The 144179-nt window shown below is 37.5% G+C and overlaps 5 protein-coding genes and 2 long non-coding RNA genes across 7 annotated transcripts in view; 5 read left to right on the plus strand and 2 right to left on the minus strand.

The window, feature by feature from the left end:
- The first annotated feature begins 8859 nt into the window (after positions 1 to 8859).
- Positions 8860 to 90945, plus strand: LOC126369274 (uncharacterized). The gene is made up of 2 exons (XM_050013632.1): positions 8860 to 9029; positions 90264 to 90945. Exons 1-2 carry the CDS (start codon positions 9013 to 9015, stop codon positions 90859 to 90861), a joined length of 615 nt encoding a protein of 204 aa, XP_049869589.1. The 5' UTR covers positions 8860 to 9012; the 3' UTR covers positions 90862 to 90945.
- Positions 33134 to 34070, plus strand: LOC126369297 (uncharacterized). Its single transcript, XR_007566677.1, has 3 exons — positions 33134 to 33350; positions 33433 to 33624; positions 34058 to 34070. It is a non-coding gene; the product is annotated as an uncharacterized LOC126369297 (long non-coding RNA).
- On the minus strand, positions 39602 to 41721 carry LOC126369295 (uncharacterized). The gene is made up of 5 exons (XR_007566675.1): positions 41365 to 41721; positions 41047 to 41247; positions 40548 to 40687; positions 40357 to 40444; positions 39602 to 40056 (listed from the first exon to the last, which is right to left on the minus strand). It is a non-coding gene; the product is annotated as an uncharacterized LOC126369295 (long non-coding RNA).
- Positions 90946 to 93478: 2533 nt separating the features above from the next.
- LOC126369220 (alkyldihydroxyacetonephosphate synthase) lies at positions 93479 to 116945 on the plus strand. Its single transcript, XM_050013538.1, has 11 exons — positions 93479 to 93726; positions 100532 to 100618; positions 105459 to 105750; positions 106312 to 106497; positions 107300 to 107473; positions 108691 to 108807; positions 109364 to 109510; positions 113249 to 113515; positions 114512 to 114672; positions 115400 to 115521; positions 115837 to 116945. Exons 1-11 carry the CDS (start codon positions 93539 to 93541, stop codon positions 116028 to 116030), a joined length of 1935 nt encoding a protein of 644 aa, XP_049869495.1. The 5' UTR covers positions 93479 to 93538; the 3' UTR covers positions 116031 to 116945.
- Positions 116946 to 117368: 423 nt separating this feature from the next.
- Positions 117369 to 121296, plus strand: LOC126369249 (innexin inx2-like). Its single transcript, XM_050013594.1, has 4 exons — positions 117369 to 117807; positions 118347 to 118535; positions 119813 to 119952; positions 120138 to 121296. Exons 1-4 carry the CDS (start codon positions 117555 to 117557, stop codon positions 120666 to 120668), a joined length of 1113 nt encoding a protein of 370 aa, XP_049869551.1. The 5' UTR covers positions 117369 to 117554; the 3' UTR covers positions 120669 to 121296.
- Positions 121297 to 121371: 75 nt separating this feature from the next.
- Positions 121372 to 122197, minus strand: LOC126369279 (protein BUD31 homolog). Its single transcript, XM_050013636.1, has 2 exons — positions 122000 to 122197; positions 121372 to 121925 (listed from the first exon to the last, which is right to left on the minus strand). Exons 1-2 carry the CDS (start codon positions 122091 to 122093, stop codon positions 121585 to 121587), a joined length of 435 nt encoding a protein of 144 aa, XP_049869593.1. The 5' UTR covers positions 122094 to 122197; the 3' UTR covers positions 121372 to 121584.
- A 2027-nt stretch (positions 122198 to 124224) lies between these two features.
- LOC126369289 (unconventional myosin-XV) overlaps positions 124225 to 144179 on the plus strand; it is a 140265-nt gene continuing 120310 nt past the window's right edge. The window contains exon 1 of the mRNA XM_050013646.1: positions 124225 to 124439. The gene's annotated coding sequence lies outside the window, so the exon portion shown is untranslated. The remainder of the gene's footprint in view (positions 124440 to 144179) is intronic.

Here is a 144179-nt window from a genome sequence, read left to right on the forward strand (position 1 = left end):
ACCTTATGTTATGTTTATATGCGGTAGGTATCTATTAGGACCTTCGTGCAGAAGTAATGTGAAAAACCCATAAGCAGTGGGTGTAGATAGATACCGTTCTTTTTGATTTACACCTTAAAATAAACACTATGCTGGTTGATTAGGACTACTAATGTGTAAAACAGTAAGGATACTTTGAACTTCACACTTCGATTGTTAAAAAAAAATAGCATAACAACATTTCTACATTATCTAGCACTGGGGGTCTAAAAAGGCGCGATATTTGCGCGTATAAAAGTAAGTGCGCAATGCCAACAAAATGTCAAATAGCAATATTGCTTTTTTAGGTGAATGCTTCGATGTCCCTTTTAAACACCTGTGCTGTAAGGTTTTATCTAATTTTAAAAGGTCTTTTATAGTCGCCGCATTGTTTAGAACTGTGTTGCACGCGACATGACAGGGTCGCCATGTAAGGATCCACTATCGGGAGATCGAAAGAAGCAAGTGTTCAGGACTACATCTAATTTATTACTGCCCATAATTGATACACAATATTACAATATATCTACTTTATACTACACTAATAAACTATAAGTACTTAATAATTAAGAACTTATAGAAAGTGAATTTTACTCTCAAGAAATTAAGTAGCTAGCTACTTAGTCATGAGCAATATCATGTACCCACTTTAGAACCCTGTCGCACTATCATATTTGACATTTAATGAGACTTGCGGTTTAATTTGTCAAAAAAATTAATGTGACATGGTTTCAAAGTGTATACATATTAGTACTCGTGACCGTACATAAAATACGAGAAACATGATTTAATATACATTAAACTATCTGCTCCACATCTACTGATTCCTTAGATAGTTATTCATCTTATCGCCAATTAACAGTAACAAGATCGTAACGACTGCAGTCAATAATATCAACTTTATTATTGTAGGAAATTAAACCACCTCCTTTTTCGATGTCGGTTAGAAAGTATTTACTATTTAGTAGAAACTAACTAGCGAGAGTGTGACTTATCTCGTTGAGTTAGGTTATCTATAATTTGTCCGAGACCAGCGATTCCTAAAGTGGGTTCCATGGAACTTAGGGGTTCCACGGAACCTAAGGGTTTTAGAAAACCTAGGGGTTCCACGGAATCTAAGGGTCTCACGGAACCTAAGGGTTTCACGGAACCTAGGGTTTCCATGGAACCTAGGGGTTCCACGGAACCTAACGGTTTCACTGAACCTAGAGGTTCCATGGGACCTAGGGATTCAATTCAACGTAAGTTAGGGGCCCCACTAGAACTTGGGGATTCTGTAGTAAAGCCACCAGGGTTTCGCAACATTATTTATTTTTCACTGTTCAATAATACCACAGCGAAACAATTTCATTTTTCACATCAAAAAATACATTTCTACTTAATCTCAGCACTTAGGTAGAAAAAGAGTTTGTCCTTTTTTAAATTACTTACAGTGGCTTTGATTTCTAATGATTTGATATATGGGGTTCCATAAAATTACCTAAAATTTTGTAATCAATATATTATAATATGGATCGTGCCATTTAGAGGATAGGACTGCATGGGAGTAACCATGGAATAGAAGAAAGAGGTTGGAAGGGCCAAGTGACCGCAAAAATCGGGCCATACAAGAAGATTCTTGGTAGTGGTTGCCTGGAAGAAATTTCTTCAGAGCAATAAGGCCTTATTGCCCATTTGTACTGTTGCTAAATGTTTTTTATGTTTTGTTTGTGTGCAATAAAGTATATTTATTTGATTTGATAACTTTTTGAGTACTTACTATGTTTGAGTACTTCAGATACATAAGATAAACTCACGCCTATTTCCTATGGGGGTAAGCAGAAACTATGGAATTCCATTTGCTTCGACTCTGATACACTTCCCTTGCTTCCTTCACATTCATCAATATTATTCAATACTATAGGTATTTGCTAGGTATTCCGTTATCTTAAAAGTTTGGGAACCTCTGTAGAAAATACCTAGGTAGTAGGTTGCCTAGGTGTCCTAAGGGTCTTCTAATAGATTGTTGGGCAATTATTCAATTTATCAACGGCCATGACTAATGGTTGGATGAAGATTTATCTCATTTTGATAGTAAAAGTATAAAGTACCGGTGTAATTTGTAGCGTTTTGATTGCGATTGGAAGCAAGGGAAGTACATTTTAAGATGGAGTTAATTTAATTTTATCTATCAACGAAACATTAATACTTTGACCAGCCGGGTCTGCATGACAACCAATAAACGATACGAATGCTATCTACGTAGATGGACGTCAAACGGCTATTGGTCGAAGCGCTCAATATAATTCGCGCCGCGCGCGGCGCGGTTGTCATGCAGACCCGGCAGTGGTTTATATTAGTTTTAAAACACGCCCAGCAGGCCTAGCACGAGTTGTCAAGTTTGACAGACGAGTTAGGGTTTCTCGTTCACGCATCGACTTGCTCGCGACTTGAATATAAAAAGTGTGTCACAGTCCGCCACAGAAATGATGTTAAAGACTAACTTATGAAAATAGTTGTCTGTTTTTTTTTCTTTTTCTTAGTTCTTCAATATGCAATAGACAATAATATAAGACATTTCCGTTGGAGTGAGACATCTTGAAAAATCGCGGATGTCCCGGTAGTTGCGTGTACCAAGGACCTTATTTTATCTCGCGTCGTGTCGCGTTGCGCTTACATAGCGTGCTAGGCCTGCAGATTAAGTAACATGGAACAGTTTCTCTCTGGGACCGGGGGCCTGTTTAATAAAACTTACAATTGTAAATTACAATGACAATTTGATGTACATTGCGGAGTGTGTGATCACAAATATTTTGCAGTTTCAAATTAGCTACGTAATGAACATCAAATTGTCGTTGTAATTTACAATTGTATGTTTTATTAAACAGGCCCCAGGACACCGTGGTTGCGCCGTGGAAATTATTCGGAATTCGGTTGCGGGAAGCAAGTTGGTTGCGCGACCAGGAAGGCTAATATGCGCAATGTGATAAAATTATCGATCGATAAAATATTTTTTTGCCTACATTTTTGTTTGTTTTTTCCCTATCATGCGTGGCACATGATTTTGTTCGTATTTTGACAGAACGACTTGACTTATTTGGGTAATAGATAATTAGACATAATTATATCGTCAGAATCGATAAAAGGCCGTGACAAAATATTATTTATTTATTTATTTACATTGCGCATGTTAGCTCTATTGGTAGGGTAAGTACCCTTTATAAAACTGCGTGCATTTTGTTGATGGCGCGACTTTGGTAGGGCCGTGGTGTTCTAGTAAGATAGGGCCCTTAACTTAACCGTAATGCACACAAAGCTGGGTAAACGGGACAAACGGGTTGGGGCGCGGGATTTCGTTTGCGGTTTCGCAATGCAGAAAACGTTCTATCTTGTCTTTTCGACCCTGCTGCTATGTAGGGATAAGTCCCAGAAAAAACCGGTTCCAAAATCTCGGGATGTATTCAGTAAATCCCGGCAATGCCGGACAAAGTCACTAAAGAACCGAGTACTCGGGTTTTTGGGTACCTCAACTTACTCGTACTAAAGTATTTCCATATTTAAAATATGTTACATACACAACACAGACGCGCTCTTTTAACATCATAGAAGTATTTAGTAGAATATAAATATTCATAACATACCTACTGCTATATTACCTGTCTATTACTTGTTTCTTAATTATGAAAAAGATACCTGCTAAATTATAACACATTTTTATAAAGCTCAATTCTTTTATGTCCGCATTTTCATATCTGTCTACATAATTATCTTCTAATTTCTCTGTTTTAAATACAACCACGCATTAACACCTAAAAGCCGGACTCACGCTAATTAGTTATATTTTGTAGTAAAAAGTTAAAAAAATTAAGAAATTAGTGCATACGATGCGATGATCACTTTCCCTCTTGTGCTATGTTAAAACTGAGATGAAATAAACAACATAGGTATGTCCACCTCGTGTTTGTAATATTAGAGAAAAAATATAAGTACTCAAAACAACATTGATTTATCTTTTCTTTCCATATTTACAAAAATATATAAGTAATTCAACATACACATACATAAACTCACGCCCGTAATCCCTAATGGGGTGGGCAGAGCCACAAGTAATCAAAGACAACTTGCAGCCACTGTTGATACGATGTCGTAAGCTGGATATGATGAACCTTATGGTGATAAGGGATAAGTAATTCAAATTAAAACATAATACCGGGTTCTTACCGCGTTATTATGAGGGATAATTATGAACCCGGTATTTTGTGTTTTAATTATAATAATAACCGCTTAAACCTCATTCAATGTATATATAATTCTTCTCTCGGTTTTGCCGTAGTCTAATAAAAATTATCGATTGACGCCAGCCAGTATAAGAAATATATAGAAATCATCAGATTGTGTCGTTAAAATACTGAACCATCTTCTTTTTCTATCGTGTCGGTTGTGAGGTGAATTACCAACCTCATCAACCCTGCTGTCAGGGTTATTATTGAGCCGCCAAAGGCCCCTGACGTGGCTCATATAACGACTACTTACACCAGTAAGTAGACAGTAGGTAGTAGTGGAAATTGCTACTTAGCAATAAGGCCGCCTATTGTACTCATTCTATTTATCTTTTGTTTTCTATTTTGTTTTTTCCTGTTTGTGCAATAAAGTATTTGTTATGTTATGTGTAGTAACCGGGACCAACGGCTTAACGTGCCTTCCGAAGCACGGATCATCTTACTTTTTGGACCATCAGGTGATCAGCCTGTAATGTCCACTGAACCATTATAATGTAATAACCATCCTTGGACTTCGTATCAAAAGTGGCTGCAAGTCTCTAGGAAGAAACTTAGGAATAAAATAATATGATGCGTTCGGAATCAGCTGTATTTCCAGACTAGGGAATGACGGTACATTGCAATACATAATTACTTAACTATCCTATACTACAGTCTTCTGGAAACTTGTGGCTGTGGCTATCAAAAAATTCGAACCTGTGGTTTTTATGTTGTACTTACTTAAGTATTTTAATAAAAAAAAATCTACAGAGTGGGTTCCTGCAAATGCTATCAGACATCGGGGAAGGCCACGGAAAAGATGGCGCGAGCAAGCTGGGGACAGGGAAGAGTGGAAGAAGGGAAGAGAGGCCTTTGCCCTGCAGTGGGACATTGAGGGCTATTAATAATAAAATAATAATAAGTATTTTAATAATATGAACTAATGCGGCGTATATGTTGTCTTTTATTACTACACAGGAATCCAACAGAAACCAAAACATGGAAGTCTGAAACAATTGTAATGTCCTAACAATAAAAAGCATTCAATTAAAAATAATATAACCTAACACGTTATGTCGGTATTTTATTGTACCAATATTTTCAGCTTCTACTTATTATTATACCTTTTGGGTCTTTTGGATTTTCTATATATAAAATATATATATATATTCGCTGAATATAATTTCTCGCTGGTGAGTCTGAAGTGATGCCATTAAAATGGAGTTAATGCAAAAATAATAGCGTATAAAGTGTTCGTGTAAGCGTATTATTCATGAGTTTATCTCTCGTGTAGTAATTTGCCTCAAATAATGATAGACGGTGGGCGATATACTCATTTCTGGCTCGGCTTTCCTATGGTAATCTGTTGATAATAGAAAGATTTGTTAGGGAAGTGAGAATTAGAGTCGAAAAACTGTTGTGCAGAAATTGAATGTTTTAGACACTTTGTTAATTACATTAAGTGGTGATTCTGGCGCACGAAAAATTATTTTATTTTAATTTGGCAACTTTAAAAATATTGACAGCCTTTACCCTACTAGCCTACCCTAGGGCCCTGTCTCACTAGGACTCCACTTAGGGCGCTATCTTACCCTGATTGCGTAACCATCAAGACACCAGCAGGCTCTGCACGGTAATCGCGCCGCGCGCGACTCGGTTGTCGTGTCGGGAGGGCTGGTGTCAACTACATATATCTAAGGTTCATACCACGAAGAAAGTTTCGCAACTTTTTAATTGTAACTTGTTATTCGTTATATTCCAATAAAACATTGATATATCTAATAAGATTTATGAAGTTTGATGTAAACATTAATGAAATAAATATTACGCTATCATCGTAGTACTTATAAGATATTTATATACTTACTCTTTAATAGCAGGTTGTAACTAGTATTAGGGATACTAGCCAGAATTTACGAGCTTGTTTATTGTGCTTTAAATGCTTTCCCTTCATAACTTATTCCCGTTACTCTGTCGAAGAGAAGGGTATTTAAAGGTCTTATAATCTTTAATCACCATCTCTCTTTAATTTACCATGTAAAGGTATAATTCATAACATCACGCGGCACTTATCGGGCGGGCAGGGCCACCAGTAGATACATCAATGAGCACATGACTTCCCGACGTACTGTCCTCCACTTTGGCGAATGTATCAAAAATTGTAAAAAAGACATCTTGCAGCCAGTTTTGATTTTTACGACATACTTACTTATGTATAATTAAAGAAAAAATAAAAGAATTGAAGGGAAGAGAGGAAGGGGTAGACCTATGAGAACAGTTATGAAACAAATAAAAGAGAAGGTGCCGGTCGTGTCGTATCAGGAGGTGAAGGTTTTGGCGGGAAGAAGGGAGGAATGGCGATTATTCCACCGACAAAAGCGCAGCTCTTAAATAAAGAGAGAGATGTATAATTAAAATAAATTCACCAAAAACTCACCCAAAAACAATCTCAGTTAGACTGCCACGAGAATTCTAGTCGCTTTCAGGTTTTATTATTTATACAGCACTATCACAGTTAGATTTTACTTGCTAATTAGCATTTTATAGGCCTATAATATTCCTCTTTGATTAAGGTCAAGGGCAAATGTCAACTCTATTCTATCCACCGCAGGAGCCACGATGTCATAAATGAGTCAACAGACTTATTAAAGTTAGTGTAGACGCGATTGCCATGCTACCGTTGCAGCTTTACCCACTCCTGCAGCGCGTTTAACACCGTGGGTTTCGATCAATAAACACAGCAAATTCTGTCTACGTAGACTAGATAAACTTCCTAGGTCCATTGGTCGTCACTCCCCTGTTATCCGTAAATGTATAGAACTACGGTTACATTATAGGAATAGCCTCTGTGATCTAGTGGTTAGAACGTTGGGCTCACACTCTGGAGGTCCGGGTTCGATTCTTGATAGGGGCATTGTCGAAATCCCTAAGTAGTGTGTGAGACTGTTCTTTGTCCGAAAAAGTAAGATAATTCCGTGATTCAGAAAGCACGTTAAGCCGTTGATCCTGGCTCCACCAACTCGTAGTGGAGCAGCGTGGTAGAATATGCTCCATACTCCTTCCGGATGATTGAGGGGAGACTTATGTCCAGCAGTGCGATGTATAGGTAATATAGGCTGTTTATGTTTATGTAAGGTTATATTAGAAATAGCAGTCCCAGTCTGGGTTTCCTGTCGAACAAGTTTGTCGGCTTCGCACAAAGTCCCAAATAGATAAAGTGCTTCTAATGACATTATCACCTCGGAGTCGCAGTCACCACTTACTATCTACAAGCTGATTATTAGAACTGCAAGCTGTATCCGGGTGCATGTCGCTTTAAGTCTTTTTCTCTCTTTATTTAAGAGCTGCGCTCTTGTCGGTGGAGTAATCGCCATTCCTCTCATCTTCCCGCCAAAACCTTACCTCCTGATATGACACGACATGCACCTTCTCTTTTATTTGTTTCATAAATGTTCTCATAGGTCTACCCCTTCCTCTCTTCCCTTAAATTTTTCTTCTCATGATGTTTGTTATAAATGAATCGTGTCGTATCAGGTGACCAAACATATTTCCTCTCCGGTTCTCTATAGTCTTTATTATGGTTCTCTTTTCTTCAACTATGAAAATAAGTACTTAGTTTAAAAAAGTTTCTTCTACTATAAAAAATACTTCTTTCACCCTAGGTTGCCTGGCAGACATTTCACCTGGCTGAAAACATTTGAGGTTATGTTATAATGTGCAATAATGAATTATCGATTGATTGAAAATTTCTTGGAGTTGGTTGCCTGAAAGACGGCTAAGTATTTGCCGTCATCAAAACAATAAAGAAATCCAATGAAATCAAATCAATTTATCAATTAACTAGCATCCACACTTCCCAGTGCATTACAATAAAATAAAATGTATTAATTATTAAATATAATAATACTTATTGTAAAATATAATAATGTATTATTCATTAATAATATATTTAATTAAATAAGTAAATATAATCATTGTAAAATATTTCGTTGTTAAATAATTGCTGGAAACTAAACCCAAAGCTAATAGTTGGCAAATAACAGCGCCGAGCGAATTTACAGGTCTTCCTTCTCGAATGAACTCAGTCTGCGGTTTCCAACAGACTACTCGTAATTAACCATACTCTCTAATTACTCTTATAGAAGCTAAATAGCTCGAATGAAGCTTCCTCAGTAAGTTATGTCAACTTCGAAACGGTATGCGACGTTGAATTGAAAAGTAATTTGAAGAATTTTGGGTCAACAAGTGGGTTTGATGTCGTATGATGCAGGATGTTGTCTCCGCCCTAGTTATCAAAATCACTAAGTTGATTTTTATGAGAAACTAGAGTTATATTTTCAAACATTTTATTTCCTGCATTTATGACTTTGCGACATATTAAAACAGATTACATGCTTCCAAAGGATAGTAAAGTCAAGGCGATTTCCCAAAAAAGGACTTTCTAACTGATACGCGTCGCAAGTAACTGTTAAAAGTCCACTAACCCAGTCCCCAATAGGCCGCAGATGACTAATGCACACCCTGTACAGTGTAGAGGTTTGTTTCTCACAAATATGCATCGAATGCAACCTGCCATCACTCAAGTTCAAGACACACGCTCGCTGCGGTCAGAATCGCCGCAGCCTTCGTCCGAAGCGCACGCGAATTCGCGACGTATCCGAACTCCCGAGAACGATTCGAGTGTATCCGAACTTTAATACTTTAAAAAAAATACAAAGTGTTATTTTTTTGAGTTTTTGTATCCAACCAGCCAGCCATGCAGACGTTTATAAGGTAAGTTTCGCGCGTTTTGTGTTTTTTAATTAGTGTTATATCGTTAGGGTTATGGCATTTTAATTTTGCCGCAATCGTATAGTTTAGTGTCTCATTACTTGCGGATAAGTTCATTGAATCCCATCGCTGTATGTTTCTTACATTTTAAATGACTTATAGAACCTGTATCTATTATAAAATATTATACCGGATGACAATAAAATGTAGCAACTGCGAACATTTTTCCAGTTGGAAAAATCCTTAAGCTTTAGGTACCTATTCAAAAAGCTCAAGCTTAATGGTTGAAAACTTAAAATAATTTCTTAAAACTTATTTGTATACTTAAGTATAATTAAATAAACATGGAATATTTTTCATTTTTAACTTTAACTAACTGAAACTATAGATATCTACTTATTGATTGTTTTACGACATTCATTATGAAACAAGTATACCTAAGTAAGTATTTATTACTTATATTAAAAATGGCTCCACCAACCCGCATTGGAGCAGCGTGGTGGAGTATGCTCCATACCCCCTCCGGTTGATTGAGGGGAGGCCTGTGCCCAGCAGTGGGACGTATATAGGCTGTTTATGTATTAAAAATGTGCTATTTTTCTTATTGTTTTTCGTTTGTTATTTTTCGAATTCCAAAAGCAAAACGAGTTTAATGAAGAGTATGTTATTTTGTTTATTACCGTGATCCCCAGAAAGAACAATGGCGTGATCTCCCATACTGATATAATCGTGAGAGTGCTCTCTGGTAGCTTACGGGGTCCTTTGACGCCTCTCTTATGTGCTAATGACTTGTTTGTGCCATGATTGATAGCAAAGTTCCCGCTAGTACAGTCATGAGTAATATCTTTAGAACCCTATCGCACTATCATATTTTTGACATTTAATGAGACTTACGGTTTAATTTGTCAAAATAGTTAATGTGACATGGTATCAAAGTGTATACATATTAGTACTCGTGACCGTACAGGATACATCCACCGTTTTAATAAACAGATAGTAATATGTAATAAGTATAATACACATGGTTTCTAATGACGAAAAAATTATATTTAATTATGAATGTTGATGACTTAAATACTCGATCTCTGATTCATGTCAGTTGATTAGAGCTAGCTAAGTAACCCAACAAACCATTTATTAAACGAAATTATAATTTCTAAGTACCTCCCTAAGGCTGGACTTTTATTTTTGTAGGTACTTCAATATTTTTTATCCGGCCGAATAAATGAATGCCGTCTGAGGCAAACCTACAATAAATCACGTAAAAAATAGATCTCCCTCTCTCTTTATTTACCTAAGAGCTGCGCAATTGTCGGTGAAGTAATCGCCTTCAAAAAAAAATTGAAAAATAAGAACAAATAGATAAGGAAGAAATAAGTAAATGTAAGATTTCTTCTTCAGCATCTCAAATTGTCTCCATTACAAGAAACACGAAGAAAAAAATAAAACTTGATATTGTGTTTTCAAATGGCTATAAATAGTGATAGTAGCAGGTAGTAGTGTCGGTAAGTAGTAGTAATATATGTATGTAATAATGTTTCTTTTATGTGCAATAAAGTGTTATTGTATTGTAGGTATAGGTATGATAGGTGATCTATTTAATAATTTCATTTCTATTATGATAATATCTATTCTGTTTGACACCTACTTTCATGTTCAACGTTTATGTATAGTGACACATTGAACTATCGAACATCTTTATAATACTTAACTCCTGTTTCAATTCCTTCACTAACATAATTGGCTCGATCATAATTGACAGCGATACGGCTCACCGCCTAGGTATCTCGTTGGTCTAACAGAAAGCTCGGTGAGGTGTGGATACTTAGTTCATCTTGCCATGGATGTACCTCTAACTACTCCAGAGCTTAAATTTGCACTGTAGAGAATGATTTGTGGTCTTCTTCTTCTTATCGTTTGGATTGAGAGGTGGATGACCAGCCTCATCAACCCTGATGTCAGGATTTTATTGAGCGGCCAAAGGCCCCTGACGTGACTCAAGTAACGACTACGTACTTGATGATTTGTGGTGTTCGTTACCCATATAATCATCGGTCCCGGGTCACCCAATGATGCTCGTCATGGAATCAGATCGGAAAAAGCAGATATTAGTATTTACATCTGCATGAGCACGCACGCGATCACTAGATTCCAACTAAGTATAACTGGAAAAGACATTTTTACGAATGTTCCTTGTAGTTCGCACTGAAATATTTTCTCTAGTTTCGTTGTCATTTTTAAGTTTCTGCCGAGCTTTGCGCCCTACTAGTCACCCTCAGGCCTGTTGTCTTAAATTTTTAATTAATAGCCTATTTTGTAGAGAATGTAGAGAGTTTCGTAGAGAGCGTAGAGTTTGTGAACTTAGGGTTTGTATAGTTAGGGCGTGTATATTTAGAAGCTTGGCTCTACATGAGATCTGATAACTTTTTGACATTGCAATCGCTATGATCCCGTCTTGGCTATATTTTACATGAAATGTTTTTGGGTGGGATTCATTATACATATTATACGTATTTTAATCACCTTAGTAAGTAAGTAAGTAGTATTTAAACCAAACTCTTCTTCATAAAACTTGAGTTAGTAGTAGAGCTGTATAATTCATCAGAATTTCATAATTTTTCATGAATCTAGTACACGACCCAATTGTCACAACTAAAGAAAATCGTTCGCAACTTGGTTAAGGCCCCTGCTCAGGGTAAAAAGCAGAGCTTCAAAGTAATTTGGTTAAACAAAGACGTTGCATGAGTAATAAATCACAGCCATAGTAGGCCTTATAAGAGGTTCTAGCCACAGAAACGACACAACTCAAACCCTGATTCATTCCAATAATAAAAACCATTCCCATCCAGGTGCGTACAATTTGCTATGATTACCGCGTCATCTGCATCCCATGCCTGACTGACTCACTCATGTGAACGCATTTGTGAATAAATATTACCACTCTACGCACTAACTATTATACTCCACTTAGTAATTATGGCTGGTATAGGCAGGTGTTTTCCTAATTAAATCGTTATGTCAACTTCCTGTTTCTATTTTCAGGTGTAGTTGTAGGGATAACGAGTGTATTAGACAAGTTTGTTGTTAAAACATCTAATAAGTTTACATATTTTCACGAAAATAATCACACTTCCCATTTGTCCGGCCAAGTGGTAAATGCCATCTGAAGTAAATCTACAATAATATACGTCAAAAAGGCTGTTTTATAACATGAAATGTACGTATGTAATGTGTATGTGTATGTATGTCTGTTGTATTGTATTGTATTGTAATGTACTGGGTGCACGCAAAAATAAAGTTAAGCTATGTTGCCGGGGATGAAAAGAAAATAACTCAGTACTTATACACAATATTATTTATTATTTATTTAATATTATTTGTCATACTTATTGCTTCCTTTACCTATACTTATACCTTGACATATTAGTACTTAATCATTTTTGTAGACAATTATGTTCCCAAACCCCCTAGCATTAACAACTTGTGTTGATTTTTTGTCTTCTAGTGTATCTATTTAAGATCCCCTAAGTGATTTTAGCACAGCTTCACAACCACTAAACAATTCGCAACAAAAGTAAGTAGTCCTATAGCAGTCTAAACAACTACTGGATACCTAAATATATCTAACTTCTAACAGTTTTTGTCTAGACGCATGCGATAAAAGGGAAAGTTTGTGGAGTGTTCTATTGAGATAAAACATTTACCCTATCATTAATGAATCAGGGATGTATAGTTAGGAGGGATAAGAAAATGTAAGTAGGTAGGTATGTAAGTATCTACTTACATACTATCAAACAGAACGTCAGTACGTCATTAGTGGTTATATTTCAATTTAAATAATGTTTTTTGGCCACAAAAAAAAAAGTTTTCGTCTCGAGCTCCTCCGTGCTTCGGAAGGCACGTTAGCCGTTGGTCCCGGTTGCATAGCAGTCGTTAATAACCACCAATCCGCACTGGGCCCGCATGGTGGTTTAAGGCCCGATCTCCCTATCCATCCATAGGGAAGGCCCGTGCCCCTGCAGTGGGGACGTTAATGGGCTGGTGATGATGATGATGAATGTTTTTCAATAGCTCCAATGCGCGGTACGAGCTAGACATGTGTCCAGGAGCAAGTTTTGACCCGTCTATTAGGATAGTGATGTATCAGTCGAGATTTTCCACGTCACAACACTAGTGAGATTATGCCGATCGATTCTTTTCTATCTAACAATCACTGTTCTTATTTTAAATAGGTTTGTCAATAAGTATCATCATAGAAAGTCTAATGTTTTAATTTAAAAAAATACAGCAATAAGTATGTACTTACTTATATAATTATCTTTTCTTATTTGTCATGTTACAAAAAGTGTGTTCACGCACCCGTAACTTTTGTTGTCAGGATGTGGACAAATAACTTATCCAAAAATAAAAGGGTTCAATTACGGTAAATAACTCACTTAATTAATTTTTAATTACTCATTTACTGTTATACTTAACCGTAAACATTTTAAATCACTTAATTCAAAACAGAGCTGTGTGTGAAAATATTAAGTGCATAAGCATAATAAAAAGTCATAAAAGAAAAAAACCTTACAAGCTATAAAAAAACGTATATCGCCAGTAGACGAGTAGAAAAAAATAAATAAATGCGATAAAAGAATCGAAACGGTGCGTAATTATATCGTTCGGTAATTTAACTACTTATCCCAAAACGATTCGCAAACACATAATTAGCCAGGCCCGCATTGAGAGATTTCAAGGCTTTTTTGACTGGAGGTTTGTGACCGCACCTTCAAGGTGATGGGACATATCTGTCAACATAGAGTTTATCGAAATAAGTATGGGGGGGGGGGGGGGGGGTAAAAAAGGCAAAAATGAAGCGATTCATTTAAGAAAGCAATATTGCTATTTCACTTTTTTGAAATGTCAAATTGCAATATTGCTTTTTAAATGAATTGTTTCAATTCCGTTGTAGCCCAGTTGCTAGAATGCTTGCCTCTCACATTGAGGTCGCAGGTTCGAATCCGGCACAGGCCTAAACCAATGATTGTCGAATTCATGTTTGGATCATAAAATGATTATCACGCAAGGAAACCCACGTTCCCGACAAATGCATTTTCGGTGGTATGTGCCTTGCCTGTATTGGGCTGGTTTTGCCTTCGCGGGTTGGAAGTTCAGACAGGCAATCGCTTCTTGAGAAGAACCAGACATCTCAAATTCGGTCACGGATGGAAAAATTGCGGACCCTGTGAAAACGGGATAACGCTAGGGAGATGATTTTTCAATGCACCTTTTTTGGAACCCCCGTCTACTCTAAGACTGAAATACAAAGAGTGAATGAAAGTTAAGTGAGTCGTATCTATTAATCATTCAATGACCCTTACATCCAATATAGGTCAATTATAAATAGACAAAAAACACAATAGGCTGCCTTATCGCAGGTGTATGTTCACATAACTTTATAACTTTTGATTGTTTCGTTTGATTGATTCGCAATGCCTACAGTGATAAACATAGTTTTTTTTAGGTATTTACTCGTATTCGATAAGTACCAACGCCATTATCTGGCTTTGTACATGTACTCAGCATTATAAGTGGCCTGTAGTTGACCGGTTCTGACAATATTGATATTTTATTGACTCGTATAACTGTCTCCTCAGGGTAAACTACATACATACATACATAAACAGCCTATATACGTCCCACTGCTGGGCACAGGCCTCCCCTCAATCAACCGGAGGGGGTATGGAGCATACTCCACCACGCTGCTCCACTGCGGGTAAACTACACGAAACGTATAATTAGGCGTATTAAACCACGTAGGTACTGTCGACTGTATACTGTTTAATTTAAGTACTTATACTTATAAATAAGTAAATAGGTATTTATACAGAGTAAAGAGGCAGTTATAATACGAGTAAAGGCCGATGCAAATTGTTCGTTAATTCCTTCGATAACCAGAGCTGGAGACTAAATCCATGGCTGGTAAGGTGGTCAGTGCAACACAAATCTATACATAATCACAGCATGAAATAAGAAAGCCACCAACCTGACTGCTGCTGCGCCGGGCTCCAAACCACGGGACCGAGATACCTATACCGCCGACAGTTCCTTGTTGTATTCACCAACTTAACACTCAGCTGAGTTGAATTAGGTATTGTCCAACATTAATAACACAATTTCCGATAGATTAAACAGTTTCTTCACAATAAATTCACAGCAAACAAATTATCCGTGGTGAACCCCGTGGTCGGCGCGAACAGAGTGACGCCATATTGGTTTCGACCAATAGCGTGGAATGCCGCGGCTCGCATAAGTCGAGGCGGCAGATTCAAATTTCAGCCATGAGTATAGTTTGCGTGCACATAATCCTCCCCCCCGAACCAAGGCCTGCCTTGGTTATCAACCAACCAAACCTATGGTAACCTACAAAGCTTCGACACGGGCCGAAGCAGAATTCCGTTCCCTGTCCTAACTTCTGCTACGCGCGTAACCGAATCCGAACCAGGTAAAAGACGCAAAATACGAGCGCGTTTCCACTTTAGAGGAGGATAGTTGTCCTCCTTAATCAAAACTAAATCACCGACCTTAGGAGCTTCCGAATGCGAAGTCCATTTAGTACGTTGTTGCAACGTATGTAAGTATTCATCACGCCACCTAGACCAAAAATGCTGAGTAAGTTTTTGAACTTGGTGAAACCGTGACAACCGACAAATATTTACTTCCTCGAACGGACGTTCAGGCAATGCTACCAGAGGTTGACCGATAATAAAATGTCCGGGTGTTAATACTTCCAAATCCGAAGGATCCGCACTCAAAGGGCAAAGCGGGCGAGAATTCAAAACCGCTTCCACCTTGGTAAAAAATGTGGTTAACTCTTCAAAAGTGAGCCGTCTCTCACCTAGAACTCTATTCATGTGAGTCTTTGCAGACTTAACTGCCGCTTCAAATAGTCCACCCATATTTGGACTACTTGGTGGGTTAAAAAGCCAAGTAATATTACTTTTTACTAACTCGCGTTCTAAATCGGCATGATGACTCTTTAAATATACATAAAGATCTTTTAGATATTTATTTGTCCCGACGTAGTTTGTTCCACAATCGGATCGCATCAAAGACGGTATTCCTCTCCGCGATGTAAACCGAGTAAAAGCCGCAACAAATGCCTCAACCGACAACTCCGAGACCACCTCTAAATGCACTGCCTTAGTGCTCAGGCAAACAAAAATACAGAGATAGCATTTTAATAACCGAGCATTTCGTAAAGAACTGCTTTTTATCATAAACGGTCCGGCAAAATCAGTACCGACACCTTCAAATGCACGAGAACACCTAACACGATCAGGAGGCAAGTCCGCCATAAAAGGCTGGTCTAAACGAGGCTTAGCCTTAAAGCATTGCACGCACCGAAACGTGACAGTCCGTGTCAACCGACGAACAGAAAGTATCCAGTAAGTCCGAGATAAAATGGCCGATAACGCATTGGAACCGACGTGACAATAAGTTTTGTGGTAATATTCCACCAAAAGTAACGTAAATCTATGTTTACTTGAAAGTAAAATAGGATGACGAGCTGAATAGGGTAAACCCGAATGTCGAATACGCCCTCCAACACGAATCACTCCGTCACTATCCAAAAACAAGTTTAATTTCCTTAAAGAATCTCGAATAGGTTTTCCTAACCTTAATGCCGAAATATGTTCATTAAAATCTGAATCCTGAACCGACCGAATTAAATAATTTAACGCACTACGACGTTCCGAAACCGAGGTATTTTTACCGAAATTACGACGACACCTTTGTCGACAATTTTTAATAAACCGAAAAACATATGCCGTGACATTAACTAACTTGTCGAACGAGCTATACCGACCGAATAACAAATCTAAAGTTTCATTACCGACAACGATATTAGTAACGTGTTTCGCACGTAGTCCAGGTAAATCCATAGGAACTTCAGTCCTATCACTAGGCCAAAGCTCACGTGGTTGACAAAGCCACTCCGAACCCCACCATAGAGGGTGCTCCACAAGTTGAGCCGCGGAGGCTCCCCTAGATCCAATATCTGCACAGTTCAACCCACTTGAAACATGTCTCCACTGAATTGGTAAGTTGGCATTGTTAATCTGAGAAACTCTGTTGCCTTGAAAAACTTCTAATTTGTGTGGGGGTGTCTTTAACCACGCCAACACGATGGTACTATCACACCAACCAATAACTTCCGAAAATTCAATAGAAAGCTCGCTCAACGCAGAGAAAACGTGATGTAGGAGAGAAACAAGAAGTACTGCGCCACTGAGTTCTAACTGTGGTATAGTCATTTTGCTTTTTAGGGGGGCAACCCGAGACTTAGCTATCACTAACCGAACCGAAACTTCTCCGTGAATATTCTCCGACCGTAAGTAAACTGCAGCCGCGTATCCCAACGACGACCCATCGCAAAAACCGTGTAAAGAATAACTGACGTCATTAGCAGACTTCAAGCACCGTGGAATTGAAATTCTCTGTAAATTCGGTAGATCCGAAACAAGATCATTCCACTTCTTAACCAAGTGTTCAGGGGCTGGAGCGTCCCACTCCACATTCTTAGCTCCGTCACTGAGCAGCTCTTGTAATAACAGTTTGGCTCGAAAAACCACCGGACATATCCATCCCAACGGATCAAAAAGTCTAGCCAAGGAAGAAAGTATACTGCGCCGAGTAACTGGCGACTGTTCCGAAGGTAAATTATTTACCCTGTACGTAAACGCATCCGATGAAGGGTTCCACTGAATTCCTAAGACCTTAATAAAACCGAAAGTGTCTTTATCCTCAAAACAACGAGGTGTCTCGCAGAAATCCTCAGGAAAATCAGCGAGGAGCCGAGGTTCATTCGACGACCACTTTCGCAGCTCATAACCTGCCGTCTTCATCAGCTGTATCAACTCGTCTCTAATTTCCTGTGCTTCCTCAACCGTGTCTGCGCCTCCATTAAGATCATCAACATAAGAATTATTTATTAGTAACTTCGCAGCCCTAGGAAAACGTTCCTGCTCATCAGCAGCCAACTGGTGCAAGCAACGTATCGCTACAAAAGGACTCGACTTAAGACCGTAAGTATTTGTAGTAAGTTCAAAAATCTGAATGGGATCAGCTGGACTTTCCCGCCATAAAATCAATTGATACCTACGATCCTGGGGATGGATCCAGGTCATCCGAAACATCATCTTTACATCAGTGGTAAACACCACCCGAGGTAAACGGAAATTTAAAATAATTTTAGTTATATCATTTTGTAACCTTTCTCCCGAATACAAACAATCGTTAAGACTAACCCCAGTAGTTGTCTTAACACTACCGTCGAAAACAACCCGAATCTTATCCGTATCACCAGACGTTTTAAAAACACCATGGTGCGCTAAAAAGTAATGTTCCTGTTCCGAATTAATATCAAACTCCGAAAGTTGCATATGTTTTAAGTGAATATATTCCCGAATAAATTGAACATATTTTTCTTTGAACTTAGGCTGAACCCGCATTCGCCTTTCCAAAGCCATAAACCGCCGAATAGCAACCTGCGCGGAATCACCCAACTCCGCGTGATTAGGTATCAATGGCAACCGAACCATATATTTACCATCCGAACACCGAATAACCGAACCCGAAAATAACCGCTCACAATCAACATCGCAAGGATCCCTAATTTTAACCCTGGGCGGCTCCTCCGACTTCCAGAACCGCTCAACCGCGTCCACCAATGAGACACCCGAAAAAACATCAATATTCCGATTCCGACAAACAACATTATTATTATTATAATTGCCCCGTAATGGCCCGAAAATAGCAAAATCAAATATTGTATCAATGGCATAAGGTCCACCCGGCCGTAAAGTGACCTTATTCCCTTCTACAATTTCACCGAGAATATCACAACCGAAAATAATATCGACCTTCGATAAATGTCCGAAACCATCATCCGAAATACGTAAATTATCCGAAATACCGAGCCGACTAGCCACATAAGTGGTAGGAGTTTTCAAAACAACCGCATTAACCGATAAAAAAATATTATTTCTTTCCGACCGAAAATTAATAGTAACAATATAATTACTATTCGAAGCGTGAGTGCCACCTACACCCAACAAAGGAGTCACAGAGTAATGTTTTTTCAAACCGAGTGAATTAACAAAATCGCTACGAACAACCGAAACCTGTGAACCGAAATCTAATAATGCCCTTGCCTTAACAAGCTCCCCATTACCCGATAAAACATTAACAATAACTGTAGGTAAAATAACATTATCTTGTAAAGTAGGCATAGAAGAAACATTACTCTGCGCTAATTGCTATTCCGATTGAACAGAATAACCCGACGGCAGCGCGTGACCGACAACTGCCGCGCTATCCGCGCCCGAACCACAAGCGAAACCGCCCGGCCTCACGTCGTGCGCCTGACCGGGGTGGCCAGACATCACAGTATGCACCATACGCTCGTTACGGGTGCTCTGATTAAAGTTTTTATTATATGAATTATTATTTTGAACGTGTGCACCTTTTGCCGTCCGAGCACTAGGCTGCATATCTAACGTACATATTAATGTATGGTGACCGAGGTTACCACACCGCCCGCAAGGAACATGACGGTTACAAGAAGACGCCGAGTGTTGGCCGAAGCATTTGAAGCAAAGCCCATTATTGCGTATCCACATTCTACGCTCACCAGAAGACCCGTTTTTAAATTTATAACAAATGTCAATATCATGACCCGCGATTGAGCAAAACGCGCACCTATGTTTAGCGTCCGTGCTGTACGGAGCTACCGAAACCGAATTAATATTTTTTGTTTTGGGAACCTCAGAATTAATGCAACCTGTAGTCGTTGTTTCAAGCAAACTACACTCATTTTGTAAAAATGTCGTTAAATTTTCAAATGTTGGTAAATCACACCTTAATCCGCCGTACTTTTGTTCGAACCGAGTCCTAATGTCAATAGGTAATTTAGACAAACTGATATGCACAAGCATATAACACCAGCTGTCCACAGGTAGACCTAATCCTTTCAAAGCCCGAGTTGACTCCAGTAACGGGTTCAAAATACTCGTACGCAACGTATTAACCTTTTTCAATACCGGAATATTCAAAATACGCGATATATGCGTGTCCGCGAGCAAGCGTTTGTTGTCATACCGTGCTTTCAGAAGCTCCAAAGCCGTATCAAGAGATGAATCCACCATAGGCAAGTGTTGTAACATTGACCTTGGTTCCTTTTGCAAATGAGAGAACAGGTAATGAAACTTCTCGGTTTTTGAAATGTCTGTACGAGACGACACTAGCGAATTATACAAACTTATAAAACTGCACCATGTAAATAAGTCACCATCAAACGTTTGCAAATTAATTTGCGGTAGGCGAGCAAACGGCGCACTAGTGGTAGGTATGTAAGTACCCTGTGAGTGTGGATGCTCCGTAGCCTTGGCTTCCAACTTGTCATATTGTAAAGTTGCGCATTTATATTGTTCGTCATACTTTGCAACTACTTCCGAATCGGTTACAACCTCCAGTAAACATTCATAGGCCTCCGTTAAGTTATCAAAATGAGAAGTTAACTTACGTAACCGCGCTAATTTTACACTTGAGCTAAACTCCGATGAATCAATCATATCAATTGTATTTAAAAACCAATCGCATTCTATTTTGAATTTTACTTCAAACTTTTTCGCCATGTTGAATTACCTATTTTATTCAACAACGAAATAGGTACCTACACAAAAATAGAAAGTGGCGCGACACAACCGAAAAAAACCTAAATACGCCGAAAATACAAATCTGTACCTATAAGTACAACCGAAATAAGATAAAATAAATCCGAAATATTGTTATTTCAACCGAAATAACACCGAGAAAATTGTTTAGAACCGAAACCGAGCAGAGGTCAGTGACCGAAACCGAAAAAACCGAAATACACCGAAAATACAAATCTGCACCTATAAGTACAACCGAAATAAGATAAAATAAACCCGAAATATTGTTATTTTAACCGAAATAACACCGAGAAAACTGTTTAGAACCGAACCGAGTAGAGGTCAGTGACCGAAACCGAAATACGCCGAAAATACGTATATGTACCTATAAGTACAACCAAAATAAGCTAAAATAAACCCGAAATATTAGTATTTTAACCGAAAAAACACTAAGAAAACTGTTTTTAATAGGTAAATACCGATAAATAAAACCGACCGACCGAATGTCACGTGACCTACCATCCGAGCGACAAAGGACCAAAATATGTTCGTTAATTCCTTCGATAACCAGAGCTGGAGACTAAATCCATGGCTGGTAAGGTGGTCAGTGCAACACAAATCTATACATAATCACAGCATGAAATAAGAAAGCCACCAACCTGACTGCTGCTGCGCCGGGCTCCAAACCACGGGACCGAGATACCTATACCGCCGACAGTTCCTTGTTGTATTCACCAACTTAACACTCAGCTGAGTTGAATTAGGTATTGTCCAACATTAATAACACAATTTCCGATAGATTAAACAGTTTCTTCACAATAAATTCACAGCAAACAAATTATCCGTGGTGAACCCCGTGGTCGGCGCGAACAGAGTGACGCCATATTGGTTTCGACCAATAGCGTGGAATGCCGCGGCTCGCATAAGTCGAGGCGGCAGATTCAAATTTCAGCCATGAGTATAGTTTGCGTGCACACAAATATTGCGAGGCATGTGTTCCTCGTTCGCCGTACGTCGCACGCCTTGCTATGTGTTACGTTCGTAGCATATGCCACGCCACGAACGAGGCGTGTGACGCATGGCTTACGCGGCATATGCCTCGCAATTGCAATGTTTGTATCCGGCTTAAGTTACTTGATTGTATTTGATTCCTGTGAGCACTATGGAGAGAAGAAATAGCCAAAATTTAAATCCACTTCCGATAGAAGAAGGCTTTTCATCTATTTGATAAACTATCTGAGAGCCTATATCTAAATCTATGGAAGTTAAATTCGTTGTGTTCTTTAACTAGACTACGGACTGATTCTGTACCTTTAAAATACACCATTTCAAAACTAGCTTTGCTATAAACGCGTAGAACACAAAACACATAATAGCCAAGTCCCTTCTGTCTGGTTTATAGAAAAAAAAGTCCGATTAAGTATTTAGTTGGTGCCGAAATGTTCCCATCGAGTCGTAGGTAGTGCGTTCACCTCATGGCCGCACTCAGACTGGACATGAACTGAGGGTGCTTTATTGCACTTTATCGTTTCCAGACATTTTACTTATTCGGCATACATAGTTAAGAGTACTCACTTGTTTCATAGAATACTCATAAGTAATCGTTTTATTGAAACTTGTTCTAGTTTCAATATAACGTTCAACGTACCGGGTGAGAGCCTTCAGCGCTCCCCATTTGTCCGACCAAGTAGGTAATGCCATCTGCGGCAAATCTACAATAAATCACGTAAAAAAAACTTGTTCTGGCATTTACAAATAATGAAGTATTATTGTAACAGAAAACTGCACGCTCCTCTGAAGACGGTTTTGAAGTTTCGAAAATTTGTGTCCTAAGACTCCTCTTTTTTGTTTAAGTAATTGTTTTTGACAATAAATCTGCTGCAGCGCCTGCACCTGAAAATCAGCGCCAGGACAGCTAAGCTATGACATTTGCTGAGCTGCAGCCGTTTCGGCATTATTTATAATTCTATTGTTTATTACTAGCTACCATAAAACAATATGTAAGTAATTATATATTTTTTGCCGAATATTATATATTTTACACGGTAGTAAATAAACAAAACCCAGCAAAGCAGATCATCAATAAAAGTTCACAATCCAAGCAGCAAGTTCATTCTAAAAATACCTCTGGTTAGTTAACCCTTCATACTGCAATTACTATACCACTGAACTGCCTGATACGCCACTACCTTAGAGTGGATCGGTTGTCACTGATACCGTACCTATTATCTACTTACTCGTATTATTTATTTTTTTGACAATACTTATTGTAGATTTTCCGCAGATGGCATTAACTACTTGGCCGGACAAATGGGGAGCACTGAGGGCTCTCACCCGGTACGAAATTTAAAATAACAGGCCTGAGGCTGCCCAGTTCGGCGCGAACCTCGGCGCAGGGCATCATCTGAGAGCAAGAATACTTGAAAGAATTAATCGACCCTAGAGAGTCGATAGCGATAAGCGCTGAACGCAGGGAATAGTCCACCACGCCGGCAGGGTCGGTATCGGAGTTCTGAAATGTTTGTTATCGCGAGCTGATTGGCCGCCTAGTAATATCTTTATTCAGTTGGTAACATAGTTACTAATTATTTACTTTGAAACGTCATTTTTTACATAACGAATGCCTCATTCGCCTAAAACTACTGCAGCTTCTCACAACGTAAATAGCAGAGGAAAAGAAGCTGCAAGAAAAACGTCGGCACAGAGCCCTAGACGTTTAATAAGTACTTACTTACTTAATCGACAGGGAGAGAGTTGTTAAGCTTATTACAAATTTTATATATAATATTTATTATACCAGAGAGGTACCTACTTGCTCTTTCCGCAACACATAATTCAAGTCTGTAATCCCTAACGGGGTAGACCGTACTACTAAACAATAACGCCAAAATGTGTCCAAAAATATTTCTGTTTACATCCGAAATGGCGTATTTTTTGTTTCTGTCATACTGATTTGCCTAGAACAGCCAAACCAGCTTTGTTCACCTACGTACTTGACTCGAATACATTTGTTACTTAGAACACGTAACTAGTACGAGTATTTAGCAGTTTTCCCTCACTGTTCCTAAGTACTTACTTGGGTAATTTAGCAAGGAATAATAAAATATTCACCTTCGCGCCCCCCGACCTCGTCTGCTAGATGTTATCGCCCTCAACCCTTCCACGTCGACAAATTAGCGACAATTATTGCAATTATAACACTTTCAGGTTATTAAAATATAATCCCCTTGTCATTTATTCAACGTGGATTATCTTTTGTGTAAAAGAAATCCTGTGTTTATTTTTTATAGACAAGAGTTTTTCAATCGAATTATTCAGATTTAATTTATTTATTACGTACTCCTACATCATGTATAAATCATTAACAACTACGACAATTACAAAATTAAGACATACTATGACAATTACAGTTTACATAGCATTTACAAAATAGTAATTTAGTTAACAAAGCAGAATTTAACATGAACATAAATAGCCTATATATGTCCCCTGCTGGGCACAGGCCTCCCCTCAATCAATCGGAGGGGGTAAAGCAGAATTTATTTACCTTTAACTGACAAATAGAATTAAAAAAAATGTATAATGAATGTACTTATTTACTACATAATTGTTTAGGGTTAGGACTTAAGATTTTAAATTGGATATTGAAAACTGAAAACAAGGCTTACGCCTATTTTGATCGTGAATTTAGAATATTAAATAACTAAAGTCAAGGCTGTATGGTCCTCAGATCTTTGCCTGCCTTATATAAGGCGAATTTAAACAACATTTTGAGCTATCAGACTTATGCTAGCTACACAAGGTAGCTACATCTTCAGATTTTTTAGAATAAACAAAACAACAATCAACCTTATTGGGGCTGTCATACTTGATTAAATTTCCACACAAAACTGAAAATTCTGCGCATACGATTCGGAATAATTTTACCATTCGCCGGTTATAAGGCCAGAAAACGTACAACCGTGCATTGTGGGATATAAGTCAACTGTTTAAAAGTCTCAACGTGTTTTTGTCAAACTTTTTTCCAGCGCACGCTTCTGCATTCCATCAATTGCATAAAAAAGCAAACATCTTTATAAATGAAAGGTTCATGAACTTTGGAATTACTTTGTGTAAAAGAAATGGCGATGACTTATTTCGATTTTCAATCGATCAATAATTCATATCATCATACATCATATCTTTGTCTTCGATCTGATATTATTCGCATTTGTTCTTTTTGCGTCAGTATCTTTTATTCAAAAGAATTTACATTATTGTCAATCGCCGTACAAACTTTTATGTCAAATGAAATCTTTGATCGGACCGCGTTGTCACGACATATTGAATTGAATTCATTTGTATGAGAAGGACGATGGATATCAGAAACCAGAATCAAATTCAGGTTTTAAAATGGCCCTAAATTGGTAGCCAAATTGCTTATTTTGCTATTTACACATACATTCATAAACTCACGCCTATTTCCCACTGGGGTACTAGATACTAGAGACTATGAAATTCCATTTGCTTCGATCCTGACACACTTCTAGCTTCCTCAACATTCATCAATCGTTTCATACATGTTCGCCGGTTCAGAGGACCGGGTGAGAGCCTTTAGCGCTCCCCATTTGTCCGGCCAAGTAGTTAATACCATCTGCGGCAAATCTACAATAAGTCACGTCAAAAAAAAAGCCAATATACGTCCTTCTAGGTCATCCTCTGTCAGCCCTACCATCAACGTTCGCTTTATATACCGCTTTCGTAATCCTTCATCCCCTTATCATCCTTATTATCCTTTATTCTTGCTATTTACACTTTAGGAAAATATACCAGAGTCACTAATATACTTACCTATAATTAAAATAACGTTATATCCTCAAGCACTGAGATAAGAAATACTAGCTCAATGTCCTCAAGGCACCCTTTTTTTCGTACTTATCAATATATATTTTTTTTATGTAAGTATTGATAAATTGTCCTATCACCACTTTCTTTACCATCGCGATACTAATATGGCCCGTGTATCGTGGCTCTATACCATTAGACCATTTTAGGCCCAGAAACGTCCAGTACAGTCACACAGCGGGCCAGGATTCCTCGAAGGCGGGATGTTGCGTGCGCGCCGACCGCGAGACATGTGGCGACAGATACGCATCATCAATCGCACGCAAGCGTATGCGCCGCGCCGGGACACTCGTGATTCGTTACATTTCAAATTAAGAACGAATTCTTGGTGGCCAGTGTGCAGCTTACTTTAATCTAGACGATTAATTAAAGATTACTCACGATTCGTACTTAACTGCAAAACCAAAAAAAAATAAGATTCTTGATTATTGTAATTTTGTATATTTGGTTTTAACTTTTAAGCAATAAATACACAAAAATCACTTTGTGATCCCTAGTTTGGTTAGGACATTACAGGTTGATCACCTAATTGTTCGAATGTAAGATGATCCGTGCTTCGGAAGACACGTTAAGCCTTTGGTCCCGGTTATTACTTACTGATGTAAGTGAGTAATAAGTGCTATTAGGGGTCTTTGGCGGCTCAATAATAACCATGACACCAGGGTTGATGATGTTGGTAATCCACCTCACAACCCACACGATAGAAGAAGAAGAAGAAGAAGCAACAAATATTTTTTCATTATTTAATATAGTTGTCCATTTGTAATGCTATATATCCTTATTTTTACATACCTACCCGGTACCTATCTAATTTTTATAATTCCATGGAAGTTATATACATAATTAACCTAACGTCCCACTGCTGGGCACATGTCTCCTTTCAATCAACCGAAGCGGGTATAGAGCATATATAAATAGGCTAGTTTCCAACTTGTCAAGTCAGTTACTTTTTACTAAACGTCAAAACACGAAATTACTATGGAATTTGTATGAAAAAGCACACTGTGACGTCATAGAATAACGTGATAAAACGTTGGACTTATTATTGCGTTTTCTTGATTATAATTCGTAAATGAGTAAAATAAAAAAGAAAAAGTTTTTCATTACTTTTAGATCGGTCTTTATTTAGTACTTAATCTCTCTCTCTCTCTATTTAGGTAAGAGCTGCGCTCTTGTCGGTGGAGTAATCGCCATTCCTCTCTTCTTCCCGCCAAAACCTTCACCTCCCGATACGACACGACCTGCACCTTCTCTTTTACTTGTTTCATAAATGTTATCCTAGGTCTACCCCTTCCTCTCTTCCCTTCAATTTTTCCTTCTATAATGTTTGTTATAAATGAATCGTGTCGTATCAGGTGGCCAATCATATTTTCTCTCCGGTTCTCTATAGTCTTCAATATATTAATAGTCTTTAATATATACTTCAGTACTTAATCAGAATTTCAAAATGTATCTTGAACCTATTACACGACCCAATTATTGACAAAGATGTTAAAAGGCTCTGCAACCAAATATCAGTGCATTAGCATAATTAAAAATGCACAATAATTGAATTACATAGTAAGTAAATAATAAGTGTGTGGAATCAGTTAATGGTAGTAAACCGCCTAGGGTTTATAACTGCAAATGACCAGGGTAGGTAATAAAAACGAATGGTGGGAGATAAAAATAATAGTTCCTTACTTAATTTACTTCTTTTATCGTTTGGGTTGCGAGGTGGACAACCAACCTCATCAACCCTGGTAATCCTGGTAATACTTGTGAGATCAATGACAGGCCTTATAAACCTTGGGGTCAGGGTTACTATTGAGCCGCTATGACTCATGTAACAGCTCACTTAAAGGCCCAGTCTCCGGTTGTCAAATTCAGTATTTGAATATTTTCACCCCTCTCGTTACTACTTTACTATTCCAAACATTTAGTAAAGAAGCAAAAGTAAACTTAATGCTCGCGAAGTGTCTGGAATTGTATGTAGGTAAGTACAAAAGTAGGTATTCAAAAATGTTACATTGACCTTCAACAAGTTTATCCATGATAATTACGTTAAATAAATGATTCTGATTTCTGACAATTAAGGAAAATAATTGTCACACCAAAAACTCGCAACGACTGAATTTTGCGGAGATTGCAGCCGTAACCGACTTCCTAGTTGCTTCGCGTTCCTACTTGGAGCGGAATTTAGAATAGTAGGTTAGGTACCTTACCTCACAGGCACACGACCATCCTAGGTTAGTAACGACCAAAGGTTCACAATGACGCATAAAGTAGGAAACATGTCACAATCAACGCATACAAGCCCGTCTCATTTGCCCGACTGACAAACTATTTAACTATGCGGCTTGCCCGACAGTTCAATGGTGCGTAAAATAACTCGCAGGGTACATGTTGCCTTACTTAATGGCTGACAGGCTGAGTATGGTACATGAACATAGTATTTTAGATACTTAGATCTGTTGGAAACATTAAAATATTTATTGACAATAGACCTAAGTAGTAAAATAAGTTTTTTTGTATGGCAATACTGCCCACCGGAGCGTCACGAGCCACGCATATTTTTGTAACAAATCTATAAAAGTATAATAATCCCAATAAATAGTGACTATTAATACACAAAGGAGTTGAAGTTTTCACCACCGCCAGCACCACGCCACGACAGGAGACACCTCCACTTATAGTGCGGCAAAATCTTTCATGCCACTAGCAATGAAACTGACCCCGCAAATATTAAATACAGTTTTTGAATATCTTACCAGTTTTTAGTTTCGGTCTCCAAATCTAGTTTTTTCACTTAGAAAAACAAAGGAAGCTAGCTAGCGCCATTAATTTTTTTGCTGCGCAGTTACGCACTAAGATTTTGCTAAATTGATACCATAAACTACCGATTTTTTTTATTATCATGCCTTCCCCGTGTTTTTCTTCATTACTACCAACAAAAATCTATAACATTAAGATGTAGATTGATAGATTTTAGTTATCTGCAAAAAGTTTATACATCAATGAGTTTTATTCTAGAATGAGCCTGGCAACACTAGCCACTAGTAGGTACCCTAGCTAGCTACAGAAGAAAATATAAGGAAGAAAAAGAGATCTTAGAAATTTGAGGTAAAGCTGTCTTATTCTATGCTATTGTAGATGTGAGGCGGTAACTGTTGTTTGAAAAGTCTTTATTTTCTTATTTCCCACGAACACTTATCTATCCTCTTATGCCTGTCTCGAGGTAGTGAGGTCTAATGTCAGTCAAGCTTACTTTCTTAAGATATTCTGATAGTGTTACTGTTGTTGTGTTTATAGAATAGTTATATAGAAAGTCAAAATCTAAGCGCCTCTTTTTAAAAAAACATTTATTACGTATTTTCGGATACCGCAGACACAGACAGATATGTACATTACATTTAACACAGGACAGAAACCACACGAAAAAAAAACAAACCGAAATCTTAAGTAAATACTAATAATAACGGTATTTATAAATGCAACGCACTGACGGCCCGATCTTCAACAAAACCTCGATACCTTTCAATTAATTTCAATCCGCCGAAACATTGAGACCATAATAATTTACCTAGATTGAAACTATCGTGATTATTGTGATTTTGTGAGGTCTTGTTAACAAAAATCACTTTCGAATGTGATTTTTCAAAACGGCGCTTACGCGGTTTTTAACCGAATTCAAAAAAAGGAGGTTCTCTATGATTTTTGTTTTCTGTATTTATAAGGCGTCGTTATGTTTGTCGGGAGGCCTAGTTAACGACGTGGCTCTTTCGGTTGCTCGATGTTTGTCTTTAAAATTCTTCTTAATTTTATAAACTACGTCATACGCCAAATAGGCTAGTTTCCAACTAGTCAAATAACACGAAATTACTATGGAATTTGAATGAAACAGCAACCTGCGACATCATAGAAAAACGTAACAAAATGTCGCACTTATTATTACATTTTTTTATTCAAATTCATAAATAATTTAAATAGAAAAAGGAAAACGTTTTCTGTCACCTTTAGATCTGTCTTTATTTATTAATGAGAATTTCATAACTTAGCTTTGTTCTAGGAAACTACCCAATTGTAACTCAGAGGATCCTTTCGACCTTTTAGCATATAGAAATAGAAGACTGTTCCAACTGTAAATCTTGCAAGACTCACATAAAACTTTCGCCTTCAATCCTCTCCTGTCTTATCCCTCGATACGGCCATAATAACTTGACCATTATATAAAAAGCTTCAAGATTACTGTTTATTAATAAAATTAGTCACAAGCGCAAGGCTTGTTGGCTAATTTTAACGGTAACCCGATCGGCGTGCGCGGGTCCATTCTCGGTTATCAGCGCATCGTAATAATGCACTCCGCTTATCTCGACCCATCTCATCTAAATTGCACATCACTGTTATCTTAGTAACTGATACGGGAAATAACTGCTACTCGCGTTTGAATTGTTATTTTTGTTCCACGGTTGATTGATGCTCTTCTGTTTTTGCCGAGAACTTTGCTTTTTTGTCGCGATCTTCTTTTGTGTTCTGTTTTTTTTAATGAGCGTTCGATTGCTCGATATTTGAATTTGAATATTACTCTTCATATTTTGACAGATTTGTCGTAATTTTGTTTGGAAGCTTTGTCTTTTTTACAAAATTCATAAAATTATTGTATGTAATATGCCGATGATATTTTTTCACCTGTTATTTATCTTACCTATTATGTCTCATCTCATCACTATTTGTACTAAGATGCACAGCTCAGTGGATAGCGGCTCAATTAGTGTAGTAAGTACTAATTAATTTATGTGGAGTTTGATTCCCGCTCGTGATAACTTTGACAATGACTGGCTTGATTAGTTTCCTTGTTCACTGTGGCGTTTTGAATATGTTAATTGAATTGTAATATTACACTTCACACACACACACATTCTTTCACAATAAAAGTCATACTCAGCCAGCAATTTTTCCTACCGATTTACAATATTTTTATCTTATTTATTTAGTAGATACACTAGTAGTAGTAGGTACCTGCCGACGTATGTCAAGTCGAATTTCCCGTAGGGAAAAGTCATGGAAATTTTTAATTATTTTCAGTTCCGTACTTTTGCGACGGAAAATTCTTGTGGAGTTAATATACTCAGAATCATGGTCTAAATCATACCTCAAAGTTTTCGTTACTATGTCACTAACACCTTGTATGTATATTATACTAATTACATATCCAAGGAGGAGAGTAATGTTTTTTACTTACGACTCAAGAAATTCCCCCGTGGGTAGTCACAGCTGTTATAGTGACGCATGATATGGTCGTAATTCTCCGAAATACTGAAACCGTGTTAAAACTTTTTGGATAAACCACTACTTTCACACAATATCGACATTCCCCTGATTCATAAGATATCGATGTGGTCTGGATATCGGTTCTTTCCACCTACACCATGAGAAAGACATATATATATATATATAGGTAATATACATACAAAGTGTTAGTGACATCGTAACGAATACTAAAGGGGATGATTCAGACCATGATTCTGAGTTGATATCAAGTAGAATTTTCCGTTGCAAAAGTATAGAAAAGAAAATTTTCACGAATGTTCCGACATGAAATTCCACTTGATATCAACTCAGAATCATGGTCTGAATTATCCTCCTCAGTATTCGTTACGATGTCACTAACACTTTGTAGTTATATAGGTATTTTATGAAAAGCCACACTCACTAATTGGCGGCATCGGCAGTGTCAGCCATATAGTAGTACGAGAACATTATTTAAGCGTGTCGTCTGTTTCCGTTTTCTAATCATTAAATGAATACTCTTTATTTTAAATTAATGTATTTTATTTTAACCCCGAGTGGAGCAGCATGCATGAAATTCTGATTAAGTACTTACTAAAAAAACACAGATCTAAATGAAAAACTTTTTATTTTTTTTTATTTTACTCATTTACGAATTATAATCAAGAAAACGCAATAATAAGTCCAACGTTTTATCACGTTTTTCTTTGACGTCACAGTGTGCTTTTTCATACAAATTCCATAGTAATTTCATGTTTTGACGTTTAGTAAAAAGCACTGACTTGAGTAGTTGGAAACTAGCCTACTTATGTATGCTCTATACCCCCTTCGGTCAATTGAGGTGAGGCATGTGCCCAGTAGTGGGACGTACCTTTTAAGGCAGTTTATATTACGCATTGTTATGTATTTGATAGGGAAATATTCTATCGATACCAAATTTCCATTTAGCATCAAGGGCAGATCCAGGGTGGGCCACAGGTTAAGTCATGGGTGCCCACTGCAGCTTTATCTAATTCTCTACGGAGATAAGCTGTCTGCGTCCTGAAGCCCCACCTTCCACCCTAAAAAAGAGCTACCCCCCTCGCGCAATAAATGCTGGGTCCGCCCTTGGTTAGCATAATATAAATAACCTATATACGTCCCACTGCTAGGCAGAGGCCTCCCTCAATCAACCGGAGTTCGCAGCGTGGTGGATTATGCTCCATACCGCCGCCATAGACCTGTTACTGTGAACTAAATCCGTGTACTAAACGAGCTACTTCATGTATGCAGCACATGCATAAAGTCAAAGCATGCAAATCAAAGCGAGCCCCTACAAGGTCTCGGCGAAACCAAACATGCACTAACTCGCCTGTGTAAACACCCTCCACTGCTAATTGCTAAACTTTCTCCAACTAATTTACTTCACTACCTCCTTTTTGTATACGTACGTACCTACAGGACGCCAGTCTCCATAACATTCTAACGAAACTCACGACACAAGGGTTGATGAGGTCGGTTATTCACCTCACAACCCACACGAAAGAAGAAGAACCGATAATCCAAAATATTCACACGCAAGTAGGTATTATTTATTCTGTTTTTTTTTTTTACTTAGTTTTGCAATCCAGTGCATATCGTCATTACACCGACGTTATATGCTCGATGTTATAACTATGTTTACATATGTTTGGTCTAAAAGTTCTGACATTCTCGGATTTTTCGGCGGAACATAGACGTTTTAAGCCATTAAAGTATCGGTGGTTTTCATTCGGACCGTAATTAAAGCCCTACAGTGTCTGGTCACAAGATAAGCTTTTTTTTGACGTGACTTATTGTAGATTTGCCGCAGATGGCATTAACTACTTGGTCGGACAAATGGGGAGCGCTGAAGGCTCTCACCCGGTACAACGTTTAAGACAACAGGCCTGAGGGTGCCCAGTTGGGCGCGAACCTCGGCTCAGTATGTCGATTCTGTAGATCTCGAACAATAACTCGCTTATCACTTCGACGCTCACTTACACTTCGCATTCGATCTCACCTGACCTTGATTTGGTATTCTGTAAACATCACTAGCTCACTTGCGAAGTGAAGTGAGCTTCGATATATCTTTCGAGTTACTAGTGATTGGCGCTTAATGAGAAGGTACCAATCGGTAATTACCGATTTATTGTTTTTAGCTAAAATAATGAAATTCTGCCAAAGAACTATAATTTGGATGATTTTATTTACGTTTCTGTACCCGAATTTAAATTACTCAAGCCTTAATAAGTTAAATTATAATGTTTTTAATCATAAACTTAATTCTTTTGGATGAATGAGCATTGAGTCTATGCTTACATTTTTATAACTCAAAGCTAAAAAAAAGTTTTGTACGAATGTTTGAAAACAAAGTTGAGGAATTTCAAGTGCATTTATATGTTTTTAAGTGGTTTGGTGCATAGATTGTGGTGTTTTGGCTGCGTGTGGACATATTTTGAAACGGGATAATGAAGTAAGTTTATTCCTTTACTTAAAATTAATCTCTTACTGACTGGAATTATTTTGTTTTGTAACAAAAACAAAAATCTTTTCAGTGTAAGCGAGCGCTCATCCCATCTGTCCTTTGCCCTAATAGAAGCAATGATTGACTTCCTGGAGAGAAACCCAGATCTGGCAAAGGGTTTTTCAAAAACTCAATATGCCAGAGAGTGGAGCACTAGGAAGTTTTGTCATAGCGGCTCAATAATATGGGTGGGACGATTAAAACATACAAGCAGTGGACCAAAGTGAGTATGTTAATATTAATATTTCTTGTCCGAAATACTGTTCTTGAAGCATTTCAAATGTAAAAAAAAAATTGAATTTCAACCTAGCTTGTTTATTGAGTTTGTCAATCTCTCTGCAATTTATTCATTAACAATGTACCTACTAACGCATTCTAAACACTTAAACTTATATATTATCTGTCTGAGTAAAAACGTGCCGTTAAAAAAGTAGCAGCACAGGCTGCAGCTAGACGTAGGACTGGTGGTGGGGTGGAGGATGTAGCTGAACTTGCATTGGAGGAACGGATAGTGGCTTTGTATAGGGGTTCAGGGTTTGGTACTGGAGATGCCCACTGGGAATCCAGCTATTTTTAGTCAGAGTTTTATTAAATTAGGTGTGTTCGTCGTTATTATACTAAAATAATAATAATAAAGTACATGATTTTATTTTCAGCAATCAGACCCAGTACAATTGGTTCCCCAGCCTCCCTCTTTAATACAAAGCAGTGGACATTCAGAAGTACGTATTTCAGTTTATTTGATCTAATGTTATTTTGACTACATTTATGTGCTGAAATAAACTACTATTACTCTTACAGATTTCAGTGAGTTGAAGAGCAGCAGTTAGAAATTCAGCGGCCCAATGCACCGGTCAAGGCGAACATGACGAAGCGCAGCATTGAGAGAGGCGGAATTGCCGCTAACGCTGTGGCGGCAGTGGAGGAAGGATTAAATGCGCTAGCAGAAGCTATTAGGTTGAACTGGGGTCAAATAAATAAGTATTTAAATTGTAATTTTATATTTTCAAGTTTTAAAGTAGATTATTATACGTTATATTATTATTATTCGTTGTTTCTTTTCTGGTTTTGCTTATATTACAATCTTTTTTTTTTTCAATGTTTTATTTTATTTATTTATTTATTTAAAAAAGTACAACCACATCACACATATTGAGCTTATTCCATAACTTAACTAGGTATTCTGACTGATATGTGTAACAATAACGGTGTACATAGCACTCACAATGTATAAACTAATTTACATAAACTAATATAATTATAAACTAATTAGCAGAAAGGTTATTAAACTTAATGAAACTAAACTAAATCAAAACATACAACTTTGGTGGTAGACTTAAAATCTTAACTCAAAAAGTGTCGAATAATTTTAGACCTGAAACTGTGTAACTTGTCATGAAATATGTCCACATCAATTCCAGCATTAATATGATTATACTCCTTAAGCATCCTGACAGTTGGTGACTGTTGGCCCAAATTTGTTCTACAAAAGGGCGTGTAAAATAACCTACTAATTTTATTCCGGGGATATCTTGAGGGAACAGAAAGGGAGGAACACTCCGGAAGACCACCGCACTGTATATGACCATTAAGAATTTTATGCAAGAAACATAGATCAAGTAGACGTCTACGATCGTATAAGGAAATCATACCAAACTTCTTAAGACGGTTTGGATAGGGTTGTCTGTGAGAAAAATTAGTGGTGCAAAATGCTAAGTGTCTGGTAAAGGCTCTTTGCACACTCTCAACGCGTTGGGAAGGTGCCATATATATAGGGTTCCAACTAACACTAGCATACTCGAGATGGCTGCGGACTAATGAATTATAAAGAAGTATTTTGGTTTTTGGATTTTTAAAGTCCTTGGTATTTCTTTTCAAGAAACCCAGCATCCGAGCGCCTTTCTTAGCTGAGGTCTCAATATGCGGATTGAAGCTGAGCTTCTTGTCAAGAATGACGCCTAAGTCTTTGATCTCTTGGACTTCCTGAAGCATCACACCACCAATCTCGTATGCAGTATTAAGAGGTCTTCTTTTCCTAGTAAATTTAATGTGGAAACACTTCAGTGCGTTAAGAGACATGCCGTTCTGATCGCACCAAAAACGAATACTATTCAGATCCTGCTGTATAAGCGCTGAGTCAGCAGGAGACTCCACTGTGCCATATATTTTCAAGTCATCTGCGAAAAGAGACTTTTTGCAGTACCTTATCTGACAGGTAATATCGTTAATAAAGATCAAAAAAAGCATGGGGCCCATTATGGACCCTTGTGGGACACCTGACAAGGCGTAATATGTCGTTGACTGGTACCCTTCCGCGACAACATTCTGGGGTCTATTGTATAGATACGACTCAAACCACTTCAACAGTGGCCCTGCCACTCCCTGTAGATGCAATTTATGAATCAACAAAGAGTGGTCTACCCTGTCAAAGGCACTGCTAAAATCAGTATAGATCGCATCAACTTGATGCCCTTTGTCTACTTCTTTACAAAGGTCGGATATATATGGCACAAGATTAGTCAGAGTTGAGCGCCCTACCCTAAATCCGTGTTGATCTTCAGATATTGAAATATTAATAATTGATGTAAGTTTGGAGTATAGGAGACTTTCAAATAACTTGGAAAAACACGACAGTATAGAAATTGGCCTGTAGTTTTTAACATCTGATTGGTCACCTTTTTTAAAAATTGGGACTATTCGTGCCTTTTTCCAGTCATCCGGGAAGATCCCTGTTTTTAGCGAGTGGTTGAAAATAAATGATAGAGGAAGTGCCAGTACATCACTGCAGTGCTTGACAAATATCGGAGGGATACTGTCTGGGCCCGACCCTTTTAAAACGTTTAATTTTTTCATCGACCGGTGGACCTCTCTTTCAGTAAAAACTATTTTTGATATTAAATCGGTGTTAAAACTGTCGGAATCATCAGTGGTGAAATTGACGCAAGTTGGAGGAATAGTGGAATAAACTGATCTAAAGTGTCTCGCAAACATATTTGCAATATCCAGGCCAGATTTAGCGGAATCTTTACCTAGATGCATTTGAGCCGGCAGCGTAGAGTGACCTCCACGTTTATGCTTTATAAAAGACCAAAATAATTTGGGATTTTTAGGAATGTTAGATTCTATGCAAGACTTGTAATTAGTGTAGCACTTATCATAGAGTCTGTGGCAGCGATCACGAAGCAAATGATATTCCAGTTCGTCACGTGGATTACCATATTTACGAAAACGAAGTCTTATTTTGTCTTTCTCTTTTAAACAATTGATAAGCGATAGTTTGAACCAGGGGGGATGATGAGACTTTTTAATCAATACTTTGGGCACATGTAACTCAATCGCACCTATTAGATGATTGTACAAAATTTTTATCATGTTATTAACGTTTTTACAACCAGATAATTCACCAAACCAGTCAACATTTTTAAGTTTACTTTTAATTGATGTGTAGTCAGCTTTGTAAAAGTTATACTTCATAGTGCGATTGGGGCGAATATATTGTAGTCCGGTATAGGGGATTGACAGAAGTAAGACAGGGTGATTAGGATAACATTTACTGAGAATGTTGGGAGGACAAGTCACATATGCTCGAGGAGTGTTACAGATGATGAGGTCTAGATACACATTGTCACAGTTACTAATGCAATTCATCTGGTATAGATCGTAAACGGTTATGAAGTCAACTAAAACTCGTCCAGACCTCTTCCCATTAAAATTTGACGGTATCATATAGTTTCTCTCATTATTACTACTCCAATTGATAAACCTTTGGTTAAAGTCACCTAAGATAACGAGGTCGTCTGTTTCATGTATGACACCGTCAATGCTTTCAAGAAATCCGGACATAGTAACAGTCGATACTGGTGGTGGAAGATACACAGCACAGATATACAAATGTTTTAACACATTGTTGATATTAATTTGTAAAGTAACCCAGATATTTTCAACATCTGTCTCCCAGTTCTCCACTCGAGCTGAGGGTATATCACGAGATACAGCTATTAGCAATCCCCCACCATCTGCTTTAGAAGAAGTTGTACTGTCCCTATCCCTGCGGTATACAATGTATCGGCTGTCAAATAGTTCATTATTACATATATTACTATTGAGCCATGTTTCAGTCAAAACTATTACCTTATAATTACTAGTTGATATGTTTTTAAACAGATTATTTGTTTTAGTCCTAAGACCTTGTACATTTTGGTAGTATATATCAATCATTTTTATTTATTGTTTTACCTGTTATATTTACCAAATACAGTAGCAGTATAACAACATAACAAAACTCAAGACATGCGCTTTAGGCTATCTAGATTTTTTATTAGAAGAGCTTGCTGATTTTCGTCCTTGCGAACATAAACACGTCCATTCCGTACCCAGACAAACTTGTACTGCAGTTCTTTACCCTTCTTTCGAGCTTCTGCGTGCAACAACTTATTGTCAGGGGTAAGATGTTCAGAAATATATATAGACCTTCGGGCTCCACCAATACCCAGATGATTCGACCCAAGCTTATCCTGAGGATTCCTCTTGTTGAATTTGCTCACTGCAGCCAAGATGGTATCACGTAAGCGAGGAGTTCTCAGTTTAGCAACTACCGCCCTGGGCCTGTCTCCTTCTGGATTTAGTTTGGCTACACGTGTAACGTGCAGTATATCTTCAGTAGATACAGGGTTCTCTACTATATTTGTTAGCTGCACAATTGTGTTAATCAGGTTTTCAGATCTATGCTCAGGAATGCCATTTATTTCGATGTTGCTCTCCCGCATATGTAACTCCACTGTATTAAGTCGACCTGTCAAAGCACTTACAGTTGTTTTAAGAGCGTCATTATCCTTTTTCAATTCAGCAATAACAGCAGACTTCTCGTCCAAGCTGGTTTTCATTTCCTCATATATTTTATTAAAAAAGGTGATAGACTCTTGGAAACCGTTTATTTTTTCAGTGATACTTATCAGTTCAGATGCCACCAAATTTTTAATACTTGCGTTAATGGTCGAGGTAAGTTCTTGATGTAAGATTTCGCGAAGTCGTGACTCAGTGACATAGCTCTCGCCAACGTCGGGATTCTGGTGACTCAGCTTATTCTTACGCATAGTAACATTAGAGATACTAGGGGTTTCCAAGAGAGCAATGCTAGGCGATACAGGGGTGCTGGAGTTGTCAAACTTTGATTTTTTGCAGCAGCCGGGGCAAATCCAATTCTTTTTCTGCTTAGGTTCCATGCATTTGAATTGACTGGGATTAAGGTTCGCACATAAAAGATCATAATTTGAGTTACAGTCGCGACAAACCATTTGTTCCGCCTTCCCTGACAGCGGAGCACGACACCCACTGCACACGATCACATTACTCTTCTTCGTACTTTTCTCTGGGGATTTATTGGAAGCCATCGTACCACAATAATATTTATAATAAATATGTTACTAATTAGATCGAGTTGTTGAATCAATAATAAGGTAAATAGCGTGCGTCCTCTCAGAGACAACGATCCTTAGGCAGAAACGTAAGCGACCGCAGTGCGACTGATCTTTGACGGTGACGCAGCCGGACCGGTCAGCTGACTCACTGCAAGCTCCTCACGCCAAATTGACCCGTATCACACGTATGTCGCGCACTTAACCGCGTCTAATCGTGTGCAAGTGTTCAATGCTGCCACTGTACACGTATAAATGTCACTTTTTGATATGTTGCTGGTTTGCAAGTTATTGACACTTTAATAACGGAGGCGCTCTTCGATTTAAATATAAATTAGTACACTATTTAGATATTGCACTATAGTTACAAAATTACTAAGATTTGATACGGAAACACACTTTTGACATATGAAAAAGAATAATTTTGCAGAACAGACTTTAAAGTGATGTTTACTATACGGCGTCAAAGATTAGATTGATCTTATGATCTAATGTTCTTATGTACTAAATATAAATAATAATAAAAACCGTTATTTATTCATAAAATACAATTTTGAAGTTAATAGCAGACCCTAAAGTAATAATAGCTTATTATATACAATTTTATTGTATAACATTACACAAAGTAGGTAATTCTTTATGATAACAACACACTCACTAATACCTATACCTCTAAATTACCTGTTATTCCTTAGTATGTACTATAACTAGATCTACATAGATAATTAAAATATTTAGTCCTAAGGTTCTGTTACTCTTTTTTTTATTTTTTTTTTTTATTTATTTAAACTTATACAAACTTATAAACTAAAAACAATGAGGTGGAGTTAACGTCGACGCGATCACCACAATCTATTCACAAGATCTTTGACTTTTTTTTCTTTGTCCTTTGAGGCCTTTGCGACCGTCCAACATTTAAATCATCATGATTTGGCACGTTGCCTTCTCTGTGTCTCGGCTGCCACCTGAGCTTCCTCTAGGTTTTCATCTTCAGTCAAATTAACTACCTCCATTCCAGCCCGGTTGAACACGTTATGCAGAATACAACATGCATTGCAACTTTATCAGGATGATAGTCTAGGACCCTGTGTACTAACAAACACCTGAAGCGTCTTTTCAACAAACCATTTGGCGTTCTACGGAGTTGCGCAAGCATGTTATAATTTATGTTTCAGGAGTATTGTCTGGGGCATTATTTATAGGTGTCATAAGGTTAGCCCGCTCAGCATATCCAGAACCACCTGAAATATATGAAGAATACAACTTTATTACTAAATATTTAAACCAATTGTTAGTAAGGAATTCCTTACTAATAAAACTGAAACGTAAGTTTGTTGCTGCTTTTACAGAATTATACAATAGACCACAAGAAATGTTGCATTTAGATAGCTGATGAATGGTCTAGAAAAGAATTTCAGTTAGATACTCTGTATCCTATTAAATAAATCTAAAAACTTTTTAATAGATTTTTTATGGGCCAACTTATAATTATTTTTATCACTTTTATAAATATATTATATCTTTACTAAAGAAAAACTTACCGAACAAAACAATTTCTTCACCAGCATTTGTCAAAGCCTCTAAGTGATCTCTTACATCTTCATTAAAAATAAAACTTTCATCTGTAATCTAAAAAATAGGTACTTAATATGATTAGGGAGATGATCATGAAATAATAATTTGAGTACCTCTAAGATGTTTCAAGCGGGACAAGAGATTTTAATTCACTTACCAATTGCACATGATATTTATTCAATTGCACATCCTAGCATGATAATTCTTACGACAGAAGAAGCGCTCTTCATGCTCAGCCGGTCTTTTTAAGTTACGAGAGTGCCATCAATGCTGCCAATGATGATTTTTTCATGAAACCTGTAATTCAATACAAGAAAGTGGGTACTCGTATTAGGGTTTCATCGCATGTTTTATCACAAAAATCTTCAAATATAAATCTCCTTTTTAATATTTGTCTTTCTTGTATATTTTGGGGAAACCTTATATACTTTTTCAACATGTTCGGATTGTTGAGTACCTTAACCACTTTGTTTATGCAGCAGGATGCAGATGTTTGGGACAAATAGGTCCGAACATTTTCTTTTATAATGTTTTAGTAGCTGTCACTAGCCAAAAATGACAAGGTACAGAATATGTGTGGAATAGTATGCTATCAATCTATTTTAACAAAATAACGATAAGGTAGTAGGTATTAGATAGATAGGTAATTTTCTCACCTTAATACGAGTTGTAAGTCCTTTTCTTCGACGTTTGGTACTTTTTTATTATAGGGAGCAACTCAAGCTCGAGTTGGTCGATTAATTGCTTCGAAAGACTATATATACGCTGACATAGTTATCATCTCGGGTCAACAGAGACAAACTACGAATTTCATAGGCTTGTCGACGCAACTCAAAATTGTCCAAAGTATGAGCTTCCTCTAATAAACACTTTAATAAAAACATTTGAGCGATTTTCAACAGAAGAAACATGTACACTTAGCACCAGATAAAATACTACACTAAAGTTTTTTAAACATTAATCTGTTAAATTACCTTAATTGAAACTTATTGAGTCTTATTAGACACGATATCACTAGCAAATAACTAATAAACGTATAGATTTCACTCGACGAACATCAACTTTTTATTTGACAGATCAAATCGAGTTCGTAAGTGAAGTGAATAGCGAAGTGAACGGGGAATCACCCTTACAGAATGCGGATACATCTGTCATCTCATACTAAAAACGTCAAAATCTCGCATCAACTTTAGTTCGACTCGCTGCCGTACTCGCAACTGTGTCGCTAGTGTGCATTCAACTTAAGTACATGTCTTACAGAATGCCAAAACAAAAACTCACCGCGGATTCAGATGCGAGTTTCAAAAATTACCTTACAGAATTGCACTGCAGGGCGTCGTCTGAGAGGAAAAATATTTGAAAGAATTACTCGACCCTAGTGGGTCGATAGCGATAAGCGCTGATTGAGGGAAAACGTCGACCACACCGGCGGGGTCGGTATCGGGGTGTTTGGTGTCGCGAGCTGATTGGCTGCCTCTATGGCTAGAGTAATAGGGTCGTCGGGATTGTATATTACGTCCTTCAGTTAAGTAAGTATATGCTGCAATAAATACCCATTTACGCTGCTCTAAACGGTACACTGAGGACTAATTACTTGGCATGATAAATTCTATTCGTTCAACTCGAATACTAGTTACCTATTCCAAGCTAGTTTCATTTACATATCACACAACCCAACATTCAGAGAATATAACTATTTGTAGATCACAGATCACACCCCGGACACTTCATTTAAAACAAATCTTTTTACAGACACTACACGTTGACGTTATCGTACACGAGTAAATGTGTGTGTGACATCTGACGCTCATACGATTGAAGACTAAAGTAAGACCTAGGTAACTATGCTCAGCCACTGGTGGGGGGAGAGATTCCTTATTCTATGGATAGGTACACGTACCTACCCGTACCTAAATACAAATATGCTTATTGCACCAAAATAAAGAGGAAATATTTACAAAAGACTCTTAACTAGGTACATGGGTAATGGCGACCTTAACGCTTAAAGCGATTTCTTCCAGACAACCATAAGGCGATGAAATATGTAAAAAATAAAAGATTGCGGGTACAAACTATAAGTACAACTTACCAATAAATACATGCAGAATAATAAATAATACATAACATACATTAGTACACTTTAAGAATCATTAAAAAGATATAGGCCCCAATTCCTGCAGACACCTCCGAATTTCATTTTAAGTTATACTTACCCGTCATTTTCTCGTCCGCCGAAAAGGACAGAGACGGGTGATTGACTACTGTTAATTTTAAAATGAATGAATAACCCGGGCAAATAAAATATGCATCTCGCTAATATGCAACCCGATTGACATGTGGTGTCAACTTAATTCTGTCGGGTTATTGTCCAATATAAAATTTTGGGAGGGTTTTTTAAGTTTCTGCCTAAAATTGACGTGTGTTCCATAAATTGTATGCCTGACTATTACCCGTTGTTGACAATTGCAACATAAAAATACCTTTTAAAAAAAAAGGTTATAAAAAATATTAATTCTTTACTATTTTTAGGCTTTTTGGCGGGAAACGGGAACGGGACAGTTGCTTTCTTCATTGAATAATCTAAATAATTAATACGAAGTGGTGTTTTGTGGTTAATGATCGCATTAAGTTAGTCGGAAGACATTCGCGAGTGTTATTATATAGGAGTATTCAATAAACAAAGTGTATCTGCCTATTTTCGCTTCGTGCCAGGAAGCCGCTTCATAACTCGAAAGTTTATGCGGACTTTTGAGTTAATTCGAAATAAAATCACAAGAACCGAAGTATCCGCATGCCTTGTCCATTTCGCTGGCTGGTCGCATATGTCAACACGCATTAAATCTACTTGACAAAATGTTTACCTACTTACGTCTACTTATAAGGTCTGAACCACACATGGAGTCGCCGTATAATCCTATGTCTAGGCCTGTGTGAATGCACCTATCTAGAAACAAACTGCAAAGAGGCGGTCGTTAAATTGTCGATACTTTGTAAGGCAAGTTTTTTATTAGCATTTATTTGCTGATTTTACGATGACCTCTATATTGCTTTAACGCCGACGATTGTAACTTTTCCCGTAGGTAAGTGCATATAAGTATTACCAAACGTGTTAAGGTAGATCATGAAATTATCTACGTAGAGGAAAAGTGCTACATTTCTTTAAGTCATCATTATGATAACCACGATTCCTGCAGACATCTCCTAATTTTATTTTAAGTTATACCTGTCATTTTCTTATCCGCCGAAAACGAGAGACGAATGATTGACAACTGTTAATTTTAAATTAAAGAATTAAGTCATTCATTCATTCACAGGCCTTTACATCTTTATCAGATGATTCAGTCAGCGTCAGCGTTCAAGAATTAAGTAAGTACTCCAATAAAAATAGGCGAATAAAATACGCCCGTTTGACGTGTGCTGTCAACTTAATTCTGTCGGGTTATTGACTAATATAAAATGTTGGAAGGATTTTTAAACTTCTGCCTAAAATTGACATTTGTTCCAAAAAATTATACCTGTCGATTACCCGTCCCTTTCCTTTTCGGTGGACAAGAAACTAAAATTAGATTCTCTTTTTCTTGCCCGAGAGATATAATACTTAGCCAATATTTTTGGGTATTGTCGAATTATCACATCGCTACTGGCAATAAATTTATTTTATTCTTATTCTTAAAGAGTTAAACTCACGTAAATGTTATTTAAGTCGAAATATATTGGTTCTGGTTGTACACACCATCTAATTTTATTTTAAGCCATCCTATACCCACGTATATAAGTATGTAAGTAATTTGGTTGGAAAAAGTAGTGGTCAGTCTCCGTGGTCAGTATCATGTTGTTTTTTATAAGCATTATTATCACAAGATTGGCGGCCTAGTTCGACCACGCACGACAGTAAACAAACAAGGCATAGACAGGCTAACGGTCACCTATAGTCGGTTTATGGGAAAAGTGATTCATCTTAGCATTATTTACTAAAGTATATTCACAATGCACGCACACAGACCTGAGCGCGAGCGTTTGTCGCGCTTCTGCGAACGATTTTTTCCTCATCTTCAAGTATTTATGTTGTAAGTAATGCGTTTCGGAGGTATGTGACCTAACCTGTATTGGGCTGATGCTCCCTTCGTGAGTTAAAAGGTCAGTCAGGAAATTGCTTCTGTAAAAAACCGAACTCCCCGAACGGCGAGTCTCTTTACGGCGAGTGGTTTGCGTAGTTTTGACATTTAGTAAAAAGTAATTGATTTGACTAGTTGGAATCTAGCGTATTATGCTCTGCCGGAGCGGCCGATAGCGATATGCACTGAGGGAGAACTTCGATGACACCTGCGGAGTCACAGACCTGAAATGTTTGTTGATGGCTAGAGGAATCGGGTCGTCAGGATCGCATGTTAGCTCCAGTGTAACGCCGCCATTTCCTACTAACTCCCGCTGATCGTTTGCGCTTATACTCTTTATGTATTGGGTTTTACTGTGGGAAATGTACGATGCGATAGCTGAAGAATGCTTGCGGGTTTTAGATGGGGTAATAGCAATAGAGCCAAGCGTTTTATTTCTATTATAGTTCTAATGGAATGGTGGGAATCCTTCGATTACGACGCATATTGTTTTACGTTTGATATTGAGAAGTCTTGGATACAGAAACTGACCTTATTAAAATTAAATGTAAAAAACTACTTAAAAAATCTAATATTATTGTTATTTTAGAAATGAAATGAAATATATTTATTCGTTCTAGAGTCATAAATACAGATCTAATTACAATAATATATTGCATTGCACAATAAAAGTCCTTCACTCAACCATGTGATGATATGATGATCTTTCCGACCGATTTCGGCCATGGCGACCACTTCGACTCCTAATTGGCACGACGCTGATGCGCCCGAAGATGGCTTATGTAGTCTTTACAGTGAACTCCCGCGCACAGTGAGGGCACGTGAGCACACCGTTTTGGTAATTATAATGAATATAAAATAATTGAATAACTTATAAATATAATAATAAAATCTAACTCAAAATCAACATAATTCCTATAAATACACAATAACCAACAAGTATAAAAAATCAATTGAATCGTGAGCACCAATTCAAATATTCATCGACACAATAAAAGGAATGGTGAATTAGAAATGTTTTAATTTACTTTTGAACATTGGTAGCGGTATTGGTGCGTTAGATACTCGAGTAGGTGTACTTACTGCACTAAAATTGCACTGACGACCTCACACGCGTTTCTTCTATACTTACGTGTTAAGTTACCTAACTAAAGTAAGTATATGCAGATTATGCAACCAATGGCCCCGATTCCTGCAGACACCTCCTAATTTTACTTTAAGTTATACCTGTCATTTTCTTATCCACCGAAAAGGAAAGGGACGGGGATTGACAGCTCTTAATTTTAGGAAGAATGAGTGAATGAATGACCCGGGCGAAACAAAAAGGTATCTCGCTGGTATGCAAACCTTTTGACGTGTGCTGTCAACACAATTCTGGCGGGTTATTGGCCAATGTATAATTTTTAGACGGTTGTTTTATATTTGTGCTTAAAATTTACATGTGTAGGTACTATAAATTTTATGCTTGTCCCTTTCGTTTTTGGCGGATAAGAAAATGACAGATATAACTTAAAATAAAATTAGATGGTGCTTATAGGAATTAGCACCGGTCTATATAATACCTATTAACTCCCTGCTCTTTAATTACTTAAACCTTAGCACTAGCAGAAATACGCCACATAAATTCTAGCTTATAAAAATGTCTACTAATTTCACAATAAAATTCTACTCCCTTCAGTTTCTCAGAGATGTTTCTTAGAAAGCAACATTTTCTTAATGTTTTGCATGCTGCATAATAACTAAACTATGCATGCTTACTCATTGGAGGTTAAAAATCCCATCGTAAGCTTCATTTATGCAGCATAACCCGTTCATAAAGTGAAGCACTCGTTAGCGAGAGGGTTAATACATTATGATTTATTCCACATACAAATAGAATATTAACTTTTATGCATGTCTAAAACGTTTAAGGCACTTTCATTGGCATATCGCTCTGAGGGATCACGCAAATGTGTCCGACAAACTAGGGGACGGCGCGGAACACACGTGAGTGACTTAAAATGTGCAAATATTACTTATCTAAGCTAGACATCGCAATAAATAAACCTGAATTTTCAATATTCATGATATAGAGCGTCTAAAATTAGGTATTCAGCTATAACTGGCCGGGCGCGAACATGGTCGCGTCACTAACAAAACGCCTCAACATAATATCGCTAGGGGGTTTAGCATTAGCAAAGTTACACACGATTATGACAATTAACAGTGACTCTGACATATCACAAAAAATTCCCTAGTTTGATTAGGACATTACTGGCTGATCACCGGATTGCCCGAAAGTAAGATGATCCGTGCTTCGGAAGGCACGTTAAGCCGTTAATTCCGGTTACTACTTAACGATGTAAGTAGCCGTTACATGAGCCATGTCAGAGGCGTTTGGCGGCTCAATAGTAACCCTGACACCAGGGTTGATGAGGTTGGTAATCCACGTCACAACCCACACGATAGAAGAAGGATAAATTATTTTATCTATCTGTATCTAAGCTAAGAAATCAAAACATCCGATCACAATATGGAAATTATAGCGGGACAGAATAAACTAGACAGTAATACCGCTATTCTCATATAAATTCGCCATTTATACTGATGAACTTGTAAAATACCCACAGAAAAGGTCAGAGTCGTATTAGCACACAAAATTAGGACGTTATTATTAGACCTCTACTGGTCCGTAACAGCTTACAGTAATCCATAAACGATACTGACCTTTCGCTGAGTCACTTAAAATCGATTTTTGTATATTTGGTATTGGTAAAGGTCAGCTAAAAACAAACATATACATAAAGTCAGCTGGACACTTTGTGTACGGTCACGAGTACTAATATGTATACACTTTGATACCATGTCACGTTAACTTTTTTGACAAATTAAACCCTAAGTCTCATTAAATGTCAAATATGATAGTGCGACAGGGTTCTAAAGTGGGTACGTGATATTACTCATGACTGTACTTACTAGACAGTCGACACTGAGTGTCGGATAAGATTTGTACTTACCTGACTAATAACTATTGACTAATGACTATTTATAATACCTAATAGGCTAGTTTCCAACTAGTCAAATCAGTTACTTTTTTTACTAAACGTCAAAACACGAAATGACAATGGAATTTATTACATTTTTCTTTATTAAAATTTATAAATAAGTTAAATAGAAGGAAAACGTTTTTGTCACCTTTAGATTTGTCTTTACTTAGTAATCAGAATTTCATAATTTATCTTTGACCTACGAAACTACCCAATTATGTCTAACTGAGAAAAGTTCAATCGTAATGATATGCATGAATGCCACATTCGTTTTATCCTGCGTTTAATGAATATCCAGAATGTTATACAGGGTGTTAGTGACATTGCAACGAAAATTTTGTGGGTAAATTCAGACCCTTTGAGTTGATATGAAGTGGAATTTTCCGTCGCAAAAGAATGGAACTGAAAATATCCAAAAACATATGAATTTTTTGACAAGAAATTCGACTTGATATCACTAACACCCTGTATAGATACCTATCTACACATATACAAACAACTTCTATGGTTTATGATGTAGTTTGTCCGGCCAAGTAGTTAATGCCATCTGCGGCAAACCTACAATAAGTCACGTCAAAAAAAATGATGTAGAATACTAATTAAAAAACAAATAAAAAGATTTAACCAAAGCAAACAGATTTCGCCTCAATCTGTCCGGTTAATAACTTCCTAGTACGGGTGAAATATTCCGAAAATCCAGTACAAGTGCTAAGCCGCGTGTTTGTCTGTTTTTACCGATGTTTGGCCAGTTAATGCCTGATTGCGCGTTTGAGATCTGCATGGCCTCTTCACCCACGCTCTTCGTACTCAATGTCCAGTTTGTGAACGTTTCCCACACCCACTTCTACCGCCATTTTGTACTAAATTATTATTTAACATGGCGGAAAATGATGTTACTTACTTACTAAAAATAGAACTAATCACTATCTATAATCTATATTATAACGGCTTCCGTGGTCCAGTGGTTTAGCGTTGGCCTCACGATACGGAGGTCCCGGGTTCGAATCCCGGTGGGGACATATCACAAAAATCACTTTGTGATGCCTAGTTTGGTTAGGACATTGCAGGCTGATCACCTGATTGACCGAAAGTAAGATGATCTATGCTTCGGAAGGCACGTTAAGTCGTAGGTCCCGGTTACTGTTTACTGATGTAAGTAAATAGTCGTTACATGAGCCATGTCAGGAGCCTTTGGCTGCTCAATAATAACCCTGACACCAGGGTTGATGAGGTTGGTAATTCACTTCACAACCCACACGATAAAAGAATCTATATTATTGGTTCTTTGCGACCGTGAAACAAGTTATCAAACAAACGGATATAAAAATACCTAAATACGGTTATTTAACCAGACTTTCATGAAAACAAGTTTATTAAATATACCTATTGCATGTTTACGAAAATTTACATGCATGTTTTCGGCCTGGTTTTAGAGTTGAAAGGCCAGAGGCGTGCTCCAAATATCAAGCAACAATTATTTTATATGCTTCTGCCATTATATTGTATTTTGGAATAATTATGTACCGAGTAATGAAAAGATATTCAAAAAAATAAAAATTCAAAAATATCTTTATTCATTAGGTAACATAGTTACACTTTAAATCGTCAATTTTACAAAACGAACGTCTCATCCGCCTAAAACTACTGCAGCTTTTCACAACCTGTATAGCCGGGGAAAGGAAGCTGCAAGAAAAACCTCAGCACAGGGCCATAGACGTTCTTTAAAAAAATAATAATTATCACTTTAAAATTGTACAACGCCATCTATATTGTTTTTGGTGAACGTAGCCTGGAAAGTTGCCATTGCCGACAGTTTTGATGGAAGTTGATAAATGGGACATATTATTCAAGCACACATTTAACTTTCATGCTAGAAACTAATTAGGTACCTAATTTATTGATGTGTCTTCGGAAATATTCGTTAGTAAATACGAAGCCAATTTTTCAGTTGGCAATATTTCTAATGTCTAATGTTTGTAATTTGGTACTTTCACTACCTGTCACTCAGATTACAATTCGAGCATTGAAACAGAAGATTGAAATGAAATTATCCGAAGCATTTGAAACAGATAATTCATATCTGTAAATTCTTTCATTTCTATCTATCTATCTATCTATATCAGCCTAAATTTATATCCAATTTTGGACGTAGGCCTCTTCCATGTTTTTCCATTTCCGACGATCCTGGGCTATCGACATCCAGCCATATCCTGCGTGTTCTTTCATTTACTTATACGATTTAGGAGTGTGAAATCTTATGTTTTTATTTTTGCTCTGTACTTTGTATGTAGTTACATGACGACGCGTAGATTGGTGAACCATTTGACTGTTAATAAACTTCGAACCTACTATAAATGCGAAAATTTGTGAGTACGTGCAGTATGTTTCTTACCATTTCGTGCAAATATAGTTTATATATCAGAAATAGAGATACAAACGCAGCCGCAAGTTTTTTTTAAGTATTTAATGAGGCTTATTCCTGCAGACGCCATCTAATTCTATTTTAAGTTACACCTGTCATTTTCTTGTCGACTGAAAAAGAAAGAACATTAAATTTATGGAACACACGTCAATTTTAAGCAGAAATCTAAAACAAGCTATTTACACGCTCTGAACTTTAACAAGTTCATCGTTGATAGAATTACACCCTTCGTCCTCCTTGGTAACTAGATTTAAATACCTAACAAGTTACGAGAGAAGATTTTTCTTTTGCTGTTTGGTAACTAGTTGTGGCAGCAGAATTATTTTTGGTGTGATTCCTCGGCATTCGTATGTAGATGTACCCCAAGCAAACATGCTGTCGAAAACTAGTTCCTTATTATATTAGTATCGGAACAGATAACGGTGATTAACAAAGCAAATTGAATACATCAATCAATCTTAAACCTCGGGTTACATTGACATCTCATAAATATAAAAAAAGTGATTTAAACGCGTTCTCGATCCACTATTTGACCTTGGAGTGCCGGGAAGTTTACCGTAAACAAATCGGACGCTGCAACTAGTGATGTCCCCGGGAATATTCCCAAAGTGGGAATTTTCCTGTTGCAAAAACTGTTTAATGGGGACAATGGCTGCTTTTGTTTTCAAATTGTTCTTATACTCTAATCCTATCTGCCTAAAGGCTAGTTGACAAGGCTCTTTTTACGTAACCTTTGCGCCTTTTATTGATCCCACTTTGGGAACTTTCACTGGAACGGCACTTCACTGGCTGCAACCGGTCTGCTCCCGTCCGGTAACGGTACGGGACTTGTATTTTGAAAAAACCCGCCTCTCCTTTTGCGCGGGAGTCATAAGTTGGATTTATGGTGCTCCCGCGCTTTCCTTTTCATGTTTAATGTATCGAAGCTCACTGGCGTGTGCTGACCCACTTGTCATCTCATCACGACAAATAGGTAATCTAGTTCTGTGTTTGGAATGTTGTCGACAGCAATTCATTATCCATCATTCAATCATCGACTCATCGATTACTATACCGGCCGACTATATATACTGATGTTTTTTCTGCGGTTAACTTTGTATGTCACCTTTCCTGTTTAGTGGAGATGGGGGATCATTATACTTTAATATAATCATCATTAACAGCCTAATACATTCCACTGCTGGGCACAAGCCTCACCTCAATCAACAGGAGAGGGTATGGAGCATACTCTACCACGCTGCGCCACTGCGGGTTGGTGGAGGTGTTTTTACAACAGCAGACTAACTTGCACGGAATCACCAATAACACCAAAACCATTTAAAATTAAACTAGAAATAACAATAAAGCAGAAAGGATGTTCGTCTTAATGATCATAAGCAGTTACTTTGCATCACAGTACCTATTTATCTGTCTAGCATCTCGCTTAATAAACTACTTATCTCCCATACTCCAGTAGCCCTAAACGACGCTTCTTAAAACGCCATTTACTAAGCCTAATAAAAAACAAAAAAAGCGTGTCACGCCATCTTTGTTTTTGCGTAATGTTTTGTTTCAAGATGACATTAAATTTAGTTGATTGTCCTGTTGTTTCGAAATACTCGAACGATTTCTGTGGAAAAAAGCGAAGCGCGATAATTTTGTGACTGGGCGAGAAATCAGTCTTTGTCTAGTTTTTGTAGTCTAGTATCATAGAGCACGGGCCTCCGCGGACAGAAGGAGATTAGCCATAGCATAGAATAAAGAATAATACGCCATAGCATTGCATTAGTTGTCAATACAACATTTTCTGTCACTTCTCGCGGGGCGGGGAGGCTGGTGTGACACGTCACATTGTGGGTGTACCAGCTGTCGATAAAAGGACTATCGATAAATTCAAAAATTGGGAAATCAGATTTAAAATATGATAAAAAAAATAGTTATAAAATCGGCAAAACTGGAATGGAGGATTTCTTTTTTTATATATTTTTTTACTTTTGTTGGGTTTGCTCTTGGCCCCAGACTTGCCCGAAGGCATTGACGAGGCCTAAGATGGAGCGAGCTCGCCCAGAACTTGCCTGTTCACTCTGACCTTGAAAGCACCCGGGTTATATACATACGGAAATAGAAGACGGCAGAGAATTCCACTCCTCCAATATAATAGGCTCGCGTTTGACCACAATCTCACCAGATGGTAAGTGCCGACGAGGTCTAGGGTGGATCACGCTTACCTAGCAAATGCCTATTCACTCTAGCCTTGAAGACTCCCATATTATAACGAGTCGGAAAAACAGACGACGGTTCCAGACCATTGCAGTTCACACCAAAAAGGAAGAGGCAAAACGCTTAGTGCGGATTGGTGGTATATCTGTCGTGGCCAGATCTTAGAATTGATCATTTCAAGAAATGGTAATAATTCATGAAATAGAATATCATTCGTTGACATCATCATGATATAGTTTGGCCAGATCAATGAACACAAAACGTTTAACGATATGTGCAACTAAATGCATGATTACTTCATGACATGGCCAAATGTTGGCAATCATATCGTAAAATTAGTAACATTATCCACCGGTAGTGGCGCTGGTGTCGATTATATTTAAAACTTGATTGATATTACAATCGATGAATCAGTGTACTTAATTGTACAATTTTCCATATCGATTGTATTGATTTGATTGTACCTTTGAACCTAAGAAATTAATCGACTATTCGCATTTTTATTACACCACATAGCATGGAAACCGATTGACGATATGGCCAAACATTAATTGAAATATCATTAAACGTTGATGTTTCAACGATGAAATATGAACATTTCATGAAATGGTCGAACACATCATGAAATGATCAATTCTATGATCTGGCTACGACATATCCACAACATAACAATGAAATGCCTGCCGACGTTAGTACTATTTAGGTTTAAGACGTTACATAAACTTCTTAATATTAAAATTTGATGAAATTTAAGACTTAAAACTAAAAAGGGTACTAGCTCAGCTAATGTCGTATCGACCCACATGAGGGACAATACGACGCCGATTTTCAGCCAGACCCCTAAAAATAATACAAAAAACTTAAACTAATAACAAATCAATTATCAGCAAGTCAGAAACAGAGTCAGTACTATTAAAATAAAAACATTATGCGCACTGTTCATATACCTTACTTAAGTAATTTTGAGTTGTTTGTTTGCAGATAGATGTGTGTCTAAGAGCGCTGATTGTATATTATTAAGTATGTTATGTACCTACCTTAGTCTCGAATTCCTTACTAAGTACGAATACATTTTAAACGTTAAACTCTTATTAGGAATCACTTCATGCTCGGCGAATGGGTGTAATTCTCATTCACACCGTAACTTTAAACATTATCTAACATCAAATAGTTGTGGAATTTACTGCTAAGTATTAAACTACCGCTAATCCAAGGAACCAGCCAGTCTTTACACATAAAAACAACAAATATATCAATTTTATGAGGTTCTTTATTAGGTATGTTAGCACAAAAAAATAATATGCCGTCTCTTTCCTAACTGTCGTATCTGTTTTTTAAAACATTTACTTACCCATGTTTATAGCTAAGTTCTATTTCTAACCTTGTATGAATTGATAAGTATTATTAAGGTTATTGACCCCGCATATTTCTTGCTCGATAACTTCTGAAGTACTAAAGATACAGTACTAGAAACTTACATAACATAAACATACATACATCCGGACACCAGGTACACAAGGTATGGAGCATACTCCACCACGCTGCTTCAATGTGTGTGGTGCTTTTACGGCTAATAGCCGGCACTAACGGCTTAACTTGCCCTCCGAAGCACGGAATCATCTTACTTTTTCCGACAATCAGGTGATTCAATCCTGAAAAGAACCCGGACGTCCAGATCGTGAGCCTAACGCTCTAACCACTAGACCACGGAGGCCGTTTCGAGACTAGAAACTTATTTAGTACTATTGATATTCTTATTAGGGTCGCTTGCTACCTAGAAAAATTGTTAATAAATACACAATCAATCATCATTGATTCGTATAGTTCTCAACGGCAATACCGACTATTCATATATGTACAACTCCACACAAATACAGGTGCATATATTAAGCTGTAGAGGCTTCGTTTTTACGACTACTTCGTGACCGCCTGCCCTCTGCATTCCTCCGGCTTGAAATAAACCTCAAAGTTACGAGCGTCATACTGTTCCCAAGCCAAGCCAAGCCAAGCCAAGCCACACAAAGACTTTTCCTAAAGCTAGCATAAATAAGCTAAAACCATTAGCGTTCCTTGTAAACTGCTTGTGGGCTTTAAGCTATTTTCATTTGCAAGTGAACATTCTTTTGTAACTAGCTGAAAAGTATCGGCGTCCGAAGGACGTAATATACGATCCCGACGACCCGATCACTTTAGCCATAGAGGCAGCCAATCAGCTCGCGACACCAAACACTTCAGGACCCCGATACCGACCCCGCCGGCGTGGTCGACGATTTCCCTCATTCAGCGCTTATCGCTATCGACCCACTAGGGTCGATTAATTCTTTCAAATATTTTTCCTCTCAGACGACGCCCTGAGCCGAGGTTCGCGCCCAACTGGGCACTTAAACGTTGTACCGGGTGAGAGCCTTCAGCGCTCCCCATTTGTCCGGCCAAGTAGTTAATGCCATCTGCGGCAAATCTACAATAAGTCACGTCAAAAAAAAAAAAAAAAAAAAAATTTTGTAACTATGTATTTGTATGCCGTCAGTGTGAAACTCTATTGGGGACGTGCATTCTAGGATAGAAAAGGAAAAAATACAATGTTTAATATCAACTATCATCCTGGGTCCGAGGTTTGTCGTAATATGCCGTTATGAACAACTTAGGTTCCTACTTAATTAAATAATGTAAGTAAGTAGAGAAACAGCAAAAAACTCAAATCAAGAAAAAGTAATGTGCTGGCAGTGGTCAAATTATCAAACTATATTAATTAACGGACTAGGTATATAAGTACATATCAATTTTATGAGATTCTTTATTAGGTATGTTAGCACAACAAACTAATATGCCAGTCTTTCTCATAACTGACTAGGTATAGATATCGGGGGCAGGTATAGATTGACACTTAGGGCTCCATTTCACTAGGAAAAACCAAATCCAAAAAAAAAATTGGCTGCAACAGTAGTATATCAATGCAGGCAACGATTTTCTATCCATCTCACATTGGTAACCCATCTCACAACCCACACGATAGAAGAAGGGAATACTAGAAGTCATCTTCTGACGATTTGTGAAACTTCGGTTAAAAAGAAACTATATGACAGTGACTTTATATGTATGGCATGGAGTACATTCTGATTTTGGTAAAACTATTGCAAGTGGTTCAATCACAGTACTGCTTTTGAAACAAATAGGACAAACGACACGGAAGCACGCCCACAGACAATGTGATTACTATAATAAAGTATATTGCAGAATTACGATAGTGCATTTGGGATTTTTATACTCTGTCATTGTCAACTGCTCAGCTGCAATCAAGATGGCAGTAGTGTTGCCCGATATTCGACTGAATCTCGATTAACAGCGAAGAAAATGTACTATGATGACTAGACAGCATGGTCTTACGATCTTAGCCTGACCCACAAATGGGCAAAAGGAAAAAAGTAACTGAATATCGATTAAAAATCGCTTATTTTCTAAAGTAAATAATCTAAACATCGATATTCCTATCGATAATATAGATTATTAGGAGTAAATAATCGATTATTCGACAACACCAGATGGCAGTCATAACCTATGGACTGTTGAGTAGACTGATCGACTAACAAAGTATAAATGCGCAATTTAGGAAGCTCATTGCTTGGCAGAAATTGCTATTTTGTTTAGCAATAAGGCCGCCCAACATTGTTGGAAAGCCCTCCGAGTTTCTAAATTAAATTAGGCATGAATTTCAAACTTTTGTGTCGGTAAAATGACATCCCAATCCCGATTTTGTTATCTAATTTACAATCATATGTTGTTTCGGAATTTCGGATCCAAAACTACCCAAAATCTACTGTTGTTTCTGCTACATACAATACATTACGTATAAGGTACATCACTATATTCTAATGTTTGTACTATTCAGGATGTATTGAACAAATTGACGTTTGAACTGACAGCACTAGGGTTCAAGTAAACCCGGTGAATATCAATCGAGAGCGTCCCACTTGCATTGCCGTGCGTATTCGGTGTGGTCTGGAAAGCAGCGGAATATAGCGACAGTATCTTATATAAATAATTCCTCGAAAAAGGAATGGGACGGGAAATAGTTAATCCTGAAAGATATAAGTGCGGCTTCTTAGCTGCTGCGCAGGCACGCGACGGATATATCTTGCAGCGCGACGCGGTCTGTTACAGCAACGCAGCGGCCTCGCGACTAGCTTTAAAGCGCTCTATTTTAAAATTTAATGAGACGTAATTTGCAACTACAACTGCAACTGTTATCTATAACTGTACCTAAATTTATGCACAGTAAAAATCTTTATCTTTATAAAGTAAATTTTTAACGATTGTGTAAGATATTCCCAAAAAAATCAAAAGAAAGATAGTTTTAGGCAATAATCGTTTTCACACAAATTCAATCGCATCGTTCATCGCTCTAAGTATAACGTTTCGTAGCCACAATACACTTGACTGTTTGTGCTGCGCCTACGCTTCCTGCGTTACTCGCTTGTATTTGCACTCGATTCAGATAAATATTTATAGAACGACCATATAAGCAATTATACATAACCTATTCAACCAGCCATTGTGTGGACGAGTGGGTTTGAGACTTCACTGTTTAAAGAAATATAAAATCGAAACATTGGTTGACATAGTGTGTTCAACGAGAGTTCCTTATATTACATACAACTAAATCACCTATTTGGAAAATCCATAACAGACTTGCCATAATGTCGATGCACATAATGATTAGAAAGTATAATATGAAATCGTATAATACCATTACTTGGCATAATTATGAAATCCATAATTTTATAAACCATAACTAGAAATACCCATAATTTGAATTATAGATTTCACTATTATAGATACATTTCAATACCATAAGTAGATTTCAACGCTTTTGGTTTTTAATATAGACCCATAAATTATAAAATACTAATCTAGAAATAGAAGCCAGTCTCAGATGATCAAAAATCTTTCTCGTTTTACTTTTCGACCTATTATCGAATTTTGTTTATGAATTAAGTAACAATGAGTACGACGTTTGACCGCTTTTATTAATGACGTCAAAAGATAGTATTTCCATACAAACTTCAAAGAGAACTTTCGTTTTGACGTCTCTTAAAAAGTATCTCATTTGACTAGGTGATCAAGCAGCCTATTTGTACAAAATTCAATGACATCTTTGCGTTGTCTCCATCTTGTCTAGAATAGTGGTCGCCATATTGAACTTTTCCCGCGAGTAGAAACGAGAACCCCTTGAGAACCGAAGCGTGGTGTTTGCTGAACATAGATTGGAAGAAAAACCAAGTTGACTGACCACACGAGCTGCGGTCACTCCGTGACCCCTACCTTTACTAAGAAGCCATGTGAATTATAAAAGCAAATGTGTTATTTTAATAAAGTAAGTATAGATTAATTAAAGCACATAATAACGGGTTCTTACCGCGTTTAAGAGGGTAGACAGATATGATGAGATCTACCTACTCCACTCCAATCTCATCAGTCATCCCGTGATCATGGCACTTGCAACAGTGTCGAAATATCGGGAGTCTCATGTCCCCATTTAAACGCGGTAAGAACCCGTTATTATGTGCTTTAATTATGATAATAACCGCGTAAACTTAAAACAATGTATAAGTATAGACTGTTATTATTCTAGAATATGATAAAGCTCGTCAAATTCAATAAAGATGTAGGTAAAGTGCAAAGTGAATGAGAGCCGAAGATTGGGTACGACACGTGCCTCTATCAATACCACTCAATACACAACACAATATAACGATAAAAAAATAACAAAAAGTCAACTAAAGCAAATTCCTCGAATCTGTCATAATAAAGTACCTCCGCTAACAATCGTAACAAAACATGGACCTTTCACTCGAGAAAGTGTTTTTACAAAATCTGACCTTCAACTTCACGCCGATTAAAAATGCAACTGCATCTACCGCGACAACTTCCCGCGCGATGTGGTCCGTTGACGCGTCACCGAGTTCATTAGAAATGTTGGCGGAACCGAGCGTGAAATGAATTAGCAACTACCAACAAACCCGTGTATTCAAATGTTCGGAGAAAGAACATCGATTTCACGGACTATAACGACTGTAGTGAGTAACTTTTTGCGGGGATTTAGAATAGAAACGTCAACATGGCGATGGAAAATAAAATAAATATCTGACGACGCTTTTCACTTGGTGTTGTCGTCCCGATTATCGTTGCCTATAGGCACGTGTTTGTTCTACTTTGTGCATTTATCTAGGCACTATTTCCGATAACAATCGAGATAGAAGTTAGACTACGAGCAATTAGGCAGTTATCTGCCCCTATATCGTGCGGTAGCCGCGCAGAATTCGCGAAGGAGAAAATAGTCATATACAAATTCTGTTCATTATCAAGCCAATAAGCGATAAATACTTAACAACGAAAGTAACCGCCTCCATAGTCTAGTGGTTAGAGCATTAGGCTCACGATCTGGAGGTCCGGGTTCGATTTCCGTTGGGGACATTGTCGAAATGACTTTTTGAGACTGTCCTTTGTCTGGTAAGGACATTGCAGGCTCGAATCACCTGATTGTCCGAAAAAGTAACATGATTCCGTGCTTCGAAGGGCACGTTAAGCAGTTGGTCTCGGCTATTAGCCGTAAAAAAACACCTCCACCAACCCGCAGTGGGCAGTGGCACTTGGCCGGACAAAGTGGTGCACAGGAGACTCTCACTCTGTGCAAAGTTTAAGACAACCAGGCCTGAGGGTGCCCAGTTAGGCCAGAACCTCAACAGAAAAATAAAAAATCCGAACAAAACTAAAGAAAATATTTCATTGCGAGTTAGAACATATTCGTAACTGCGGCTCAGCACGTCGAGTTTTCTACCGCAAAGACCGAAAACATGGCTCTTTGTGAGTTTCCCTTGTAAATAAAACTTCCAATAAGTAAACATGGTACAGGCTACTGTATCAAAATAAGCAGGACCCGTCCAGACAGACGGGACAACAATACCCCGTCTGGTTAAACCGCATCATATACATTTATCTTAACCCCCCCTCATCACGTGCTTTCAACTTATATGCCACTCCTGCTCTGAACCACGCCCGAACGGTTGCAGTTTTACTTATTTCATTGTCATGCTTTTTGTATGAATATCTTCTAAACATAACATTGCTTTACATCAACGTTAGTTCGGCAGTTCGGCAACGACCTCCGTGGTCCAGTGGCCTAAGCATTGGGCTCATGATCCGTTGGAACCTATCGCAAAAATCACTTCGTGATCCCTAGTTTGGTTAGGACATTACAGGGTGATCACCTGATTGTCCGTAAGTAAGATGATCTGTGCTGCGGAAGGCAAGCCGTTGGTCCTGGTTACTACTTACTGGTGTAAGTTAGTAGTCTTTACATGAGCTATGTCAGGGGCCTTTAGCGCCTCAATAGTAACCATGACACCAGGATTGATGGGGTCGGTAATCTAGCTAACAGCCCACACGATAAAAGATGAATGTTAGTTCGACGAAATATAAGATTTCACATAACATAAACAGCCTATGTATGTCCCACTGCTGGGCATAGGCCTCCCCCTCAATCAGCCGGAGGGAGTGTGAAACACACTAATCCACGCTGCTCTACTGCAGGCTGGTGGTTGGTGGATGTTTTACCCAACTAGGTATACTTACTTAAAATATTTGAATAATTTAAAAAGCGAAACCTCTCTTCTTCAATGAAAATTTGCAGTAAGTAGGTGCAAAAGTCCAATCAGTTTCTTGCAAAGTAATAAAATAACAGGTTCGTTCGTCGTTTCTGTAATAGACCAAAAACACGTACAAAAACATTTTATACTTATGACAATTAACAACTAATGGTTCATAATTTCCCCACTGTTTACAAATAATTCGCTGGGCTCAGTGACTGCACTTTTCCTCTTTGATTGTACCTAAGCGGAAATCCAACTCAAATCTCTTTGTACTCCCTAACTCCCAAGTTTATACTCCCAACCGACTTATCGTGCGATTCAATATATCGCATAGGTGCAGTTAAACCATTTAGCATGCCGCGTCGTGAGTTCGCATACGATGCCTGAGGGCTGGGTGGCCGATTGTATTCGGTGTCGTATTTCAATTATTATTGCCTGCCTCCGGGCATATTTGCGGGTACTTCATGTTTGTTGGTATACCAGATGCTTGTATTGTATGATGTGGGACCAGACACCGGCGCTTTTGGTGGGAACTTGGGACTTGGTTGATGTGCCTACAAAAGATATGACCGGTTAGTTATTTTATTCCTATAATGGTGCTGATTTCAGAACAAACCATCTAATTTTATTTTAAGTTATACCTGTAATTTTCTTATCCACGGAAAAAGAACGGGACGGGTAATCGACAGGCATAAAATTTATAGAACACACTTCAATTTTAGGCAGAAATATAAAGAGCCCATCCAAAATTTTAGCCGATAACGGTTTAAGAAATTTATTTCTCCAATAGAATACAATTCACTTAACTAGAGAAATACAATATACCTTAAATTAAAATTATGTTAGTGAGTAACGGATGGACGCGTAAATGCTATTAGTGGTAAATAATTATTAAGTTTAGAATAACTCAGAAAATCACTATGAGACCAACAAAATGTGCCAAAATAAACCCAACATTCTAGTATTTTATAATAAAGTTAACAATTTCTAATGTCGGTTGTTCCCAAACTAGCCGGTTACCATAAATTATCTACTGGCTGGGCTGCACAGCAACAGGTTGAATTAAGTATTGACTTTGACGATAGCAATCGCTATCGCCATATAAATTGATCTATGTAAATTCAGTTAAATCACTCAAAATGTAGTGTTTTAGAAGTCTTTTAAATAAATACAAGGATTTTGTTTCTTTTATTTCATTAGGAAGTTTGTTATAATTTTAGACCCTAAATATTGCATGGAAAATGATTTTTGCTATTTCAGGCGTGTTGTTAACAGAGTATATAAGGCCCCATATACAGTGCCACCTTTATATTAGTGACGTGGCATATGATACGCACGTGTAGTACGGGCGTTCGGCGTACAAGGCACATGCCTCCTCGCTAATTAAATTTAGGCAATATGATCTAAATTACGGATCTAAATCCCGCAAATTCAGAAGCGAACCTGTTATTTGGATATAATTGGAATCCTTGCATTAACGGGCCTCTGACCCACTCTGCGGTCAGTCTGTGAACCGGTGATATTTTTTTTTGAGAACTGCAAATCGTTTGAATTAGGGCTTGACGCAAAACACATTGAAACCGCATGTTTGTCCTTAAGTAACGGGAATAAGATGAATCATGGAATGTAGACGTTTATAGAAGTAAAATTTTGATGTTCATTTGGAGATAATATTTTATAACTGTTTCTTAAAATGTAGGTGTCTAGATGATTTTAACCCTTTCACGGGCAAAGACCAAGGGTCATTGATGGTTCATTATAGATAGTATGACACCTTAGAATCGGAACGTCATTACACGTTCTGTCCTTGAAAGTGTTAAGACGCGTGGTGTTCTGTTGTACAGTCATGAGCAATATCATATACCCACTGTAGAACCCTGTCACACCATCATATTTCATATTTAATGAGACTTACGGTTTAATTTGTCAAAAAAGTTAATGTGACATGGTTTCAAATGTACCTATACATATTAGTACTCGTGACCGTACTTATCATAATAATTGGGTCGTGTACTAGGTTTAAGATATTTTATGAAATTCTGATTATACTAAATAAAGACAGATCTAAAACCAACGAAAAACCTTTTTTTTTTCTATTTAACTTATTTATGAATTTTAATCAAGAAAAATTTAATAATAACTCCGACATTTTATCACGTTTTTCTATGACGTCACAGGTTGCTTTTTCATACAAATTCTATAGTAGTTTCGTGTTTTGACGTTTAGTAAAAGTAACTGATTTGACTAATTGGAAACTAACCTATTGCAATTGTCTAACGGAAGATATACATAGTATATAACTATTGTATTTAACGCGTATGTTTGCCTCAGCTTTTAAATAAAATCAATCACCAAACTCCACTGTTTAACTATTGTGTTTGAAAAACCAAGTCTTACGAGTACATACGAACTTGTAGAATTTGTAATATGTAGAATATTCCCTGGTTTTCCAACATATTAATTTGTTTACTACAAAGTCCGAGGAGCCGCGGGCAATACTCATAAAAAAACAACAATTTCTTTGTCAATATCTACAAGATATATTACCGTTTTGGTTTAATTTAAAGGCAATAATTTGTCGGAACGAGGACGTATACAGTTAAACAATTTTAGTGCATTTTAATTGTGGTTGGCTATTCCGGTTCCACAGCACAAATATAGGGCAAAGCGCCGCTGGTTTTACGTATGGAATAAATTAAACGAAGTGTATATTATTTCTGTAACGAAGTTATGAGTTGTCTTTACTTCTCTTTCTTCTTCTTTCGTGTGGGTTGTTAACCAACCCCAACCCCCGATGTCAGGGTTACTATTGAACCGCCATAGTTGCATATCGTCGTGCCAAAAATCTCGGGTCATATCCTCTATTACATAATTTACCTTCAATAGTGTAATCAGTATCAAAATTTATGTAAAATCAGAATCATTTATTCAACATAATTATTTGTTGGTGGTCAATGTAACATTTTTGAATTTACGTCGTTTCGCAAGGTGTTATGGCTGAGGAAATGACAAGAAACTGAAACAGCAACACATCTTTTCAATGTTATTTATACTAAAAAGTTATTACCTAACCTTCGGGTAGATAAGACCAGAGTACAAGAAAGAACAATTTGAAAAAAGCAGCCAGTGTCCTTACTAGTAAAGAGATTTTTACAACGAGAACATTCCCACTTTGCTAACATATATGAAGTTAATAGAAATTAGTGTTAAATCACTTTAGGTGTCACGTCTGCAATTGTTCTTTACACCTTAAATTGTTTTAACAAGTCCAGAAAAGAAGTCGTGTGTCTAGTTATGCAGTCGCTAATGAAGTAACACCATCTAACTGGTCGGCACTCGGGAATGGACGTGCTTTCCACAATTATCTCGGAGCGTCTCTGCCTGAGCAACATTAAGTAGTTCCTGGGACAAAACACTGCACTTCGGGACTTCGGGAGATTGCATTTTGTCAAATAGCTACTTTGAATAAAGTTGTAAATCTATCAGCTTCCCGATGCTGAGCGTTTTCCCTTCTTCAGCCTACTGCGAAAAAGACAAAACAAACCCCGATACCGACCCCGCCGGCGTGGTCGACGATTTCCCTCATTCAGCGCTTATCGCTATCGACCCACTAGGGTCGATTAATTCTTTCAAATATTTTTCCTCTCAGACGACGCCCTGAGCCGAGGTTCGCGCCCAACTGGGCACCCTCAGGCCTGTTGTCTTAAACGTTGTACCGGGTGAGAGCCTTCAACGCTCCCCATTTGTCCGGCCAAGTAGTTAATGCCATCTGCGGCAAATCTACAATAAGTCACGTCAAAAAAAAAAAACCCTTCTTCAGAGCTTATCGTATCGGCTCAATTTATCATCCCTTTCGACTATATCGATGATAGAATGGACCTGACTAATATCCTAAGCGATTTGTATGGTAACAACTGTCGACGTAATATAACACCGTTTGGGTTTTTAAAGGAAAATGAACTAACTATATTCATAGACAAGACACAACATACAGTACAAACAAATTACATTTGACCATACAGTTATATGAGGATGCACATAGACACACCTTAGTATTTATTTAGATAGGTAGTACTAACTTAATATTAACACACTGCTCTATCATCGATCGACGATTGATGTGGCAGCAATTCATGTTACGTGTACGAAAACCGTCCATTCATTTTGTACTAATATACCATTAACCATATGTGGTGAAGTCCGCAGTTAGTGCGGTGCGCGGGCGCAGGCTGCGCGGGCGGCGCGTGGCCTCACACGTCTGTGCGCACGCGCTAAGTGGCCCCGCTTCCCGCTAGGCAGGTCGCCGACCCCGGGTCGCGGGTTCGATGCCGACTTGTCACTAGTTGTCACACGCTGAAACTGTTACTGTCCTTTAACTATCACCTGGTGACACGCCCTTTACACAGAGAACATGCTGTCAGTAAAATAATGTTTAGTTATAAACTTTTAAACCACATACATAAAGTCACGTCCGCATCCCCATAGGGGTGGACAGAGCCACAAGTCATCAAATAGAGAGTCTGCAGTCAATCCTGACACCTCATCTCAAGAATATGATAAGCGGTACGGTTACATATTGTTCGAGAGGGGGACTCCCTCCCTTCAATTTTAATATCCCGCCCTAAAGTCTCCACAGGTGATGGAGTTGTCCATGAAACATGCTTTTAACAGAATGACATTAGTTGACAGGTGCGTTTAGGAAGCGGGAAACAAATCTTTTTTTTTAGCTTTGGATATGAGCTTTGAAAATTGTGACGACGCTGGAGCATAAGACGTAGACGCGACGGTATATTACGTTAAACTATCATCATCTCCCTAGCATCATCCCGTTTGTCACAGGGTCCGCTTCCCTAACCTGAAGATTTGACAGGTCCGGTATTTTACAGAAGCGACGGCCTGTCTTCCAACCCGCGAAGGGAAAACCAGCCAAATACAGGTAAGGTTAGCTCACATACCTCCTAAAATGCATTTCTCATGAATGTGGTATTCGTCACGATGTTTCCCTTCACCGCTGAGCACGTGATAGGTAATCATTTATGATCCAATTCGAAAACAAATTCGACATCATTGGTTTAGGCCTCAAAGTGAGAGGCAAGCGTTCTACCAACTGGGCTACCACGGCTAAGGTTTATAAAACTAGCAAAATTAAATAAAAAATAACATACTATACTTAGTAGGTATTTTAAGTAGGTACCATACATAACCGTACGTCACTCTCATTCTACAAGATGCGTTTTGGACCACTTAAAATAAATTTAGGCGATTTTTTTCGACTGCCATATACAATATATCACGATTCATGATTTACGACAAACTTGTGAGATAAGATCTCGGCATCTGCTCACAATTAAGTCGCGTGCTATCCAGTGCATGACCAGCCTAAATTACGTCGTCGTGCGCAGACGCACTGATCACCGCTTTCCTATAAAGCTAAGATTATCTATACTATAATTGCTTTTATTAAGTACCTACAAAGGTATATTGAGATTGTAAGTTAGGTGTTTCTGTCTTTATTAACATTTCGTAATTAATAGATATTGAATTCATTATTGAGGTTTAAATTAATTTGTGGAAATATCTATTTGTATGTGAAAATACAAATTCAAAATTTTAAAACTATAAGTAGACTTACTCGCAAAGAAGAACTTATTTTGTTTTGTTATTTTTAATTGTCCAACTAATAAGTAACCCAGCTAATAAAAAGTTAACCTTAATAAAAAAGTTACAAAGTAAACAAAATATTATTTACTTAATTACATTGCAATTTTCACTGTATTTTTATTAGAATAAACTTTAAAGCCACAAATGAAGTTCCAGGATAGTTATTTAATTTTATCTTTTATAGTAAACTACTTCTATATACTACTTCTTTGTTCTTCTTTCTACTTATTTCTTTCTTCTTCTTGATATAAGTAGATAGTAAACTACAAAAATCTTAATAAAAATAATGTTTAAATATTCTGAAGCCAACGGCAATGCCTGCATCATCAACATAATAATAAAATGTCTTCTCCGCAACAAAACAATAAAACGCGCCTTTGCAATGCTCAAACAAGCAACAATTCGAAACGCATCGAAACGTAAGATTGACAGATTGATCAATGAATGATTCAATAGTACGAGGAAGCACCGATATTGATCTGATCCATCTATTGATCGCGCAGTTATCTCGCCCGGCCAACCGTTGCTTAACAAAATGATGATAATTGCTGAAAGTGAAATCTCCTTCCACAATTTGAGAAATATTTAGAGCGCGGGAACAGCAACGTTTTCTGCATAACTAGTTATGAATTTACTTTTTTTATGAACGGTGGAAAATCAGCAACAAAAAATAATAAAAATGACAGAAAGTACGGTCAATAGAAAAGAAATTAAATACAAAGTATAGAGAGACGGTGTCCAATAGCGGGCAATAAATGTCTTGATGATTTCTCTAAGCCTTAGAATCTAAGATGAAGGGCATTAAATAGCCTCCTACAGAATAGAGGAGCCTAAACCTAAGTCTTGAGGACAAGTCTAGGAAAAATATCAATTTCACTGAAATGGGTGTCCAATAAAAATGCTACATTGAACCAATTCATCTTAAAAAGCAAAATTGCTATTTGACATTTCTCGACACTGCGCAAATGTCAAATTGCAATATTGATTTTTTCGATGAATTGCTTCCTTGTGGTGATTTTACCCCCAAATAGATACATATTTATAATGCTATGATTGGTGATGATGATAATAATCGCAGAGAGTGAGCTTCATTTAAACATTCATTGAATTTCGCGAAACTCGAAGCCGAGTGCAACCGCAGAGCCGAATTTATGTTCCGTAACAAAACATTGTGTTTTAGCATTTTTATTCAACTTAATGAGTTGAATACGTGGTATTTGTAATTGGACGAATCAAGTTGAATTGTAGCGTATTTATGTCCGACTGTGTTGAGATACGTTTAAGAATTCAGAAGTCTTTAAATACTTAATTTACTCTCTAACTCGGATCACGGCCATTTTCTCGCGTTTTCTTCATCATGATACCAGTAAACGGACAAATAAAGCAACACTAATCGATGCAATACACTTACAGCCAATTATAATCGCTCGTTTTATACTTATTACTCTCCTAACCGGGAATCGAACACGACACAGCGAGCCGCCGCATCTATTAACCGAACAACACGTCGTCAGAATACAGAATGTTATTCATCCTAACGAAGATTAATATTCTAATAACACCAAGATTAAGTTCTCTGTAAAAATAGACTACAGTGAAATAACATGAGCGAATTGCCAGCCTGATCTCATAAAATAGATCCTGACAAGATAAAGGTGATTCATTAAAATATCTGCATATTTTATTTTGTTATTGAACTCGGAAACAGGTTTTAATCTGCGAAGTGTCAATTAAATCGAGAGTCGATAATGCGGCGGTGGTGTTTCGACAGTATTTCAATAAAACGGGAACTTATAAGTGCATACATTTGTCATATTAGTGGATAAACATCGCAGGCGTCGCCCACTTGATAACGGCACGCGCTGAAGCGCCCGGACTCATCTGTTTTCCATATAAAGTGATCGTCAATCAAAAAATAATTCATAGTTTTGAGTACTTAACTGCTAACCATTAGGCCAATGTTTATTAAGATTTTTTTTCCGAATTCCGTTAATAAAGAGTTTCTTATACCAATTTTTGTTTATTTGTAATTATCACGACATCTGCGTCTTTAATTAGTTCCCTGTTCCTGACAATTCTAGTTATTATTAGCTAGGGTATTTTAAACATTGTCACCTGTCAGGAAACCGTAGGACAGTAGAGTTTGGAATGCGCTGCATCGCTTACCAATCGAATATACATTTCTCGGGAATGTGGGTTTCCTCTCGACGTTTTCCTTCACCGCTGAGCACAACCCACCCATATACTCAGCCTAGTATTTAAGTCTACTACTAACCCTTACATGAAATATTGCTACATGAAATAAATGTATTTTATTTTTATTTAAGTATTTACTATTTAACAGTGGTTAGGTTAGGTTAGGCGTTAAGCTCACGATCCGGAGGTTCGGGTTCGATTCCCGATGAGGACATTGTCGAAATCACTTTGTGAGACTGTGCTTTGTTTGTTAAGGACTTTGCAGGCTTGAATCACCTGATCGTCAGAAAAAGAGATGATTCCGTGCTTCGGACAGCTGTTGGTCCCGGCTATTGGCCGTAAAAACACCTCCACCAACCCGCAATGGAGCAGCGTGGTGTGCTCCATACCTCCTCCGGTTGATTGAGGGGAGGCCTGTACCCAGCAGTGGGACGTTATAATAATGTTATTTATGTATGTTATTTATAATGCTCTTGCTTATTTAGCAATCGTTTCATATTCATTTCTAAAATTAACTCCTCGAAAGGATCCTCAAGTCCTGTGTCGGTTTCCGATGGTTCCAGATCGCGCACCTAGCGGCCATTAAACAATTAACAGCTGGACTGGTCGTGTATACCCGGGCTATTTCAGTCTCTACCCTCCTTCCTAATACCGTAGTATTATTCCTTATTCTATGCTAATACTCAGATGGTCACTTTAGAAGTCTCATAGAGCTAAACTCAACTTAACTGAAGCTATATTCCTATTGGAGTAGGTAGTGAGAGACATTTGGTACACATCTGTCACATTGTGGCTCCAAGAATCTTATTATATTTATTTAGTCTTTTTAATAGCACATACTTTTTACTCTCTGTATCGAATAAAAATCAATCAGTTCCGCCCAAGGTTCTGCTAGTTCGTTCCTTTGGAAAAAACGTATTTTTATTTAGACCAATCAATCAATCAATAATACTTTATTGCACAACGACATATACAACAGACCTATTTATTTATTTTTTCATTTGGGCGGAAGGCAAGAGGGAAACCACTGCCCTATTTTTCCCTAAAAAAGTAGCATGGAGAATGCTACACCGATAAGAGCGTGGCTCTAAAATTAGTGATGATGATTTATCCCATAACATAATGAACTAAGTACACATAGGTACTTCACAGAGCTTTTTTAGACTAGAACTTAACTTATAGAAGTGTAATCTTAGGATATACAATTAGTACAATAAGTTAAAATAAGCAAGTTATAATTAAGTTACATTTAAACTTTTTAAGTCAGCTGATTTTTTTAAAATAGGTAATGTTCTGAAACTATAAAAAAATATGGAAATAACTAGGTATACTATATTAATAATATTTTTACTGTATTAAGAAATAATAACCTTTTTTCTTGAAGTCGGTAATAATTACAGTATCGGTCACTGATCTTACAACCCACACGAGAGAAGCTAAAAGAAAAAAAACTGTCGACATATTCTTGATTTCAATTAATTGCGGCCATTGTGCGCAATTGCTGCGTTATTTACAATTATAAATAGGCTATAATATTTTATTCACTATTTTATTCAAAAAACTATAAAATTCGCGGAAAAGAGATTAGAATCTTGCAAAACCCTGATCAACATTCAGAAGATGTAGCCAACTTTTCGAAACTGTTTAAAGTAAAGAAAATGCTCGTCAAATCACTGTTTTGCATTAACAATACAATCTGCAAATACTGATTATACTTGTCCAGTTTTACCAGGTAGCCGTGGTAGCCTAGTCGGTAGAAAGCTTGACTCTCAATTTGAAGTCGCAGGTTCGAATCCCAGCATAGGCTTTTCGAATTTGATTTCGAATTCATGTTTGGATCATAAATGATTATCACTCAGTGGTGAAGGAAAACATCGTGGGGAAACCCACATTCCCGGCAAATGTATTTCGGAGGTATGTGACCTAACCTATATTGGGCTGGTTTTCCTTCGCGGGTTGGAAGGTCAGACAGGGAGTCGCGTTTGTAAAAAGCCGGACCTGTCAAAGCTTCAGGTTAGGTAAGCGGACCCTGTGAAAAACGGAACATGGCTAGGGGGATGATGATGAGTAAGATAGGTATGTATAAGTAGTGGATCACAAACAATGAAGCAAAGACTTGTAAAAATGAATATAAGTACAGCCTTTGAAATGGATCTCTGACGCAAGATTGTTAGTTCTATGGCCGGAGAAGATGGAGTGCTAATTGCAGCGTGGTGTTGCCTCCGTCGTGAGTGCGGCGAGTGCAATTGCATTTTTATGTAAATAGCACAGGAAGCTTGCATCTCCGCGGATTATAACCCAGCTCGGGTTTCATTGCGTCATACCACACACACTTCACTTTCTTTTATCTATTTACTGTGGCGCGATTAATATAAGTCCAATGAGATACTATCACAACAATTTTGCTGCTATCTAATAGTACTTATTCAAGGTGTTGAATATCACTCATAAAAAACTAACTTTGATTATAGTCTTGTTGAAGAAATAATCTAATAAGCCGTGCTTTGCAAAGACACAAAAATGTTTTTATTTATTCGTCCAATAGTCTATCGTAGAGGCTTCAATACTTCAATAAACCTTCATTAGGTTTAAGACCAGTGTCAGCTTTCACTTCTTACTTCCAGAAGCAATTATAACCTGAAATATCGACTACACATACATACATAGCATACCTAACACGTGTCTTTACAATAAAAACGATGTCTTTTATGGACATAAGTGAGGTTTATACGAGTCAATCAGCGATCGGTGCTTATCGCTGATTGGCGGGCAGCGATCAATGTCCATCGTTGATTGGCACATTCCTTGTTCGACACAGAGCATTGTGGGAAGCGTTTTCTAGACATAGCTGTCTATTTTAGAACGCAAATAAGGGAGTTCGCGATTGTCCCACATTTGTGGACATTAGTATTCTAGATTCATTGTATCCCACAGTTGGAAGAGGCCTTTACGCGCCATGTGAAGAAACAATGAATATTCAAGTGTTTAGAGGAACATTGGCGATTGTATCCGCCACCCAGCTTGTCATCAAGTGAATAAGAACATGTCTCTCTCTACGTTAAGGATGTCGCGAAAAGCACACGTTTACGGTTTTAATTAATTCTAGCTTTAATTAGGTAACAAAGATACGTAAGATTGTCTCGCATTTACTTAAATTACTTTATGATGAAGTAAAGATCACATACATACGCTCGTACGTATCCCACTGTCTTGTTAATCCTAAAAACTTTACTTATTTTAAAGACCTCTTTTAGAATCATTTACTGCAGCTATGAGTTCACTAGTTCCTTTAATATTAACATATCACATTGATGATAAGTTATTGTTAGTTCCCAAGCTTTACAGACCTTGTCCTTTTTCCTTCTCTGACTGAATCACTGCTAAAATCGTGACGCGCAGTAAATCGTCTTTCCCAAGATATCAATTATGTACTTAACTACTATTGCCTGAGCTCTTAAACAGAGCACCATCATTCCTACGATTTAATAACCCTAACTTCGGCTTGTCCAATCTCACTGATAGCACATTTAGTATAATAGGTATGTATTCTTTAATGAAGGACTTTCTAGGCTACGTTCCTCAAACAATATATAGATGGTGCTATACAGATTTGCCTTCGTTTAGCCTTCTAATTCCATGGAACAGACATAAGCAACTTTTACCTTTGTCTTTGGGTATAAATGATGACCCTTTTTAACACAACCAGGCACAACATATCTTCCACTCATTATAATTCTGATCAAAATAAAGTGACGCAATATAGGTTGAAACAATTCTATTTATTTTTTTAACAATTATTTTAAATATGCATCTGCCATTACATTGTATTCTTGAATAATTATGTACCCCGAGCAATGAGAAAATAGATAATAATAATTACGTTAAACCTATTTTACAGCAATTTTTTTTAGGGAACGTAGCCTGAATAGTCTGTCATTGTGAGTTATCACGTTGGTCTAACATGAATCTCGGTGAATCGTGGAACTTAACCTGCGATGGATGTACCTCTAACTACCCCAATTAGTAATACAGTCGTAAGCTTGTCTTATGTTGTCAATTTTAAGTGAAACGCAGTTTGGGTGGAAAGGCAAGCCTTGAAATTCCTAAGACAAGGGGAGTTAAAATGGCCACATCGAAGCAATTCATCTAAGAAAGCAATATTGCTATTTGACATTTGTTTGCATTGCGCACTTACTTTTATATGCGCAAATCTTTCTTAGATGAATTGCTTCTATGTGGCCTTTTTAACTCCCCAGAACCGATAATCCTATCAGGCGGGTTAAGGTATTAAATCACTGGTCTACAAATATGCCTTGTTCTGTAGAGGACAAAGATAAAGTGCAAATAGTGGCGCCATGCGAGGCATACTTGCAGCGCATAACATGCCTCGCGCCTCGTTGCGACGCATATTTGACCATGTTCTGCGTGTCTGGCCAACCGGAGTATTTACTTTTTGTGATCCACTTTTAAACTACTTAGAATAGCTTTTGAATAAAATTAATTGGTGCCACGAACCAGTTTCTGCTAAACGTACTAAAGCTCTGGTGATGCTTCCAGTACAGTCATGAGCAATATCATGTACCCGCTTTAGAACTCTGTCGCACTATCATATTTGACGTTTAATGAGACTTACGGTTTAATTTGTCAAACAAGTTAATGGAACATAGTTCCAAAGTGTATACATATTAGTACTCGTGACCGTGCACACCTACTATTTTAAGTTATACCTGTCATTTTTATAACCTCCCAAAAGGAAAGGGACGGGTAATCGACAGACATAAAATTTATGGAATATACCTACGTCAATTTTATGCAGAAATTTAAACAACCTTCTGAAAAGTTTACATCGGCCAATAACCCGACAGAATTAAGTTGACAACACACGTCAAACGGGTTGCGTATCAGCGAGATTCATTTATTTCAAATTAACAGCTATCAATCGTCCGTCCCTTTCCTTTTCAGATAATAAGAAAATGACATGTAATCTATACTTATAATAAATCTGTAGAGAGGTCAATTCTGTACATTAAATATTTTTTCAAAATAACTATCAGGGGGTGATAAGTGATCGATACTGATGCCAAAAATGCAATCAGTAAAATTTTTGTCTGTCTGTCTGTCTGTCTGTCTGTCTGTATGTTCCTTATAGAAACAAAAACTACTGGACGGATTTTAATGAAACTTGGTACAATTATTCTTCACACTCCTGGACAGGTCATAGTATACTTTTCATCACGCTACAATCAATAGGAGCAGAGTAGTGAAGGGAAATCCTTTTGTATGAAAAATCTAAACCACTCAAGTTAGACGTTTGAAATTTGTCATGCAGGTACCTTAGATACCGTAGAGGTGCACTAAGAAAGGAATTCCCGAAATTCCAACGGGAACGGGAATTAGCGGGAAAATCCTTTTGTATGAAAAATCTAAACCACTCAAGTTAGACTTTTGAAATTTGGCATGCAGGTACCTTAGATAACGTAGAGGTGCACTAAGAAAGGAATTCCCGAAATTCCCACGGGAACGGGAATTAGCGGAAAAATATTTTTGTATGAAAAATCTAAACCATTCAAGTTAGATGTTTGAAATTTGGCACGCAGGTACCTTAGACACCGTAGAGGTGTACTAAGAAAGGAATTCCCGAAATTCCCACGGGAACGGGAATTAGCGGGAAAATCCTTTTGTATGAAAAATCTAAACCACTCAAGTTAGACGTTTGAAATTTGGCATGCAGGTACTTTAGTAAACTTAAAGCTTAGTTGCAACAGGATATTACAAAATTCCCACGGGAACGGTAGTTAGCGGGAAAAAACATTTGTATGAAAAAATCAAATCTAAATAAAAGGAGAAACTGACTGACTCAGTGACTGACATATCAACGCATAGCCTGAACGGCTAAATGTAGGCATTTGAAATTTGGAAGGGACATAGCTTAGGTACCGTAGAGGTGCACTAAGAAAGGAATTCCCGGAATTCCCACGGGAACGGAAATTAGCGGGAAAATCCTTTTGTATGAAAAATCTAAATCGCTTAAGTTAGACGCTTGAAATTTGGCATGCAGGTACCTTAGTTAACTTAAACCTTAGTTGCAACAGGATATTGCAAAATTCCCACGGAAACGGGAGTTAGCGGGAAAAAAACATTTGTATGAAAAAATTGAAACCGCGTAAGATAGATGTTTTCAATTCAATTCAATTAAATTATTTATTGCATTCCATGTAGTACAATGGGGTGTTACATAGGCATAGGAACTAAAACATGGACCCTGTAGGGCACAGCAACGTTGAAGGGAAGAGAGGAAGTGTGTATTAAAATTAAAACTCAATGAACAATCAATTAAAAAAAAATCAATTCAATCAATTGATTCAATCTAGCATGCATGCATACCTTAGTAAATATAAAGTTTATTTTTGGCTGTATTTTGAAAAATGGGAGTTATTGGGAAAAAAATTGTATGAAAAAATCTAAACTGCATAAGTTAGATGCTTGAAATTTGATATGCACTCCCACACACACAAAGATCTCTCTCTTATATAACACGCCACGCGGACGAAGTCGCGGGCAAAAGCTAGTTTTTTAAATAAAATTAGGTGTTCGCAGGAATCGGGGCCTCTGTTAGGATATTTTATAATTAGTTGCCTCTTTGCGATTCGAGTTTTTCATCACAATGCAACACAATATATCACTATAGACATCGTCGACAAAGACACGAATCCTATGCAAGTTCTATTTACATGTCATGAATATTAAATTCCTTTTTTTCCTATAAGATTGACATGAACCCTTCTCCCACACTTCTTCAGGCATCACATAATCACATTACACTCAACGTTCATGTAACACGACACCAGTGAAATTATTGCAGAAGATGTTCTTGCATACATTTTGGCCAGTTCGTGCGTCTTTCTCTTCGTTCAGCTGTTTTTGCGACAGTAACGCTGATTTATTAGCAAACATATCGGCTTAGTAGTCATTAGAGGATTTAGTGCCGGTCCAATAAGCCACGCAATGGTGTTCTCTTTGCATTTACTGGCTAGGTCAGTTATGCGGCAAATTTTTCATTGACCTACACTGCAAACTGTATCGCCAATGTGCTAGAACCACAAGTATCAATATTCATAGCCACAAGCTCTTGAAATAGTGGGTAGTTTACAGTCAATGTTTTAAAAAAGCAAAAAATAAAGCAAAGCCACAAGTAGTGCTTATCAAAATTATCATAGCAACAAACACTTGAAGTAGAAGATAGCTCAAGTCACTACAAGAAAAAGCAAAAAATCAAAGCAAAACTTATAAGCCATGATAGCAGTAAACATTAAGATCGTAGAAGCCATTAGTAGCTTCTTGAATTACGTAAATATCCTGCCGCTGTCGTTAAGATACTTGTAGCAAATGCGTTTATAGATCGTTAAACGTGCAACATTGCTATAATCCAATATTTTCCCAAGGGTCCTCCTTAGAAAAAGGGTTCTCTTAGCACCCAACAAAAAGTGTACCACACTCACTGTCTCCAAAAACAATTAAACTCGCATGTTCATTAAGCAGCTAAACACCCAAGTCTGAACGCAGCACGATCAGCTGTCGTCCAACGTACAATTAAACTATTAGCCAGATATCTAGAGCAGAATAATGAAGTAGTCTGGCTCAGGTCGTGATATTTGCATGTGACAGACAGATGAGACCAATTCGTAGGAATGAGGCTGTGAAATAGAGTTGTCGTCAACTTTTTTGCCAATTGTAAGATTAAATGACCTTTTCGTGGAACAATTTTCTTCTTCGAAACACGTGTGGTTATTTTTGATAGTAAGTTAAGATGTTATCAAACTAAAAAGAAAATGTTTTACTATTTAGAATTTATCATTTACTTAGTATGCTGATCACCTGATTGTCCGAAAGTAAGACGATCTACTTCGTATTTCGGAAGGCACGTTAAGCTGTTGGTCCCGGTTATTACTTACTGATGTAAGAACATAGTCGTTACATGAGCCATGTCAGGGGCTTTGGCGGCTCAATAGTAACCCTGACACCGGGGTTGATGAGGTTGGTAATCCACCTCACAACCCACACGATAGAAGAAGTACATACCTAAATAGTTCAGAAAATACCTAGATCTAAAAACGCCACAATGAAGCAATTCGCTTAAGTCAAATAGCAATATTGCAATTTGGCATGTAAGTACCTACGCTTATAAAAGTGCGCAATACAATATCTGTCAACAAATGTCAAATAGCAATATTGTTTTTTAGAAGAATTGCATCAATGTGGCCTTTTTAACCCCCCAGATATAAAATATCGACTAAATAATAAACATCTTGTTAATTTCATCCAATGTATCTAAAAGAAAAAGCATTATAAAACCATTCAGCTTCGCTTATACATTAAACTTGCTAGATTAATACATGTCGCGTACTGGTTTCTTAGTGTGAGTTGAGTGATATAGATTATATCTTTTATTTTTATGGCAACACTTGATAATATCAGCAGTAAAATAGGGATGTTTCTATAAGCTATAAGTTGTATGACATCTAATAGTTTCGTTTTTTTTTTAGTTATGGTCTAGTATGGTGAGACCTGACATTCGCCTTCTCTTTAATTTGTTCCATGTAAGCTCTTTTTGGTCTTCCCCTTCCTCTCTTTCCTTCTATGATGTTTTTTAAACTTGTCGTGTCTTATTAACTGTCCAATCATTTTGCCTCTTCTGTCCTCAATAATTGTCTCTTTTCTCTTTTTCTTACTAGCACTTATTTATTAGTAACCCTTTCTGTCCAACTTATTCTTTCGATCTTCCTCCAACACCATATCAAATGCTTCGAGTCTCTCTCTGTCTTTCTGTGTTAGTGTCCAAGTTTCACATCCTTAGAGGACTGTACTTCATACGAAAGTTTTAATAAGTAGATTTTGACATCTGTTTCAGACAGTTGCCAATATTCTTTAACTTGATTGTTAAGTCGTCTTAATGTCCAACTTGTTAATATCTACTGCAGGTATTCAAACAGGACTAGCCCAGCACACAGTAAATTACTCGCTAACGTAGAGCTACCCTAACACTTCATACTTGTAGGTATACTCGAACGACAGTCGTTTTGGTCATTCCCTTCATTTGACTCTAGTAAAAACGTAATTCCACGCAATTGCAAGCAGTTAGTTGCACAATAGCTTCACACAAAAACCCAACAAATACGGCAGTCCTAAGCGCATTAGACAAGAATGTAACGAATTAACCGGCTGCGGTTCCGTATAGAACATTGACCGCGTGCGGTTGGTACCACAAAAATAGTTACAAGTACACCTACCGTCGTAAAATTAATCTCCCGCGACATACCAGTAGTCAACCGCAGGCGCAAGCTAGGTAGCGATCTCGACTCTATTAAAAGAGAGAAATTAAGGAAATCCTCGTCTTACGAAAACCGCAGAATAATAAAAGAATTTGTGCGGAATGATTGTGGGGTTAGAAATTGTTGGAGATTGATAAAAGTGAAAAGCGAAGCGATGCGTTTACGAGTAGTACAGCGAATCTTAATTTAAATACCATTCTTGAAGACACAAAGACTGAGTCAACCAAAATATGACACAAACATACCCCGTCTATTTTTATCAAAACAAAACTGTAACAGGCTCCCTTAAACTTCCATTAGAATCTGATGGATTGAGCCCAGGGTTTGAATACTACATCTACTTGTATGTATATTCAGTTGGCGCCACAACAGTCGTTTAAAATATAAAATATTATATCCCCTGGTGATAATGGATGTAGAAAAATATATTTACTAATACAGAAGATAGGTAGGTGCGAATAAATTGACCACATTTTTTACTCCGAGCACAGCACTGCACTCATATCTAAAGGGTAAAAATAATCCGAGAAGATTATCAAGTTATTAAGAACTATCTACGACACAGGCCTGGCGTTACCTTTTTATTAAGTTTAAATTTATTACAGCTATTATATATCGAAATTGCAGCCGCTTCATATATAAAGAATGTTGTAACAACTTGGTAATTCAGACACTCGTCAAGCGTGAGGTGGAACCATGAAGACATGGTTCCGTACGTCCGAAATTGGAATAAAATGACGGATGGATTGAAACTGTAGCCTACACCTACATAGGTGTAGGGTGTATGTCATGAATGTGATCTGGATGGTTAAAAAGACCACATCAATGCAATTTGATCTAAAAAAGCAATATTGCAATTTAACATTTAAGTACGCAATGTAAACAAATGTCAAATAGCAATACCTATTGTTTTTTTAGATGAATTGCTTTGATGTGGCCTTAACGCCCCAGTTTTATTTTTTCTTCCTAAAGATTTAAAGTTGGAATACCTACGTACCGTTTAATAAGTGAGAGCTGTAACGACATCACATTAAAAATAAGCGATATTGAATATTGAATAGAGAAACAACGTCGCATATGATTAGGTCGTGTACTGGATTCAAGATAAATTATGAAATTCTAATTACTAAATAAAAACAGATCCAAAACTGACGGAAAACATTTTCTTTTTTTCCATTTAAATAACTTATTTATGAATTTTAATCAAGAAGAACGTAATAATAAGTTCGATATTTTATCACGTTTTTCTATGACGTCACAGTGTGCTTTTTCATACAAATTCCGTAATAATTTCGTGTTTTCACGTTAACAGTGAAAAGTAACTGATTTGACTAGTTGGAAACCAGCCTATTTACGAATAAGTAAAGGGTTTTCATCGCATATTGCAGGCCCTTAGAATAGTTTATCATTTAAAATTATGAGTAATCACTATAATACGGGGCACTTACTGCTAAAGAATTTAAGCGGCATTAAAATAGAAATACTTTTTATTTCGTTTACATTATACTTAAGTTTATTTATAGTTTTAAAACCTGACTTACACTGTTCAGTTTTACGTTTTGCTTTTCACACTGCTACATTTTAATTTCTATGTCTGCATTAAGTACCAATAAGTTTTTATTAGGACTAACTACTCTTTTACGTGTCCATTTCTTTGTAGTTAATTGCTTTATAAGTTATAAAGTCTAGAAATAGTTCATTTTTACTGGCGCACCTACGTTTGTTTTGCCGCAAAAAGGAAACTACTTTTAATAACAAGGTTTTCTACTATTATCATAGTGAGTATAATGTATTTGTGTGTGCATTTTTCCATTAACAGAAGCTAGTTGCTACCTAATGAATATCATTTATCTAGCGCCCTGCGGGTACATCCATCGCTCATGTAATATAAACATGCATTTACCAACACCGGATATTGGAAAAGTTCAATAGTTAATGTATTCTAATTGGATAATATCCTAGGTCAAACATAAATTATGAAATTCTGATCACTAAATAAAAAGATTTAAAAACTGTCGAACAACATTTTCTTTTTTCTATTCAACTTATTTATGATTTTTAATCAACAAAAACGTAATAAGTAATATAAGTTAATAAGTCCGACATTTTATAACGTTTTTCTATGACGTCACAGTGTGCTTTATCATACAAATTCATTCTTTTTGTGTTTTGACGTTTAGTAAATTAGTCTCATCCGCCTAAAACTACAGCAGCTTCTAACAACCTGTATAGACGGGGAAAGGAAGCTGCAAGAAAAAGCTCGGCACAGGGCCCTAAGTCTTTAAAAAAAAACATTAAATATTGTTATACAATTTAGTAATTTGGTTGCCTAATATCAGTTCCCAGACAGTTAATCCCATGCATTCATATCTTCTAAATAATCAATAATCTTATAATAACCTTTTTTTTACAAAATATCGATAGATCAAGACAGACGGAAAGGGTGAGATTTAAAAATAAACTAACACATCAAACATTCAACATGATCTATTGAACCGTGGTATAATAATCACATACCGACACCTCCTAATAGCAGACATTGTGTAGATCGTCCGGAACGAACAGTAGCTGTAGATAATTTGAGTTTTACTGCAACATACGCCGAGAGCCGTCATTATGCTGGATCATTGAATAGGTAAACAATTATCCGGAACATTCATATTATTATGATAACGTTTGTTCTAGTTTGTTCCCACGTGAGCATTAATATTATCTGCAAGAATAAAGCTGTTTAGGATGTTCTAAGATTGTTGGCTGTAGGTATGCATGGTAAAGAAGACCGTATGCTCAAAAGTGACAGCATACATTTCAAGGTTAGCCCAGCTGACGTCATTTTGTAAAAAATAAATTACCCACGACCAATGTTTCTATATTTTGTTTGCAAGGAAATTTTGTACTTTTAGTAAAAGATTTACTTACAGTTTTAATTATTTTTATATATTATATATCTATTAATTAAATACAACTACAAATACAATACTTTTATAGTAATTAAATACATTAGTCAGTAATTCACTTAATTTTCAATAATATTTAGGTACGTCTTTGGAATGTTGGAGATACCAATTTAATGGTAATTCATGTAACACTTACTCATGTCATCAAAGGGCTAGCAATGGCTGCTTGTCACAGGATTGAGCATACCTGGTCTTCTTATACAAAAATGGCGTCGAAACCTTACATTGGTACAGCTTAGCTTTATGGCGGCAATAACGTCTTGTTTATTTACAACTGCCTATAAATAATCTACCGTTGACGGCCTCAGTGGTCCAGTGGGTGAGAGTTAGACTCACGACCCGGAGGTCCCGGGTTCGAATCCCGGGTTTCGGAAGGCACGTTAAACCATACGTGCCTTCCGAAACACGGATCATCTTACTTTCGGACAATCAGGATGATCAGTCTGTAATGTCCTAATCAAACTACTACATAAAGTGTTTTTTTTGTCCCGGTTACTGCTTACATGTGTAAGTAGGTAGACGGTATGAACTATGTCCTGACCCTGACACTAGGGTTGATAAGGTTGGTAATCCACCTCACAACCCACATGATAGAAGAACATCTACCGTTATAAGGTACTAAGTACTTATATACATAGATAAACATGCCTGCTTTTGATATGGCATAAACACCATTGACAACACAGAATAATTTTAATATTTATAAATCCACAGATTCATATTTAAAAAATGTAAATACCAATATGGCGGGTCGAAATCTCACGCGGTCTAAAGTTGCGGTTGCACGCGCATGCGACATTGCGTAGCGCCGCCGCGGCGACTGGTGCGTTGACCGCAAGCGCAGCCGAGGTCAAACGGTCAAAGGGCTTTTTGCAAAATGGCTACCCATTATGTGCAGGTATTGTGAATAGTGTCTAACACGTTCACTTATTGGTACTTACACAGACACTTTATGTTAAGAAAAAAATCTGAAAAGCCGTTCGTCAGATTTTGCCATTTTCCCTAATGCCCCACATATGGGACATGCACGTATAAGTTTCAAATTTATTGTCACATATGTGGTTCATATACAGTGAACGTATTAAATAACCATCTACACCATTATGTATAAAAGTATGACCAATAATTCAATTACCTATACGTTATAACTTGCAAACTATCATAAAAAATGTATAATTCTTCATAAAATAGAAGAATTTTTGTTTATACACAATTACAAATCATAGCTATAAAATATAATCATTTCTAAAAGCTATGTTAGTTAACACGTTCACTTATTGGTACTTACACAGACACTTTATGTTAAGAAAAAAATCTGAAAAGCCGTTCGTCAGATTTTGCCATTTTCCCTAATGCCCCACATATGGGACATGCACGTATAAGTTTCAAATTTATTGTCACATATGTGGTTCATATACAGTGAACGTATTAAATAACCATCTACACCATTATGTATAAAAGTATGACCAATAATTCAATTACCTATACGTTATAACTTGCAAACTATCATAAAAAATGTATAATTCTTCATAAAATAGAAGAATTTTTGTTTATACACAATTACAAATCATAGCTATAAAATATAATCATTTCTAAAAGCTATGTCTCAACCCATACAGGTCAAGCGAATATTACCAATCCTATCTTAGGTGTTACCTCGAAACAACGGGACTGAGACGTGCTAATTAGGTGTTTAAGTACTGTATTAGGTACTTACTTATCTTTCCGTGTTACCTAGGTTTACCTAGGACTTCGGCAGGGTTTTCAGGCTAGCGGTGCATACAACGAAGCGTCGAATTATGCATTCCGAATGGAGTTACGTACTTTGATAACGTAAAATTACATGTAGAATTAGACTAAGCAGTTTTATCATTGTGCTTTACAAAATATGCTTTAAGTTTTAACATAATGCTAACATGGGGATTTAAAAGGCCTTATTGAAACCTAAAAAGCAATAGGTAAGTACCTATTGCTAGTTAACATAGCCCATTTACTTTTTTTATATGCGCAAATGTCAAATTGCAATATTGTAGTTTAAATTTTTTTTAACCCCCTAACCAAACAAGGCATTGGTTATTTTAAAAACTACCTCTAATCATAATTAAAACACATAATAACGGGTTCTTACCGCGCTTAAATGGGGATATGAGACTCCCGATATTTCGACACTGTTGCAAGTGCCATGATCACGGGATGACTGATAAGATTGGAGTGGAGTAGGTAGATCCATAATTTTCTACGGGCAGACAGACATATCTGTCTACCCTCACGCGCGCGCTACGCGGTATGAACCCGTTATTATGTGTTTTAATTATGATAATAACCGCGTAAACTTAAAACAATGTACCTCTAATCAGTTTAAAACATACACAAAACAAAATAATCATCATTGATCAATACCAAAATAAGCGTTATTAATACTTATAAACAGGAATTTTACTAATAAAATAATATTCATCTGAGTTCTCAAGCAACAGGCTTACAGTTACACTTTATTAGCTATCTCCCAAAGGGAATTCTCTAACTGAAGCTACTCTCCAGTAAATGATCATTGTTAGGTCTGCCAACAGTGCCTACGCGTCGCCGATAGCCGTATGGGAAATGGGTATAAACAGACTTTGATTAATGTTGTTGCCTACGCGCACCCCGGACACTACATGCAAACAACTACGATATACACAGACACCACACATTGAGGTTATCATACACGCGGGTCTGTGTGTGTGACGTCTGATGCCTTGCGATTCAAGCCTAAACTATGTCCAAGGGTGGGTGAGGTAAACCTAGCATAGACGCTAGTGGGGAGCGGAGAGTTGCCGTTCTATACGTAGTATTATTCCTTATTCTATGGCCTACGACCGCTCAGTTGCTTTGGTCGATATCTTCGAGGTGCAGAGACCAGGTACTCATCGATCGCATATGCGCTTTCCGGTACAAACTCCGCAAATGGGTTCCTTAGACTTCCGCCATTTCATTTTATAAACTTTTATAAACGTGAGTTATGTTTTAGAACTAATTTTTGGATAACTTGTAGACCGTTATTTTAGTTCCATATCGGCCCCGATTCCTGCAAACACCTCCTAATTTTACTTTAAGTTATAGGTACCTGTCATTTTCTTATCCGCCGAAAAGGAAAGGGACGGCTGATTGGCAGCTCTTCATATTAGGAAGAATGAGTAAATGAACGAATAACCCGGGCGAATCAAAAAGGTATCTCGCTGGTATGCAAACTGTTTGACGTGTGCTAGCAAATTTTTATAGACTTGTTTTAGATTTGTGTTTAAAATTGACGTGTGTTCCATAAATTTTATGCTTGTCGATTACCCGTCCCTTTCCTTTTCGGCGAATAAGAAACTGTCTGTGTTTTTTTTAATAGATAGAGTGATTCAAGAGAAAGGTAGGTCTATATGTATAATAACATCCATTAAATAGTGGAGAAATACTGTTATTTTTGAGGTTTTTAATATGATGTCGTAAATAATTTCATTTTTTCCTCAGCATTGCATCCGAGCGAAGCCGGGGCGGGTCGCTAGTACCTAATATAAGAAATTTATGTCTGTAACTTGTTTTTTACACTAAATAACAATCCTTGAAAGTATTTAGACATACGTAAGCTCACAACTATATCTCAATAGAGGTAATTAAGGATCACAAGATGAACTAAGTACTCACGCCGTGATAGGTGGTGAGCCGTATCGCCATCTATAATGAAGTAGTTAACAGTGTTTAGGGTAAATTAAAAATAACTCTACAGGTACGAATTTTTACACCAAATCTTTTTCCGTGTACGCTGTGAGACTGTGGAATTCTCTGCCACCCTCTATTAGACAAGCCAAATCCTTGCATATTTTTCAAAATCTTCTTCGTTATTATTATGAACGTCAGTGTGGTTACTCATAAATTATTATTTTGTACTTAATTAAGAGACTTCTTGTAATTATTTATTTTTAGTTTGGTGCGATAAAGTGTATTTGTATTGTATTGTATTGTACGAAATACAACTCAAGAACCTTAGTGCACTCCTGCACACATAATATTATACTCCGTGCCCTATGAGGTCATACGGTCAGTATAGGGCCTGCCGATAGCCGCAGGTTGTTCCTGGCAATCAACGGGACTTGTCTATAACATTGATGTTCCTTTACCTGTGTCTGGTCTGTTTCTAATTGCAATGCGCTTCTACATTATCGTAGAAGAAAAATAATCAAGTATAATGACTACCTACTCCTTTTACCCACGTAATAAGACCCTAACGCGCATTTTGTTTGAGAACGTCTCTTTTACTACTACTCCTTGATAACTAGTCTAGCCATAGAGGCAGCCAATCAGCTCGCGACACCAAACACTTCAGGACCCCGATACCGACCCCGCCGGCGTGGTCGACGATTACCCTCATTTAGCGCTTATCGCTATCGACCCACTAGGGTCGATTAATTCTTTCAAATATTTTTCCTCCCAGACGACGCCCTGAGCCGAGGTTCGCGCCCAACTGAGCACCCTCAGGCCTGTTGTCTTAAACGTTGTACCGGGTGGGAGCCTTCAGCGCTCCACATTTGTCCGGCCAAGTAGTTAATGCCATCTGTGGCAAATCTACAATAAGTCACGTCAAAAAAAAGCTCTCTTTTACTACTACTCCTTGATAACTAGCCGATCACAGGTACTAAGGTTTTTAGCTTTCTTGTGGCAAGGAGGGAGATCCCTTGCATAATAGTCACTGATGCTGAAGGACAATGATGACTGCCAAATAAACAACACGCCGGTCTACCACATTGCCCGAACTATCAAATATCTCATACAAATTAACTTATTTTCCCAAATATGTTGAGTGTTGACCTTTGACAGCAATTGTCGCTTTAATATACAAACTGAGAATGATGATGATGATGGCGCCTCTATGATGATTGCGTTGTTACCCTGGGCACTGTCTGCTTTCGATTCCAGTAATGAAAGTGTATTAGTTTAAACACTATCATTACATTTTGGGACAGAGCTGTCATTAACATCGTTAGATCGGCGTTGCTTTCGTTTCGATGTTTCTACTTGTTTTAGGTTTTTTCCAGTTGATTTTGAGGGCATCTGTCCCTGCAATGGGACGTATACAGGCTCTTATTAAGTATGTTGTGAGTTCTTTAGTTTTTTATTATTCTAATTTTGAAAGTATCTTTTTTTTTAATTAAAACGCATCATACCGAATTCTTACCGCGTTAAAATCAGGGATATGGACCTCCCGATATTTAAACACATAAGTAGGCATATATTTTGATAATATGTATTATATATTTAATTACGATAATAACCGCGTAAACCTCAAACAGTGTTTTTTGTAATAATGATGCTAAATAAATAGGAGTAAGTAGGCAGGTATTTTTATTTTACACGTGCAAATCGTAATGACTTGTACGCTAAAATACATTAATATGTTTAAGGTTAACTAACAGACTGGCTTTAAGGTGAAGTTAGAAAAGAACCTACGAGAAACTGTCAACAGCAAAGTAATGGTGTAAGATGTTCCAACTAGGAACCTTTTAACATAAGCAAGCGATTAGTTCAGTTCTATAAATTGTAAGTCCCGCCGTTCCGCCCATCCAATCACTCATGGTATGTGGACTAATATATTCCGAGGCAGTGATGAGTGCTGCCAAACAGAGCACTAGGTCATCCGGGTAGGAAGCGCGTGCGCATAAAGTTGAAAAAGTCAGGAATGAAGATTATGCTGGTTCAGTAGGCCTATTCTGGTACTTTTGACAGCTTCGGTGGACAACTTAAGATTTGTAAAAAATCAACCTAATTTGACGTGTAAACACTAAATAAAAATACCATAATCAGAGATACAGTCATAGTTGTTGAAAGTCAAGTTTATGAGTGATAATTAATTAGGTACATGAACAAAATAATTTGATTTTGACTTTGACACATATCATAGAGCAACACGAGCGTCTTTTTTATAATCTGTAGTCCACCAAAGCTGTCAAAACTTAGGTACAGAATAATCCTGTAGGACGTCTTCGGAGGAATTTCACAGCTTGATTCCATAGCTTGATTGTAAAGTTGACAGGTGGTAAGGCCTGTTTGCGGAGGTCTGGAAATACCACCTCGTTTATAGAGATAAAGATGTTAGTTAGGTTAACTAAGTGATCGCAGGTAAATAGGTTGGTAAGAAATACGCAATATGGTTTAGAAGTATTTTAAAGAACGTATTCAAGATTATGTACATCGCGATGGAAAAGTAGCAGTTAGCATTAAAGTGGCTAAAAAGCCTTCTACCAGATTTACTAACAACAGGGGGGTTAAAATGGCCACATCGAAGCAATTCATCTCAGAAAGCAATGTTGCTTTTTGACATTTGTTTGCATTACGCACTTACTTTTATATGCGCAAATGTCAAATCGCAACATTATTTTTTTAGATGAATTGGCCTTTTTAGGCCCCCAGTTTTATATTAGTGCTAAGGGAGCCGTGGTAGCCTAGTTGAAAGAACGCTTGACTCTCATTGTGAGATCGCTGGATCAAATCTGCAAGGGCCTAAACCAATGATTTTCAAAGTTTTCGAATTCAATTCAAATATCCATTATTGCACTAAAATAAAAGAAAATAGTAACAAAAGGACACTTAACTAGGTACATGGCAAATGGCGGCCTTATTGCCTCAATTCATGTTGATTGGCGGCTCAATTCATGTTCGGATCTTAAATTCAGCGGTGATGGAAAACATCATACCCGAGAAATGTGTTTCGGAGGTAAGTGACCTATCTTATAATCGGTTTGGTTTTCCCTTAAGGGGTCGGAAGGTCAGACAGGCAGTCGCTTCTTTAAAAAAGACCAGACCTGTCAAATCTTCAGGTCAGGTAAAACGGAATAATGCTAGGGAGATGATGAGATAACAGAGAAATTCTGGATAGGCTATCATGATCATATCAGCAAAAGATGAAACAAGCCTTAAAAATGCTTCCAACCCCAAAAACTTATTAGACAAGAGGTATTTATAAGATATAACTTTAAATAATAATATGTAGTCAGTCATACAGGTTAGGATTTCAAGTAAGGACTGCCGTTAATCACAACGGTATGAGTAAAGTGCTCATAAATTCCTTAATAGTACAAGTTTTTAATGGCGTAACAAATTCCTAAGCCGAGGTTCATTCTACAATACATAGCATCTAGATCCTTCATCAGATGGGATGTAAGAGTCACAAGTAATCAAAGACAACTTGCAGCCACTGTTGATACGATGTCGTAAGCTGGATATGATGAACCTTATGGTGATACGGGACCAGCCTATCGCCCATAACATTAATCCATCATGTAAGAAGGACACAATCCCTCTGTCGGATTTAACGACATGCCCGGGAAGATAAGCAACTGAATGTGATTTTTTTTCGCTCCCAGAACAGCATAGAAGCAAACAGAGAATGAGGGTGAGAGTGTGTGTTTGTTTTTTTTTTCTCTTTGTAATGAAGGTTATTATGAGGTTAATGACTATTTAGAAGGTAGAAATGCATGGGAATAACCGCCTGGAGACCAATATTCGGCAGCCATACTGAAATTATATTCAACATGTCTTGATTTTTTTTTAAGAACGACAAAATCCGTGTTGTCAGGATTTTCTTGCAGCAACTTTTTCTCGGCTATACAAATAGTGAGAAGCTGCTGTAATTCTAGACGAAAAAAATAACGAGTCAAAATGTAACTATGTTACCTAATGAATAAAAATCAAGTGCGATTTACTATGAGCTTCTGCCGATATTCTACCTATCACTAAGTACTTTTAAACTTGACGCACAGGCGCGTACCTACTTACAATTGCTTACATTGGTATTTGTACAACTCTGTCTTTGGAAAATAATATCATCATCCCCCTAGCATTATCCCGTTTTTCACAGGGTCCGCTTACTTAACCTGAAGATTTTGACAGGTCCGATTTTTTACAGAAGCGGCTGTCTGTCTGCCCGCCTTTCAACCCGCGAAGGGAAAATCCGCCCAATACAGGTTAGGTCACGTATCTACCTCCGAAAATGTATTTTTCGGGAATGCGGGTTTCCTCACGATGTTTTCCTTCATCGCTGAGTGCGTGATAATCATTTATGATGCAAACATGAATTCGAAAACAAATTCGACAATCATTGGTTTAGGCCCGTGCTGGATTCGAACCTGCGACCTCAAAGTTAGAGGCGAGCAAAATACTTATTCTTCTTCTATCGTGTGGGTTGTGAGGTGGAGTACCAACCTCATCAACCCTGGTGTAGGTTACCATTGAGCCGACAAAGGCCCCTGACATGGCTCATGTTTTTTTTTGTTTGACGTGACTTATTGTAGATTTGCCGCAGATGGCATTAACTACTTGGCCGGAGTGGCTCATGTAACGACTACTTACTTACATCAGTAAGTACTAACCGGGATTAACAGCTTAACGACAAACAACGACGAATACTTAATGACAAGATATTATACCTCCGAGGTATAATAACTTTAGGCACGAGAGTACTAAAAGCTTCAGAACTTTAGCCGAAGCACAAAAGCTTTCCCAATGCTACGGCAAACATTGGCAAGCTGCATTCCTCGGGCATGTCTATGTACAATACATTACCAGCCTGTGCTTTGTACCCACATAATACTCACACACTAGCGTGAACCCAGTGACGTTGTTAGGTGGTCCTCCGTTGAAGAAAACTTGGTGTCACCCTAAGAATCAATAGGTAGACCGGACGGGGATATATTACGTTTGCTGCTGGCTGCTGCTGAGATATTTATGGTAGATTTTTAAATCGGTGTTCTTAATTTTCACTTTTTAGAAGACGTCTGCTGTCGTAAGTTGAGATGTGACGAAGGTTGGTGACAGGGCTGGCAGAGGAAGACCTAGGACGTACATTGACCAAATTGAAGATGTCCTTAGAAAAGGTTCAGTACGATCTACCTAGAACCGGCGTGCGAGTATGAAACGATTGATGAATGTAGAGGAAGCAAGAGAAGTGTGTCATGATTGAAGCAAATGGAATTCCATAGTCCCTGCTTACCCCAGTGGCAAATAGGCGTGAGTTTATGTATGTATGTTGGCTAGATTCGCGATCAGTACACATACGTCACAATACCCTTAGCTACTGTTAAAAATACATTTAATTTGTATCCACCCTTTTTTTACTCCTAGCTATGCCACTGGCGCGGCGTAAAACTCGCATTGTCTTCTTCGCCGAACTTGTAGCTAAGTATGTGCGAAGCATTACGATTGACGTAATTCTTTTTTACCAGATTTTATATAGATTCTCATTGCTGTTATTAATTAATAATATTTTACAATCGTATCCGGTCTTTACCCTAACTAAATAGGCACTTATTTTTATTTTATTAGGCTCACAAAACAGGTTGGGATCACAACACTTAAAATAGGTAGTTACAAAATAATTGTTTCGAACTAGATCCCAGCCCAAGACATGTGTGCTCATTGATACAGGTATATAAATATACATAACATACATAAACACCCTATATATGTCCCACTACTGGGCACAGACATTCAATCAATCAACCGGGGGAGCGGGGGGTTTGGGGGGTAATGGAGCATACTCCACCATCACGCTGCTCCACTGGAGGGAGAGATTTACGGCTAATAGCCGGGACCAACGGCTTACGGTGCCTTTCGAAGCACGGAGATACCTATATAAATCCTAACTTACATTTGATTTTATGCTCGATCTCACGTAATCCGATGGTATTGTTCATTACAATTTGCTATTCCATTTATACTCTGAAATAAATGTCAACAAAATTATATTCTGTCAATTTCTGTCTAAACACGAGGTAAGGGACACTGCTACTCCTTTATTTGCTATTCGAGTTCCGCGGTTACTTACCGTCTGCAAACAGTTGATGTCAATGTACTAAAAAAAGAATCTAGAAACTCCTTTCGTTGACTTCTTCAGTTGAACTTTAGGCACTTACCTATTCATCTTTATTTTATGCCAACTGATCTATAATAATAATACCACTGCTTATAGCAACACTTTACTATCAATTTTTCATTGTTTTTAATTAAAATGGTTAATATTTTATCGAAAGAAATCTTGCCAAAGAGTTTTTATATAAATAATATTTTTTTTAACACTGGTCAATATTAAAAGAAACCAATATATTAAGAAATTAAAAAATATGTAGCAAAAGGCATTCTCCAATTTTAAAAATCAGACAGTTACATAATTGTAAAAGCGGAATTCACTTCACAAAATTATTTGAAAAGGTTTTTTATCGAACCACTTTAATATTAGACTTAGCTCTGTGTCTCGGCGAAATCTCGGCCTCAGGAAGTTCACGTTATTTTCTTTCTTGTTCCAGAACAACGACGCTGGTGCTCATCGCGATAGCAGCGACATGGGCCGCGCCATCGCCATCATTACACCGCGACAACGACCTCACCCTAGACAAGAAGGACCCATCAACCCATGAACTGCTCAGCTCACTTGGCATGAAGAAGCTAAGGATACCGGTAGCTCATCATAGGAAACGTTTGGCTGAGCAAGGGCGAAGACACGCCACAGGGGATTCCAGGATGTACGTGATTAAGCTCCCTCCTAATACCAACTACTACACCCACGCCGACCCGGCTCCGGCGGCTGCACGAACCTTGCCTTTACAGATGACGAGTAATGGGAAACCAGCTCGCGTCTACCATTGGAACATCCCCGTACTGCAAAAGCTAGCGAAAACCCGCCCTCAGGCCAGGTTTGACGATGACGTGGTCGACGTAGAGAGCACACCCACTTGGCCGAAAGGCGCCAACAACCACCCCAACTCGCTGGACGGACTAACCTACTACGTACCAGCGAAGAAGACGTCCTTCAGGAAATACTTCTCGGGCAACGGCAAACCCAAGTCCTTCTACATTTTAGACAAGAACAAGAAATCCGCGGAGTACCATAGATTGTTGCCCTAATTTATTTGTAACTTAAGTTTCTAATTGTAAATAGCATTTAGTAAGGTCGTTTACTTATTTATCAAGAATTGGCGGCATATAATTTATTTACTAGTAAGTACTTTTTAATCTGTAACATTTTCAATCTGAAGGCATTTTAAACCTGTAGGTCCCACTGCATGCCTCCGAAGAACGGAATCATTTTTCTTTTCCGAAAATTCAAGTGATTTAAGCCTGCAATGTCCTAACCAAACAAAGGACAGTCTCACAAAGTGACTTCGACCCCAGTCTCCATCGGGAATGGAATGGGACCTCCAGTAGGCTAGTTTCCAACTAGTCAAATCAGTTACTTTTTACTAAACGTCAAAACAAGAAATTACAATCGAATTTGTATGAAAAAGCAACCTGTGACGTCATAGAAAAACGAGACGAAATGTCGCACTTATTATTAGATTTTTCTTTATTAAAATTCAAAAATAAGTTAAATAGAAAAAAGAAAATGTTTTTGTAATCTTTAGATCTGTATTTATTTAGTAATCAGTTTATTATGTCGCCAATTCTACTACTAAACCTCCCAATGTAAAATTCCATTCAGAACAAATGAAAATTATAATTTACATTTTTACTAGCCCAGCTAAAAAATACAAACTATATTATAATCTTCTTCCGGCACACCTGGCGGAACGATGCCCGGGACAGGGAGGGTTGGAAAGAAAAGGGGGAGGCCTTTGCCCAGCAGTGGGACATTGATTAGGCTACAGAAAAAAAAATATTATAATCAGCAGGGTTAACATGCTCAACGTCATAAAATTATCGATCAATTCAATAAATTTTGTCGAAATCGATAAGTTTCTTTTATTCCCTAATATGTGTGTGGCACACAATAATTTTGTTCGTATTTTGACAAAACGACATAACTTATTTGGGTTAACATTTCAGCACCAATCGACAAAACGACATAATTATATCGTCAGAATCGATAAAATGACCGTGACAACATTTTATCACGTTGCGCAAGTTAGCTCTACTGGTAATATCATCAAGAACTTCGTCTTAGTATACCCATACCCATTACTGTTTTTCATTTACTTAATATCATTATTATTTTTTTAATATTGCGATTTTACCTGAATTTGTATTGTAAATACGCGTCGCTTTCTCATTAGGGGCGTTACACTATTACGCGATGCGGCATATTCAGCTAGCACAACTTTTAACGCAAGATGTATATGAAGAAAAGATCACGCATCTCTCTCTACAAGGTTTAACCTTGATGTGGCTTTTCCCCCCAGAGTTCTTAAGTAATTAGGTATAATGGCCCCGATTCCTGCAGACACCGCCTAATTTTATTTTAGGTTATATCCGTCATTTTCGTATCCGTCGAAAAGGAAAGGGACGGATGATTCACAGCTCTTAATTTTAGGAAGAATGAGTAAATTAATGTGTCGGGTTATTGACTGACGTAAAATTTTTAGACGGTTGGTTTAGATTTGTGCTTAAAATTGACGTGTGTTCCATAAATTTTATGCTTGTCGATTACCCGTCCCTTTCCTTTTCGGCGGATAAGAAAAGGACAGATATAACTTAAAATAAAATTAGATGGTATTTACAGGAATTAGCACCAATGTATCACTATACCAGAGCCTAACCGATTAACCAACTTTATAACAAGCTGACATGCCATCAGATTTCCATTCCAGAAACTTCATCGTATTTACGTCGAGTAGCTGTAATTTTTTACTGAATATACCACATATCGCACAAGTGTGTAACGCCCTTTAAGCACTCATAGTATTAATAAAATAATCCATAGGTGCTTAGATTTATTGGTAAGACTGCGATACGAATTTAAATTATTGCTTAGGTAGTAAGGAACCTAACCGGACCCTACAAGGTACGGTCGGTCGTCTGTCGATCAATGAAAATAATGATCAATCAAATAATGTTATTCAATATGTTCCTTAATATCCATCTGTGTTGTGAATTATTTCTTCGATCAATATTTTCATTAATCAACCACACTTTTTGGACTCACAGAACGTCCTTAATTTTATGTATTTGCATTTAAACTCCATGCATTTATAGTTGTTCTAAATTGTTCATAAAATAGGACATAAAACATTATTATTTATTAAATACCTACATACGCATCAAAAAGTCATCTCATCGCTTTAACCATGTATTTTAGGCAAATAATGTACCTACCTAGCGCTAGTATATAAAAGTAGATATATTTTGTACAACGATTTAATTGTAGTATGTACGTAATAAACATTTATTTTACAATAAACACTTTTTTATTTCTGCTACCTATGGAAATTGAATGATAAAATACCTACTTGATTTCAAATTAAACCCAAAATCTCATACAATAAAAATTCCAGACCTAGCATAGACATTTGAACTTTTGAACCAATCGGCAATATAACCGGTTACATTATTTATGAATAAAACGCCATCTAGTTAAACTTTACAGAACTATGTAAAAGTTTCAAATCCAACCAAAGTTGTCGTTGAACAAACGAGGAAGCTAAGTACGCTTCCGATGAAGTTTTCCACTAATATCATAGAGGGCGCTGGGCTGTCAACACTGCTGTATCGACGGAGATGTCACCATATGCGCGGCAGGCTGCGCGATTTATAAAAATTGTACCAAATGCTTTCAGACACAAATCTATAATCGTCGCCCCTTGTAAAAATGTCAGCAGCACAATCAAATAACACGAAAAACATGCTACAAAATGTGGATAACAATAGTAAATCCAGTGACAGGACAGTTGAAAACAATAAAAACAGAAGTTCGAGTGATAAAAGTAAAAAAGTTGAAGGGCTCGTGAGTGGTAACAGTACGGTTATAAAAGTGAAGAGTGCTATCCCTAGACGTAGGTAAGAATTTCCATTAATTACAGTGGTTAAAGGATTTTCCGAAGATTTGGATGTTGAAAAATCTAGATCCTTACATTTGCCTTACATTCTATAGTGTTTAGAAAATGTTTAGTGTGTAAACTAATTAGTGCGGTGCGACCGGCGACATGGCCTACATTCCAGGATATAATTAGGCGTTGCTCCAGAACTAAAAATATTCTCCATCGCGTTAAATCTTGTTTTACAACAAACGAAAGCTGTTAATGTTTATTTTCCTGCCAAAACATAAACCGACTAAAATTGATTCGGAAAGAGAAGAGATTATAGTTATCCCAGGAAGTATAGCGTATGCGTATAATTTTAGTCTACTATGGATTTAAGAACTTACATTCAATTCTAAGCTAAGTACCTATGTGGAGTTTAGAAATTTCAATTGGGAATTCTACATAAATGCTGCTGTTTAATAGTGTTAAATTTTGGGAAAACGCAGCCCACATAATTTATTAATCCACAGTAAAATTAAAATCTTACAATAGTACTAATACTGTATGCATCCTGTGAACCTAAGTACATATAGATAGGTAAGTATTTAATCTTATCAAGAACCTAAGTCAAGATAATACATAAGAAGTGTTCCACCCACTGTATTTTCTTTTCGCAAAATTGTTGATTGATGACACTCTATCAATCACGCTCATGAATCGTATAGGTACTCTACATCAGGAACTTAAGGTTTCCCAAGTAAAGATCCATGGACATAATAAAATAAAAAAATATAATTATAAATAAAAATACGTATGTATCTTGCAAAGGTAGCAGCATAACATAACATAAACAGCGTATTACGTCCCACTGCTAGGCACAGGCCTCCCCTCATTCCACCGGAGGGGCTATGTAGCATACTCCACCATATTGCTCCACTGCGGCTTAACTTAACGGCTTAAGGTAGCACCATAAAAATAAAACGAAAAAAATAAAATAAAAAAAGATACATGCTATATAACATGTTTTGCATGAAAGATACTTATTCAATTATCTTGCAACTTTTATGACCTAGTTGATACTAAAAGTAGCTTATTATGGTAGTAGAATATTTAAGCAGAAGCAATAATAGGTTTATCGATTTTGGACTTATCCTTGAAAAGCTGGCTGCGTATTTTAAACCCCTAAGCTCTTGAACGACTTTACGAATTCTCTTTTCAAATCTTTTTGCATTTTATTACGAATGGCTAGAAATAAAGGGATCATAGACCTCTTAAAAATATATTAAAAACATATTTAATGCGCAATAACTGTCAATTTATCTTTGGAAATAAAGACTACGCTAAATCTACAATAAGTCACGTCTAAAAAAAAATACAAATAATTCTACGCTCACTCTGAATCTGTAATTAGACTGATTCGGATCGAGTAGGAATAGGATTTAGTGTGAAAACGCCCTAACGATTCCTACAAAGCGGTTGAGCCAAGAATACATACGACTTTTAGTTTACCTAAACTAAAGGAAACATAGTAGGTAATCTATTTAAAAGGAAGACATTCCCAAAACTCGAGATAAGATTACGAAGAAGCAGTGACCGATATTATTGCGCTTGTAACACTTTACTTGCATTATCTTTATTATTCCATCATTGCTTTTATAATATTCAGATATTGGTTTAGATAATACTTACATAAATACATTCACTTCATACATGAAGATAACTATTATAGAAATGACACAGCAATAAAATAAAAGAGTATTTCGAAGCAAACGAGACATCGTTGTCCTCAGCGCTACCCATTTGTCCGGCCAAGTAGTTAATGCCATTTACGGCAAATCTACAATAAGTCACGTCAAAAAAGGACATCATTGCTTTGACACAATCACAGTATGAAATAAATAATACATCTAAGACGCGCGCAAAGTTACTTATCTGAAGAAATACAATCCATTTATTCCCAAAATTTTACCTACTCTTTTTCCCAATTTTTTTTTATTACAGTTCGAAATCGTGGTTCCACGCCTTATAATGAAAACGCGTCGGTTAACGCTTTTTTTGAAAAATCACATTTTGATATGTTTGTTAACAAAACCTCGCACACTAGTTATTACAAGCCAGGTAAAAAAATGTGATATATATTTTTAAATTCGATTATTTAAAAAGGCCCTTATGTAAAGACGATATACTTTTATTTTTTCTCAAAATTGTATAATATAATATATAATAATGGTACTGATTCCAGTACATGCCATCAATGATTATTTTAAGTTATACCTGTCATTTTCGTATCCGCTGAAAAGGAAAGGGACGAGTAATCGACAAGCATAAAATTTATGGAAAGCACGTCAATTTTAGGCAGAAATTTAAAAATCCCTTCCACAATTTTAAATTTAGAATTACGTTGACAGCACACGTCAAACGGATTGCATATATTATGAGCAAGATGCCTATTTTATTCGCCGGGGTTATTCATTCATTTTAAAATTAACAGTTTTCAATCATCCGTCCCTTTCCTTTTCGGCGGATATGAAAATGACGGGTATACCCAACTTAAAATTAGGAGTGTCTGCAAGAATCGGAGCAAATATATCCCACACATGCAATAACCACTTTGGAATCTTTTTTGTTTGCAAGTTTGTTTCATAATGCAAAATATACATACTTATAATTATTATTACTGTGTTGCATATTCATCGGCGATTCATATTAAAACAATAAACTCATTGTTTATGTATTATGCTTATACAAACCAGTTTGTGGGGCGATGAAGAAGCTACCTAATGGGTTTGGGTGGTTTGGAGCAGAGTCCAAGAAACGTATAGAAGTTAAACCATTGGGTAATGGTGGAAAGACCTAGGACAATGTGCAGATATTCATTGGGTCCACCAACAAAAGTGGAACGGGTTGCCAGCTCAGGTGTTCCCTCCTTACAACATGGGGTCCTTCAACCGAAGCGTGAAGAAGCACCTAGTAGATCAGTATGGTAGTCGCAACTGATTCGAAACTGACTCATTGCGTTGCTTATCAGTTGCTACTGCAATTGGAGCTTCTCTATGCGTACCATCAGGCATAGTTGAGCCAACATACTTAGCCATTTATATCGATTTTATATCAGTCTATCTGTGCGTTGTGAGGTGGATTACCAACCCCTATTCAGCCGCCAAAGTCCCCTGATATGGCTCATATAATCACTACTTACTTACATCAGTAAGTAGTAACCGGGACCAACAGCTTAACGTGCCTTCCGAAGCACGGATCATCTCACTTTCGGACAATCAGGTGATGAGCCTATAATGTCCTAACCAAGGGATTTGAACCCGGGACCTCCGGATCGTGAGCCCAACGCTCAAACCACTGGACAACGGAGACCGTTATCACAGTGTAGGCGGGGAATTAGAGACTCCTCTAAGGGAATAAGAAACCTGTATAATGTGTCATGATTAAAAGGATACTACTCGTGTAGAGTAAATTATCTATCACCTTATTCTTGGCAGGGTTGGAAAGGATAGTTATAAATGATAAATATCGTGATAATAACAGTTGACGACAACATTCATTGTATTTTTCTTAATAACAAATAAGTTCTAGCAACAGCAACAAGTACGCATTACCTAATTATATGATATTTTTTTATAATTATAAGGCAAGGGAAATAGAATCTTTATCGGATGGAGACATATTCATTGTTGAAATCAGGGATATGAGACTCCCGATATTTCGACACTGTTGCAAGTGCCATGATCACGGGATGACTGGTGAGGTTGGAGTGGAGTAGGTAGATCCATAATTTTCTTTTTTTTTAATTTTTACTTGCAACACTGTCGAGATATCGGGAGTCTCCTATCCCTGATTTAAACGCGGTAAGAACCCGTGATTATGTGTTTTAATTATTGGAGATATATTCCTTTGACTTGCTTCTTCCGCCTTTTCCCATTTCTGTTTGGGGCGGCTCTCTAATCCTTCGTCGCCAGAGGTCTGTTCTGGGTCGTCGTTGGTTCTAAGCTGGATTTCTCCAAGTCTTTCTTGACGACGGTTATCCCGGCAGCCATTTATAAAATAAATAATAATAGGTTTATAGATAATGTCGTATTTAACGGAGACTTTTTTTTACTATTTGTATTGTTGTCATTTCTACACTAGTGGTAATTGGCCGATAATTATCCAACAATTATCGAGATGTGTAATCATCTTGATTATTTCGAACCCTGATTCTTGGAATAGTTTACTTCACTTGTTTAGGAGACAGTAAACGATCCATTACAAAGATGCCGCGGTCACTAGGTGCGTGACAAAGTAAGCTTGAGGGGGGCTGAGGTAAACCTAGCTCAGCCGTTGGTGGGGAGCGGAGAGTTATTCCTCTTATATCCTTATTCTATAGTCTTTGGCCTAAGGCCGAGATTTAAAGACTATGGACTAGTTAAACAATGGGATATGGAGTTTTAAAGGACATTTGGTATTACGACTATTATATTGTTCCTCTAGTTATTAAATAACTTGTAATGTACCCTCATTGATTTAAAAGATGTGTTGCTGTTGCAGTTTCTTGTCATTTCTTCTCCTCAGCCATAACACCTAGCGAAATGACGTAAATTCAAAAATGTTACGTTGACCTTCAACAAGTTTATCCATGATAATTACGTTGGATAAATGATTCTGATTTCTGATTAGGTATTATAGCGTTCCAACTAGCAAAACAATCGATTAAAAAATATTTAGTCAGTTTAATAAAAACTCACTTGACGTTTCTAATACTCTGTATCTGATAGTAGCTACCCTACTCGACTATTTGGTCGCCGGCACTAAATAGTGCTATAAACTAGTCAAGTAAACGGTTACAGCACTATAGTATAGCACTTTTACTGGATCTTTATTGTTTGTTGAACCATAGATTAAACTTTATTTTTCTTTATAAACCAATTATGTTACAAGCTAGGAACTCTTACAGACTAGGAATAAACTCTTACAGACTAGGAATAAAGTATTGCCATAGTAAATCAATCATAGACTATCACACATTTATGAAGGTGTTGACTCAAAGTGAACAAATTACTTCAACTGATATAACACAGGTAGGTAACATTTATTGATATTTTAAATTATGATGGCTGTAAAATGAAAAATCTTTTTTTTTCATCTATTTACACCATTGATATAGGTATGGTTTGAATCTTCGGAAAAATCTTTAAAAACCATTAGGTATGGGGTCATAACTTCATTTTTCAATATTTTTTCCAGAAATTGAATAAAAAATCGTCGTATATTATATATATCGGTGTACGATTTTTTATTCAAAAAATTTTCAGTAACAACTTTTACGTGGGTAGTCGGGTTTATTACTACATATATGTATCCATTATGTTACATGTTAACATGTACGATAAGGAGCAAAAGTCTAATCAGTTTCTTGCAAAGTAATAAAATAACTGGTTGCACTTATTGCTCTTTGATTGTACAGTCATGGGTTCACTAATGTTTTACAAAAAACGTATAACAAATAATCATTTTACAAACAACGTTTGGAAAACTAATCATTTGACAAACTTTCATTTCGCAAACATATTACTTTAAAAACAATCATATGACATAATACAGATTCCGCAAATGTTTTACTTAGAAAATAATTCAACTGTTAAAATATTATATTTAAAATAATCACATGACTAAATAATTCGTTTGCCAAACTGGTGATTATACAAAAAGTTACAAGATAAATTATTATTTTTTTAAAATAACTATTTTTATGTGAAGCCGTACAAAAGGCGGTATTTTAGAATAATTTTATTGTAGTACCCACTTATTGCCGCACTATTTCGTTTATTGCACTGTCTTTTAAAATAAGTGTGACTGACGCGTATTGTATTTTTTTTAACTATAGTAAACAGAGAAAGATTTTTGTTGATTAACATAGATTTTGGTTATTACAAAAAGTTAGAAAATAAATTATTACTTAGTTTTTAAAAATAACTATTTAAACTCTTGAACAGATTGTTTATAGGCCAGAAATAATTTTGTATTAATACTAATACCATAGAAACTTAAATCTTAAAAAAAATACATACTACGTGAATTAAGTGAAATAAGTAGAATTCGGTTCTGGCACTCGCCGGCCGCTGCCGCGGCACGCTCGCTTCGCTCGCTCGGCTCGTGCGTTGTGGTCGCAGTTCTAACCTAACCTAACCAAACATTGGAAAATAAATGATTATTATAATTATTTAACTTCTTTATTATTATTGGACTTTCATGCATGAACCCAAAGTAATGATATACAAGTACTTAATAGCTTACTACTTTCTTCTAAAATGATCTTTTTTCATACGTTTTTTGTTAAACTATAGTAAACTAAGAAAGATTTTTGTTGATTAACATAGATTTTGGTTAATAAAATATTTACCAAGCAATGCATTTTGTCAAATGTTATTTTTGCTTTACGTTGTTTTGCCATCTAACATGTTTAAAAAATAATCAATTTGTAAATAAATGTTTTAGCGTAATAATTATTTTTTTTGTAAATAAATTGTCTAATGAGTAGTTTATTAAACAATAGTTTGTAAAATGATACATTTATCAAATATAGTTTTGACAAATGTTGTTTTTCAAATGAAAATTTATTATTTGTTTTTTGTCAAATAATCGGACACCACAGTCATGAGCAATATAATGTACCCACTTTAGGACTCTGTCGCACTAACATATTTGACATTTAGTGAGACTTACAGTTCAACTTGTCAAAAAAGTTAATGTGACATGGTACCAAAGTGTTATACATATTAATGCTCGTGACCGTACATACCTACACTCGTAAACAACTATGAAACTTGCTATAGCTTGATACATGTTCACAGACAGGATCTGCTAAAATGGTACGGCTGGGGCTACAAAGACTCCAAGTTTCAACTGATCAACGACAACGCCATGTTTACTGGAGACAGGTCAGTATTTTTTTTTTTTTTACATTTTACTATATTGTGAGGAAACCCACAAATGTATGTGACCTAATCTGTCTTGGGTTGGTTTTCTATTCGCGAGTTGGTAGATCAGACAGGCAGTCGCTTCTATAAAAAAAAACCTATCAAAATCTTCAGGTTAGGTAAAAGGACCCTGTGAAAACGGGATAACGGTAGTCAGATGTTCCCGCTCAGATAAATCTAAGAAGAGGTACACACGTACGGTCACGAGTACCAATATGTATACACTTTGATACCATGTCACGTTCACTTTTGTGACAAAATAAACCGTAAGTCTCATTAAGTGTCAAATATGATAGTGCGACAGGGTTCTAAAGTGGGTACGTGATATTGCTCATGACTGTACATCACGCATCTAAAAAAAATGATGTAGAGGAAAGTATCTGTAACGCAAAACAAAACCGTCACACAAATAACAAAACACGAACGATCGTTCATATACTTTCAGCAGAGGTGACCGCGTGCGCTTAGCAATAATGGATTTCCCTAGGTTTGGAGAATCATCGGTGAAGACCCGGACTTCAGGACCCCGATACCGACCCCGCCGGCGTGGTCGACGATTTCCCTCATTCAGCGCTTATCGCTATCGACCCACTAGGGTCGATTAATTCTTTCAAATATTTTTCCTCTCAGACGACGCCCTGAGCCGAGGTTCGCGCCCAACTGGGCACCCTCAGGCCTGTTGTCTTAAACGTTGTACCGGGTGAGAGCCTTCAGCGCTCCCCATTTGTCCGGCCAAGTAGTTAATGCCATCTGCGGCAAATCTACAATAAGTCACGTCAAAAAAAAAAAAAAAAAAAAAGGTGAAGACCCGGTCAAAACACCGGAGAAAAATCGATTAATCTCCGGTTATTCAACTTATAAAAACAAAAAATATATTTATTTTGTAACAATTATACATCAGGTACTATTTATACTTATTATGTTTTACTATAAATTATAAATTGGTAATCTAGAAATATAATTAAAGAAGCCAGACTAAGATGATCAAAAATCAATGTAGTCTTTTTCTTTGAATTATTTTTGACTTTTTGTTGCGAATTAAGTGCCTAACAATAAGTACGAGCAATGACCGCTTTTATTGATGACGTCAACGGACAGTATTCGAATTCAATGCAAAACTATCATTTTGACGTTTCCTATCTACCCGTTTGTAAGTTACGTTATCTATTTCTTTGAGAGTGTGAAATACGAACTCATTCTCAATACCATGCAGTGTGATGACGCCAGATGTGGTGGTAACAAGATATGACTGGTGCAGAGCAAATTCCGAAATGCCCAGGTCGTGGGCGAATACTGAGCTAAATTGACACTTCCTGATCCTAATAATTCCCGCGCATTTGCTATGTGATGACTGCATACTCTTGACCAACTCGCGTACTTTTTTTTATGACGTGACTTATTGTAGATTTGCCGCAGATGGCATTAACTATTTGGCCGGACAAATGGGGAGCGCTGAAGGCTCTCACCCGGTACAACGTTTAACACAACAGGCCTGAGGGTGCCCAGTTGGGCACGAACCTCGGCTCAGGGCGTCGTCTGAGAGGAAAAATGTTTGAAAGAATTAATCGTTCCTGGGTCGATAGCGATGAGCGCTGATTGAGGGAAATCGTCGACCACGCCGGCGGGGTATCGGGGTCCAACAACTCGCGTACATGGTAACATTAATTATACTAAAGTACTTAATACTGTTTGAACGCTTTCAAAGGGGACTGATAAGATATCTGCCTGGGTAAAGAACTGTGGAAGAGAGGGAAGGTCTTTGCTCAGCAGTAAGGACACGTTAGGCTAAGAAAATAATTTAAGGATTACGTCGAACGCTTAGAATTTTACCGTGTCCGGCTCAGCTCAATTTGACCTTATTAATCACACCGAAATATACATTAGAAAAAAAAGGAGATCCTTTCCATTTTTGCTTTCTTGGTTACCTCGTGACGTAGTGGGATTAGCTTTAGTGGGATACATTAGATAGATCGATCTAAAAATAATAGGTACGTTTATGAGTTTTTTCCATTCTGGAGTCCGTTTGCGGAGTACAAATTGACCGGGTGACAGCCTTCAGCGCTTCCCATTTGTCCGGCCAAGTAGTTAATGTCATCTGCGGCAAATCTACAATAAGTCACGTCAAAAAAAAAGAGTACAAATTTTTGTTAGGACGTTTTCGCACTAGTCCAATTCTTATCCGATCCGAATCGAATGGACAACGCTGATCCATTGCGGATTGATGGAGATATCGTCTGTATGGTGAAGTGGATTGGTTGGTAATCCACCCTGATGTCAGAGTTATTATTGATGGAGAGCATGATAATACTTATAATTTATAATAACTAACACAATGTAGGGGATGATATTGTTTATATTGTCAAACGTTATGAGCTAATAATAAAGTATCTATGTTATGTAGGTGTTAATATTCCTTATTATCTCGGACGGTTTGAGTATCGCAATGTTCAATTGTTGCTCAATATTGACGGAGTGCAGAGCGATCTGAATGATCTTCTACATATTGACATACTGGCCACAAATGTATTGTTGTATTACGAATGACAACATGAAACCGCGACGTTGAGGCAAATTACTTGTAGGAAAATGTCGCCCTTAGGAGCACGAGTAATGATAATAAAATTTGCAAATTATGCTTGTGGTTGGTCAGATATGGATACACAAATGAATAGAATAGAAATAATTTATTTTAGATAAAAGTAGGTATAGGTACCTACACAGTTGGAGTGAACATAATAATTAAACTTTATTTCTAAAAAAGGACGTCAGCTCAGCAATATGTTGTGACACTCCGACATTGAGAGTGCCACAACGCTGATTTTCAGCTGCTGAAATGAGAGACTCAGAAAGAAATTACCGAACGAATCAATTTATAAACTTATTCTATAAAATTAATACCAATTCTGCGACTGTTTTTCCGGCTTTTAGAACTCGATATTTTTTACCAATCCGCAGTGAAGATATTTAATTAGTAATTATTTGGAACATGTCTTCGTTAGATAAAAAAGAAAAACATCAAGACAACACACATAACAATAACATAAATTGATTAACACACATATAATGCATTGTAAAATTATGTATTTTAGTTTTGGATGAAACTAACTGTATCTACAACAACATAAGCTCACGGCTATATCCCAATCAATTGGGGTAGTCAGACATACATCTGTACATCGCAAGATGAACTAAGTACCTACACCTCACTGCGCTTTCTATTGAACCAACGTGGCAAATGTCAAAAGATGGTAAAAATTTATAACTCAAAAATTTTTAGTAAGCTATGTAAATTGTACCTAATATGTGTAAAAGTATAAGTGTGCGACGCACAGACTTCCACTTATTATTCTTCTCAAGATGTGTCTTGAGTGCATAGTTATGTCGAGTCCTTAGGTTTGCTGTCCTGGACAAATATTTGACTAGTGCTGATGGTATACAAAGGTTAATAATGTACTAGCTGAATGCAATAGGTGCGCCTCATTGTGATCAAGTGATTATGTTTAAACAAGCAAGACCTTGTGAATTCGCAGTCATAATTCCTGTGGGTGGGATGCGCCAAGGGCATAAGTGAGATGCGCCAGAAGACCTTGCTGCCACACTTGATATTAATAGAATTCATTTCGGGTATGGTTTAGAGGTAGAAGTCGTCTTGAGATTATGTCTTCTGTAACATATTGGACTAATTCGTCTACGATCACACACCTTTTATGGTAATTTAACGAAAATGAAAAAAAAAATAAAAATTAAGAAACAACGTTCTAATTAAATTTAAACACATTTAGTTTTAATTTAAATTTAAACACATTGACCAGTTGACCGACATTGGTTGCGAATAGCATTTTTTTTTTGACGTGACTTATTGTAGATTTGCCGCAGATGGCATTAACTACTTGGCCGGACAAATGGGGAGCGCTGAAGGCTCTCACCCGGTACAACGTTTAAGACAACAGGCTTGAGGGTGCCCAGTTGGGCGCGAACCTCGGCTCAGGGCGTCGTCTGAGAGGAAAAATATTTGAAAGAATTAATCGACCCTAGTGGGTCGATAGCGATAAGCGCTGAATGAGGGAAATCGTCGACCACGCCGGCGGGGTCGGTATCGGGGTCCTGAAGTGTTTGGTGTCGCGAGCTGATTGGCTGCCTCTATGGCTAGAGTAATCGGGTCGTCGGGATCGTATATTACGTCTTTCGGACGCCGATACTTTTCAGTACCGTCCCTAAGCGGGAAAATGGCATAATGATGCCCACGTATTTTTAACATTTTAAACCTCCAGGATTTTACCTTTCACGCGATTGACACTTGTAAGCTTACTTTATTTTCATTTTCATCCTTACGTGGGACTTACATTACATCGTAGTGTAGTGACACGGGTTTGAATCCCGGCTCGAGCTCTAGGTAAACCACCGAATTCAGCTTAATGAGTTTGGAATTCATATTTGGATCATAGACAATTGACATCATGTGGTTTCCAGGATTTGTGTTCAATTAATAGCAATAGACTCGCCCCTATTACACGGGACTTAAACATAGCTGGAGTAGGTGTAATATACTATACACCTCTGCCTACCCTTTCGGGGATACAGGCGTGATGCAATGTATGAAAACGGTTCAACAAGACACTGTAAGGCGGGCGGAGAAGAGCGGAGATGTGCGGATTTGACCAATCACAACATTCGAGAGAGCGAAAAACGAAGACGCTCTGTCACTCTCTCCCTCACGGTGATTGGTCGATTCCTGCACATCTCCGCTCAACTCCGCGTCAATGGAAACGCAGCCTAATTAAGGAAAATGGTCTTTCTACAGATACGCGATCGGCGGAAAAGTCCTGCCAGACTTTTTAGAGTTTGCAGTCACCACATTCGGAATCGACGCTAAGACTCCGCCGAAGATCCCTGAACTGCCCTCCAGCTACGCAGTCAGCCGTCTCCCGGCCACCGTGAGGCAGGAGTTGGAGGGAATTGCAGTGGTCAGCGTGGAAGGAGTCGATAGGTTCATCAGGGCCCACGGACAGACTCTCAAGGATATGGTCAACTTGAGGCAAAACACCTTCAAAAGAATACCTGATGCTGTAATATGGCCGGAAACGCACGAACAGGTAATTAAGCAATATTTGTGAGTGATAGGTGCTGCTACTGTCTACAGCTGCTATAGAAGTGTTTGTTTTGACGTGTTACGCAATGACTACTTGGCCGGACAAAAGGGGACCACCTAGTGCTGTCACCCAGTATAAAACTTAAGACAACAGGCCTTAACGTGCCCAGTTGGGCGCGAACTGCATCTCAAGGCGTTGTCTAAGGAAATTATGTTTAAGAGAATAACGGTAAACGTTGAATGAGGGAACGTCGACCACCCCAGCGCGGTCAGTAACGGGGTTCTGAAGTGTTCTATGGCTAGAGTGATCGGGACTTCCAAGACAGTATTTACCAATTGGTATCAGGCTATCAGGCGCCGAATTCACCCCCTCTGGGCCTTACTTTAGTCTTAAATGGCCGGAAGTCGCTAAGGAAGAAGGAGGAACGTGCGGATTGTCTGTTTCACTCGCTCTTATGCGTACGGCGACACGTAAGAATGAGAGTGTAGGTGTGGGTGCGGGGTGTTTCAGTCTTCTGTTCCTTTCAATTGCAGCTGTTTACTACGACCTTCCCTTATTTAACAGGTGGAAGCAATAGTCCGGCTCGCGTCTCGGCATCGCTTCGTGATCATTCCGTACGGCGGAGGCACGTCTGTCTCGGGAGCGGTGTCGTGTCCCGAGCGAGAGACCAGGCCCATCGTGGCTCTTGACACCAGCGACATGAACTCCATCCTTTGGATTGACAAGGAGCAACTCTTGGCTAGAGTTCAGGTAGATATGTCTACTGAGTAGGTATATCTTCAAACACCGGTGGTGCCCAAAGTCAATATTATTACTCATTCTTTTGTCTTTTTGCAAATATCCAATTAACATTGAACTTATTGTCATTGTCGCCAACTAAGGTAACTTCTAACTGGATATTGATTAACGGTCTCCGTGGTCCAGTGGTTGAGCGTTGCGCTCAGGATCCGGAGGTCCCGGCTTCGAATGCCGGTGGGGCAAATCACAAAATCTCTGTGATCCCTAGTTTGGATAGGACATTGCAGGCTGATCACCTGATTGTCTAGAAGTAAGATGATCCGTGCTTCGGAAGGATATAGGATATTTTTGCGTTTACGGTAATGATATTGACTACCGGTGTTCGAAGAACTACGCCTAATCGATATAGAAATCGATTCAGGCATCTTGCATCCGATATAAGAAAAACCATATAATACGACTAGTTTAAGTCTTACTACCAATGGAACTGTACTTTTTCGGAATAAATACGTAATATGAGAATACATTTCCAAAAATAAAATTTACAAATAATTAGGAACATTCGCACTTCGTTAATTTATGTGCTCAAGAGCTCCGAGTCTGATCTGGTCCAAACAAACCCACCACGCTAGTGGTATTGCCGCGTTGTACAGCCACTGATAGGCACTGACAGTATCCTAATTAAAGTAGTCATAGGTGCATCCATGGCAAGATGAACTAAGTAGCCACAACTCACCGAACTTTGTTAGACCAACATGATAATTGGTTAGCAGTAAATAATAAATCTCTTAACATTGATTGTTCGCTATTCCAGGCTGGTATAGTCGGGCAGGACTTGGAGCGGGAGATGCGCACGCGCGGATTCACGGTCGGCCACGAGCCCGACTCCTTTGAGTTCTCCACTCTTGGAGGCTGGGTGGCCACCCGCGCCAGCGGCATGAAGAAGAATACGTATGGCAACATTGAAGATCTCATCGTACAAACCAAAGTAAGTACCAATCTGTCTCCTGTGGCACAGATTAAGGAATAATACTACGTATAGAACGGCAACTCTCCGCTCCCCACCAGCGGCTGAGCTAGGTTTACCTCACCCCCCTCGGTCTTACTTTAGTCTTCAATCGTATGGCGTCAGAAGTCACACACACAGATGCGCGTGTACGATAACGTCAATGTGTAGTGTCTGTGTAAAGTTAGTGATTATTTAGAAGATATGAATGCATGGGATTAACTGTCTGAGAACTGATATTAGGTAGCTAAATTACTCAATTGTATACCAATATTTTATCTTTATTTTTATTTTTTTAAAGAACGTCTAGGGCCCTGTGCCGAGGTTTTTCTTGCAGCTTCTTTTCCCCGGCTATACAGGTTGTGAGAAGCTGCAGTAGTTTTAGGCGGATGAGACGTTCGTTATGTAAAATTGACGATTCAAAGTGTAACTATGTTACCTACTGAATAAAGATATTTTTGAATTTGAATAAAACGAGGTGTTTTGTATGAAGTGTCCGGGGTGTGACTGACGTCGCCGAGTTTTGATAGTTCAGGCTTTTTACTCTTTGCATTCTTGTTTTATATAGACCCTGACGTAGGGTCTCCGAGGTCCAATGATCGTGTTGGGCTCATGATCAAAGTCTGGTTCTTGAACTTCATTCGCACGGCGACTGTTCGATTCGATTTTTTTACGTATTCCGGACGACACGCCCTCTATTACATGGGACTTAGGCATTGCTGGCAAAGAGTTCGTATAATACTATACACCTCTACTTACCCCTTGGGGTTTACAGGCGTGATGTTATGTTACTCCGGACGGGCGTGGAGCAATATGCATCCAATGCGGGATTTTACAGCAAACACTCTGGACAATTATACGTTCGTTCCAAGGACGTAATATACGATCATGACGACCCGATTACACTAGCCATAGAGGCCGCCAATCAGCTCGCGACAACATACACTTTACCCCGATACCGACTCTACTAGGGTCGATTAATTCTTTCAAATATTTTTTCCTCTCAGACGACGTCCTGAGCAGAGGTTCGCGCCCAACTGGGCACCCTCAGGCCTGTTGTCTTAAATTTCCTAAGTCCTAAAGCCGTGTGAATGTCACTTTCGCTTCTTCCACTCTCTTCAAAGTCTTGTGAAATACCTTACAAGAATACATAAATATATTACAGGCACGGAATACGAAGGAATGTCCACCTATTTCAGGTGGTGACGGCGCGCGGCGTGATCGAAAAGAGCTGTCGCGTTCCCAGGATATCATGTGGCCCGGAGTGGGAGCACGTGGTTATGGGCTCTGAAGGATGCTTCGGCGTCGTCACTGAGGTAATACAGCATTCAGATTCCGGCTGACGTTCGGAGTAACCAACAGGTATTCTACGTAAAAGTATCCATAAGGGTCACTGACTTCATAATCATCACGAAAATTGGATAGTTTCCTTGGTCCAAGATAAATTATGAAATTCTGATCACTAAATAAAGACAGATCTAAAGGTGACAAAAAAAGGTTGTCTTTTTTCTATTTAACTTATTTATGAATTTTAATAAAGAAAAATGTAATAATAAGTGCGACATTTTGTCACGTTTTTCTATGACGTTTTCGTCATCTAGTCAATCAAGTTTCCAACTAAGTAGTCAAATCAATTTTACTTTTTACTAAACGTCAAAACACGAAATTACTATGTTTGTATGAAAAAGCACACTGTGACGTCATAGAAAAAGTGATAAAATGTCAGACCTATTATTACGTTTTTCGTGATGTAGAAAATGTACATGTAGAAAAAAATAAAATGTTTTTCGTTACTTTTAGATCTGTTTATTTAGTAATCAGAATAACATATTTTATCTTGATCCTAAAACACGACCAAATTCCATGTTTCAGGTGACAATAAAGATCCGTCCGTTGCCGCCGGTGGTGCGCTACGGATCGCTGGTGTTCCCCGACTGGGAGTCAGGGTTCCACTTCGAACGTGAGGTGGCTCGGCAGCGCCTGCAGCCCTCCAGTATCCGACTCATGGACAACGAACAGGTACGACACGCCAAACACTACTTATTGGATTTTAGAACTGTGAAAAAGAAAAGCAATATTGCAATTTGACATTTGTGCACAATATCAACGAATGTCAAATAGCAATACAGGGTGTTAGTGACATCGTAACAAAAACTTTGAGGGTTGATTGAGGCCATGATTCTGAGATGATATCAAGTGGAATTTTCCGTCGCAAAAGTATGGAACTGAAAATAATAAAAAAAAACACAAAAATTTTCATGAATATTCAGACTGAAAATTCCACTTGATATCAACTCAGAATCATGGTCTGAACCATCCCCCTCAGTATTCGTTACGATGTCACTTACACCTACTTGTATGGCTACCGTATGTACTTGTGCGGGGGGTAAGTGACATCGTAACGAATACTGAGGGGGATGATTCAGCTGATTATCTGAGTTAATATCAAGTGGAATTTTCCATCGCAAAAGTATAGAATTGAAAATAATTTTAAAAAACTAAAAAAAAAACATGAATTTTGCGACGAAAAATTCCACCTGATATTAACTCAGAATCATGGTCTGAATCATCCCCCTGAGTTCCCCATTCGTTACGATGTCACTAACACCCCGTATTGTTTTTTCAGATGAATTGCTTCAATGTGTCGTTTTTAACCCTCCTGCAATTATAAAATTCGAACTTTAAGACTTCTAGCCAACCTCTAGGACTACAACCTTCGTCATCCAAATCTCAACGCGGACAGTCCATACAAAAATCGTATTCGTACTTTTGGAGGTACACTTCCCGATGTACAGGAGGACAGGAGTCCTAGTACGGTTTTAAAATAGACTACTCTGGGCGCCATCTCACTCGCGTCAGAGTACTGCGGGGTAGAAGGAAAGAGGGAAACCACTCTATTTTTCCCTAAAAAGTAGCATAGAGAATGCTACACCGACAAGAGCGTGGCTCTTAAATTAGTGATGATGATTACCTCCTAATGCATAAGTGCGAGAGAGATACAGTTCGCTTGCGCTCCCCTTTACTCCTTAGCGGTTTAGACCAAAGACCCAGAGGCGATGAGGGTGGAGGGTTACCATTCTATTATTTATTCTATGTTCAAATATAGAAAATAGTTACCTCTTTGGAATAAATAGCTGCTGCTTCTGAGAGAAGAAACTACAACCGAGATAATTCCTAAAAGATAATGCTAATATTTTAAAGCTAACGACCGAAAATTCAACTGGGGTCAATGGTTTGGCCATCGAAGTGCTGAACCGCAGAATATAAAGGATATAAATATGAAAATATGATAATTAAGAGAAAACATTAATGGTACCTACTTGTTTGTTGAATTACAATCACTTTTGTACGTAAAATTTTCAGTTTGTTAAACTGTTTTTTTGTAGGTATACGTGGAAAAAAGAACAAATAAATACCTACCTACATTCTGTCGGTAGGTATTTATTTGTTCATGTCGGGTCAGTATGTTGATATTAAAAATACCCATTCTCATTTTTTATTACTTTGCGTCGGTACTTTTCGCTTTAAGCACATTCAAACTCCCACTAAGTTCGTGTGAGTGTGGATGCTTAGTTGTACCTCTGACTACCCCAATTGGGATAGAGTGGTGAGCTTATACATACATTACATTGTCATTTTCCGACATATCTAATATTAAACAGAACATAAGATAACATTTTACAAGTCACAATGCGCGATAAGAATTAGATAGTTTCCTAGGTCAAAGATAGATTATGAAATTCAGCCGGGTCTGCATGATAACCGCGCCGCACGCGTCGGTAATTATATCGAGCGCTTCGACCAATAAACGATAAGAATGCTATCTGCGTAGATGGACGTCAGACGGCTATTAGTCGAAGGCTTTTGTCATGATGTCATGTCATGTCATGGCAGTTGTCGTGATTACTAAATAAAAATAAATCTAACAACGTGACAAAAAACGTTTTCTTGATTCTATTTAACTTATTTGTGAATTTTAATAAAGAAAAATGTAATAATAAGTGAGACATTTTGTTACGTTTTTCTATGACGACAGAGATTGCTTTTTCATACATTTTTTTTTTTTTGTTTTGGTTTTCCCCGAAGGGTAAGGCAAAGGGAACTATGCCCATACAGCCATGTCTGACGTATTTTTTTTCTTGATGATTAATGAAATGATGAAAGGTGATGATGATGAAACCTAAGCCCCCACCCTCGGAGTAGACTCCTACTCCGAACCCCAAACGAATTAACTCAAAAGTCCGCATAAACTTTTGAGTTATGAAGCGGCTTCCCAGCACGAAGCGAAAATAGGCAGATACACTTTGTTCATTGAATACTCCAATATAATAACACTCGCGAATGTCTTCCGACTAACTTAATGCGATCATTAACCACAAAACACCACTTCGTATTAATTATTTAGATTACTCAATGAAGAAAGCAACTGTCCCGTTCCCGTTTCCCGCCGAAAAGCCGCTTTTTCATACAAATTCCGTATTTTCGTGTTTTGACGTTTAGTAAAAAGTAACTGATTTGCCCATTCGGACAGGCAAAGGATACTTATCCCATACAGCCTAGTTGGAAACTACACTATTAGATCTGTCAAAGTACGTAAGCTAGTGTCGCATGTTCATTAGCATAGTGACGTATCAGTCGATATTAGATCGATCGATTCTTTTCTATCTAACAGTACCTATCCGAAATGAATACGTGGCCATCCAATGTAACATGATATTTCACAATAATGGTTGTCCAGCGGATGTAGGTGAGGTCTTATTGTGAACAGTGTAATGCAGAAAGTGCAATGTACTAGAATAATATAGGTCACCCATACACAAGGTTATAACCTATAATTCAATTCTTAAATTATTTATATGGAATCATACTTACTTCAACACGCATATCCAAATGTTTACATAAATACATAAACTTATAATCGTATTTTAACATACCTACAACCTATAAATGAGTGTTAGTGACATCGTAACGATAACTTTGAGGGATGATTCAAACCATGATTCTGAGTTAATATCAAGTGGATTTTTCCGTCGCTAAAGTATGGAACTGAAAATATAAGAAAACTATTTTTTTTATGAATTATCCGACAGGAAATTCCACTTGATATCAACTCAGAATAATGAGCTGAATCATCCCCGTCAGTATTCGTTACGAGACGTCACTAACACCCATACCTACTTGTATGGCTACCTGTATGTACTTGTACGGGGTGTAAGTGAAATCGTAACGAATACTGAGAGGGATAATTCAGTTCATGATTCTGAGTTTCATCACTGCGCTATGATATGGGGTTCCTCAAGAAAGGTGTGAAAAAGACGTCAAGGTCGGCTAAACTCTGGGAGATGGATATTTGCAACCCATAGGCGGCGGTGACCACTTAACGGCTATACAGGTTGTGAGAAGCTGCAGTAGTTTTAGGCGGATGAGACGTTCGTTATGTAAAAATTGACGATTCAAAGTGTAACTATGTTACCTACTGAATAAAGATATTTTTGAATTTGAATTTGAATTTTGAATTAACATCAGGTGACCTGATAGCGGTGACCACATCCACTTTCAACGCCGCCTATGGACTTTTGCAGCAACTGCCTGTGTAACCGGCCTGAAGAGCCTTTTTCACTCCTTGAAAAACCCGATATCATAGCGTAGTGGGAAAACCTCGAACCACCTGATTCATGTTCGCTTCCCTGTTTGCTGTCCAAATCATAAAAGAAAAGATAAAACCATTTTTCTACCCCATAAAACTTCTATCCGCAGTTCCGTTTCGGCCTCGCACTAAAGACGGAGGCGACATGGGGTGGCGTGCTTCTCGACGGGCTCAAGCGCCTGTACATCACGCGGATCAAGGGGTTCAACCCTCTGAAGCTGTGTGTGGTGACGCTGCTGATGGAAGGCACGGCGGAAGAGGTGGCGGAGCGCCACAAGCGGCTCAACGACATCGCCGCGCGCTGGGGCGGAGTCCCCGCCGGCGCCACCAACGGCGAGCGAGGATACACGCTCACTTTCGTCATCGCTTATATTCGAGTAAGGATATTTCAATTTACGCATATGGAACGCTCGCGTGCAAACCTAATTCTGTCGCTTCCGTTTAACTGTTTAGTATTATATCATTGGGATTCAGAAATTACAACGGACATGTTAAACTGTTGACTGACTTTTCGAGTATGTATTTTATCAACACAATTTTTAGTTTGCTGTGTATATGGATAGATATACAGGTAACGTGCCGCCCACTGTCTAAGTATACTGACCGATTTCTCAATACTTAAATTAGAAAATAGATCGTCTTGTCACTTACACTATATAGTAGTATCTATAGTACTGTCCAATCAGCGGGGCAGACGGCCTCCGGCATTGGTTTGCAACCGTCTAGGAGAAGGAAAACTCCGAAATGAAACCCGGAGTTGGGATCTCCGTTAGGCGCGAGTAGGGTCCAACCTGAAATATGCGGTAGATTCCTGCAACCGACTTGGCTCCACACGTATTGGCTTGCCTTTCCTGTGGAACTAGCCAAGGAGGTCGAGAGGGTGACGTAGGTCTTAGGCAACCCTGCGCTTCCTGAAGTGCGTCCTAGGCGACTCATTGTCTGTGGAGAGGACACTTCAGAGTTTGCCGCTCTAGGATTGGCTTGCACAGCCATGAAAGAAAGTGCATTTCTTCGAGGCAATGACGTCATAAATCGTCTGAAACAGACGTATAAGGCCAAAGTATAGTACTGTCAGTACTATTCATAGGCGGAGGATAGGAGTCCTAGTCCGGCTTTGAAATAGACTACTCTGGGCGCCATTCCACTCGCGTCAGACAGAGTACTGCGGGGCGGAAGGCAAGAGGGAAACCATTGCCCTATTTTTCTCTAAAAAGTAGCAAGGAGAATGCTACACCGACAAGAGCGTGGCTCTTAAATTAGTGATGACTTACACTATGCTTGTTTTCCCTGATGATAGAAATTAGTTATTTATTGAGTACCTGCTGTCAAAAAAAAACCCTCCCAAATAAAATGAAATTTAAATGAAATTCTAGGACCTTGCACTAGAATACGACGTAGTAGCGGAGTCGTTCGAAACTTCAGTCCCGTGGGACCGCACGCTCGCGCTTTGCACCAACGTGAAGCGGCGCGTGCGCGACGAGTGCACGTCCCGCGGCATCGTGCACTACCTCGTGTCCTGCCGGCTGACGCAGACGTGAGTATTGGATACATTAAGTTTTCTAAGCCCTATACCTAGTCCATAAACTGTCTAGGATATATCAGTCTCGTGGGACCGCAGGAAGCGCCAACGTTTGCACCAACGCGAGCGCCCGCGCCACGAATGAAATCCCGCAGCCCCGACGCTGACGTCACAGTAATTCCACAGATTTATTATGACTAGTCATTTAGTTTCGACTTGAAATCCACGGGACTTCTTTCGTAGCGCGTAGGTACTCTACCTCGTGTCCTGCCCGCTGATGCAGACGTGTTTAGTTAGTTTGCTAGGTATGTAAGGTTAAGTAAGAGCATCAGTGCCTTCTCAGACTGCATGAATGGTGTGTGCGGGAGGAATGTAGCTCTGTCCAAGACACTGCCTTTGACCTTAGTCTTGCCTTGACATACACAAACATGAGCGATTGCTATGAATTATTCTACAGGCTGTTCTTATTGATTTCGTAGCATTAATAGGTAAGAGAGCGTGTTGCAAAACATCTTGCACGATATACCTAATGACCAGTCCACACCACAGTAGACTTTTAAGATGCGAGAGTAGGTACCTATACCTATTTAATTTATAAACAAAATAAAACATTTTCTAAACCTAAGCAGGAAATCACTAGTTATTTTTTACGCGAGACTTACCTTAGTTTTCTTACCTTAGCACTAGTTTCACTATCGTTCTTCTCCAAGCACATTTTAAATAGGTACCACCCTTTCTTCAGTTACGATGCAGGGTGCTGTATCTACTTCTACTTCGCGTTCAGCGGGCGTGAGTGCGACAACGCTCTCACAGTTTACGAAGAAATCGAAGAAGCCGCACGGGATGAAATCATCGCTTCCGGTGGTAAGATTCACACAACTTCACTATTTAAAGCAAAAAGATTTCATTACGATCACTTTGCACTAATTTCCTTTCCTAACCTCTTCCTTCACAAAAAAAGAACGATATTCTGTCTCACAACTTCCGGTCAATGACATTTTTGTTATGTATATTCAATGGCGCCAATACATTCGGAATGAGATTGAAAACCTTTATGTTGGTCTACCTGCAAAATTTAAAGATTGAACGACTTTCAAAGTAAACGTTGAATTTAGACTGTCGTCGTATTTATTTTTTATTATTGGAATTGTGGTACAATGCATTTTTCATATGTTATAGGTTCCATATCACATCACCATGGAGTTGGCAAGTTGAGAAAGAAATGGTACAAAGACACAGTAAGCGAACCCGGTCAACAGTTACTTCTTGCCACCAAGAAAGCTCTAGATCCAGACAATATATTCGCACTTGGCAACATGATACTCGACGAAAGCAGTAGTAGTGAAGATGGTATACTCAAGAGTAAATTATAAGACACAGGGAGTGAAGTAATTAAGACTCAAGAGTAAATTATAAGACATAGGGAGTGAAGTAATTAAGTCTGTAAGTTTTTACTTGTTAGGCCTGTTTTATATAATTAGTTACCAAAATTATTGTGATTCATTATTGGTGTAAAAAATAAAATATTTGTAGTATGAGGATTTTCTATAAAGGCATGTTGATACTACGATCAAATAAAAAAACAGCTTTTCTTATGGGAAATTAATAATTAGATGTACAATGTGAGTTGGTAAGTGCCCTTGAAGCACTGTTAGATATTTCAATATCTTGAATGCAACATGCAAATTCGTGCACTTTACACCATAATACTTAGATTAAGTTGTTAATTTTATTTTATTTGGTAATTTTTCATTACGCATAATAATTACTTAATTTATATTCACCTGATTATTGTTACCACCTTTTTAATTGTCCAGGTGATGGTAATACAAAAAAGCATTTATGAGTGTGACGGATTAAATAAATTCATTTATTTATCTCGATTTTTGACTAAATACAGTCTTTAATTAGTAATAAAGTTGTATTGAAATGGGATATGGTAATAAAAAAATATTTTCTAGTCTAGGTAAAATGTTTTTATTAGGTTTATTTGTCAAAATAGAGAAAATGATTGTATTTTAGTTACAGATTGCTCAATATGTAGGTAGCTACTGCATAGGATGTTTAAAATACTGATTTGGAAGTGATAAAAAATCATCTTAATAAAGAAAGACTACAGATACTTATTAAAGATTCTAACGTACTCTGACATTCCTTTGAACGTCAAATTATTTTATTATTTATAAGCTTTTAAGAGCACTAGGCCATGTGACAAATTATTTGTAATTTTTGACAAATTATGATTATACCAAAACAATTGCCAATAAACGTATTTTAAGTATATTAAATTAACTGTTTTATTTTTAAATTCTTAAATTCTCATGTTACATTTTGTTTTTGTTCTCTAACTAATTTAACATTGGTAACCACTGCTTAGCTGAGGGGAGGAGGCCGCAATAGAACATTGCGGATTGGTGCAGGTGTTTGGGCTTCAAATCGTGAGCTCAACTCTCTAACAGCTAGACCATGGAGGCTGTCTTCCTTCTAACTTTAATTATTATACTTAGGATTGTAAAAATATAATAAAGGATAAATTGTAAAGGAATAGTATAATTGTACGAAATGTTAAAACTACGTAATAAAATAAATATTGACACGAAATCAATAATTTTATATGGAAAGGTATAAATTAACCGTTTTTTCAGGTCTACCAACATGCAGATAAAGCATATCCGGTCAATATAAAATTTATTTTTTATCGTTCATTCATTGTTTTGACAGCAAACCTCAATCAAACGCGTGCGTAATTTTTCAAATTAAAACATTATTAGGTTTGTGGGTAGCTAAACATCTTTTAAATCGTTTATTCTGCTCTCATTGCCTTGTCAGCGAGTGATAAAGCTTTAACGTAGAGTATTTAAGTGCTTTTCACCAGATAAGGTGTAAACGCGCGCAAGATGATAGATCTGTTTATGCCCTTTCGGGCGTTTCTGAAGTTCGAGAATGTATGCACGGACAACAATGTGTTCCGCATGCATTACAAAGTGACGGTGATCATGTTGTTGGTGTTCACGCTGATGGTGACGTCGAAGCAGTTCTTCGGGGAGCCGATCCACTGCATGAGCGACGGGGAAAAGGACAACGATAAAGAAGCCATCAATAGCTACTGCTGGATCTACGGCACCTACACGCTTAAGAGCCGACTGAAAGGTAAGTGTAACTGTAGAATTACTGTGTGGATTTCGCTATGTAGGTAGGTACCTATAAGCGCAGGCGGCACAGGATCTGCCCCGCGCGCTGCTACTGCGATAATATCGACGGGTTTGACTAATAAACGCGGCGAATGCTATCTATTTGGATAAAACGTACGGCTATTGGTCGAAACACTTGATATAATGTGCGGCGCGGATTCCGTGCCGCAAGTGCTGCTCCGCACATGTGCCATAGGTTTGACACTAATTTTCAGTACCTACATAGTATATAGGTAAGACTACATGACTATGTAGGCTTTGTCTCCAGGTTTACTTACATAGGTTATCTACACAAGCCCAAGAATTATGTCATAAAAGAAAAAAAAAATCTGTTTTCTAATTAGTATCCTATAAGAAACTGGATTTTTGAACATAGGTACCTATCCAAGCATTTTCGCTATATACTTTGACAATATCTCATAAATACTTTGTGTTAACAGAGATTGACAAAAGGATTTTTAACAACATCACATAATTTACATTTAAATCTATCAACAGGAGAGGAAGGCAAGAACAATGCATACTATGGTGTGGGTCCGAGCATAGATGACGATGAGCAGATCAAGCATACATACTATCAGTGGGTGTGCTTCGTGTTGCTCGGGCAGGCGGTCATGTTCTACACGCCACGGTACCTCTGGAAGATCTGGGAAGGAGGACGGCTGAAGGCCTTGGCTGCTGACTTGTGTAAGACACTTTAAATATAATTTTAACTTTTATATACAGGCTGTTTGTGATACTTATCATATTAATGATAACAATACTAAGGAGGATGATTCAGACCATTTTTCTGTCACAAAATTCATATTTTTTTTATTATTTTCAATTCTATACTTTTGCAATGGAAAATTCCATTTGATATCAGCTCTGAATTATCCCTCAAAGTTTTTGTAAGGATGTCACTAACATCCTGTATTCATCCTACACATGTCCATACTAAAAAGGGCAGCACTGCAAAAATTGGAGAAGGAATAGGGTTGTAGACCAAGAACTATTAACTGGTGACCATGCATAAAGATTTCAATGAGAGTGGAAGAAGCAAAAGTGATGAGTCAATATTTTAGTAGGTGGGATTCTGTGGTCTCTGTAGCCCTAATGGGAAATAGGCGTAATGTTATGTAAGTAGGGCTCCTCCATGATTCTGAACTTTTATTTCTCCTAATTCTTCTTGTGAAGAGTACAACATGCAGTTACATAAGAACGATTTCTTTCGCCATTTAGCAGGTGCTAGGGTAATGTTACATATAGCGCCCAGAGTGGCGCAGGCTGGTGATGAGGCGAGTACACGAGTTTGAGCAACAGCGCACGGCAGACCTCGACGCTAAACGTGATGAGTTGAAGGCCCGTCCCCCTGCCGCTATTCATTATAATTTCCAAAACGGTGTACTCACGTGCCCTCACTGTGCGCGGGAGTTCACTGTAAAGATAGGCTACATAAGCCATCTTCGGGCGCATCAGCGTCGTGCCGACTAGGAGTCGAAGTGGTCGCCATGGCCGAAATCGGTCAGAGAGATCACATAGATAAATGTGTCTTCAGACTTTAGGACTAGGTTTTTAAAGATTTGGACATACAAAACATTGCTATGTGCTGTATTTTTGATAAGCAGGGGCCTTTGGCGGCCCAATCGTAACCCTGACACCAGGGTTGATGAGGTTGGTACACAACCCACATGATTGAAGAAGAAGATACGCATTATAATGTACCTACTCTCACAATATATCTACTTAATAAATGGTGTCCATATGGTTCATCATGTCTTAGGACTATTAAGTGGCTGCAATTTGTCTTTTGACCATTGGTAGCTCTGCCCACCCCATTAGGGGTTACGAACGTGAACTTATGTGTGTATGATTCACGGAGTATAAAAAGCAAGTATTTTTTCTGTGGTCTGATTATGTGATAGATAATCTTTACCGACTTGTATTTCACTTGAGGAAAGCGACATTCTTCCACAACTTTACAGCAAGCCCGCTGGTTTCCAAGGATTGGTCGGAGTACCGCCGCGGCGAGCTGGTCTCCTACTTGAGCTACACCAACATCTACACGCACAACATGTACGCACTGCGCTACGCCTTCTGTGAGCTGCTCAACCTGATCAATGTAGTAAGTGACTAGTTAACACTGAATGTTCAAACTATTAGACTGTTATATATGACGTTATTTAATCAGTTTATCTTGCGAACCCCGGTACTAGACTTGCACCAATGAGTTAGTAAGTTATCTTAAGTGCAGTTTTTACCAACTGTTCACCACCTATCACGTTGGTCTAACAGAGAGCTTCGTTTCAGATTGGCCAAATATTTCTCCTGGATGTTTTCCTCAATGGCGCCTTCAGCCACTACGGCGCGGCGGTGGCCGCATTCACGCACACGCCGCGCGTCCCGTCCGGCGGCGCCAGCTTTGAGACCGTCAACCCCATGGACAAGTACTTCCCCAAGCTCACCAAGTGTTGGATACGCAGCTACGGACCTTCGGGCACCATCCAACTCAAGGACCGCCTCTGCGTGCTGCCGCTCAACATCGTCAACGAAAAAATCTTCGTCATTCTCTGGTTCTGGTTGATCACGCTGGCGTTCGCATCGACTTTGGCCATCCTGTTCCGTATCCTGGTGTTCTCCATGCCGCCGCTGCGCACTGTCATGATCATGGGGCAACTGCGTTACGTCAAAAAGTCCCTAGTGTCGAGAATCATAAAGCAATTCGGGTTCGGCGACTGGTTCATACTGTACTTGCTCGGGAAGAACATGAATCCCCTCATTTATAAGGAACTCATTGTGGAACTGTCCAAAGAGTTAGAGCATAAGACTGTTGTTGTTTAACATATTTCCATACTTCTTTTGTTTTCTTTTGTAGATGTAAAAATCTAAGGTTGTGCCTTGTATTATACAATTGTTAAGACTAACAATACAGGGTGTATTATAAGTGTAAATTAAAGACTGATTAGTTACAAGTTAAAGTATGGTAACTACAAGTTTAGTAATATGCCTAATTGTGATCTCTGATATTGTTATTACTTCTAAATTAGAATAGATCTTATTTTTTGTTGTTTTTCTTTTTGTTTTAATAATTACTAAATGTTACTTGACAGGGTTCTAGTAAGTTTGATTAATCTTCTTGTAGAAATAGTTATGCTTAAATGATTGCCCAGTTGTTTGTAGTTTCAATACATTTTGTTTTATCAAAAATGTTAAGAAAAACTTGATACATGGTGTGTATGTACACAAAAATAGTTTGTTTTTATTTGGCAAATTGTCAATAAGTGTTAGAACCTAAGTTATTGGTTTAGCATTTTAAGTTTGGTACTGATTGCAAATTCCGTCCATAGTTATCTATCACCAGTAATTAACTTTCAATTCATAAGATGCTCTGCATTTCCTGGAGTTGAATATTGTATAGATTCATAACTTGTGTTAATAAAGTTTTCTAAAATAACAAATCTTTTACCTATACTTCTCTATGCCTTACTTGTCTTGGTTATTATACCTAGGGGTTTGATAACACCGTGAATGAAAGCTTTATAGCTATATCAAGATAAATTATATTTTCATTCACAATCATACATTTAAGCACAATATACATTGCAATGTCATTCCCATAACTTTCAGATGAAACAAAACTTCTGGGAAACTGATATGGTTAGTAAAAGGATATTGTTGATGCAAAATACAATAATTGTATTTGTTATGTTATGAAACGTCATAAAAATTAACCTAGCTTAACAATGTACTAACTAGTCTACCCAGAGCACCCTCTACAGCCACAGTGCACACATTCTACAATCCTCCCTTCTTCCAGCTTACTCTTTGGCACTCTACAAATACAATTTGTTGCAAAATTTGTGTCTCTAGTTTGTATACAGCGGAGGCAGCACAAGTTTTCATATCCAGTTTTCTTCCACTTTGCGATGAGATTCGCGTCTGCAATCTTCTCGTCAAGACAGTACTGATACAGTTCTCTGCTGATCGCCTTCCGTCGGTAAAACAGGTCATAGATATAACGAGACTTCTGATGATGAATCTTGAATATAGGCCACAAAGATTCTTGCTTACGTTTCCCTTCATGAGGCTCTGTTTCGGCTGTAAGTTTCAAATAATCATATTATTGCACTATACAAGAGTTAAACACATAAAATTGTAGTTGTAAAACTAACCTTCGCGCATTTTCTGTTCCAATTCTTCCAAGGTTGGTTCAATCAGTTCCCACCCCTCTGGTGGAGATTTACGACTGCGACGTACTTTAGGCATTCTAGAGAATGGATACCAATCACAAAATTAGATAAACTTTACGAGATTTTTACAATTACAGTAAAAATACCACACTGCAACAAATGCGAAACAAAACAGCAAACGTCAAATGAGTGTTGCCAAAACAAAACATTATTTATATCTACTAAATTAAAACGGTGGAGAGGACAATGGTGGTGGCTTTAAATGAATTATAATATTTTAATATTATACATAAAAAATAAACAAAAGACACAACAATATTATAATACATTTCAATTATGATCACATGATAGTCAGCATCCTCATTCGGGCGAGTCCGGGTGTAGAATTTCTCAATGAAACAGTTTTACTCTTTTCGAACAAACTGGCAACACCAAAAAACGGATTTGACATTGACAGATTTATTTTTTTACGTTTAGGTCTGGTTTTAAGTGTTATAGGCCGCTAAATATGTACAAAAAATATAATAATATTGGTGCTAATTCCTGTAAATACCATCTAATTTTATTTTAAGTTATATCTGTCCTTTTCTTATCCGCCGAAAAAGAAAGGGACGGGTAATCGACAAGCATAAAATTTATGGAACACACGTCAATTTTAAGCACAAATCTAAACCAACCGTCTAAAAATTTTACGTCAGTCAATAACCCGACACATTAATTTACTCATTCTTCCTAAAATTAAGAGCTGTGAATCATCCGTCCCTTTCCTTTTCGACGGATACGAAAATGACGGATATAACCTAAAATAAAATTAGGCGGTGTCTGCAGGAATCGGCACCAATGTCTTTAATTTTCACATTTAAACGGTACTGACTGGTGTACTACTCATCTTTGAATTTTATATTTTGAAGGTATATAAAGAAGTATAATTCTAAAAGTCCTAATAAATTAAATGACAGTGTTTCATTCAATTTGCCATAAATTTATGTGTAATTATTTATTTTGTAGAATTATAGCTCTTTAAATTTTTGAAAAAAGACATACATTAGCAAAATAGATCGAATAATCCATCGACTGTGGATGCACGCCAAAAACAGTACCACACGACGTTCTTTGCACGGTCAGCAGCTAACTATTGACTGTTTCTATAGCCAGCTAGAACTAAAATAAAAAAAAATCCTTACCATGTCTTAGAAGACGATCCGCTGCTGCTGTATAATATGAAGAGACACCATACTGCATCATGCTAAAAATTGTCTTCGTATGAGCAAGCTGCGCTCAGCTTACACCAATAAGAATTACTAGTTAAAATTTCATACATTTAAAGTTATTTATGTTATGTATGAATTATGATAAAAGAACATATTTAACTATCGAGGCAAGTTGCTTTTTTTTATTATTAGTCGTCTAATGAGCCAGCGCGATATAAATACGTTTAATCAAAACTTTAGCCGCCAATGAGCAGACATTCGATAGCAGAAGCTTTTCTCAGCAGCTTATTTATTTAGTTCCATAACATGCTGCTGGTTGGTGATGTTTTACGATTAATAGCCGGGACCAACGGGCGGCTTAACGTGCTTTCCGAAGCACGGAATCATCTTACTTTTTCGAACAAGTGATTCATATTAGTTCATTTTGCGATAGATGTACCTCTGTTTACCCTTATTGGGATCTAGTTGTGAGCTTATGATAATATCCTTACCAAACAAAGGAGTGATTTCAACAATATCCACATCGGGTTTTGAACCCGTACCTCCAGATGGAAATTCCAACGGTGTAACCACTAGACCACAGAGGTTGCTATTTATCTCCATTTTGCATTTTATTTTAATTTCGCGACTTTCACTTCTGTCAACAAGTGTACCTACCGTCTTAAGTGTGGTGTGGTTTGCAAAAAATCAGTGTGAGGTTCCGCTCCACTATCTCATAAAATGAGTTTTATGATTGAGATAGAAGTTCAGTTTAAATTAGTAAATGCGAGAGAAGGTGAAGAATAACCACAGATCGATATTTCAATTCCTTTTCGAGTTTCAATGACCATTGCGTTTACCTGTGTGAATAACGGGCCTATCTACCTATAAGCAGTGTTGTCGTCTCGCTCTGGCCGTGCGCGCGCAGGCTCGCTAGAGCGGGAGGGGTGCGGTTTACGTGCCTCGATTAGCACTCGTGGAATGCGGCGCTAGCGCAACCTCCGTCCGCCGCACAACCACTACAACCAGTCTTTTCTTTCGCCCGCGCCCGCTGCTCGCGTCCATGGATTGCTAAATGCGGTTGTATTAAAATAATGTGTGAAAATTGCCGTTACTCGTGTGTTTATTCATTGATAAGTGAATAATTGTGAACAACAGTGATTGGGCTTTGTGTTATGAAGTTAAGTGAAAGCTGAGGAAGGCTTGCAAGGAACTTGGCCGCGTATTTACCAGTAAGTTGCTATAGACGTGTCTGGGTGACGTCGTCGATGTTTGTTTCTCGCCGGTTTTGCCTCGAACCTAGTCCGATCGGGTATTTGAATGGTTTTTATCACTTATGCAGATATGTAACTCACGCCACATCAAGTTATTTACCAGCCACGGAATGCCTTCTGTGTGACCTCAGGCACCAACCTACTTCGCACTACCTATGCATACCTACACGGTAGACCTACTTACACAGACAGGGTTGAATAATGTGTGAATCTTTCTAATGCTTAAATAAAATACACACTTAGGCATTACACTTCAGACTGCGAAGGTAGCATGCACAGAATGCTACCTACAATTCGAGGAATGTACTTACCTATCTACCCAGATTTGTAAATACCTACCTACCTCCCTTTTTGGCGGAAAGGGTCATTCCGGTGACCTTTAGGTTAGGTCAGTGACCTTACAAATAAAGCCTTTCCTTGGGTCTGGGCGAGGTGCATACATAGGTAGGTACCTACCTACGTTACGTACACATTGTAATTTATACATTACGTTCACTTGACCTACCTATTAGGTAGGTACCTACCTATTCCCATTATATAACCTACTTAAATAACAGTTTTATATAGATAGGTAGGTAGGTACACCCATGTTTAGGTTGCAATTAAAACCTTATAGGTAGGTACCTACCCTATCTTACCTACTACGTGTATGTATAATGGCATTATGGTATTCATCACCTAATACCTAGGTAGGTATACCTATTCCGGGTGTGGTGGACGCGATAAGAGATGTTTCATTTACTAGAAGGAGACTCCACATCAATCACGTCGGACTCCTGGGTAAAACACCACCTAAAGAACTGTTTTTAACAGCTAGCCAGTATCTTAGCTCCCCAAATGGGTCCCATATGAAACCTGAAAGATATCAATCTACCTATAATCAAAGGTCGATTTCATCCTTTTTGTAGAATGTGGATCAAGATCAAACCTACCTAATAGCGAACTTAAAAAGCAATGAACTTTCTATAGGAAACTTGGTAGAAAATCCCATCCATGACTACAGAATTCCACTTCGCGATAAATCTTCCAAGTTTTAGGTACCTAGGTACTTCTAAAATTGTCTACGGCGGCGAAGGTTTTGCTTGCGTCTCTCGCCATTTCCACGACTAGCGATATCACTTTGTTTACAGTGATGGGGAGTCACGTTTTGCCATTCATTCAAGTTTACATAAACTGATTCGTGCACTGAGAAACCATTTTATTGAAATTTTATTTTATTTTGGAAGAGCCTGCAAATACGGTGGACAGGCGAAGGTGACAGTTTAGATAGAAAAAAGTGTAGCAAAGAATGATTATTGCACAGGTAGGTAGGTTCAAAATGAAAGTTCGTCGTGAGTAACAAGATAAAGAGGTGTCAAATTCAAATTATAAATATATTTATTCAGTAGGTAACATAGTTACACTTTGAATCGTCAATTTTTACATAACGAACGTGTCATCCGCCTAAAACTACTGCAGTGTTTGACACCTACAAGATAAATACGTAGAGTACACGTACCTATGCACCTATAACACTTACAAAGCGTTAGCCACATTAAGCTCTGAAAAAATACGTAAATTTCAAAGAAACAATCAACCAATTTGGTTGGACAACCAACTGAAAATTAATGAAAGTTCGCATTCGTCATATTATGCGTGTTTCTCGTCATAGTCATTACTCAATTAATACTACTAGGTAGTTTGGTTAAATCTAGTGATAATAATACCTATATCTTTACATTGAGTTTTACGACTAGACTAACCTGTAAAACCTTACCTTCACACACACCACACCTGTTACTTTTTGTTCGCCTTTGGCTTTGACTATAAACTACTCGCAATAAATAAAAAAAATACACAAACGTTGGCAAAATAACGGTATTGATAAATGTCGATATTTTTTATGTTTTTTATTGTAATACTGTAGAAGCTATCAGGAACCAGCAGCTGGATAATCAACCTGCAATAGCGAGTTGTTATAAATAACAAAGTTCACGGTACTACGCGGCAGTAGGTAGGTATTTAACCTGCGAATAATGTTGAAACTGATGAATGTTATCCGAGATGCGATACGTGAGAACAGATGCAGATAATGAAGCGATATTTCCAATACACGAGCCTATTAAAAGGTCGCGTTTTACATCCAACAAAAACAGCGTCAATCGTATCAATGAAATTAATGATGCATATTATTATAAAGAATATAAGAAGACGAACTATTCTTTTATGTATTGTGCTTCATACGAGATTAATGTAAGTGCTTACATTAATAGTACACGATCTTCAGTGGTATGGTAAGCTAACTAAAGCTAACATAAATCGGAATTACTCAGATTGTAAAACAACTGCTCCTACCAACTATTCAGCAAACTGCATTTTCGCAATGTTTTTTTTTTTATTATATTGCCAATCACGTATGAGACAAAAACAAGAGTAGATATAGTTCTAAATCCCCGATATACAGACTATTTGAAGGTTTGCTCGAATAAAATTATTCTAAAAATATAATTATTTGAACTGATGATGAAAGCTGCGTGCACTTTGTAAACCGTTACTTATTACAATAATTATAATGTTATAGACTATTATAGACCCGGCCAAGCAGTTAATGCCATCTGCGGCAAATCTACAATAAGTCACGTCAAAAAAAAAAACTAGACTGATAGAGATAATAAAAATGAATGACATTTTAAAGATGACCCTAATTTATATGAATTAAAAAATATAACGTTCCAAACTTAAACTGACAAAAGGCTCTTTATACAGATTCCAAAATGGGTAGGAACATTACAACACGTTTAATGGTCCCGCCATAAAGCTGCACAATCGAGTTGAAAGACAAATCAATGCCAAGCACTCTCAGCTAATTATCTACCATGTAAATTATTAATTCACTCATTGGTAAAGCTTGGGAGGCGTCTGTGGCATTGAATGTGCGGTTTCCTACGCTTAAATTACTACTTCACAAGAGGTTTATGTAGTCGGCGCTTTAAGAGTAATTTTGACGTAATTATTGACTGTGTACGGCGCGGATAATGAATACAAGTATCTATGGAATCGAAAGTAGTAGCAAACCGTATAAAATATGCCCTTTTAATCTTAGGGTTACTTAAATGGTTACACTCCCACTTCCTATGGGTTTAGTAAGAGGCAATCGAATGCTTTTGCCAAGGCAAGTTGCGCGTGGCAACGCAAGGCAAAATAATTTCATCTAGTGGTGACTTTTTTTTTATGTAATACGTAATGTGTTTAGCAACATTATAAAATCGAATTCACTGCGCATCGTAAGGATATAAAAGAACAGTCAAGAAAGTGTTTTTATATTTTTGAATGTCTGTTCCAACCAATTAGGTAGCCGTAGGCTTAAATCAATTATCTACGAGGCTTGATCCACCGTGTCGAAATTGAAGAAAGCGATATAACAGATGAGATTGACGGCAAGTCCCAACTCGATGGATTTCACCAATATTTTATCATCTTCATAAAATTAATAAGTCTTAAAAAATCGACAATCGTTCTAACGTTGCACGCGATGTAAATTACTATTAGGGTTCCAAAAAAAAAACTAAACCCATATCATATTTTAAATTAAGTAAATTAAATTAATTATTGCATAAATAGGTACCTAGTTCTCAAAGTGGTTTTATACGCCGTATGTAAAAAAAACGTCCAATTTTTACGTGGTTGTTGGGTTCCTACAAAAGTTTCCGAGTTTCGTAAAGTTTTGTAAAAAAAGTGTGATTTTTTTGTATAACAACTCTCTCGTTTCCATAATTCACGGAGTTCAATTAAGATTTGTCACGTAAACCGGTTATTGATACAAATTTTCTTTTGCAGCAGGTTTTACGTTGGAAAACAAATTAATTCAAAGTGAGATGGCATTTCAAAGAAATGTGAGTTTCTTTCTAAGAAGCGAGCAACAGGGCCTCACAACGAGCGGTTGGCAAAAACCCACGATTGTTGTGTTTTTGTGCGCCTGCGCGAGTCTGTAATGACAAGTGACGTCACTTACGAGACCGGCAAATAGTGCGGAATGAGTATAAATTGGTCAAAACAAAAAGTTGGGAACGATGACTGATAGCGGTACCAGTTCAAGTTGATATTATTTTACCAATGATACATTAACACTTTCAAGGACAGAACGTCTAATGACGTTCCGATTCCACGGTGTCATACTATCTATTATGAACCATCAATGACCCATGGTATTGAAAGGGTTAAAGTAAAATAAATTGTTGCATATAGGTATTCGAATACCATAGTTCAGCCTTCTCTTGGAGATGTCTCGTTCTTCTCGGGAAATTGCACTCTTAGTGCATTTGTTTGAGAATCGAAATTGTTCTCTAGATGGTGCCATAATACAGTAAAAAAAAAAATAATATTTCAAGTTGATATTGGTGCTGATTCCAGTACTCACTAAGTTTATTTTAAGTTACACCTGTCAGTGTCTTATCCGCCGAAATGGAAAGGGACGGGTATTTATGGAACACACTACAATTTTAGGCAGTAATTAAAATAAACCCTTTTATCATTTTATATTGGCCAATAACCCGACAGAATTAAGTTGACAGCACACGTCAAACGGATTGCATATGAGCGAGACGCCTATTTTATTCGCCGGGGTTATTCATTCATTCGTTCATTTTAAAATTAACAGTTGTCAATTATCAGTTCGTTTCCTTGAAGAAAATGACGGGTATAACTTAAAATAAAATTAGGGTGTCTGCAGTAATCGACACCAATGAGAAGATAAAACTATTCATTATTTTCTAATAAAATATGGAGAACTTGAATGGCTGGCGATGAGTGGGTGTATAATAAATAACACCTCTGCCTACCCCTTCGGGGATACAGACGCGATGCTATGTTATGATTTGGATCTCAGTCTCCATTGAGTTCTCAAATGATAAAATTCAAACTTAACTATATCATCAGTTCAATCCACAATAATGCATAACAATCGCAAATAAAAAGGATGAATATCTTGTTCACAGACCAAAATATGTACTGGACAATATTATCGTTCACGTTTAACTTTCACCATCAACATGCCATAAGTGTAATAAGTACCGATTCAAAGTATATTGCACAAGAGTCGATGATTAATTTAAATTAATTGGTCCAAGAGCCCTTCACGATTTACGATAGAAAGATTAATTAATCAGCGATTGATATGGTCATGAAAACTATTAGTTCGCGAATTAAAATTGATTAATAGACAACAAATTCATTAATATTAGTGATTTTTTTCAAAATTGTAAAGGTTTTACAAAAGCTTTAATGCGCGGTACGTATAAGATCTGTTATAGTACAGAAGCTGGTGTTGTGAAGTTCATTAGCATAGTGATGTATCCAAGATGTATCAGTCGAGATGAAGCCGATCGAATCTGTTCTTTAACTATAACACCTAAACTATACTTGGACATGTATATTTTTACGACTGATTTTTGATCAGAAGTTTGAGCCTGTAACCGACGACGAGCATTATTTACAACACAGATGCTTGCTTGCTTACAACTACTCACAAGCGATGGGCCAGTGCGTTGCGCTTGCGCCACCGCATACCATTACGCATTACGACCCGCGCCTGACATTCTGCCACATTCCACAGCCTGTTTCCACTTACCGATTAAAAAATATACTTACTACCTAATTTGGCAGAGTACCTACGTTCGTGGATTAACTCGATGGTTATATAAAGTTGGAAACAAAATTCCAGTTACCTGTTTTAGGTATCTCCTTTTAAAGAATAGGCAGATGTGATTTCTATTCGATACTTTACTATTTGTACTTATAAAGTTGGGAAATATTTGGCGGGAATACACCGTTGACGGATTGACGTTTAATTTTTGGTTGTTCACAGCCATAATTGCACTGAATCTTACAACAACTTTATGTATAGTTTACAAATTACATTATATATTATACTGATGAAACTAAACAAAATCAATAAAATTTAATAATAACCGAGCGAAGAACTAAACGCGTTGATGTCTATTAGTCTGCTGGGCTTGTAATGAATAACTTTCATTCTATTCCGATAACTTGCAGTTAGTAACTGGCAGTTACAGTATCATTATAAGACACATTTTTTCTTACTAATCGTATAAATATTAGTATAAATCCCATTTATATAAAATAATTTGTTTTCGATGATCTCAACCTCTGAGGCTCTGAGTCAGATCAATTATTTGACTTGTAGGCTGCTGTAGGCAGATAAATATTTACCATCATCGTTTCAAGTGTTTTATCTACCTACTAGCGTTAAAATAAATTGAAATTAGGTATTACAAATACACCTAACATCAAGACTCGGATTTACCTAAAACCTGAACCTATTTTGCCTGTAAAAAGATTTTAATTCAGCATTTTCACGTATTACTGGTATATTTTTGATGAAAAAATATTGAATCGCCATTTAGTATTTAAAAAGATATTTTAATATTTTTTAAGTATCTAATGGCAACAAATCAAAATTTTTTCGAAAAAAATGGCCAGTTAAAATTATAGTCCGACGTCCATAATATCAAGGAGATTCGAGAAAGGAGAAAAGTAATAAGATATGGTTTTAAATGTTCACATCGAAGTTGTTTACTTAGAACAAATCGCTAATAATTAGGAATCCGTCAATATTTAAAGCGCGAATTCAATAGTGATGCATACACTTTTGCTCAGCAGAGCAGATAACTTTCTTCACATAAATCTTCAGTTTGAAACCAGGCAATTATTTCTGTGAATCACTTGATGAGATTCTGTTAAGCTAAATGAAACAAAGAAATAAATATTTGTTGTTTTTTTTAAGAATTTAATGGCGTGGTTGCACGACCGAAGCTATTTGTTTCGTCATTATTCATTGGTGCTTCCTACTTAGTGATGTACCATAGCCAAAACATAATCCATCCTCAGCACCGCGTAGACTAGAGTCTAAGCCACGAAAGTCCCGCGGCTGCGGCGCTGGCGTCTCATTATCTGCATATAATTATTATGACTTGACATTTAGTTCTGTTGAAATCCGCGGGACGTCTTTCGTGCCGCGTACTCGACTAGGAGAGCTAAACAATGTCCGCGTTGCGGATTGGTCACGCCCGCTGGGGTCTGACCATTGCCATTGACAATACAATAACGTTTGAAGGCACCTTGGAGAATTCCTAACATGTCCATGTGTCCAGTTGACACACTTGCATGTTATCTACTTTCATGTATGTACTTTAACTGGCAGTATGTAGCTTGCTTGTGTGATGCTCTGTCGCGGGGCCACCACCTCCAATTCAGTTGAAAACGATATAGATTACTGTACGTACCATGTACATAGTGTACGTGAAAAGATTTTATGTGTACGTGCTATAATTAGAAAGAAAACAACAAATTAAAGTGGCTTCGCTGGAGAGCATACTCCCCAGCGGAGCCACTCAGTTTGCATACTTCGAGATGTTTTCTTCCTGTAAATTGAAGTATAGTTTGATGTACGTACTACGTACATAGTGTACGTGAAAAGATTTTATGTGTACGTGCTATAATTAGAAAGAAAACAACAAATTAAAGTGTATATGACGGCATGAACAAAACGTGAAGCGCTGAAGATTTTAAGAAACAATCTCCTTGCGAGAACTTTTTATCTATGCACAAACTACTAAGAGAACCTATTTCAGACGAACGTCTCTCATACAAAACAAAAAGCCTCAGAATTTAGAGTATGACACTTGATTTGACATATAAAATTATATTGCCACACGCAAAAATAATTGTGGGGTTGCCATAGTAATGATATGGCACGGCGTGGCAGTAGTGATAGCTTTAAATTATTTAGATTACTTTAAATTTTGATGACAAGGTTTGGTGACGGATCGGTACGGCACTGACAATTTATGTCAAATCTGTCATAGATACACGGCCGGAAATGTTCATACAAAAAAATTGTACCATAGCGCAAATGTACCGAGTTTAGAAAATGACAGCTACTTCACCCCTCTCCTACTTCATTTCACCCCTCTGCGATCTTCCGCCATCTTGGGACAATCTTAGGTTAGGATATAAACATAGACACAAGCACATAATAACGGGTTCTTACCGCGTTTAAATGGGGATATGAGACTCCCGATATTATATCCCCATTTAAACGCGGTAAGAACCCGTTATTATGTGCTTTAATTATGATAATAACCGCGTAAACTTAAAACAATGCATAGACACAAGGGCAAGCGCTGCCCGCCCGGCGTCCTAACCAAACAAAATCCATAATCAATCATTGTTTCATTGTAGTTTTATAAATGTAAGTGATCGAGTGAAATTTGCGTTGAATAAATTCCGTAGTTAGCCTCTCAACTAGAAAACTGTGATATCCATACAGTATGAGTGTAAGATAAGTAAGCGAAAAGACGAAAAGACGCTATATTTCACCAGTTTCCTAAAAGTGAGCTAGGAAGTACTCTAGAAGTGCAGAAGTTACAGTGTTTGTGTGATGGCAATTTGCGAAGGCTTAGGACTACTGGGAACAATTGTGTTTGCCATGCGGATTGCACAAATACATTTTTATTAAAAACTTTCCGGGTCTCTCAAGATTAGCAGTGTTATTATAAACAAAATATTAAAGGGTACAGATGTCTCTAGATTAGAGAGTTTAGAGGAAAGTTTGCGATTAATGCAAAAAGGCATATTTAAAATAATAATAATAAAGCTCTATTTCAGAAAAAAAATCCATAAAATATAAAACAAAATTAAAAAATAAAATGTTATACAAGTAAACTGCAGTCTTTTTTTTATAAACCTTGTCATCAAAATTTAAAGTAATCTAAATAATTTAAAGCTACGCCATATCATTACTATGGCAACCCCAAATTATTTTTGCGTGTGGCAATATAATTTTATATGTCAAATCAAGTGTCATGCTCTAAATTCTGAGGCTCTTTGTTTTGTATGAGAGACGTTCGTCTGAAATAAGTTCTCTTAGTAGTTTGTGCATAGATAAAAAGTTCTCGCAAGGAGATTGTTTCTTAAAATCTTCAGCGCTTCACGTTTTGTTCATGCCGTCATATACACTTTAATTTGTTGTTTTCTTTCTAATTATAGCACGTACACATAAAATCTTTTCACGTACACTATGTACGGAGTACGTACATCAAACTATACTTCAATTTACAGGAAGAAAACATCTCGAAGTATGCAAACTGAGTGGCTCCGCTGGGGAGTATGCTCTCCAGCGAAGCCACTTTAATTTGTTGTTTTCTTTCTAATTATAGCACGTACACATAAAATCTTTTCACGTACTCTATGTACGTAGTACGTACATCAAACTATACTTCAATTTACAGGAAGAAAACATCTCGAAGTATGCAAACTGAGTGGCTCCGCTGGGGAGTATGCTCTCCAGCGAAGCCACTTTAATTTGTTGTTTTCTTTCTAATTATAGCACGTACACATAAAATCTTTTCACGTACACTATGTACATAGTACGTACAGTAATCTATATCGTTTTCAACTGAATTGGAGGTGGTGGCTCCGCGACAGAGCATCACACGCTTGCGTGCTTGGCTTATAGATTGCACTACATTTTGATTTTCGAACGTACTTTTGACAAGTTTTTTTTCCTTTTGCCCATTTAAGGGTCAGGCTAAGATCATAAGACCATGCTGCCTGTACTTTTGACAAGTGTAACTTGTAAATGTATGTGCCACGTGCCGGTAGATGGCGTGCAAGCTACGCTTCGTTTTACGTTTTATTCAGCCAGTCGTGTCTACGGTGAGCTAAGGTGTCCCCTCTCTTCTTCCACTGTTCCATCCAATAGTCTCCTTTTCTACCTTTCGTCATGTATTTTGTCAATCTTCAAGAGCAATCAGATAGTTATCAATAACAGTGTACGTACTTATTAGACATTCAAAAATTCTTTCCACAGTCTATAGGTACTCCGTTATATCTCTACCTCGGTTAAATCAAGAAAATGTAGTTATAATTAAGAAAAACATAGTCGTCAACAGCAGCCGTTTTAAGCCGAAATAAATGGTTTTAAACAGTTTTTTTTTCGTTTTAAACGGATTGGTTTAAATGGTTTTAAACCGGGCTTACATCTATACACGGAACCTCAAACAGAGCTTACCTCCCGGTCTCCAGGTTAAGGAAGTGAAATGAAGTGACTAGTTAATATAAATCTTTACTTACTGAATATTTTTTATTCAAATTAAAGGAAGCAAACTTATTTATCCCCAAAGCTCTCAGCGATACATTACCTAAGTTGTATAATACGTAAAATCACGCATTTTAATATTTAAATAGTTTGCCGTAACTACCAACACAATGGTGCTAAATATTGAAGGTGTAACAGTGTAAGGAAATACATTGGAATTTAACAATTTCTCAATTGTTATTTGATGTTTCTATTAGCATATTGCAAAACATCGTACTTCTAAGCACGTTAGAGTTTTACTTTTTTATACTTTTGATACGCCTATCATCATCTCCGTAGCGTTATCTCGGTTTAACAGGGTCTGCTTACATAACCTGAACATTTGTTAGGTTAGGTTAGGTTTTATAGAAGCGACTGCCTGTCTGATACACAATGAGAATTATTTTGTTCCCACTTTTATAAAAAGAAAGATTTGAGTGTGTCAGTCCACAATCCCGCCAAATTGCTATGGAATTTGTATAAAAAAGCAGACTGTGACGTCATGGAAAAACGTGATAAAATGTCGGACCTATACCTAAGTATTGCGTTTTTCTTGATTAAAATTCGTGAATAAGTTAAATAGAAAAAAGAAAAAGTTTTTCATTAGTTTTAGATCAGTCTTTGTTTAGTAATCAGAATTTCATAATTTATCTTGAACCTAGTACACGACCCAATAGGCTAATTGCCAACTAGTCAAATCAGTTACTTTTTACTAACGTCAAAACATAAAATTACCATGGAATTTGTATGAAAAAGCACCCTGTGACGTCATAGAAACATGACGAAATGTCGCACTTATTCTTTATTATTAGATTTTTCTTTATTAAAATTCATAAATATGTTAAATAGAAAAAAGAAAATGTTTTTCGTTAGTTTTAGATTTGTCTTCATTTAGTAATCAGAATTTCTACAACTCACAAGTGTAAGTGTACCTCAGCGAGCTTTCTGTTAGATCGACGAACTTTAATTCGTGCATGTATCATTCTGTAGTTTCAGTGGAAAGTACGAGAGTAACCCGAGCTGGGTTCCCACGTGTCTGTTGCCCGCAGGCACGGAGGGGCACCACCCGGGCAGACACGACCAGCGAGCAGCGACGGTCAACGGTGACCGTTCGCGGTCAAGGTGACCGCTCGCAAGTTTCGCAACCACTAACTTGCTTTACAATTTACATACTCTGTCATTTGTTGTTAGAGTTGGCTGAATGTTTTTGGTACTTCTTTTTTTAATTTTAGCTTTGTATAAAAACGTTCCGTCGAAATTAGCGCTATTTTTTTTATTATGAATGTTTAAATTCAACATTTTTTATTTTTCTAAATTACATTCTAAAAGTGTAAAACCGCTTATATTTTATCTGTATTGAAACTAACGTGTCCATTGCGAGGTTTTGTTAACAAAAATCACATCCATTGTTATTTATTAAAAAAAATACTTGGTTTTCGCTATAAGACCACGATATGTATAATATTATACATAAAACATAAACAGACAGGCCTCTCCTCAATCAACCGGAGTTCTACTAGTTGGTGGAGGTGTTTTTACGGCTAATAAGCGAGACTAACGGCTTAACGTGACCCACGAAGCACGAAAACATTTTTCTTTTGTTTCTTACTTTTTTAATTTTATTTTTCTTTTTTGTATAATATTATAAACATCAATATATCTCAGTCCCGGTGCAAATGCAAAAAGTGCAAAAAAAAAATACGTTGTGAATCTTTATTCGTTTTGTTATCCTTAAGTATAGCAAAGTATAGTATAGTGTAGTATAAGTATAGTATAGTGTATTGTTTAGAAAATTTAGCAATTGAACACTTAATAGTTATTTCCGTGTTAGTAATTATTATTACGTTGAGTTATTCGTTACCTCAATTATTATTCTATTTTATTTTCACAGTTAAAGAATGTGTTTGTATTTGTTACTCAAGCTGTGTTTATTAAAAAAAAATACAGTTTTTTGCGTTTTGCTTGAACAACTTGTAAGGTCAAGTTCGGGAAACTTCCATACACTAACTAACAGCGACACCCTCGCCAACTATTTATCATTCGCACACCGCATTTGACTGACGCAAAGATATTTTGAAAATTGCATATAATAACAACGAATACAAAATACAAGCACCAAAGTAACACAAATAGGAGCAGCTATTACGCCGAAGCACCGATAATGATGTCAAATTTCCCTCCAATACGCGGTTGTCAACCGCACGGGTCCACATGGACTGCTATTCATAATCATCACTCGCATGGCTGTCATTAGTCCAACCACGGACAGTAACTATGTCGACAGTTACTTACGGAATGGCATAGTTACTGGTTATACGATATCATACTTAAATAGAATACAACTTAAAGATTATAAAGATGTATTGGCTTAGGCTGTCCCCTGCATAGAGAGAGAGAGATATGTTCAAGAAATTAACGATTCAAAGTGTAACTATGTTACCTAATGAATAAAGATATTTTTGACTTTGATTTTGTTACCACCTGGTAACCATACTCTTTCATCACCTATAATTTTTCCTTGTATCGCACAACATACCATCGCGCCCGCATCCCCGACGGAGTAGGCAGATGTGCGTATAGTAAAACAGCAATCTACTGTGAGCCGTATCGCCGTCTGCAATGGTCGAGCCAACTGTAAATGTGTTGGTATTAGCGTCTTGAGATAAATATGCTCCAGTGGTTATGTTGGTATAACTGACACCTTGACAGCTCGAAGTGTATAAACATCCGTCACGAGTAGTTACAGGGATTCCTCGTCGACTTCCTCGACATGACCTGAATGATGAACAGCATTCCTTTAACATATTTGCAAATGATTTATTGAGTGTTTAGAGAATAACTTTCATGGTAGAACTTGAACTGGACTTCTACCTCATATTACGCACGGGATATGTGATGTAGAATTTGGTTACATCCAAGATTCTCTTTTGTCCTGCTAGCTGCATCGTATGGGACCGTCCAAAAGGTCAAAGTAAAGTAAAGAATTACGAATTATACTTTTTACAAAAAGCGTAAAGAAATCTTAGGTTTTAATGTTATATACTTATGCTTGGCCCTATAGTTCTACATCAGCTTGTTTCCCATAAAAGTAAACGTAAAAAAATAAAAAGCTGTCTAAAAAGTTTTAATGTTTCTCATAATAAGAGTGAAGATAACATAACATAAACAGCCTACATACGTCCCAATGCTGAGCACAGGCCTCCCCTCAATCAACCGGAGGGGGTAAAAATAAAAAAGAGTGAAGATATGGCCGTAAAAATATATATTATGAGTGTTTTATCATATCGATCAGTCCGAATAACCGCAGGTGGTCGACTCTTTTAATATTTAAGATAATATTAAATTGACATGTGTATAATTCAAAAGCGAACACCTTACATTACACATATTATAAATTGGAAATACAGTATCGAATAACAGGCCGCCAGTTCTTCAATAAACGGTATTTCTGTTTTACGCTGACTAAATTTTTCCAGAATATGAGTCCATTCGTATGTGGAAACCAATTTTATGTCAGTAAAAGACCGACTGATATTCTTTTGCGTAAAAGTAACCTTATAAACCCAGGCTTAATATGTTTTATCGATGTAGATACATATAATATGACATAAACAGCCTATAAACGTCCCACTGCTGGTTAAGGCCTCAAACAACCGCGGGGGGGGGGGGGGGGGGGGGGGGTGTGTAATATCATACATACATAAACTCACGCCTATTTCCCACAGGGCTATTGCTTCGATCCTCACACACTTCTCTTGCTTCCTCTGCATTCATCAATCGTTTCATACACGCACGCCGGTTCAGAGTAGATCGTACTAAACTTTTTTTTTTTTTTCCTTAACATAAGTAAATGGGATGTAGATATTATTAAAAGGATGATGTCCTGTATGTTGCCTAGTGTAAGAACAACAGCTACTACTCGTATATGGCCGCTATCTAAGCCTCTTGAATCTAAAACAGCTGCTCAGCGAACAGCATACCAGAATCCCTCGCGATTCGCACATTATATCTTCCGAGACAGGAATTATTGTCAATCAGAGGCAGGAATCCGCGTAAAAACCGGCAGAAGAAAGCGCGGGCACCTGCGCCGGCGTCAGTCGAAACGAGCCGTATTCGCGGCGATCTCTCGCGCCCCTAATTACTGCGCGCACGCACCCACCGGCGACAGACGTCTTTTGTTACCACGATGTCGGTGCAAATGATAAAATGTAGATGATTTTAAAGATAAGATGAGATCAACTGAAGTTGCTTTTTTTCTTTGTAGATATAGATAAGTTTAGATATATGGTTGGCGAGTAAAGGATGTTACTCCCTCCTCTATAAAGCCCGAATGACAGATGTCTATTAGTCGTAACGAAAGGTATAGAAAGCTCCACCTTGCCTGTAACGTTTTAATCTCTAAAGTTACATAATATTATTTATCATATTTGTATCATGGCGTTAGCCATCTTGGTGATGCTTATTAATTTCCTCGCATACTATAACACGAGGTTATGTCATCGGTGAGGTACGACTGACAACAAATAAGTTCTAATAAGAAACAAGTTTATTTTACCTATTAACAAGTTGTTGTAAGTATTTAAATTTAAAAAAAATGTACTCGCTTCATATAATGACTCGTATAATTCTCGCATTTAGTATTTCTCAGCATTATAATATTCTCAAGCGCATAATAAGCATACATCAATTAATAACCTTACACATCTCATAAGCTTATAACTTACGCCACAGTTTTATTGACAGTCTATACGTAAGCAGTGGTTATAATATAATAGGGAAATGGTTACACAGTTAGCGACCGTCCAGTGATAGTTAGAAAGTCGAATGAACATCTGTTGTAATTCTGTAATTTCGTCGTTTCGTGGTTTTCCTAAAATAATCGTATGGTTAAGGCAGATTGTATTAAAATGTCGCTGTAAATTTATTTTGGTACTTACTAAAAGTTTTATTTTCGTGACGAAGCAAAGAAGAATGAAGTAGGCCCTAAAAGCGCTCCCTGCGGTACCCCTTTCTATATTGAGTCAATATGCCAATGCGAATGTTGCTTGTCGAGTGTGTGAGGCAAGACGCTGCAATGTAAAGGTCAGTTACCCAATAAAAGGCACTGTGAGGCGTGCGGTGTGTCGGATAGTGAGGCAATTCGTCATGAGAGTGTGTCGGAGGCTGAGGGCGCGGCAACTTTCTTTCGCCGCCGCCGCGTCTCGCGTTCGCGGAAGTGCGTGAAACCTGCGGATGTTATAACTGCTATCTACACCTGTTGGAAATTAAGAGAAATTGATACTTTATTAACTTCGGATTGATGATGAATTTTATGAATCGTCGTTTAAGCTTGATTGATATGTAAATGTTGAATGGGTTTAGTAAGTTCCTTTCTAAATTCTATCGTTTTTCTAGTTTACTTGTGACAACATTTTCTTGTACGTAATATTTTGCCTAATCTTTTACCCGATCAAATACATTATAATTATCTCATTAGAAAGTAACTTCCTGAATGTCGCCAAATATAAAGTATCTCTTTTCTTTTTCCTAGTAACCATGTGAATGGATTCTGTCGAACACCACACAAGGTTGTTAAGTAAACACCATTGTGACAATGTGTCAACACTTTCTTTTAGGGAAATTGAACAATGCATCATAAGGAAAGGTTTGTTCTTTCATAGTTCCACTTGAGGTTCACGTTTGACAAAATGTTCCTGGTTATATGCTAGTTCTACTCGCAATTACATATTTTCCTGTTGTATTTCTCGTATGTATTACATGTTATATGCTCTCACGAGCAAAATTAAATTGGAATTGCAATGGGGTAGTTTCCAACTAGTCAAATCAGTTACTTTTTACTAAACGTCAAAACACGAAATTTTTTATGGTATTTTATGAAAAAGCAACCTGTGACGTCATAGAAAAACGTGTCAAAATGTCGCACTTATTATTAAATTTTTCTTTATTAAAATTCATAAATAAGTTAAAAAGAAAAAAGAAAATGTTTTTGGACGTTTTAGATCTGTCTTTATTTAGTAATCAGAATTTCATAATTTAACTTTGACTAAGGATACTACCCAATTCTCTAAAAATTTGATCTTCAGCAATGAGAAAAGATAACCTTCTTTTGTAATAATAAGTTTCGTATATTTAATTTTAGACGTATAAACGTGTTGTTTTCTCACACTTGCTACTGACCCTGTCCTGAATATGGATTCTGTATGCCACTCATAACCAGCGCTAAAATGTTTTGCAACTTTTGCAGGTCCCGAGTTACTGCTTTATCTTTAACATTGTTTTCTTTATGTCCTATTGTGGTTAACATATCTTTAGCTACATTTCGTGATATTAGTGCAATCATAGTTTTTATCCTTGGTAATAATAAATTCAATAACGTCGCGTGATAAGTAACAGTTTGCGAAAATTCTCCACACGGTACCAATCTTACTATGCATTATATGAAAAGTAGAGAATGTTTCTCATGCGTTTCTATAACTTATGTAACCTTTTTGAATTACTTAACCCATTATGACTTAACATCGGTTAAATTGTCTGCAAGAACTATGCGTTTTTACCGTGTCTCTTAATGAGCGTTCAGCCCTGCCTTAATAAGATTACTGAGCTGAGAATCGCCAATTAGTCATTGTCTGGCATTCATTGACTTCAGAACTAAGTGACGCCAGTCTATCGGGACCTCCGGTGTTAGCCGTCATGCTTCGCTTCGCCGAGGTGAGAGGGGGTGACCAATGACCTATGACAGATCTGATTATACTGGTGGCGTCGTTGTAAAAACAGTCCCTATACGGTACTGGTAGAGGTCACTTTTGTTGCTATCCACAGTACATTAGTACGACATTTGACTTTTAATGTGCTATTGTGTGGTGAGGGTTAAATCAGTTGTTGATGTTCATCCCACATCTATTGTTTCGTCGCGGGTACATTTATAACCTACGCAGAGCGTAAGCGAAAATTACACAATTATATTAAGCGTACCTTTCACGAATAATAAAGCCTTTAGCTGCGGAGAATAGCTAAAACAATTTTCGTTGTGAGGCTAGTCCACCAGTCACATGGCATTCAACAATTTCTTTTCTACAAACAGCATTCGTGAAATAGAAAACGTTGTACGATCGTGTTAATTATCGGCGATGTTCAAATAGTTAACCGGTTATTTAATTATCTATCAGGTTGTTTCTTTATCCGTGAATCATCAGCGTTAAATATAAACTTTCGTATATTATGATCACGGCGCGCAATAAACCTGTTGCTATTCAATTAGAAACCACAGAATTTTTATATCATGCAGTACTTATTATTTTTATTTTTTTGGAAATGTTGCTTGTTTGTCAATTTCTCGTAATGGTCATTTATTATTTTTACCTGCTCTTAATTTCACTCAACTTAAGAATGTATTTATGCCTTTGTTCCTAGCAGCTGCTTGCTAAAGTCAAGTAGTCGTTGCATGAGCTATGTTAGGGCCTTTGGCGGTTCAATGATAGCCCTGACATTGAGATTGGTGAAGTTGGTCATTAACTTCAAAACCCCCACGACAGGAAGAATCGGCAATGTTTATTATTTGATTTTCATTAATACTCAACTATTCGCTCCACATCCAGCCGTATTGGCAGCTCATTACACAGTCATTACATTATTGTGTCATTTCACAAGGCGTGTTGCAAGTTGCGCATGAGTCGATCGCTGTAACTGGTCCGGGCACGATATTAGCACGCTGCCAGTTATGAAATTGTCACGGGCAATAAGTATAGCAAACCGGACAGGCAACATTGCTCTTTAGCCGTATATAACATTAGCTGTGTCTTGTGATTTGAGTTATGATAATGTTAATTAGCGATCGCCCATGGCCTCGTTGGAACAATCCACTGCAGTCAGTGGCGGCCCTAGGGCGCGGTGCGAGGGTACTTACTGATGCAAGTATGTAGTCGTTACATGAGCCATGTCAGAGGCCTTTGGCGGCTCTGTAATAACCTTGACACCAGGGTTGATGAGGTTGTATTCCACCTCACAACCTACACGATAAGAAGATAGTCGAGGCGACTGTGTTAATAAAAACTGCATTTCAGATACCAGGTTTCGAACCGGCGTTCCCCATTTGAGAAGCTAGCCAGTGTACAGGATCGCAGTGAGACAGTATTATTATAGTTCTTTGGAGTATTCCTTCATTTACCAGCAATATCGCAACACATCCCGTTCCGGGCCCGCGGCTTTCAGTTGGCAAACTGGCGAACAAACGACATTGTTCCTAACAACCGCAATTTTCCGCCTCTTGCCTCGCATTGTCGTTCAAATTGTTTTATTAATTTTATTTCGTAACCTAAAATTCTGCAAATAGACATGGGTCCATTTTGACTTTGCGCTCGGTCAAGGCAGCCTGGCATTGTCGGATTGATTACATTATTGATTTTATCGGCACAAATCATGATATAATTTGAGATTGAAGCTATTGTTTCTACAGTTTAGATTACGAGGTTACCGGTAGCTAGTGTAATGAGTTTATCGTGTCCTACTTGAACTTACAACATGTTTGTTTTGTAAAATGGAAGGAAGAAAGTTCGGTCGCTGTTAACTTTATGCGGAAGTTTTGCGGAGGATTTTTCACGGTAATGTTATTGAAAGAAAGAAAGAAACATTTATTACTTCCGAACACCACAGACACAGACAGACAGGTACATTACACTTAACACAGGACAGAAACCACACGGAAATCAATAAATGAAATAAATAAAATAAAAAATATCAATATAATATATTGCTGATCATGCATCACGTTTCCTCTTGATATTTTCAATTCTGGTTACATTTGAGGTTACAAAGATCTTAGTAGTTGTCTAAATGTTAATGTTGACTCTAACTTTTACGATTTACTTCATTCTTCTCGATTTATTCATTGCCATGTACATAAATAATTCTCTTATTTGTTTGTTTCTTTTTAGTTTATATTTGTCCTTGTCACTGCATTAATTACTTAATGGTTCTACTAGTTCTTCTCTATAAGTCAACGGATCTCGGAGATTATTAAAGTACCAGGAGGTGTAAAAGGGCCACATTGAATTGAAGCAACGACATCGTCAATTTCAGGTGAGATTGTGGTCAAACACGAGTCTATATTATTAAAAAAAAAACATTTAAAAAGCAACATTAATATTGACATTTGTTGGGTTACTATTATATGCCCAAATGTCGAATTGAAATTAAATGAAATTAAATTAAATTTATTGTCATAAATGTCGTAAGTATATCGATGGAAGTAAAGCTTATAGCGCTCAGCACATTTAGTCATGTTGTGACATACAATAATAACTACTAAAAATATTACAAAAACACTTATCTATATAAAAAAAGAAAGAAAAAAAACCTATTTATAAACTGAAAAACTCACTTATGCTATAAAACTGCTTCCCCTTTAACCACTTTTTGAGTTGGGATCTAAACTTTAGATGGGGTAGCTCTTTAATATAGGACGGAATGGCGTTATATGTTCTCACACACATAGAATGACAATTTTTATAATAAACTGTAGTTCTAGGAGTAAACTCCTGTCTTAGATTATTTGGATTTCTAAGATT

Source organism: Pectinophora gossypiella, chromosome 8 (assembly GCF_024362695.1).
Source record: "Pectinophora gossypiella chromosome 8, ilPecGoss1.1, whole genome shotgun sequence".
NCBI lineage: Eukaryota > Metazoa > Arthropoda > Insecta > Lepidoptera > Gelechiidae > Pectinophora > Pectinophora gossypiella.

Bases quoted from the DNA above. Each gene is read 5' to 3' on its own strand.
- LOC126369220 (XM_050013538.1), top strand. From the start codon at position 93,539: ATGTCAGCAGCACAATCAAATAACACGAAAAACATGCTACAAAATGTG. The intron at 106,498-107,299 runs GTAGATATGTCT...TCGCTATTCCAG, and splicing joins AACTCTTGGCTAGAGTTCAG to GCTGGTATAGTCGGGCAGGA. The intron at 113,516-114,511 runs GTAAGGATATTT...ATGAAATTCTAG, and splicing joins TCGTCATCGCTTATATTCGA to GACCTTGCACTAGAATACGA.
- LOC126369249 (XM_050013594.1), top strand. From the start codon at position 117,555: ATGATAGATCTGTTTATGCCCTTTCGGGCGTTTCTGAAGTTCGAGAAT. The intron at 118,536-119,812 runs GTAAGACACTTT...ACAACTTTACAG, and splicing joins GGCCTTGGCTGCTGACTTGT to CAAGCCCGCTGGTTTCCAAG. The intron at 119,953-120,137 runs GTAAGTGACTAG...GCTTCGTTTCAG, and splicing joins TGCTCAACCTGATCAATGTA to ATTGGCCAAATATTTCTCCT.
- LOC126369279 (XM_050013636.1), bottom strand. From the start codon at position 122,093: ATGCCTAAAGTACGTCGCAGTCGTAAATCTCCACCAGAGGGGTGGGAA. The intron at 121,926-121,999 runs GTTAGTTTTACA...TGAAACTTACAG, and splicing joins GGAACAGAAAATGCGCGAAG to CCGAAACAGAGCCTCATGAA.